Here is a 144,179-nt window from a genome sequence, read left to right on the forward strand (position 1 = left end):
CAGAGTTGTTCTGGAAAGAGAGAATGAATGATCTCACATTGTGAGGGAAACAATCCATTTCATTAATGGGATAAGAATTATAATATCTACACTTCTTGCATTGGGACATTGGTTTAATTGAACCTTTTGAGTTTGATTACACTATCCAAGGCATTCCACGTGAGTCAGTATTGTAGCTTGTGGACTAATCACATTGTAGTGCTGCAGAGAAAAGTACTCTCTCTTGAGATGTTTTACATTTGAATTAAATAAATTCTTCTTGAAAGTTGATTTAATGAAATTGTCTGCCTTGTATCATGATTTCCTTCAGAAGGTGGCCAGCTCAACTGAAGTTAGAATTTTTAGTTTTGTATTTGTACTGTTTCCTTAAGATTATCATCAAGACTACATGTTGCTCTTTCTTCCCAGATGTGGGAGTATGAGAATAATATTATAGCCATTGCTATAAGACTGGAAGGCTGGTGAAATTATTGTCAGAATAGTGCAGGAGCTATCCATGGACGGCCCAGAAATTCAATCAAGTGTCGCTATTTATCTCATTGCTACAGGAAATGAAAATGCACTTTGGATGGAAAGATTTACAATAACCATCATTTTACATCACCTTGGAAATTTGACTGGTACTTCTCTACATGATTCTGACATGTTTTCAGTGGCAGATCCCTATCAAGTGACATCATTACCAGCACTAGTGAGTTGTCCCAGGATCTTCCATTTGTTTGATTACCATATTTTCATTCCACAAATTGGGACTTGGACCTGACTGAGGAAGCTCCATAATTACCTTTTATTCTTTGACCTGAGTGCCATTCATCAACATTCTGATTGCTGCCCCACCTGCCACTCCCCATTCCCAATCCACAGCTCACCATGTCACACAATGGTGTGATTTGGCCTCGGGGTGCCAGTAGATGAGGGGTAAGTGATGTGGGCAAATAATATAATGCATGAGCATTTTCACTGCATTGAGGAATGTTGGACTAGATAGGAAAATAAAGGAACTGGAAGAAGACCATGGGTAAGAAATTCTATCACATTGTGTGTTGTTTTTGTACACTACATAAAGGCTTTCATCAAAAAGTGGATGGAGCACTTTCCAGACTTTTGTTCTGTGTGAGATGTGCCAGGATACTACCCTGGCACAGTGAGATCACAACGTGTGCAACATTGCAATTCTCCTGTGTGTGTTTCTTATAATTACTCCCAGTACCTTTTCCCTGCAATCCCTTAGGCATCTCTGCCAATCCTTTCCCAAATCGATCCCCACTAATCATCACCCCAAACAAGATCTAAGTTGCTTTCCTGACAACCTCAAGCCTGAATTAAACCCAATCCCTTCCCAGCCAACCCAACTAACTCAACGACTGATGCCACTCCGTCTGCTCATTTCCCAATGTCGCTCATTTCCCTGACACTGACCATCTCAACTGGTCTACTCCATCTGGTCATATTGTTATCTGGTCTGCTTACTGATTGGCTGCAGTCCCTCCCCTGATACCCAGTTCAAATGAATCCACTGCTGGCAGTCCCACAGCCCCTCACTATCTTCCTCCTCATCCACAGATCGATCCTATTCAATACCCCAGCACTCTTCTCACTAAACCATCCAGTGATCCTCTCACCCAGTAATTTGCTCTTTCCCCTGATCATTCCTCATTAACCGATGCCCAGCCGGCTAACCTCCTCTGTGAGTTCCACTCTCTACAATGGATAGAAGACCTTTAAGAGCATAAGGCCTTGTTCTACTGCAATGACCATGTACAACACAGTATAGTTACCTGGGGATCTCAGACTAAACTGGTATGGGCTCCATGCACTTGCTGCTTTAATGTGCATTTCAGACAGTTGCCTAATGGTGTACCTAAGGAATCAAAGAATGTCCGACCTCCTGGTACCATGGGGCAGGTATGATCTTTTAAAATTTTATATTCATTTTTGGATCTGAACTTCACCCGCAAGACCAGCATTTATTGCTTATCCCTAATTGCCCTTAACAAGGTGGTAGTGAGCCACTTTCTTGAACCACTGCATTCGTTTCAGTGAATATACACCAACAGTGCTTTTTGGGTGGGAGTTCCAAGATTTAGATCCAGAATTTGGCAAAATATTTCTAAGTCAGGATGGTTTATGATTTAGAGGGGAACCTGCAAGAGGTTGTGAGTATGGGAAGTGCTGTCAGGAGTAGCCTGAGCAAGTAATGTGTTTTGTGAATGGTGCACACTGCGGCCTCTGTGCTCTGGGTGTAGAGGTTCAGGGTGGAGTGCCAATTAAGCAGGCTGCTTTGTCTTGGATGGTGTTAAGCTCCTTGAGAGTGTTGGCTTTGTATTTGCCCAGGCAAGTGAAAAGTTTTCCTTCACACAGCTATCAGGGAAAAATGCAACAAACAATCATGTGGTTCTGGTTTAGGAACATTCACTGGGAAGAACAGGCTTTCTTCTCTACAATAGATTAATGAACCACTGGGTTTTTACAACAACTGAGAACTTCACTTCAAGTCTTACTGACAGATACCTTGCAGTTCCAGCTTATGCTCCTTTGAAGGAAGTCATGATGGACATTCTCCTTGAGCTGGAAGGATCTGTTCTACTTGGACCCATGTCTGCACTATGTACAATATTTGAAGTTGATCTTACTGCAGGGAGATGAGCCCACATAGTTTAATATTCACTGTTAGCTTCTGAGAGTACAGTAGCCCCAAGGAACAGGGGATTTACACAGGACCTTTTATAGCTCCTGAACTTCCCAAAATACAACCTCTTGTAAAGTATGTTCTGTTGTAAAATGAAACAGGCAATTTGCAAGCAGCAGAATGCCAAACACAACGAATTGAATGAATGATGACCTAATTTGTTTTTGATGCTTTGTCTGACGACACCAGAAAAGTGCGTTCAGTGAGTGCAGCCACTGAATGAGGTAGATGCAGCACACAGTTCTTGGCTACAAGGTGTGTTCCTTTCCTGGACTTGGACCCGAAGCCACAACCTTCTGAGAGTGTCTCCACCAAGACCCGCACAAGGATAACTCTAGACCCAAGGGAATGCACTAATAAATTAAAGCAGTTACAACCTGGCAAGTTCAGAATCTACACAATATTTTGGTGGGCAAAATGCTTGGACGTGAAAATGTATTTTTTTTAAGAAGGTGACCATGAGGCAGCCATATCCATCAGGATACCGTGGCTAAACCTGAAAACAAAATTCAAATAAGTGCTACCATTTAATTCCGATTTCTCATGCCCGGTAGATGGTGCCATATCTCTCAGAGACCGGCAGCCTCCTTCCCTGAAGGCATCTACATTTGTTCAGTTTGCCGAACCAGCAAAAACATTGAAAATAAACAAAAAAACCTGCAGATGCTAGGAATTGGAAACAAAAACAGGTTATGGGAGTCTCGAGAGGTGAACACTTGTGGAATCTGGAAGCAATGACTGGAAAAGGCAGGCCTAAGCTTGAAGAGAAGTAAGTGTGCTTCCTTGGTGTATGATGTATAGGACTTGGGACACTGTGGGAATACTAAAGAAATGCATCAAGTTCAAGAGAAGGTAAAATCCATCACCTGGTGCTCCTGCCCCAACTAATGTAACTAAGCTGAAAGCATACCTGAGATTGTTGAATTATTATGATAAATTCATGTCAAATCTAGGTACTTACCCCTCTCTGGAATGAAGAGGGTTCCCCTCAAATCCTCTCTAAGTCTCCTCTCCCTCACCCTAAACCTATGTCCTCTACCTCTGATAGGAGTTTTCTGAAGTCTACCCTATCTATACCCCTCATAATTTTATATACCTCAATGATGACCCCTCCTAACCTCCTCTGCTCCAGGGAGAACAGACCTAGCTTCTCCAGTCTCTTCTCACAACTGAACTGCTCCATCCCAGGCAACATCCTGGTGAATCTCCTCTGCACCCTCACCAGTATTATCACATCCCTCTGACCAAGGTTTTATAGAGTTGGGGCATAACCTCACTTTTCCCTAATCAATGCCCTGAACAATGCGAGTCAATGTTCCATATACCTTCCTAAACACATTAGCATCCTGTGTGCCACCTTTAAGGATCTATGATCTTGTACTCCAAGGTTCCTCTGTTCCCCAATACTCTGGAAGACCCTACTGAAAATGCAACACCTCACATTTCTCTGGAGTAAACTCCATCTTCCATTTTTAACCCATCTCACCAACACATTGATATCTCTTTGCAGCCCAAGACCATCAACAACTATCAACAACTCTGAAAACCTTTGTGTGAACTGCAAACTTATGATCTTGCCTCCGATATCCACATCCAAATCATTCACATACATTACAAACAAATTAGCCAGTTTCCATGAGACGATGTAGACTGAAGCTCAACAAAAAGCTTTGGTGCATTCCAAAGAATTGCTAAAATCTGCTGATGTGTTAGTCCACTCCTCTATGGACAGAGAGTTAATCCAATCTTGTGACACATCACTGCATAATATTGCATGCTGTGTTGTCCCACCAGATGGAAGATGGTTCTGAAAAGCTGATAGGGCTTATGTGAAGAGTACTGACAGCAGGAGAGGAAAAGTACTCTCAGCGGAATAAAAAAGATTGGAGTACAGATGTTCCAGAAGTACATTTATGGATGTCATTTCACCATTTACACAGATTACAAACCCCTGACAGAGAGACCAAGGGGTTCAAGTACATAATTCCCTGGAAGTGACGGCACAGGTGAACAAGGAGGTGAAGAAGACAAGTGGCATGCTTGTGTTCCTTGGGTGGGGCACTGAGTATAAGAGTTGGGAGGTCATGTTACAGCTGTATAGGACGTCTGTGAGACTGCACCTGGAATGTTGTGTGCAGTTCTGGTTGCCATACTATACGAAGGATGTGATTAGGCTAGAGAGGGTGCAGAAAAGATTCATAAGTACGTTGCCAGGACTTGAGTTATAAGGAGAGACTGGATAGGCTGGGACTATTTCCCTAGAATGATGGAGGCTGAGGGGTGACCTTATAGAGGTACATAAAATCGTGAAGGGCATAGATGAGGTGGATGGTCACAGACTTTTTCCTAGGGTAGGGGAGTCTAAACCTAGAGGCCAAAGATTTAAGTTGAGAGAGGAAAGATTTAAAGGTGACCTGAGGGGCAACTTTTTCACACCGAGGGTGAAGGGTATATGAAATGATCTGCCTGAGGAAGTGGTAGAGGCAGGTACAGTGACAACATTTAAAAGAGATTTGGACAGGTATGTGGACTGGATCGGTTTAGGGGAATACGGGCCAAAGGCAAGCAAATGGGACTAGCTCAGGAAGGCAATTTATTCAGCAAGGATGAGTTGGGCTGAAGGGCCTGTTTCCATGCTGTATGACTCTACGACTCTCTGACTCAATGATTTCCTTGTACCATGACATGAAGCCGGTGCATCAAATGGTTTCCCCATGTTCAAAGATGGGCTTTGACCTTGAGAGAAAATGAATTGTTTTTAATTGTCTTTAAAACAAGGAAATACAAAGGTAACACAAATGTTCTCTGGCTATATTATTGCAATGCTTAAAAAAATCTTTCATGCACAAATAAAGCTTCTGGTGACTTCATTAGAAGCTGCAGCAGATATTTGGCAGTGAAATGGCCAGCAGCCAGTAAGTGCATCCTCTGCCAGGAGGGCACAGATCAGCTCTGGGGGCAAAAGGGCACAGAATGGAGGGCAGTATGAATAGTAGTTTCCAGGCTGCAACTCAGGAGTTTCAGGGTCTATCAGTCAAAGTGGCCTTTGATCCAGGGCCCATTGGTGTCATGTGGGACATAACGTAAATATTAATCCAAAGTTGTATTCTCATCCTGATCCTGGCTGAAGCTTGATGTCACAACATTTTTAAGACTTGCCTTTGTCACTGTCTCTCTGTTCTTTATCAACTTAATCTTGTCCACAGCCTAAAAAGACCAGAGACTTTGTCAATGCAGCTTTATTAATTGTTGACACACGCTATCAAATAGCTTTTCAATATCAAAATCACCATCAATATTTCAGCTACCTGTAGAACGGAACCTTCCTATAAACACGAAAATACACACTTTGTTTTAAAACTCCTTTAGTGGAAAGGTTTTCCAGGAATTTCAGAAGATAGTACACGTATTACCTCCAATAAGATGGACTTGGATGTTTCAGGCTTCCTCCAAGAGGTTCTTGCAAGTGGGTAAACTCTCTCAGACCCACCCCTTTCTGCAGATATTGCGAACACCTGAACACGTGCCTCCTGGTGGTCATGTTTGGTTCCTACAATTCACCATGGACAACTCGACCATTTGCTCATTTGTGTTTGGTCACCAGCCCCAAACAATAGTTGCTTTATCAACTGAGACTCTGCTCAATGGTATTTGGTTCCACTTCTTCTAATACAACTGAATATTGGAAGTGGAGTAGAAAGGGTGGATGTTATTCAGCAGATCTTCCACCCCAATGCCAGCATCAATGCCAGGACCTATTCAGTTACAAGCAGCCCTGGATTTGGTCTGAGGTGACAGTGGCATCCGTCACCCACAATGTCTTTTGCTACTGACCCTGAGCTGCATAGGTAGATTCTCCATGGAATCTGGCAGGGCTGTGTAGTCATCCACAGCTTCCCAGTCTGGGAAACCCATCTGCTGAACCTGCACTGGATTAAATTTGGCATCCCCCTTCACATGAATGGGAGTAATTGGCTGCTGGGAGTAAGGCAAGTAACTATTTTTTATTACTATCTTGTTAGTTACAATATTTAAAAATTGATCTTTAGTGTGTCAATGTACTTGTTGATGTATAAATGTGAAAATATCTTTATGTAACAATATTCAATTTATCCTCTGTGTTATCAAAGTCAGAGAAATTCACAAACTGTCAATGGCCTTGATCACACTGACAGCTTTGACAACCTGTGATCTGGAATGGTGGGGGTGTGGGAGGGGTGGAAGAGATTTATCATTGTGTGAGTGCAGCTGTCTGTCTGCTCCGAGACAGCTCCCACACTGTTCTCAGCCGTACCACATGCTGGGAACCAGGCACCCTCGAAGGACTGTACTAGGGCCACACTGGAACAAACAGATGGATGCACACACTGGCAGCCAGCAATTTTAGGACAGTGGAAGACCTGTGGAGAGAGAAATTTCAGTCAATGACCTTTCATCAGAAGTAGATTTGATTAGATCCTCTCCAGAATAAGTAATTTAGAGAGTAGTAGATTAGATCCTCTCCAGAATAAGTAACTGGAATCAATTCTGGAAAGAAAGAGCTGGCACAACTTTGCTGGTCTGAAAGGACTTTCCTTGTGATCTAAAGCTGTACAGAAAAGTAATAAGATTAGTCTCAGTAGCTTTGAAAGGTAATTAGGAGTTTCTCTCCATCTGTACTCAGACTTGAATTATGCTGCCCTGGCAAAGGATTGAGTGGATGTTGCGGCTGAGGAAGTAAAGAATTGAAAATTAGAAAAGAAGCAGTTATAATCCCACCAGAAAGGAAGCCAATTGTTTGCTTTCTGAGATTACGTTAAGAATATGTTCACTTTGAACATGGATCAATGTATTTACAAACTCACCATTAAGACCCTTGGAAGCATTTATTTTAAGGAAACAAGAATGTTGCAAGCTATCAAGAGAAGAGAACTATCTTGTCTTGATTGTCACTTAATTTTATACAATGAACCTTTGCCTGAATGTTGATTGACTAATTGCTTTCTTTTGAATCTATTAAATTCAGCCCCTTCTTGTAAAATTTGACATTCAGTCTGTCTCATTACTGGAATCACTGTGGGAGGAACACAGGAATGGGAAGGCTAAAAGGCCATATTTTAATGGCAGTGTTTAATCACTGTCAATTCACACAGGAATGGAAAGAAGCTCTAGCTGTTAAATGACTGAACATTTGCCGCACCATTTACTGAAGTGAATAGCTAATTGGGTGAAAATATATTTGCCTTCAAAGGAAATCTCCAGATTTTTCAATATGGCACAATTTACTCAGCAACAGGGGTCCAGAATGTAATTTTCTTGCTGCATCAAGAACTGAGCAGATGATTCTATTTAAGCTCATGTACATCATCCAAAGAATAAAAACTGCAGGCTTTCCACTCATTAAATAATGTGTTACAGCTTCATGAAAAATAAATATTTTGGCTGATCTATTGTTTTGCCAGGGGGAAAGGAAGAAAAGTCATGTTTCCACTAGCACAACATTATCTTTTAGCAATTGAAAAATGCATATTGATGGGATTCATCGCAATGGCATTCCTTGATTGCAATCAAAAGAAAATATTCTTTTCTATGAGGAAGATGCCTTTCAACATGCCTGCATAGTACTGAAAAAATACCAGATTGTGCAACCGGGTATTACAATGATTTCACTCTTTTTAATAAGCATTGTACTTCTTCATAAAGTAAATTTAATGCAAAAACAGGAGATCTGTAAAGCGGAATAATCTCATGAAACAAAGTTGATTAAAGAGCCTGTTAGAGGCTGGATGAAGAAAGTCATGGTCAAATTTGGCTCATGAATATTCTGTATGCAGTGGTGAGAAACAGAGTAACTTCTACTGAATAAAAAGCAACATAACAAAACCCTGGATGACCCTCACAGCTCAAAAATAAGATGTGTACTATTTGTATCTTAACAACTAAAAGTTATTCCAGAGATGTTGAAGGTGATATGAGGTCAGCAGCTATCTTGCACAACTTGGCTTCCCTTCTCATGCCTTCTGTGAGCCAGTTACTGTAAAAGCCGTCATCCTATAAAAGACGGATAATCTGGAAATTATTTGGAAATACTATTATAAATGTAAACCAAAATCAATGTTATATTTATAATCATAAAGCTGGTGTAATATTTACAATCCATGATGATAAACATTAAATCAGTTTGTGAAATCTAGTTCCTCTAAAACCAGGGTGCCACACACTCAAAATAACAGGTGGACAATTCAAGACAGAGATGAGAAGATATTTCTACACTCAGGGGGAATGAATCTTCAGAATAGTTGCTGTGTAGGCTCAGTTGCTGAGACCATTCAAGATAGAGATTGATAGATTTTTGGATATTCAGGAAATCAAGGGGTATAGGATTAGTGCAGGAAAGTGGTGCTGAGGTAAAAGAGTAGCTGTGACCTTATCAAATGGTGGTGCAAGTGTGAGGGGCCAAATGGTCTATTCCTGTTTCTGAGTATCATGTTTTTATTTTTTGGTCCAAGAATGTTGGGCAGTAACAGATCTCAGGCAAGATTGTTCGAAGGCAGAGATGATTTCTATCTCAAGGCATTATATAGATCCCAGATGACTGTATTGCAGAGCAGTAACATAGCTCTGTATAAGATCATCAGCTAATAACAAATCTCAGTCAAGAGCACCTGGGCAGAAACAGATCTGGGTCAAGCATGTTTAGAGCAGTAACACATCTCAGTCCATGAGCATTGGGCACTAACAGATCTCAGCCAAGGGTGTTAAGAGGCAAGTACCAACTTAGTCTTTTGCTGGGAGAGGTCACTGACATTAGTTTGTTTATCCTTCCAGTGAATCTGGAAAATTTTGTGGAGACTACATTGGCGATATTTTTCCAGTGCCTGCCTTAGATGGTTCAGGTCTCAGAGGCATATGGGAGGGAAGGAATCATTGCTGCCTGCGAGACCTTGAGTTTTGTGCCTGATCTGAGATCTTGATCTTCACACACCCCTTTTCTCAATCAAACACAGGCTGTGTTGGTGCAGTGAAGAATTTTATCACTGATGTCTGCCTTTGCAAGAGATGGCTCTTATGATATGGGAAGTTATTTTATTTTCTAGAGCTTTTCCATGAAACTTTGGGGGCAGGTTGGTGGATGACCTTTGGCTTGCAGGCATTGAGTATGATGTCTATCCTCTCCTGCTTTTGTGAAGAGGTCAGTGATAGCTTGGAGCTCAGACTACAAGTGCATGCAATTGCAAATATCATCTGCATACTGTAGCTCAACTACTGAAGTTCTTTGTTACCTTGGATCTGGAATGCAGTCACCGTAGTTTGAACAGTTTTCCATTAGTTCTGAGGCTTAGCTCCACTTTGTTGGTGACAAGGTGTAGCATTACAGCAAAATGATTGAGATAGGTTTTGAGGCAATAATGCAATTTTAATTGACACCAATCTTCATAGAAATTGTCGCAGTTGTGGTTGGTTCGGACCATGGCTTGCATGCTGTCATGAAGCAAATGTGAAATGGTGATGAATTTCTGTGGGCAGCTGAATTTGCGGAGAGTGGTCAGTCTGGATTTGACAGTTCCCATCACCTAATGGAGTCAAAGACCTTCGTGAGTTTGAAAAACACCAAGTATGGTGTTTGGTGCTGCTTCCTGTATTTCTCTTGGAGTTGTTGTGCAGTGAAGATTCACTGTGTCTCTAGATGTTCAGAATACACACTGCAATTCAGGGAGCAGCTCTTCGGCAACTGGGAGGAGGTGGTTGAGAAGGCTTCTGGCAATGACTTTCCCTGTGGCAGATAGAAGAAAGGCTTTTTTTTAGTTACTACAGTCAGTCTAATCTTCTTTCTTGAAGATGGTTACAATTATGGCATCTCTGAGGTCCCCTAGCATAGCCTCTCCTTCCCAGATGTGGGCAAGGACTCATCACTGCCAACTGTTCCTGAGGCATTGTTATTTTTAGTTGAAATGTGGTCTTTTTGACATCTGGTCCATCAGGAGTGGTAACAAAGCTGGACTGAATAGATTGTTGTGGGATGGAGTCAAAGAGACTCACATCAAAATTGCTTGCCACAAGGTTTATTCTTTGATCTCAAGCAAAAATGTTGAATATAACGAAATATCTGTATATGAAAATAAGGTACATAAAAATTGTTAGATTTTGTAAAATTTTACTGCATTTCTGACAAAGATAAATTCCTTTGCATTATAATAACTGTTAATTTTGCTTTAAATCTGGGTGACTAAATTAGCAAACTTTTTCTGCATTGACAATATCCATGAAATAAGGCATAAAATGAAAAAATTGTCCAGTTGACACATGTACAGAAAGAATGATGTCACCTCCAGAGTCAATGAACTTCGTGTCAGATTTAAGATAGAATCCATTAAAATGCTGTAATAAGGTAAGAACAAACTTCAGAAACATATTGATCTGTGGGCATAATTAAGTTTAAGAATTGAATTTTAAATATCTACTAATTTATTTATTTTTTAAGAGATTACAGATCATAATTACCCTAAAATCAAAACCACCAGGTGTAATTTTCAGTGCAATAATCTTAGTTTTTAAAATATGCAATCAGTAAGAGTTTGCCATAAATTTTCAATTGTGACAATGAAATTATCTGTTCTATATTTATATTAATAAATATTTTCTTACATTTCTTTCCAAAATCTATTGAAATTGCCATCACCTCTGGATGCAGTAGCAGTTATTGGGATTGTTGGGGGAGCAACAATATTATCCCAGATAGTTTGCAGAGAATTTCAGCATTTATATGTCATCCAGTGCTAGATTAAGATGTAAAATACAGTACAATGCTTTAATTTGGTAGTGGGCATCTTCAGGGAGTTCAGCATCGTGGCCTCTGGGTGGCTCTGCATCCTTAATTTAGTCTCATCAGCACAGGTACTTCACAGTTAAAATTAATTTCTGGCCTGTGGTCATGCTGGCATTTATTTCCTTCTCTTGTTGATCTTAAGATGGTGATGAGCTTTCTTTTTGAATCACTGTCCATGTGATGCAGGGACTCTCATGTCACATTGTCAGGTAAAAGGTTCCAGCATCCTGTCCCAGTGACCTCTCACCTTTCATGACCTTGAATCTCCTTAGTTTTGTTCCTACTCCCACCACACAGTGGCTGACCCTTTGTTAACCTTCCCTTTATCATTCTTCCATTGCTAGTGGTAGCTTTCATGCCCAGTTTAACAACAGCTGGATTGTGGCTGTTTTGCTGTGACCCAGAGAGCAGTATTGCACATTGTGACATTTTTATGAGCCTCAGTGATTGATTTTCTCTGGTCACCAGTGAGATATTTTGAGTATTTTAGCCCTAGCATCCCTTTATTCTGTCCAATTCCCTGCCCCCAATATGTCAAGTACGACCTGATCTTTCTATAGCTTACTCTTCTCTCCACCATACCTCCTTCTATGGGTGCTGTAACTCGGTGGCAAATGCATCCAGCTTCCTACAAAGCATCTCGCAACATTTATATGCGACTTGTGTGAGTGTGCTTAAATGATTTTCCTATTCATGTCTTTGTTGATTCAAATTTTGCAGCCCCCACTCTCTTTTATGCTTCTATTAGACCATGAATGTTACCGGAGTGCAGCAAGGATCAGCAAATAAATTAAATTAAATGCTATAGTTTTTCTTTGGAAGTATATAGGAAAACAAGAGTGCATAAAGTGCTCTTTGGTTACCACTCTTGCTTTTGGCATTGGACCTTAAAGATGCCCACCTCTAATATCCATGTAATAGGAGTGACCTCATTCAATTCAACATTGAACTATCCACTTGCATGATAGTCATCATCATTAGAAATTCTATAGAGATCACATGGGCTAATGCAGTTCCTACCAACCACTGATTGTCTACAACCTCTTTCCATCAGTCTTATTATTACAGTCATAGTGTCACAGAGTCATACAGCATGGAAAAAGGCCCTTTGCCCAACTAGTCCATGCCGACCAAGATGCCCCATGCAAGCGGGTCCCATTTGCCAGTGTTTGGCTCATAACCTTCTAAACCTTTATAATCCATGTAACTGTCCAACTGTTTTATAAAAGTTGTTATTGTACCCACCTCAACCACTTCCTCTGGCAGCTCATTCCACATGGATACCACCCTTTGTATAAAAAAGTTGCCCCTTATGTTCTTATTAAATCTTTCCCTTCTCACCTTAAACTTATGCCCTCTAGTTCTTGATATCCCAGCTTGCGAAAAAGACTGAGTGCATTCACCCTGTCTGTGCCCCTCATGATCTTATACACCTCTCAGTCTCCTATGCTCCAAGGAATAAAGCCCTAGCTTATCCAACCTCTCCCTATAACTCAGCCCCTCAAGTCCTGGGAGCATCATTGTAAATCTTTTCTGCACTCTTTCCAGTTTAATAACATCTTTTCTATAGCAGGGCAACCAAAACTGAACACAATACTCCAAGTGTGGCCTCACCAGCGTCCTGTACAACTGCATGATGACCACCCAACTTTTATACTCATTGCCCTGACTCATGAAGGCCAGTGTGCCAAAAGCCTTCTTCACCACCCCGTCTACCTGTGATTCCACTTTCAGTGAGCCATGTACTTGTACTCCGTGGTCCCTTTGTTCTACAAATTATTGTGACAATAATTTTTAGACTCCATATTATTGTGACAATTCAGTGAAGAGTACAAACAATATGGACTTCATTGAGGGATAGATTGAAACTCTGTTGTATTTTTAATTTTGTAAATATTGTCAAATTGCATGGAAACAAGTCCTTCGCCTTATCATGTTCATACAGACTATCAAGCACCTCTCTATATTAATTCTAGTTACCAGCACTTGGTCTGTAGCTGACTATGACTTGGCAATTCAATTGCTTGTCCAGATGCTTCTGAAATGTTGTGAAAATATTTGTCTCCCCCACCTTCTCAGGTAGCATCTTCCAAAAAATTCTTCCACAGATCCTCCCTAAATCTCTTACCCTTCACCATAAACCTCTGTTCTCAGACACCTCTGCCATGGGAAAAAGTTTCTTACCATCTACCCTATCTATGCCTCTCAAAATTATGTATACATCTATCAGGTCTCCTCTTAACCTTCACTTCTGCAAGTGGTATTAGCAGACTTTGTCCATCTCCATTTGCACCAAGTCCATTTACAGCCACTCTTAGAGTGTAAATCTGGCATTCTGGGTAAGAGAAATTAAGTTCCTTTCCCTGCTTTATATCACTAAGCTGTTTTATTTGGTGCTGAATATGGAGAGCAGTTGATTCCTGTTTCCCTTCAGGGCTGGGCACAAGAAGATGGCACCCCAAGGGTGCAGGAGTAGCCAGAAACTGTCTGTAACTTTACTTTCATTCATTTCAATTCTGCATGACATATTCTTTCAACAGATCAAACTTTTACCTCGGGCAAAATCTGGCAAATGCTATTCAATTGCTGTTCTGTGTTGAATTCAGCTTGGACAGTTACAGTGAAAACTGTAGCTACGTTGGGGAAAATCTTCCACAGAGTGGTGGATGGATACGCCCTCATCGAGTCCTACAGGGCAGCTCAAACTTCCACAGACTTCCATCTCTCAGGCTGGGAAATCCATGTGCTGAAGCATGTCAGGTACAATGCAGCAAACCCACTGATATCAATGGGAGAAATTGGCTGGCAGGAGAATCGTCATTAAAGCATTAAAGCTTTCCCTTTTTACTTTCCTTTTGGTACCAATTATCTCAGCATCTGCTTGACCACAATGGAGGAATGTGAGACCACACTAAATTAACATTCCAAATCATAAAACTAACCATACAAATATTAACAGAGACACAAAAGATGCTGGGAACTGGAGCAACACACACAAAATGCTGGAGGAACTCAGCAGGTCGGGCAGCATCTATGGAGGGAAATAAGCAGTTGATGTTGCGGGTTGAGACACTGTCTGGCCTCTTTGAGGCCAGATGCAGGTTGGAGGAGCAACCCCTCATATTCCGCCTTGGTGGTCTCCAACCTGATGGCATCAACATCGATTTCTCTAACTTCTGGTAACCCCTCCCTTCTGTTTTCCCTTCCCCTCCCCTTGTCTTCCCTCATTCCTGTGGCCCCCTCACCCCTTCTCTTTCCCCTTCCCTGCCCTCACTACTGCCTATCACCTCCCTCTGGTCCTCCACTGCCTTTCCTTTATTGCATAGTCTACCGTCCTCTCCTACTGGATTCCTTCCTCTTCAGCCCCTTGCCTCTTCCACCCATCACCCTCCCAGCTTCTCACAACACTCCCTTTCATCCCCCCTGCCGCACCCACCTACCTTCCCCCTCTCACCTGGACTCACCTATCACCTGCCAGCTTGTGCTCCTCCCCCTCCCCTTCCCCCTCCCCTTTTATTCTGGCTTCTGCCCTCTTCCTTTCCAGTCCTGATGTAGGGTCTTCACCCAAAACATAGACTGTTCATTTCCCTCCTTAGATGCTGCCTGACCTGCTGAATTCCTCCATCATTTAGTGTGTGTTGCATACAAGTATTAACTTGTCACCATTGTGCATTTTCTTGGTGCCTGTGGTCTAAGTGTCTTTGGTTATTCTGTGCACCCTCCCGGGCTAGTGGATGACTAATGACATGCAGTGATGGAAACAGCAAAAGTCCTTACAGGATGCCCTCAAGAAGCTCTGTCCAGAGAGCCTAGCTTTGGACTGAGCCATCCAGATATAAGGTGCAGGAGTCAGAGCTGTCTAGCAGACAATGAACAGCATCTGCATCAAATGTGGGGCAGGGTGGGGGCACAAATGTTGTTGCCCTGAGAAAAGACAGCAGATTCATGCTGAACTCAGTTATTGTCATTCCCTTTGGGTGAAACACCAGCGACTGTGTGGTCTTTTGGAGGACTGATTGGGGGAGAATCTTCAAACCCTCAGTTAGGAGTTATGGAACCATGGAGCAGGTCACCCATCATCTTGGCTGCAGTCTGTGCATTGCTTGGTAAGCCCTGGGAATAGAAATAAAATGCAAAATATTAACTTTGAACCAGAAAAAAACAAAATATCTGCACATTAATCAAGAAAAGGAGTTCAATTTATTTCATTAAGTGTTGCAACACCCTGCTGATGACACTGGTTCATCCAGTAGGGATTCTCAGCCTCAGGTGATTTATGACTGCACTTCTGTGTGGTGTGTTGAACTCCTAATAAACCATTAGCATCAGAACAGGCCTTGCTGAAAGATACATGAGTGCTGACATGGTAATATTTTCCTGCATTTGCTGCCTCTTAGTAAAGGTTGATATCATTCCTCCCACAGTCACTACTCTGAGCAGTTACTGTTGAGCTCAAAAAATAAGTTGGCTTGTGGAAAGCCACTTCATCCTCATCGTAATGAGATTTATGCACTGTTCTCTAAAGGTCAGAGCACAATGGAATTTTCCATAAGCAATTGGATCACTGCCTTCTCTTCCTCTCGTCAGAATAAATCTTAATCATTAGTTTACTGAAGGCAAAGCTACTGTGACAACCATCTGAGAGTGGGCAATAGGGGAAGACATGTATGCAGAGTCTTGAGAGGGTCGATAACCAAAAAATCCATATAAATATTTGTCCAGAGTAATGGAATTCATATTGATTTGTTTTATTTTTCTCAGATACATGTGCCAAAGCTTCCCATTCGAGCAAATTGGTATTGGTTTATTATTGTCACTTGTACCAAAGTACAGTGAAAAACTTGTCTTCTATACCGTTCGTACAGATCAATTCATTACACAGTGCATTGAGGTAGTACAATAACAGAATACAGAGTAAAGTGTCACAGCTACAGACTAAGTGCAGTGCAGGTAGACAATAAGGTGCAAAGTCATAACAAGGTAGCTTATGAGGTCAAGAGTCCATCTCATCGTATAAGGGAACCGTTCAATAGTCTTATCACAGTGGGATAAAAGCTGTCCCTGAGCTATGTGGTATGTGCCCTCAGGCTCCTGTATCTTCTGCCTGATGGGAGAGGGGAGAAGAGAGAATGACCCGGGTGGGTGGGGTCTTTGATTCTGCTGGCTGCTTCACCAAGGCAGCAAGAGGTATAGACAGAGTCCATGGAGGGAAGGCTGGTTTCCGTGACGCGCTGGGCTGTGTCCACAAGTCTCTGCACTTTCTTGCGGTCCTGGGCAGAGCTGTTGCCATACCAAGCCATGATGCATCCAGATAGGATGCTTTCTATGGTGCATCAATAAAAGTTGGTAAATGTCAAAGGGGACATGCCAAATTTCTTTAGCCTCTTGAGGAGTTAGAGACACTGGTGAGCTTTCTTGGCCATGGCATCTACATGGTTGGACCAGGACAGATGATTGGTGATGTCCACTCCAAGAAACTTGAAGCTCTCAACCCTCTCGACCTCAGCACCGTTGATGTAGACAGGTGCATGTACCCCACCCCCTTTCCTGAAGTCAATGACCAGCCCTTTTGTTTTCCTGACATTGAGGGAAAAGTTGTTGTCATGACACCATGTCATTGAGCTCTCTATCTCCTTCCTGTACTCTGACTCATCATTATTTGAAATACGGCCCACTACGGTGATACATTTTCTGCAAACTTGTAGGTGGAATTAGAGCAGAATCTGGCCACGCAGTCATTATAGGGAGTAGAGGGCTGAGAACGCAGCCTTGTGGGGCACCAGTGTTGAGAATAATCGTGCTGGAGGTGCTGTTGCCTATCCTCACTGATTGCAGTCTGTTGGTCAGAAAGTCAAGGATCCATTTACAGAGGGAGGTGTTGAGTCCCAGGTCTCGGAATTTGGTGATGAGTTTGCTTGGAATTATAGTATTGAAGGTGGAGCTGTAGTCAATAAACAATAGTCTAACGTAGGTGTCTTTGCTGTCCAGATGCTCCAGAGATGAGTATAGGGCCAGGGAGATGGCGTCCACTGTGGACTTGTTTCGGTGGTAGGCGAATTGCAGTGGGTTGTCTGGGAAGCTGGAGTTAATGCGTGCCATGACCAGCGTCTTGAAGCACTTCATGATGGTGGATGTCAGAGCCACCGGTTGGTAGTCATTAAGGCATGTTACCTTGTTTTTCTTAGGCACCGGCTTGGTAGTGGTCTTCTTAAAGCAGGTGGGAACATCAGATTGAAGCAGGGAGAGGTTAAATATGTCTGCAAATACCCCTTACAGCTGATCAGCACAATATCTGAGCACACAGCCAGGGACACCAGCCGGACCAGATGTTTTCCTCAGGTTCACTCTCCGGAAGACTGATCTTACGTCCTCAACAGTGACCACTGGTTCAGTTGCATTGGAGGCTGTCAGGGTGGGTGGTGACATATCAATCCCTTTCTGTTCAAAACGTGCATAGAATGCGTTAAGCTCATCAGGAATGGATGCGCTGTTGTTGACTATGCTGCTCGACTTTGATTTGTAGTCTGTTATAGCATGTCACACTGCCACAATTGATGACTGGTCTGGGACTCGATTTTGAACCGGTATTGTCTTTTGGCATCTCTGATAGCTTTACAGAGGTCATATCTAGATTTCTTGTGAAGGTCTGGTCACCTGATTGGAATGCAGCAGTCCTCGACTTCAGTAGGGAGTGGATCTCCCGGTTCATCCATGGTTTGGGAACACATGCATTGTCCTCTTTGGTACACGGTCCTCAACACAGTTGCTGATAAAGTCCATGATGGTGGTGACGTACACATTATGGCTGGCAGCTGAGCCTTTGAACATGGACTAGTCCACTGACTCAAAGCAGTCGTGTAGAAGCTCATCTGTTTCCTCAGACCAGCACTGCACGACTCTCTGTACTGCATCCTCCCGATTCAGTTCCTGTTTGTATGCAGGGAGAAGGAGCACAGCCTGGTGGTCTGATTTCCCAAACTGAGGGTGAGGGGTGGCTTGGAAGGCATCTTTGGTGGTTGTATAGCAACGGTCAAGGATGTTGGGCCCCTGGTGGGACAGGAGACGTGCTGGTAGTACTTTGGTAACACACTCTTGTGGTTGGCCTGGTTGAAGTCACTTGCAATGATGAAGAGGACCTCAGGATATCCTGTTTCAAAGCTGTTGACCGTAGAGTATATTTCATTGAGTGCAGGCTTCATGTCCGTCTGGGGTGGGATGTAGACTGCCATCAGGACAGCTGAAGTGAACTCCCGTGGCAGATAGTATGGTTGACACTTCACCATTAGATATTCCAGGCTGGGTGAGCAGGAACTCGCCAGGACCATCACGTCTGAACACCACAAGTTATTGATTAAGAAGCAGAACCCTCCACCTCTAATTTTGCCCGAGGATGCTGTATGGTTCATTCGATGAATTGAGAAGCCCTCAAGTTGAATGGAACAGTCAGGTGAAGCAGGTGTAAGCTACTTTTTGGTGAGACATAGCACACAGCCGTCCCTCACATCTCTTTGGTAGGTCAGTCTTGTCCTTAGTTCATCCACATTGTTCTCAATGGCCTGGACGTTGGCTAATAGTATGCTGGGGAGGGCTGTCTTGTATCCACACTGTTTCAGCCTCATCTGCAGCCCAGCCCTCTTACTATGGGAAGATTTAAAGTATGGGGGCCTAGAAATTCAATGGCACTGGTGGAGATTAACTGTTGCTGACCAGTGTGGCAATGACCATATTGGTCCTGGGCCTAGGACAGCAAGATTCAGTGGTGCCCAAAGCACTGATGAATGGACATTATACACACTTCTTCATCTGTTGCACCATGGTAGAGTGCTTGAAGAAAGTTATCAGATAAGTCTGTAACCAGGAAGTTCTGGGGACAGGGGAGATCAGGATCAGGGGCTGTGGGATGACTTAGGGCATTGGTCATGAGTCAGGGCTTGGAATGTGATCTCAATGAGGGCTCCAGTTGGGGTTTGGATTGGGGAGCCAGTTCCAGAGTTGGGGGTTTTGGGTTAGGAAACTAAGGCCGGAATTGGAGGCAATCCGAGATATGAGACTGTCTGGGCAAGAGGGAAAAAACTCAGGCAGTTTGTGCCAGAGTTGGGTTTGATCAGAAGGCAGAACAAGACTCAGGAGTGAGTTTGAGAGGAACTTCGGAGCCAGTTGAGATGTTGAGTGGAAAAACAAAATGAGTGTTCATGGCTCGAGTCATACCTGGAAGGAAGAGGTTCCATTGGGTTTGGAACTGAAAGATAAAATCAGAAAAGGGAGCAAAATGGCTGGTCTACGGCGGGCAGCTTGGAGGGGAGATAAGTAAACTATCTGAATGATGCTCCCTGTCCTGGGCTGGGACTTTCTCAGAGAAAATGCTGTTAAAACACAATAGTTCTGAATGTGCCCAATGACAGTCTCACAGTGCAGTGTGACCTACTTTCCCAGGCAATGCTTAAAGGAATATTGCACTGGAAACAACATTTTTCCATGATGTCCAGTGCATAAATGCAGTCTGAAACCAGCAGACCCTTCAGTGATGCAATTTGACCTCAAATTCATCACAATCACATTCCCTTTAGCAAATAACTGATGTTCATATTTGTTGCACTGAAAAAATGCTACTTATAAGAATGTTTATGTCAGATTTTATCTATCTATCCATCTGTAGGATTTCCAGATCAACTCTTCCATAGCTAATCTCAGCCTGTGTGGAGATATCCATCCACACCACTGGTCTCAGTACCTGTGGGTTAAGGAGGTGAAAGGAAACATCCTTCCTTGCCTTCTATCCTGGGATTCCTGTTGGAAAGCCTGCATTTGTTAGGTGGTGAAAATGAAAAGGATCAGAATGGTCCTGAGTCAGGTTACTTTAAGGCAATGGGTGTCTGTTAATCTGCTTCATAATATCTATGCCACCAGGACAGGGAGGTGGAAAAGATCAACAGTCCTTCTAACACAAGGCATACAGGGAGTTGGAGAGAGAACATGCATATTAGAAAAGATTCATTGAGTCTTTGAAGATTTATTATCATCACCATGAAAATACATTGTGTCATGTTTTACATAATTTAGATCAGAAGAATTTAATCTAGATTTTATCTTCACGTTAATTTCTATTTTATAGGAACATAAAGTTCTGTTTAATTTGCCATTTTCTATGACAGTAATGCAATTTTCATAAAAACTGTACAAAGATATTTGAACTTGCAGGTTACACTGGCAGATGGAAATGCTTTTTGTACTCAATCTACACATTACATCATACCAAATAACATTTAAACTTACCAAAACATTTAAACATACTAAATAATATCGTAAACATTTACAAGAAAGACACATAACACATTTATCTTTACAACCTACAGGTTGATTCTAGCAGGAATGCTAGAGGCAACTGATTCCATTTGTGATTATTTTTGCAGGTTATGCTCCACAACATTAATCAACATGTCTTTGAGTTTGGCGATGTGTAGATGTATTACTCAGAGATTATACTCACTTACCTAATGAAGATTTGTTTTTATTTAATGACCAAATATTGTTCCATTTTCATTGTGGATTATTTGTTTCACAAAGGATAACTGTTTTTTCATTCTCTGCATCTCATTCTCTGCGGCACGGTAGCGTAGCGATTAGTGCGACGCTATTACAGCACCAGCGATGGGGTTCAATTCCCGTCGCTGTCTGTAAGGAGTTTGTACGTTCTCCCGTGTTTGTGTGGGTTTCCTCCGGGTGCTCCGGTTTCCTCCCACATTACAAACACGTACGGGTAGGTTAATTTGGGGTTTAAAATGGGCAGCGCGGACTCGTTGGGCTGGAAGGGCCTGTTACCACGCTGTAAATAAAGTTTTAAAAAAAAGTGGATAAGGGGCAATGCAATAACAAAACAAATGCTAAAAGTGTGAAATGGAAACAGCAAATATTACAAACGCACAGCAAATCAATTGACAGGTCTTTAGAACCTGGAGGAAAGTTTTTGTGCATAACGCTAACCTTAATTCCCTTGTAAAAGGTGACTGGATTGCTGTGTCCTTCCAATATGTCCTGTTAATATTTCTGATGTACAGCAGCTTTAAGTTTTCAAGGTAACAATTTTTTTCTACAGTATAATAGCTATTTTTAAATAAATTGATGTATATTTAATACTTAGTGAATTGATTTCTTAAGATAATTTCCCTCCAGGATTTCCTCTTAAGATACCAACACCATCACATTTTACATAATTATACATAATATTAAAGCGCAAGTCCTATTATTCCTTCGACGTCCCAAACTCTCCCTATAGCAGAATGTCATGACTAGTACCACACCAAACTGATCATATGTTTTTTCATGGAGCAAGGTAGCGTAGTGGTTGGCGCAATGCTATTACAGCGCCAGCGATCGGGTTTCGACTCCCGTCACTGTCTGTGAGGAGTTTGTACATTCTCCCTTGTCTGTGTGGGTTTCTGCCGGGCGCTCCAGTTTCCTCCCACATTCTAAAGACGTACGGGTAGGTTAATTTGGAGTTTAAAATGGGCAGCGCGGACTCGTTGGGCTGGAAGGGCCTGTTACCACGCTGTAAAAATTTAAAAACATGAATGTATTGGCCCACCCTGATCACTAAATTCTGATGAGCTGGTCATACGTTTGGCTCCTTAGCCAAGACTAAAGTTGTGGAAGTCAAAGGGCTACAGCAGCTTTAGATTACAGATCGAAGGCAGAGGTCTGAATGAAGTTACCTTTAAATGTTTCAACAGAATACAGCTGCCTTCTAAGTTATTCTAACTAGACAAAAATTAAAACTAAATGCACATCTGGACATTACATATGAAAAAGTATTAAACAGTACTGTTCTGTTAATTATGACATGCACAGACAGTAAGAATTTAGTTGTACTTTTAAAAGATAAAAATAAAAAAAAAATGACTACAGATGTATTCTGTACAATTTATATTAAATAGGTTCATACTGACAAAGACATTCTTTGTAGGCAGTCCTTTAAGTAACAGGCAAATGGTTTCTTCTATTTCGACTTTTTCTTCTGTTGATGAGGGCCTTTAGTTTTGAATGATCTATTCTAATTGATAGTCCCTCCCCATTCTGTCTCTGCTTGTGCCAACTCTCTTTGCAGTACTTATTGATTGCCTGCATTTCTGAGTAACTGAATAGCCCTACCAGATCCTTGTGAAGGACCTGCAAACCACCCAGGTCATTGGCAGCTCTCCAAGGCCATGATGTCCCTTTGTTAATTTTGGAGGAAACCAATTCTGTATCAACAACCTTCAGCTTGACCTTGGACACGGTGCTTTTAAAGTTGTTCTCAGTGGCAATGCAGTGATACATCCCTCTGTCATTGCTTTGTACAGAACGAATCAAGAGGCCATGTTCGGTTACTAGAATTCTGTCATCTTGCTTTACCTGTTTGCAAAGAGACACTCATTTTAAAATACTGTGCAGCTTAAGGGAGAAAAACAACTCTGAACAAATCATGCTCATCTTGAATCTCATTCCCTGGTGCAACATGGGATAAAGGTTTAAACCGCTAGAGAGGTACAGAGAGTAGGTTGGGAGAAAGGGCTACCCTGGCCTTTTCTCTTTGCTTTCCTGGAAACCAATCTCTCATGCTATTGGGCAAGACTGAGAGCTGGCTACTGATACAAAATGACAATAACACAACAATGGAAGGAAAGCCACTAAGTATATTAACAAAGTTATCAGTAAGTCCAACAAATTAAATAAATAATAACTACTAAAATCTTGACACAATTCAATGTTTACACATACATCTTGTCAATGAATGGACCCTTGAACAGATTATCACGTTCAGATCATACACTGGCCTCTCTCAGCAGTCAACACAAAGCCAAACAACAGCAACCTTCATCCAGCTGGTATCTTTAATGTAGGAAAGTCAGCTTAACGTGCTCCACAAAAAGGCAATCAGCTGAAACCCAACAGTCACATGAGAAGGGATGACTAAAAGTTTGTCAAGGAAGTGGGAGATTGAGAAGTGATGAGATCTGGGAGGATATTTAGTCTTTGCCTGCTGATATCAAAATGGAGATGAGGAAGGGAGGAAATTTGCTGCCCTGCTCCTCCATTCTCTTGGCTCCACTCGGGAATGTGTGAAGGCAAAGCTGTTTCAGATGGTGCATTGAAGGAGAATGAAATTTTAAGCAGTATGCTACTGATCACATTTCCTGTATGGCAAACTTCATTTAATTAAAAACACTTAAATTTAAAATGATATTAAAAAAAAGTTGAATCCAAAACTGAGAAAAACTGAGGAGAAATTGAATATTGCTGGAAATAGGTTTGCAGATTGCAAAATATAATTAACTTTGCCTGTTTGAGATGGTGGAGGCATTTCCACCACAGCAGACATTTCCAGGTACCAGTGGGACAGTACCACAAGGCAGTATTGCATTCAGAATCCTCAGAGGAATCCTTGTGGTTTGCACTGATGGCAGGTATGTGGTCATCTAGATTACCACGGGGTAATATTGCAACTCTATAAAACTCTGGTTAGACCACACTTAGAGTACTGTGTTCATTTCTGGTTGCCTCATTATAGGAAGAATGTGGAAGCTTTAGAGAGGGTGCAGAGGAGATTTATCAGGATGCTGCCTGGATTAGAGAACATGTCTTATGAGGAAAGGTTGAGGAAAGCTTTTTGGAGCATAGGAGGATGAGAGGCGACTTGATAGAGGTGTATAAGATTATGAGGGGCATAGCTAGACAGCCAGCACCTTTTTCCCAGGGCAGCAGTGGCAAATACCAGAGGACATCCACTTAAGGTGAGTGGATGAAAGTTTAGGGGAGATGTCAGAGGCAGGTTTTCCAGGCACCCACCAGAGAGAGTGGTGGGTGTCTGGAATGTACTGCCAGGGGTGGTGGTAGAAGCTTATACAACAAGGATATTTAAGAAACTCTTAGGTAGGCATATGGATGCAAGAAAAATGGAGGGATATGTAGGAGGGAAGGGTTAGATTGATCATGGAGTAGGTTTATGTAGGTTGGCTCAATATTGTGGGCCGAAGGGCCTGTACTGTGCTGTACTGTTCTACATTCTATGTCCTAGATCAACCCAAGCTCCTGTTAATATGAAAAGGTTCTATTCTGCAAATGCGTCTGTGATGTCAGAAACACAGAAGGGAAAACACAATATACTCAGTCCAGATGGGTTATTGAAACAAAAATTCAATTGTTTGGATGCAACAAGAATATTTTTCCTTAATAACTTTAGAAACATTTCTAAAATCATTCATGCACATTGCTATTTGTGTTATCTTGTCACCAGAGTTAATGATTCAGGTTGATGACACTTCAGAATGCAGAACCTAGTTTTAAAGGCAAAATTAGGTTTAAGGTGCAGAGAATGGGAGAAGGGATGGAAGAACTAAAGGGAAGGTTTGTTATCAGGTGGAGGGCAAGAGAGATGAAATGACAGAAGGACTGATAGAGCCAGGATAAGGTAGATGAATGACAACAGATTTGTCTAGAACAACTTAAACAGGAGATGACAAACAGAATCTGAAGTTACCAGAAGATGAAGAAAAACAAAACTGAACACTAGAAATATGAGATATGAAGTTGGAGCTGTTGATTCACTCATCTGATTAATTAAAACGAAACTGTAAAAATACACACCTCCTTTCTTCTGTCATTTGCTTTCTGTATTAACCATTTGATGGATGCTTGGGGAGACTTTGGTGTGCACTCGAGGAAGGCAGTGCTATTTTTCACTCCATATTGCACAGACTCCACAGCATTTCTGTATGCTGAAATTAATGCACATTTTAAACATACGTAATACACATGTATTACATGACACATTAAGGTACAAAAAGCTTGAAATGTGGATCATATTGCCAAATTATCCTGGATCCCATGAGTTTTAATCTATTGCACTAGTTTCCCACATGGGACATTAAAAGCCTATTGAAGTCCACGTAGACTATGTCAAACACGCTATTTTATCAACTAACTTAGATTTTTTCAAGGAGATAACAATTAGATTAGTCAGACAAGACCTTTACTTCATCCCATGCAGATCATCCCTGCCTCTCCAACTGCTGATTAATCCTGTCCTTCAAAATTTTTTCCCAACAATATCCCTTTGGTTGCATATAATTTAATAAAGGAAAATGGCATATTTGTAAATAATCTAGAATATTTGTCTGCATTTTAACTTTGGATATGTGTTCTTTATCTCGAAACAGATGCTGATGATTTTATGGGACTTAAGTTTTGCAAACAAGCCTAGGAATTTAAAGGAGGTAAAATATGTACAAACTGAGGGGGCATTTTGTGCATATTTAAGTGCATTTTGTGCACTTAAAAATGCTTTAAATATTTTCTAATTCAAAGTTCTAATTCAATTTTTCCTCCCAATGACGCAGAATGATCAGTTAACATTTTTTATATTTTTTGAAGCAAATTGAATTGATTCTACACAAGATAATTGGAAGCAAGCAGTGTTTCTTTAAGACCCTGAGCTTTCAAACTTCTCTCATGGCTTGTGAAGGGAAGTTGAAATACATTGAAAAGTAAATTGTGAATGAAAGCAAGAAAAATGCGCTGAGATCTTTCAGTTGCAAACTCCACCGATAAAAACTCTAAAACATTTTATAGGAAAGTGATGTTCATAAACTTGACCCATTCTTATTGTTATTCCTAACAGTTTGGCATGTGGTCGTCATTCAGTTGTATGATTTTTCAGTATGCCAATGCACATCACCAATGCAAGTAACTGTGGGAATAGGCAGACGAGAATGGATCCTTTTCCCACAAAGCATTGTCCAGTTACACACCAGTTGTCATTGAAAAACCTTATGATACGTTACATTATCAGGAAGTTATTGATACTTTCAGAACAGTTTACCGTGGGAGAGCAAGGTCATATTGGGAAGATGAGAAGGGAGAAAGAAACAATGTTTTTAAAAAGCTTCAGAAGGCAGATAAAGAATTAGCCAGCTTGAAAGAAAAAAATTGCAGAGAGTTGAATGTCTGAAATATCACTGCCCAAAGGTACGGTTAAGGCCCAGGAGAAAATATTTTATAGAATACACTTGTCTGTTCATCAGGTTTCTATCATGTTAAGAAACAGACACTCCCATCAGCTCTGATAACATTAAAAATAACCAGTCCAGGAGTGGAGCCCAGCAGGCATGCTTGCACATGCATGAGCAGACCTACTTGAACATTCATCTCCTGACTTGCTGCACAGCACAGAACAGCACACCTGGCAATGTAACTTGGGTCTATTGACTGCTCAATATTGTCTACAGATGCCAGTGTGAAAGTGCAGACAAGCTGCAGCTTTCAAATGTGGTTCATAAAATGATCAAAAAGCTTCTCTCTTTTTAATGGAATGGAATTCCAAAAGAGGATGGAAATTTGAGTACTTACTCATGATAAAACAGTACAGGAATGTTAAGTTCATTCTAAGGGATTTCTTCTTTGTAGTTTTTTTTAAATACTTGTAATTTTTGTATGACATGTAAGTAACATTTGCTTATAGTTTACGAGGTAGACAATTCTTGGAATTTTTTTCTGGATGATGCTTTGTCAAGAAGACATTTATATTTCTTTGCTCTCAACTTAGATGTGTCAAATGGAATCTTTTATTTGCCTGCCTAAATGCACACAGACAAGGACTTCCAGCCATGCCACAGAAATATAATAAAAATACCTAGACAGCAGTGAGGATGAACTTCTAAAACATGCAGTAATAAGACCAGAAAATTGAGTTTATTCAGTTTTGTGAAAAGCCTGGAGCAAGCACAATTGGAGGATACTCACATCTGAGTTTTGGGAGGATGATAGAAATGTATTCAAATGGAAAGTTTGATGAATAGGCATAAATGATTGAGGAAGTTTACCATATTGCACTGATACTGTTAATTCACTGGTGTGCAAATCCCAAGCCAATGAGTTGACCTGGATCTAGACAAAAGGTACAGATGCAAACACAGAGCACGTTCCAGGACAAAAAGTCATCCCAAAATAATAACCGTAAAAAAAACTCACACAGCCTTGAACAGAATGAACTGGGAGTGACCATTGGACAAGCCTCTATCTCATTTATATGGAACTTTTTTAGTTAGCATTTGAACCAGGTCAATCCCTTTGCTAACATACCAGACAAACTCATCACTGCAAGAGTAGTTGTGGCTCCAAGTGCTGCAGTAAAGAACAGGTCAAATGAACACAAGGGAAAAAAATGGAAGAATATGTTGATGAGTTTAGAAGAAGCTGAGCATGAAGAAATTCATGTGAAACATAAACACCAGCAGTTGGTCAATATCCTCATCGATATAACCATGTAAACCACTGCATATTTCCCATATTCTTTTGTCATATTTGAGATTTACAGCCTTCATATTTTTCCTTTATATTAAACAAGTGCTAATTCATAACATCTGATTTACTTCCTGCTACTTTGTGTTGATAAGCAATTTGAAATGTTCCATACCTAATTTTGCAGTGTAAATCACTTTTAAAATCTCTGCAGAATGTAATGCTCACCTTTTAGATTAAAGCCTCTGCACTGGGTCATTGGGTTGCCGTGTCTCACATCCTGTCTACGGCTCCTCCTGTGACCAGAACACAAAATGAATTGTGATGAAGTTTGATCTGTGGGCATTTCTGACCACCTCATGAGCAGTAACATGACAGAAGAGATCTTCCTTCTGCACAATTGATTTATTCAGGACAGTCTCTGCATAAAGTTGAAGGTTTCTGCAGCGCATTTCAGCCTTGGCATTAGGGACAAAATTACCTTGCTGTGCTTCAAGGAAATTGTTCTTTAAAAGATGAAGTTTTCTTTGAAACAAGTTAGCTTTGTCTATCAATACAGCGGAGTTCCAGGAAAGAAACTGCTATTGCTTAATAATCTTCCAGAATATCTTTGCTTATAAGGAGGTTTTCATTTTGTGCTAAACACAATGTCAATCAACAGGCAACTGGACAAAGGTGCAGAGTCCAGGTGCCTTGTATAAGTGGGTTATTAGGAAGCTTCAATCCGTCTACAGGGAACACTGCAAAGAATGATTTGCTTGCCTCCTCCCTTTAAATGCAGAACTTCTTACCTAATGGCCCAACTGGGAATTTATCAGTGTTAATAAAGCTGATTGGTGAAGTATCGTTTGGCATTCTTTGAATCCTGAGCCTGCAATTAAGTATCTTATTACCTCTCCACTGCTGCGTCTGCTGTCTTCATTGGAAAACATTTCATTCTCATCTGCTCCATAAATGGGTACAATGGAGATGTGGACTGGAGTCTGAACAAGTGATTATTTTAATCAAAAGTAAAACATGAAAAGAATCATTCATGGGTGTGATGTGCTAGTTCAGTGTTTGATTCTTCCCTTGCAAATCCAAATTGCACACCTATTCAGAAACTCTCATTAAAAACAGAACCAGTCTCTTCAGGCTGGTGAATACATCTTCTTTCATGAGGATGAAAGCCCCATTCAAATCAGCTCTGGTCCTAGAGAATGTGACAAATACCCTACACTTAAAACTATCATTATGAGTTTGTCCCTCCCTTTGCAATTTCAGCATTACAGACTTGCTTTCATTTCAACGGGGACACTGCTTGTTTGCTGGAATGGGTGAACTGAGAAAATGGCTGCCCATTTGTGAGGATTAAGGTAGTTGATCTAAAGGCTCCTTAGTTTGACAGACAAGGCATCCAGAGAAACACACCAAGCAGATTTTGGTGGTTCTTGTATCATCAGGCCTGTGGAGGGAGAGCAGGGCAATAGTCTTAATGATTTCTTCCTGAGCTGCAAACCTCTTTAGCTCAATGGCTTAATTTATTATATTGTAATCTTTGAGACCACACAGCACAAGCATATAAATATTATGCTTTAACTGAAGGATCTACCTGAGCAATTTTCAAATCATTTGATTGCTGAATACATAGTGAAAATATAACTCTTTTATTAGGACACCATGCAATGTTTGCTGTTTCACTTACCTTTTGCCAGATAGATAAAACCTGGAGCATGATTTGCCATCCCAAGCACAGTAAGGGTCTCTGGCCAAGCAGCAGTCAGCACATGCTGTACCATAGACATGGCAACGATGAAAGGACACCTGCGTAATACCTTCATCAGAGCTTACATATAGTTGTTGCTGAAACAAAAAAGGGATGATAGTGCTTAATATAGATGATTAATTTTTATCCTGTCGACTGAAAAGAACACACTTCTGACACAATTCAACAAGCAGGATCGAGATTGACTTCCTTTTTTCCATAGCTTTGTCCTTCACACTTATCCAGTCTCTCAAATGCATCTATATTAACATAAACATAAGAACATAAGAAATAGGACCAGGAGTAGGCCACCTGGCCCATCGAGCCTGCTCTGCCATTCAATAAGATCCTGGCTGATCTGGCCGCTGGAATTCAGAAGAATGAGAGGGAATCTTATATCTTCTATAAGATCCCCTCTCATTCTTCAGAATTCCAGTGAGTATAGTCCCAGGCAACTCAGTGTCTCCTCATAGGCTAACCCCTCGTCTCTGGAATCAAGCTGGTGAACTTCCTCTGCACCACCTCCAAAGCCAGTGTATCCTTCCTCAAGTAAGGAGACCAGAAATTCACAGAGTGCTCCAGGTGCAGCCTCACCAGTCCCTGTACAGTTGCAGCATAACCTCCCTGCTCTTAAATTCAATCCCTCTAGCAATGAAGGCCAACATTCCATTTGCCTTCTTGATAACCTGTTGCACCTGCAAACCAACCTTTTGCGATTCATGCACAAGCACTCCCAAGTCCCTCTGCACAATGGCATGTTGCAATTTTTCATCATTTAAATAATAATATGATCTTCTATCTTTCCTTCCAAAGTGGATGACCTCACATTTACCAACATTGTACTCCATCTGCCAGACCCTTGCCCACTCACTTAACCCATCTATATCTCTTTGCAGACTCTCCATATTCTCTGCACAATTTGGTTTTCCATTCACTTTAGCATCATCAGCAATCTTACATACGCTACACTCGGTTCCCTCTTCCAAATCGTTAACGTATATCATGAACAGTTGTGGGCCCAGCACCGACCCCTGTGGCACCCCGCTCACCACTGCTCGCCAACCGGAAAAGCACCCATTTATCCCAACTCTCTGCCTTCTATTGGTTAATATATTGGTTTCTATATTATTCACTTCAATTAATCTCGTGATAGTGAGTTCCATTTTCTAAACATTTTCAGGGTGAAAGGTTCCCCAGAATTCCTTATTGGATTTAACAAAGACTGTCCTATAAGGGTGGCCTCTGTCTGGTTCCATCTGCAACTGAAAAGTTCTTCTTCACATCTACTCTATTCAACCCAATCGGTTACCATACTGGCTTCTATTTTCAAGAACAAAGAGCCCCAATCTTTTTTGACAGGTATAATCACTGAATATTAGCTTCATTTCAGTAAATTATTTTTGTGCCCTCTCCAGTGTCTCTCCTTCCCTTTGATAATATGGAGACCAGTACTGTTCACAGTAATCTAGCTATTGCCTCAACAAGGCATCATACATAATCTTTTCACAATTTAATTCTATTGTTTTAGGAAGGATGTAAGCTTTTGGACATTATCCTACATCAGCAATTTTAGTGATTTTTGCATGGAACCAAGATGTTGTTGTTCTGCCTCTTTAGATAGTTATTTTCCAAAGAGTCTATGCCCTTCTGATTCTTCCTTCCAAAATCTATTACATCACTCTTATCCATAATGGTGTTAATTTTCAATTAATTGCCATTCTGCAAGCTTTCCTGTACATTGTCATTATCCTCCTTTTATTAATTACAAGCATTTTCCCAAACCACTCCCAAAAAAGTTGTCCTGCACGATACATATCTGATTCCTAAATCCAAATCAATAGGTGCAATACTGAAACCTGTGGAACTCCTCTCCCCACTCTTTATTTATCTGACCAATCATTTTATTTACCCATAATATCTGTTTTGTAGTCAGTTTGCTTTCCAGTCTTCTATTATTATCCTAACTCCACATGTTCTTATTTTAGTTATGTCTACCTTATTGAAGGCTCTTTGGAAATAACTTCTATCTACTGTGTTACTCAATCAACTCCTTCCGTTACTTCCTCAAGTAACTCAAAAGAGTTAGTTAAACAGAGCCTCCTCTTTTGGAAATAATATTGAACAATATTATATTTTGAATTTCTAAGTTTTTTTTCTATTATTTCTTTAAGTAAGGATTCCAGTATCTTTTCTGCTAATGAAGTTAAGCTATTTGATCTAGAATTTTTTCAATCTTTCCATCAGTCCAATATTTTGGCTGTTTAAGATCTTGTGGATAGAAATTTGTCCAGGGTAATAGTTCTGTGCTACACACTACTTTTGAAATTCAATTCTGTTGACTTGAAAAATTTCTTTCTTTCATCAGTGTGATAAATAAATTAAGTTCAAGAATAAAATACACTGTTGTCTTAGTTTCATACTGCTTGCTAGAATTTGATCTATGTCATGATTTGCTCTTCTTTTCTGCATTAAAAATTGTTTAGTAATCACTTGCTTCATAATGTTATAACATTTACTTTTATATGAAATAATGCAGATCTCCCTTTGTATTACTACATCTACTGATGAAAGTGGTTTCACACTGCTTGGTAGAAGTTGATGTGTAAGCATGATCTGCCATTTCACCTTTCCATTATTTGCAGTTCTAGAGTCAATGTTAAATGACAAAGGCATTTTGTGCCAGTTCAGAAACAACATTGTATCTGTGCTATAGCAGGGATAAACTATTTTACTGAGAACAATTTACCTTAAATGGCAATGTAATACGTTTAAAGAGACTGCAGCAAATAACATAAAAATCTACCTTTTTGGATGAAATCTTCATTGTTGTGATAGCTGATCGATTCTATAAAAAGGAAAGCAATCATAATAGTTCAAGTACTCTTGGCAGAGCACCAAGTCAGCATATTGGCAAAACTCAAAATCAGTTTTATTAATTCTGCAAAGAGTGAACAGCACATCGACTCGATACAACTTTCCTGTTTGAAATTCTTTGTTATTGACCTTATGTTCTTTAATAAAATACCCTTTAATGTTTATACTTTGCTGAGGTCAATTGGTCATAAATATAACAGGAATAATTATATATTGTTTCGGTTTCAGATTTTGTACAAGATGGACCTTCAACTTTAAGTTGGTTTCAAACTTAATGGGCCAAATGGTCAACTAATGGACAAATGGAATTTGGTAGACAGCCCCAAATATGAATGCAGCAATAGGAATGTCCACAATCTACCACACTGAGTACAACTGTCCTATCAGTCTTTCCTGCTCAAGTCTATTATCACTGGAAAACATGATATAGCTCTTGAAACGCAGATTATGACTTCAGATTGCAAAATTCATTTGAAATTACCTGTTGCCTGAGTGAAAACAAGAAATCGTTTCATACAATTTTGATAATTTAAAAAAAGATTAAATTAAAAAAATCAGAAATTAATGAAATCAATGCATATTGATGAAGGTAAACACACATAGTGTTAGTCAATTATTACAATATATTTCACGTGGACTATCTCACATCCCTTAGGTTTGATTTCACAGGTAAGGTCACCAGTTTTGTATTCAGTATTTTGTGATTGGGGCCACATTTAAACATCTATATCTCAAACTGGAGTTTTGTGGATATAACAATTTTCCTTTTGGTTGTGAGCCTGAGAATCTCACTATGTGGGAAAACCCAGGCATTGCCAAAACAAACATGAAAATAAAAAAACTGCAGATGCTGAAAATCTGAAACAAAATCAGAAAATGCTGGAAAACCTCAGCTGGTCAGTCAGCATTTGTGGGAAGTGAAGCAGTCAATGTTTCAGGTCCAAGACTCATTGTAGAACTGAGAAAAGTTCTGATGAGGAGATACTGCTTGACCTAAAGCATTTTCTGTTTTTGACCCAAATATGTTTGTCTTGTATATTACTGCAAGCTTACTGTTCATTTAACATCAACATGAATTGTGATTGGAACTAATATGTAGCAGAAAATAAAGTTTAATTGGAATCCATTTGGTGGTAAGTAAGGCTATTTGTGGCACATCAAAATTTTGTGGAAATGGGGAGAATCTGTGAATGATGGAACCACTTTCACTGAGTGAATTATTTCCTGCTGGAGGCCACACCGTCAGGCATCTGAACAAGGTATTGGTATTGGTTTATTATTGTCACTTGTACCGAGGTACAGTGAAAAGCTTGTCTTACAAACCGATCGTACAGGTCAATTCATTACACAGTGCAGTTACATTGAGTTAGTACAAAGTGCATTGATGTAGTACAGGTAAAAACAGTAACAGTACAGAGTAAAGTGTCACAGTTACAGAGAAAGTGCAGTGCAATAAGGTGCAAGGTCACAACAAGGTAGATCGTGAGATCATAGTCCATCTCATTGCATAAAGGAACCATTCAATAGTCTTATCACAGTGGGGTAGAAGCTGTCCTTATGTCTGGTGGTACGTGCCCTCAGGCACCTGTATCTTCTACCCGATGGAAGAGGAGAGAAGAGGGAATAACCGGGGTGGGTGGGGTCTTTGATTATGCTGGCTGCTATACCAAGACAACAAGAGGTAAAGACAAAGTCTAAGGAGGGGAGGCTGGTGTCCGTGATGCGCTGGGCTGTGTCCACAACTCTCTGCAGTTTCTTGCGGTCCTGGGCAGAGCAGTTGCCGTACCAAGCCGCAATACATCCAGATAGGATGCTTTCTATGATGCATCTGTAAAAGTTGGTGAGAGTCAGAGGGGACAAACCAAATTTCTTTAGCCTCCTGAGGAAGAAGAGGCGCTGGTGAACTTTCTTGGCCGTGGCATCTATGTGATTTTATCCAATGGATCTGTGCTCATTAAAGAATGTTTAATCCTATAGGTATGTTTCATTATATTAATACTTGATTTAGTTGTGGCAATACTATAGCAGGACAGAATGGAGGTGATTAGGTAATTCTACTGTCAATTGGGCTTGATGATCAAAAATAGAAACAAAAGCAGAGAATGCCAGAAATACTCAGCACCTCATGCAGCCTTTGTACATGGAAATAGAGTTAACATTTTAGCTTGAAATCCTTTCATCAGAACTACAAATAATGAATAAGCAAACACGTTTTAAGTTGCAGAGAAGGGAGAGGGATGGGAAAAAGAAGGGAAGCTTGGTGACCATGCTGGTGGAATTGAATCAGCCTGACTTTATGCACATAACTTACATGTAACTATCCTTTGGTATTCATTGTATTATCCTGTCTTTATCAGAAGTCATTGTAGTTTGTTTAATCTGCTGTTTAAATTGACTCCATTTTTTCAGTAAGTTGACTTTGCTGCACAGTCAGCTGCTTGCTGTGAATCACATGTCCCAGCCACCTCAAATTATTGGCTTGTGCAATGTCGTCAATAAATACTCCATCTATTTCAATGATTTGCAAATGGTGCCAGTGACATAAAACCACATGCAAAATAAGCAGTTTCTCTTCTAAAAAATGCCGTTTTTAAACTATTAAGGAAAACATCTAATTAAAAGTAGGCATCTTGGATTGCATTTGTTAAGGAATAATGCCTAACATTCTCAAATGTTTCTGTGCTTTTATTTTGGATATTTGTTGCACATTAACTTTGTCAGCAATGCTTTGGCAGCCTGCTTGCTCCCAATGGGTGAGTTTTTGGCTCCTAATCATAAGAACAGAAACACAAACCCCACCCACTGCCTCCTGCTTGCACTCAGTTAGTTGAGACCTATATTCTTTCCCCTGCCACTTTGTCAGATCAAGTGTGATGCAGTTGAAAGGCAGTCTGCTCTGAGGAAAAGTAAAAAAAAATTGCTGTATTCCCTCTTGACTGCCACACCTAAAGTCTCTTTGACGACTCTGACTTTTAGTAGTATCTACGCTATTGCTACCTTCCCCACAGAAAAAATACATATTTGACTCAAAATCAAATTATCTCCTCTTGACTGAATTTATTTAATTAAAGGATCAGGAAAATAACAGTAAACGTCAAGACAGATAAATGTCTCCCACTAGATGATTAAAATCACTAACATTTCATTAGTGAAAGTAAGTCATGGAAATTTCCTTCCCTTTTTAAACTGTTGTTGTTCACAATGTATTTAAAACACTGTCTAAAAGAAAAAGAATGTCAAACATAGTATGAAGCTGAGGAGTCAAAATGTACTACCGACAGGAATACAAAGAGCCAATTTGACATCATTTTTTTTATCAGAAAAGCTCTCAGACAGATCACAAACACACAATTTGAAAGTGTGTATTTGTTGAGTAGTAGCACCTGGCACTGTACTACTTTTTGTACCTCACTCCAAAACAAAGATTTATTTACATAAAAATGTACAAAGGTTCATGGGCAGAGTAGTATGGTGGTTAAAGCAATGGGCTGATATGCAGAGGCCTCAACTATTCATCCAGAAACACAAGCTCAAATGCCAGCATTGCAGCTGGGGAATTTAAATTCAAGTAACTAAATTAAAATAATTAAGTAAGGACATAAGAACATAAGAAATGGGAGCAGGAGTAGGCCATTTGGCCCATCGATCCTGCTCCACCATTCAATAAGATCATGGCTGATCTGGCCGTGGAATCATATCCACCTACCTGCCTTTTCCCCATAGCCCTTAATTCCCCTAATATGCAAACATCTATCTAACTGTGTCTTATATATATTTAATGAGGTAGCCTCTACTGCTTCCCTGGGCAGAGAATTGCACAGATTCACTACTCTCTGGGAAAAGCAGTTCCTCTCATCTCCCTACTAAATCTACTCCCCTCAATCTTGAGGCTATGTCCCCTAGTTTGAATCTCACCTACCAGTGGAAACAACTTTCCTGCCTTTATCTTACCTATCCCTTGCATAGTTTTATATGTTTCTATAAGATCCCCTTTCATTCTTCTGAATTCCAGTGAGTATAGTCCCAGGCAACTCAATCTCTCCTCATAGGCTAACCCTCTCATCTCTGGAATCAACCTGGTGAACCTCTTCTGCACCACCTCCAAAGCCAGTATATCTTTTCTCAAGTAAGGAGACCAGAATTGCATGCAGTATTCCAGGTGTGGCCTCACCAGTACCCTATACAGTTGCAGCATAACCTCCCAGCTCTTAACTTCAATCCCTCCAACAATGAAAGCTAACATTCCATGTGCCTTCTTGATAACCTGTTGCACCTGCAAACTAACCTTTTGCGATTCATGCACAAGAACTCCCAAGTCCCTCTGCACAACAGCATGCTGCAATCTTTCACCATTTAAATAATAACCTGATCTTCTATTTTTCTTTCCAAAGTGGATGACCTTGCGTTTACCAACGTTGTATTCCATCTGCCAGATCCTTGCCCACTCACTTAACTTATCTATATCTCTCTGCAGACTCTCCGTATCCTCTGCACAATTTGGTTTTCCGCTCAATTTAGCGTCATCAGCAAACTTAGATATACTACAATTGGTCGCCTCTTCCAAATCGTTAATGTATATCGTGAACAGTTGAGGGCCCAGCACCGACCCCTGCAACACCCCACTCCCCACCGATTGCCAACTAGAGAAGCACCATTTATCCCAACTCTCTGCCTTCCATTGGTTAACCAGTTCTCTATCCATGCCAATACATTGCCCCCAACTCCATGCATCCTTAACTTATGGATAAATCTTTTATGCAGCACTTTATCACCTTGGAAATCCAAGTATACATCATCCACCTGTTCCCCTCCATCCACTGTGCTGATTATATCCTCAAAGAACTCCAGTAAGTTTATCAGACTGGACCTGCCCTTCCTGAATCCATGCTGTGTCTGCCTGATGGAACCACCTCTATCCAGATGTCTTGCTATTTCTTCCTTGATGTTAGCTTCAAGCATTTTCCCGACTACAGACTTTTAGTTAACTGGCCTATAGTTACCTGCCTTTTGCCTACATTCTTTTTACACAGTGGTGTGACATTCGCTGTCCTCCAATCTGCCAGGACCTGCCCAGAGTCCAGAGAATTTTGGTAACTTATCACAAATGTGTCTACTATAACTTGCACCATTTCCTTCAGTACCCTGAGATACATCCAAAAAAGACCAGGGGACTTGTCTACCTTTTGGGCCCACTGGTTTGTTCAGCACTACCTCTTTAGTGATCGTGGTTGTATCAAGGTCCTCACCTCCCATCGCATCCATAACATCTCTCTTTGACATGATAAACGGGTCCTCCACTGTGAAGACTGACACAAAATAGACTTGCCTTGCCATTTCTGAATTACCCATTATTAATTCCCCCTTCTCATCTTCTAAGGAAACTATGTTCATTTTAGCCACGCTTTTCCCCTTCAATCTAGTATGAGTAAACTACTGTTCTGTATTAAAAGTCCATCTGGTTCACTATTGGCCTCAAAGGAAGAAAGTTTCCCAGCCTTACCCTGGTATGGCCTACATATGACTCCAGACACAAAATATGGTGGGAACTTAAATGTTCAGGGAGAACGCAGAACAGAGAATAAACAATGGCCTTGTCAGAAATGTTTCCAATCCATGAATGGGCAAGCTAAACAAAAATACACAGCAAGTTCAGAGACTGTGGGCCACTGGTGTGGTAGCGGAAAGATTATGAGTCCAACTGAGGTGACCGACCACTGGCTGTAATGTTTGCAGATGCCACCATGCCCAATCTCCTGCTCCATTGCTGAGTTCACTAATGAGCCCAGTAATGAAGAACTAATGTGCTGGAGAGGTGCCAGATACAAAGCTTTACACCAGCAATAGTTGGTGTATTGTTGGTCACTGTATTTGAATATAGTTCTCCCCTAAAGGAATAGATGTTTTCATTCTTTTAATCATTTGTCAGCAATTGAATGTGTTTTAATTACATTCATTTAATATATTTTTTAATTATTTAAATCTGCTTGGATAATTGAAATAATTCAAAGGACTTCAACAGTGATGAGATGTCAAAGACATTGAGACTGCTGTGGTCAATGGGACAATGTTCACACCCATCTTGGGGACTGCACTTCTTCATGAAAAGCGTAATTAATCTGCAGAGTCAAGTCTTTCAGCCCACGCATCTGGAAAAGGAAGCCTAGGCAGGTGGGCAACACAGGTCAGGTCATGAGTCTGGGCAGTGGCTGGGTTCACAACAATCCAGTTCTATATGTGGAGTCAGCTCAGAGAAGGAGGAGTGTAACAATGGTGGTGACAGAGCAGGTGAGCAGGTGCTGAGCTAGCATTAGCCCCATGTGGATGGGGGGGGGGGGGTGGGGGGGAGCAGTGTGCTGGATAATGTGTAGCTGCAGTTGTGGCTTCAAAATCAGATAGGAGCAGCGAGTCACTGTCAGATACAAATGTGACCACAGGCACCAAGAGTTGAACCACTATTAAAGGCAGTTGGTCAGGCCAGATCGGTGAACTGGGGAGCAGAGCTTTTGGTGGGTGCCAAGGGCAATGATATTTGCCTTCTCGGTATTTAATTGAAGGAAATCTACCCTCTCCTCTAGGTAGATGTATGGAAGATGCTTCCTCTAGCTAAAGAATCTATAACTAGAGCTGATAGTCTAGAAACAAGGGATAGGCTATTTAGGAGAAATGCCATCTCTTGGAGGGTGGTGAATCTCTGGAGGGCTGTGGAGGCTCAGTCACTGATTGCATCCACACTGAGATCAATAGATTTTTGGATATTAAAGGAATCAAGGGACATGGGGATGGAGAAGGAAAATGCTGTTGGGGTAGAATATCAACAATCATCTTATTAGATAGTAGAGCAGGCTCAAGGGTCTGAATGGCCTTCACACCTGCTCCTACTTCTTTTGTTATTATATACTGACAGGGAAGGATGCACATAACTTCCAGCATTTGCAGTTTGTTGGAATTTTCATGCACATGTTTGCTGATCTTTAGGATGCAACAATGATACAGGCAGTCAGATGTGTGCATGTGTTTTTCTTTGTATTCCAGAACCTTCTGCTCTGGATCTTCTTGTCAACTAAGAAGGCAGATTATAATTTGACAAAATTTAAATGGTTAGGTTGAACAAAGTTTCTTGGATGAAAGCAGGTGAAGATGAGGTACTAAGAAGAAACAAATGGAGGAGGTAAGAAGTTGATGAGGCAAAGTCCTTCTTGCCTCCATCCCTTGGTGTAATGTGAGAGCGAATATTTTGGGAATGACAAAAGAGGAAGGGGACAGGAACAATACAGGGACTGAGAAGGGAGGTCTAAGGGAAAGAAGAGGTATGGTGGCGAGAGGAGGGGAGGTGGAGGGAATAGTGGGGACAAAAAAGGAAAAGCACAAGGTACATGCTGGGAGTGAGGAGGTGAGAAGAGAGACTGCAACTCCTTCCAAACAGGAAAAGGTAAAACAAAATCTAACAGCTAAGCAGAATAGAGCACAGAAACAAAGAAGGTTAGGAGGGAGACAGAGAACCAATAGCACAAAGACAGCAGGGATGAGTGAGAGTGGCACTGTATTTTCCAACTTTATGGTGATCAACTAATTTTACATTGTAAACTTTAGATCTATGAGCAATTTCCCTTCCCCATTATAAATCATGGCCTATAAGTTTCTTCTCACAGCTCTGGGAAAAACACTGCTATGTAGCTGGAAATGGGCTTAAGGTGGAGCAAAATAAAATTCCACCCACTTCCAGGCCTCCTTGCACCTAGTGGGTAATTCAATCTCTGATATCGTACAGGATTTCCATTAACACCAGAAAAAATTTCTATTGCAAAACTTCCCCAGATGACAACAATAACAGCACAACATGCAAGGTTCATCTCCTGTATAACTTTTGGCATTCCTGGTCTGAAAAGCAACAGTTGTTATTATGCTCAGAACAACCAGGATCTCCAAGGTTTGCTCACCTGAAACCTGTGTTAATGAAAAGGCTAATACTCAAGGTGCATTCTTTGTCCTCAGTGAAATCTGTGACCTGAGACCTCAGACAGAAGCTCATACTTGTGACTGGGCAGATATATGTGAAGGTGCAGATGCTCATTCTCAACTTCCTGGTCTTGGGATCATTCTAGACTACTGCTATTGATCACTTGCCATAGTTTGCTGCTCATTGCTCCATCACAGAGGTTTCCCAAGCAGCATTGTCAAACGTAGTTTTTCTTTAGCTCACAGGAATAGGCAGAATGATCACAGGGATTTGTCTGTATTCCAGAATGCAGGCATTCCTATTCTGCACCCGGTTGTGGCCCTAGGATGCAGGATATCCCTCCTGACAGTAATGTTCTTCTCTGGCCTGTCCTATGCATTTGGACGAGAGATACTCATTAGAAATACTAATTAAAGCTCATTCCTTCATCAATAGTGGGGAATCAGTGAAACCATTCATAAAATAGCCTAAATAGTTAGTGTAGGCCATTTGCCTCACTTGTTCAGGGTTTCTGTGGAAGTTACAGAGTCGTGCATGCTGAAACTGACAGAGGAAATTGGGAGAAGTAGGCAGAAATTCCCAGCAGCCTGGTGAAATTGCCAACACTTCTTGCAATCTGCACGAATTGAAAATAAATCTCTAGAACAATGCTACAGTACCCAGAGAAAAATCGTAGTGATGTCAATGAGCAAGGATGGACAGGTTTTTTTCCCCTCTTTGTTTCAAGGTTTATTTGCTGTAAAGACAATGGAGATGAGGTGCAAGGTTGACTGACTGTCAAAAGTCATCCATTTGATTAATTAAGCACCTGTTTGCCTTTGAATTATCAAGGGAATGCAGTGGGCCATGGGAATGGTCATGTTGGGCAACCATGGCATTTGGAGTCATTTGGTCAAACCACCTGGAATATATTCAACAAGATCTTGCAACTCCACAGCCTGGCCTGCCAAATCAAGGAAGGCTGGTTTATATTTGAATAAATAAACATTCAAATTCCTCTCTTCTATCAAGTACTTTCCCTCTGAACTATTTGCACAAATTATTACCCAAGATATTTTTTCCCAAGAATTCCAATTGTTGATTCAGACTTCAGAACTACTAAACAAATCAAACAGGGAGTTCACTCTCTGTATTGTTTAGATGATTTTCAAGAAATTATATAAATACATTTTGCCATTATTTATTTCAAATCATTGCACAGACCAGCTGCAATTAGCTGAAATTTATACTCTGCATTGAGAAAAATTGAAAATAAGTGACTGCGATAAATAAACAGCACCATTTATCTCAACACGTCACAGCCTTCATAGTGTTACAACACATATCCACTTCACAAGTCTACCACTAAACCAATAGCATGAGACTTCAAAGCATGAATGGTTTGGCTGCCTTGAAAACATTACAGATCTTTGGGGACTTGTATAATTAGGAGCACGCTCTCTACATCTTTTGGTTTGAACCTGAAACAGCAGCCTGAATATAAAGCAAAGGCTGATTGTTTCCACATGGGTCTGTGATACAGCATCTAACTTGGCCTGTTTATGATTTTGACCAACAGCTTTTCACCTACAAAACCCTGCTGAAACTTGGAAAAGCTTCCTTATAAATTCCAACCTGCTGACTATATGCTGCTTAATCTGATTTAAAAAAAAGTCAGTCAGACCTCAAATACTTCCATTTCTTCCAAGATAAGCTCTTCCTTATTCGATGCATTTTTGGACAAGACCACAATTTTCTGGACAGTTCCCTTATCTGAAAGACATATTAGAAACAAGTCAATTCACCTAACAAAACTTGGTTTAATGGAATCTTAAAATATCTAATTCATTTTGTTTAGAAGGCAATTTTTGTTTGAATAACCTCATAGGGTTTCTGTACTGATTGTTGTTTGTTCTTACCTAGTGAGTGTGAGCAACTTTTGGCGTTTGTGTGAAATCAGCAAAATCTGATTCTTTCCATTATGGAATAAAGAAAGACAACAGGAGATGCATATATTGGACAAAAAGTCCACCATCACCTGCCTTGCACAAGTGACAATTAAAATACCCCTTCCCAGCCAAAGTGAAAGTTGTGTCTATGTCCATTTTTGAATGGAAATCCATTGTTATATCATGCATTTCTTCCAGTGCAGATCTGGGTGGAAGCACCTTAATGGTATGTCATTACATCATTATAATGCAATTATGAATAGGTAGAATATGAAGAGATGTAGGCAACTCAAAGGGGGATTGGAGGGTAAAAGCACTCCCTGCATTGGTTCCGGAGGTACACCAACCCAAATGGCAGCCTTTTGTAATGGAGAGGGAGGAGACACTGGGGAACTACAGTTAATGATGAAGTGAAGACAAATCCAAGATGCAGTTATGAGTTTGGAAATGAGTCAACAATCCAGCCATTTAATTGTTGCTGAACTGAAGGTGTTTTCTTCAAAGATGATTATGAAGGAGCCTCTCATTCTATAGAACCATGGGTCTGCATTGTCACGTGCCTGTGAGAAGGTGGAGGAAGGAATCAGCATAGGTGTCCCAGCGACCTTTGGTGCAACTCTGCTTCTAGCTTTCCGATGATATCCTCCTGGCATCATTTTATTACAGATCTTTATATTTGGCTGGCAGCATCTTGGTGTGTAAGGGCTGGCAGTATCCCTAATACTACAACTTTTTAGTAACAAAGGAACAGGTGTATCATTCTCCTAGGTCGAACAAACAAGGTGCTTTCCTCTGCAATTCCTTGTAGGCCTTGAATGTCACCATATTTATTGGAGTTTAGATTATTTTTTTAGATATCTTACCTGTGCCAAGAAAGAGGACATGATATCTTCCATCTGCAGCCTTCACTTGGTCCACCACTATCTTGGTGTACTTATAATCAGTATTAATCCTTACAATCAGTGGCTGCTTATTGATTGGATAAATAGAGTTATACATCATGGGATGGTTCCGGATAAATGTAACCACTTCATCAGGAAAATCCTTTGTTGACAATGTGTTAGGTGTAAATGCTCCTCCAGGGCACTAATAATTAAAGATGAGGACAAAGTAAGTACAAATAAGTTTCAGTGAAATTTCTTGCTTATCTTGGTCTTTAACTTATCATGCCCTTTATCCTGCCAGTTTAATTTATGTTATTCTTCTGGATTTTAGCTTTCTTTTAGCAGAATGTACTGATTTATTACCCATGTAACTCTCCTCTCCTGCTACTTTCGATTGGATATTTTTAGAAAGTAAATTATAAATGTTTGCCCTGTCCAAAGTGCATCATCTCTTACACCATTTAACAATACAGTGCAGTGATAAAACATTGCTGACAATCTGGAGGTCAAAGTAGCAACACATAAAACATTTAAATAGGCAATGTATACATCATATGAAAAACTATAGAAAACTTCTCCTGAATGGAAAAGCATATATTTTCAAATTCAAAACTGAATCAAAATCCTGGTCTTTTAACTTATTTTTTAATCCTGTGATTTTGTCAAACTGATGCTCCAAGATTTAATTTCCGATGTCTTGTTTCAAAACAACACAGAACTATGAAGAGAAGACTGTATTTAAACCTGAGTTTGGCAATTTCAGCTCATAACCACTGGTCCAAATTTTGCTTTGGAGAGCAACTGCTGGCAATGTTTCTGCTATTGTGACTTCCATCAACTTTGGATCCATGTTTCATTTCTTTATGCATCAAATTACCATTCCTATTTACCATTTGCTATTCCCTGTCATCCACCCTACAAACATAACCCATTGGTCTTTCTTCCCTTCTCTGCCGTCCCTGCCTCTGTACTTGCTTACACCCTGTTATATATCAAACTTTTTCCAGTTCTGGTGAATGTTCTCCAGCCAAAATGTTAACTCTCTTTCTCTATCCCCAGATGTTGCCTGACCTGCTAACTATTTTCAGCATTTTCTGTTTTATTCCAGATTTCCAGCATCTGTGGTATTTCGCTTTTGAAGCTGATGACATATAATGGTTTTATGATTCTTGAGACACAGGAAATGTAAGTCCTGATTAATGTGTTTTTCACATTTGTATTATTTTTGCAAAGGCAATCAGCAATGAATAGAAATTTGCTGTTTTAGGAGTTATGGGGCTGAAATAGGTGACACGGATGCAACATTGTGGATTTAAGACCCTAAGTATTTTTGATGGCCTGGTTATAAGCAAATAATTGCTTTTGTAATATTTAGATACTGGCAGTATTTAACAGGTGTCCTGTGTTTATGGACATATTTTAAGGAATGGGCATTCAGGTGTCCTTCGTCCTGACAGGTTACCATGAAGGAATATTTGAGATGGAGAGAATTCAGTGAAGCTTCACCACATTGATTCCTTGGATAGAAGAACTGATATATGAAGAGAGATTGGATCAATTAGGTTTATATTCACTAGAGTTGATAAGAATGAGAGGAGATCTCAAAGAAACCGACAAAATTCTAACAGAAATGGACAGATTAGATGCAGGAAGGATGTTCCCAAGACTTGGGACTCAGAACCAGGGGCACAGTCTAAGGATAAAGGTATTCCAGTTGAAACTGAGATGAGGAGAAATTTCTCCTCCCAGAGAATGGTAAACCTGTTGACTGCTCTGCCGCAGAAAGCAGTTGAAGCCAAAAATTTAAATATATTCAAGAAGGAGTTAAATAGGACTGGAGAGATCAAGGGATATGGAGAGAAAGGTGGAAAACAGCACTGAAACTGGATGATTAGTCATGATCAGATTGAATAGTGGGGCAGGCTTGAAGGTTGAATAGCTTACTCCTGCCCCTATTTTCTATGTTTCAAATAATGTAGACTGGCTGAAGGAAGGCTGTCCCACAAGCAATGGACATGGTTCACAGAGGTTGCTCCTGTGGAAAATTTAGGACCGCTTGACTTGGACTGATTTTATCAAATCCAAATCTTTTTGCTACTCATTGTTATTGGAGCCAAAATTCAGTCACAGATGAAGCACAAATGTGGCTGAACTCATATATTTTGCTGGTTCAAAGTTTCCAATGAATATTATACGTATTCTTAAAAAGAAAGGAAATGTTGTTATAATACTTTGAACAGAATATATTTTCTCTCCTAATTCTTAGTTTTTTTTTGGTTTTCGCTTAGAATTTTGAATTTATTCAGATTGCCTGTGTCAATTAATACGGCAATGTATCAAGGACTCCTTCAAAGTTCAAACTGACCCAAAGGGGCTAAGCACGGACCTATTAGATTTTCATGAACTGAGAATGTTTGGTTTGGGCTTTGGATAAATGTGTGTACCAAATAATTCATGTCATTATGGCAGTAGATTGATTGGAAATCCAGACAGACTGAGAAAGTTAAGTTTGCTGAGGTGAAAGTGAACTTGATAGCTGGTTTCCTGTACAAGTAATATCTGAACACATAATAATTATAAATGAACCACATTGTTCACCCTATAACTAGACTTGGACTGTTCTCATCAAATGGAATGCCAAATGTTCTGCTTTGAAAAATATCACGTGGCAAATTGTTTCATCTGTAAGATAGCATCTTCAACAATGTTGCCCTTCCTCAGTATTGCACTGAAATGCCAGCATAAATTATAATCTTCAAATGCCCGTAGAGTGGTTTGGAGCCATAATCCCTGTTTTAGAGGGAAGGAGGGAAAAGTGCAGTCATTGTGTCTTCAGTAAAACTTTTAAAAATGAGTGAATTATTAAACAGTGCAGGTCAAGGTACAGGAGATTTGGATACTTACTGTGCCAGGCCTGGGATATGGAATCCTGCCTTGGTACGGAACATACTGATGGTTTGGTCCTTCCTTGTGTGCGAATGGTCCATTGAAAACCGTGTGAATATCAAGCATATTATAGACACACACAGCTGAGCCTTTAAATACTGAGCTGCAAGAACAAGCAGATTTGCATTGTGTGCAATAAGGTAGGGGTTGCTTTTACTTGTTCAGCACATATTCAACATCACAAACAGACTGAGTCTTAAGGGATTCCATCCAGATATTGAAATCATTTTATTATAAATGAAGAGGGAAGTATAACTAGAGGCAGAAAAGCCTGAAGGAAGATTACTGATATTGAGTTCTGAATCATTGTCATCCCTTTCATCAAAGCACATGAGAGATGGGCCTTACACTCAACTCTACGAAACAAAGCTGCTCCCATTGTACAATACTGCCCTCTGACCCTGACCCATCCCTCTCCAACACACAAGCTGAATGCTGAACTCCACTGGGAGTTTGCAAGGACAGTCAGATGAAGGGATGATGCACATTGCAGCCGGAGGTACACAGAAAATACCTCACGAATGGCAGACTGGAGATCCAGCCCCTGATTCAAATGAAATGGTAATGTGTAGTAGAAGCAGCTTTACTCTGCAAAGTCAATACTCTACCTGGACTTGAACAACCTGGTAACCACAATGAATATCAGAAATATTAGTAGGATTCCATTCCACAGCACTGACAGTCTTGGTTTGATGACTGTGAAAACCTCTCTCATGAAAGTTTTCAGTCAGCAATAAAGAGCATGAATGAGATTTAGTTATCACCAGTATTCAATGACTTGATGTAGTTCTTACTTCTATTGTTCAACCAGATAAATGCACGGGAGACCTTATGTCAAAAACTCTGTAATGATCAGCTTTATCTATATAAATTGCCTTACAAATTAAAATACCATGAGTGATCCATTTAAAATAAAGAATTAAGTGGATTATTTATTTATTCTTTGAAAAAATAAAACTATTAAAAAGTTCATCAGATTAAAACCAATTTATAGAAAATAAGATAAAGGCTTTGGAGCAGTGCCATACCTTGAAGATGTGAACAGTCCATAGACAAGCAGGCTCTTGGGATACTCTGTTTCTAATAAAAATACATCCTCTGAGAAGGAGAAAAAAACATTCTTAGTCATTTGTTGATTCTGAAAATAATCCAGTGTTCAAAATGATAAATCCCAGGGCTGAAGTGGAACCAAAGGGTCTGAATAGTTGGATTGTTTTTCCATAAAATACAAGGCTCCTGTTATTAAACTTGCTGAGTTATATGGTGAAACCTCTTACAATAATTTTATAGGAATAAAAGAGTTTCCTTGATTCATTAATTTTCATCATCTAACTTAACAGACTCCCAAAATAGAGAAGTATAAATTGACAGGGTTGATCTAACAAAAGGTGATTATTGCAAACAGAAATGTTGCATTAAAGGTTGTTTTAGGGAAGTACTCATCAAAGCAACCTGAAGCAATGTGTGTTGAACCCTGATTGCAGTTACATCCTGTCTGAAGGATTGTTGTCAAATTTTGATTGTCTGTTCTGAAATATGGAAACTGAAATGGTCACTGGCAAGATTGGTAATAAGCATCTCAGAAGTTAGCTTATTACATCCAAGTAAAATTTTCCTTTGGTTTCTGATCTGTCCTACAGTTTGGCAGGTAAGGTATTATTAGCTAGTTACTACTCAAAGGATGAAAAGGTGCAGGGGAAAATTACAACAGATTCACAAGGAAGCTGGGTAACTTTTGTTAAAAGAAGCAATTGAGGAATAAAAGAGATAAACTTTCATTTTTTTTAAAGTTTGTTGCTGCAAGGTGGACTGTAATGGCTTTTCCTGAGTTCTTAACCACTGTCATCACTAACCTGTTCTGGCACAAGAAGACAGCCAACTCCATTTCTCTCCTTGGAACTCCATTAAAGAAGGACTATTATAGATTTAGTAATAAAACATGTCAAACATAAACTAAGTTTATAAAATCATTCACTTACGCAGTTCATCAAAGTGAGTTTCTGTGCCGTCATCATCTATCACAGAACATACCAAACGAGCCTTTAAGAACGTTGTCCACTTATTAACAAGACTGCGCTGACCTCCTACGTCATTCTAGACAATAAAAGAAATTTATAGCAAATATGCACTGAAGGAAGACTTCATCCATTTGTTAGAGGAAAGATAGATTCAACACTACCTCTATGTCCAATAACTCACATCTATAACATCCAAACCACAAAGAAATAGGATCCTGGGTGATTTAGAAATACTTCATGCATCTGTCAGTGAAATGTCTTAAATTATACATATTTATTTTAATGCAAGCTGCAACGTGGAATATATGCACCCTTTTAAGTTTGCTTCAGCATTAAGAACCTTCCATCAAGCACAGACTTGGACTCTGCTTTGCAGATATCCCTTTCATCTATGGTAGAAACATAAGCACCAGTAATTATGGAGATGAGGGAGGGTGTGGAGAAGTGGGATGGCAGAGTGGAAACCCAACCTGGCCAGCACGCAGAGGATAGGCTCTCAGCCGACCAGTCATGGGCTGGGCAAACAATGAAATGGAGAATGCGGCCAGTGACCCCAGCAGATGGCAGGCTAGAGTTTGGTGCTGGAAGGAGGGTAGATTGGTGATTCTGGTGAATGGATAGACAGGTCACGGTTAGCAGAAAGGTGGCTAAATGGTTTATTTGAGATAGTCAGGTGAAATACTTTTGCCATTGACAACTGGTTAGCAGGCAGAAGTAAAGAGCCAGCAACTCCCATTTTCAATTCTTTGCCAGGTTTCCTATGCCCTAGGAAATCTGCGCAGTGGGAGCTTGTTCTAGATATTTAAGGCACACACACACACACTCGAGAAGGATGAGATGGAAGAGCTTCGGGAGGGGTCTCCAGACTGAAGATGCCCAGATGTCTGAGGGATTTTGTCAGTGGTGATTGAAGGTGCATGGTGCGAGAGAGTGGAGAAGTGCAGACAGATGGGTTCTTCCTACTTATTTAATCTCAGAAGAACTTTCTTCATTAATATCCACAGGTACTCAAAAATAATTGAACAGAACTTCAGAATAATAGCTATCTCCACATTCTTTATTTTTTACCTAACAGTCCTTCACAGTCAACAAGTTCCTTCATGACAATCACATGCCTCAGAATATTTAAGCATCACACTCCATATTTAAGCTGCATCTTTCAATCTTCTAAGCAAATGAGTGATTTTGATTCTTTTTCGAAAGCTTCACAATGTCTAGCCTTACTGGAGCTGTGTTAAGCTTCAACTTGTATTCAATTCAATTGAAAAATTAAATCTGGTTTATAATTTCAGTTTCCAAGACAAGAAGAGCTTAGCTTATTGAGCAGCCAAACAAACTGTCAGATGTAAACACAAAATGTTCCACCTAGTAACATAATGAAATTTAAATCTACAGTGAGGTGATTTACTTACAGGACATATTCTGGCAATCCTGGAATGAATTTGCTTGGTATTACCATTACCATCTGTCACCTTCTCCCGGAGGAAAAAGTACAGTTTTGCATCATTTGGGTCTGTGCCATCAGGAATGAATTGCGCATTCACAAATACAGGCTCTAACAACAGACAGATACAGCAGTAAATAGAAGATTAACAGCTTGTAGCTAACTTAAAGTAGAATTCAGAAATGAGATTTGACTGATTGTTTAAAGCCTGAGCACGAGTTCGGTTAATAGGGTGGAAAGAGTGTAAACACACTTCAGGGAACACTGAATGAGTAAATGATGGAAAAAGGCACAGAAGGATACACTGATAGGGTGAGATGAACAGCTTGGGAGGTGGGTTGGATGTGGCATCAACACCAACATGGGCTAGTTGGGCTGAATGGCCTATTTCCAAATGGCAATATCTGTGTAATTCTGTGCAGGAAGGCATAAAATAATCTGAAAGGTTTAAATAACATGGTAACAGCTTAACAGTAGTAGGACTTGCATCTACAACTTTTTGTCTCAAATGTGAGAAGTGTTAGTGAATGAGCTAAGCTGAAATGTTCTATAAAATGCACTACAATAATCAAAATAATGGTTCATTATAATTTATTCATTTGAAGCAACCAGTAACAAAGTATAAAAAGCAACTCACACTTAGCTCACAGTCATTCACTCTTATTTTCTTAATAATGCAACTTCAGGTTTGTTTCTTAAATCAAAAATAACTGAATTGGACACTTCAACCAAGTAATACCCCTGATTGCCAGGTAAAGTTTCTACTATGAACAACAGGAGAAGCATTCTTGGTTGTAGACCTGTGTCCAATGGCGTAATGTGAAAATTCAAACAGAAGATGACAAAGTTACAGACAAAAAATTATAGGTCATTTTCTGTTGGGTTGGTGCCATTAGGTACAATTAAAAATATCCATTACAACCAACATATCCTATGTCTAATTTGTATATTATTAAGCATACCCACCACTTAACCACTTGGAATTGTGCTGGTCTGTCCTTATACTATTTCTTTTTGTTAGACTGCGAAATATTGCTGCATCAGTGCCCATGAAGTCAATGTACACTCCAGAAAATAACTCCTCATCTGAAGAGAAAGTTGCACCATTATAAGTACAGTTGAATTGTATTCCATACTGAAAAAAATGATTGTTTTTCTATGTTTTTCTACTCTACTCACTGATCATAAAGGACACTGTGTCAACCTGAGGGTTAAATGAGCAGCGGCCCTTTCCTGATTCATTTTTTGATTCTATCATGAATATTTGATCCTGAAAAACAAAGTGGAAGGGGAAGGTGATTCATTGTCATAAGCTAAAACATATGCAACCTGCAGTTAGTTATCATATGATTCAAATAGAAAGAAAATACAAACTATTAGGGAGTCTTAAGCTCAGGTCTCATCACTAGTATCTGGGGGAGCTTTCTGCTGGAGCCTGCTGGTGCAGGTGAACTTTGAGCTGCTTTCTGCCCAGACAGCAGCACACAGATGAAGTCCTTGCTGAGGACAGAGCGGAGTGGATAGGAAAGGCAGGAACAGCTGCAGTTTGGTGCAGATGACCAGATAGAGATGAGAATCGCAGGACAGTGCTCCTGATGTTTTACATTCTACAGAAATGATTTTTTAAAAGTTCAAAAATAAAATCCCCATCTTGAGTTGGTGACTTCACTTATCACAGAAGGATGCAGAGTGAGACCGGTCCAGCACTTGCCCTATCCATCCCAGGCCAGTTCTTGCCAGGAAGCCCTATAAGCGGGAGTGTGGCCCTATATTTAGATTTGGAAATGATTTAAATCTATTTTTGGAACACCTCAAACATGGTTCAACACAATATCTGATCAGATGTCTTTTGGGAGTGGTTCCTCCAATTTGTCCACATCTAAAGCACTGGTTGATCACTTTCCACTGTGCCACAAAGTTAGCCCCGAGATTTAGATTTGAATGCAGAAGTAGGTGTGTGTGTGTGTGTGTGTGTGTGTGTGTGTGTGTGTGTGTGTGTGTGTGTGTTGGGGGGGTGGGTGGGTGGTGGGGGTGGCTTGTGAATTCAATGTACAGTTAAAGATTCACTGCCTCAAAGTCCAGCTGTATGAGGACTGGGGAAAAACACTTGAAGCTGACAAAATCCACCTTCATTTTCTCAGGGGAAGATAAGGAGAATTTTATGTGTGGGAAAACCCAGTGTGGTATTAATGGACAAATATCATGAGGGATAAGAACAAAAGCAACATTTCTCTTGATCTGTCTATTTTTGGTGCCTCAGCAACTTGGTGCAAATTTCACCAAATTGTGCCAAATCATTTAGCGTTATTAATTTCCATAGTCTTGACAAAGCCAGCAAAAAAAGTTATCAAAGAGTATTCCTGTTCTGGGCTGGAGACATGAAGGCATTTAGTAACTTTAAATGCTCATCCCACTGGTACTGCATACAATACACATTTGTTGCAATTTGACCCTGGGGTGCCTGACACTCCATCTCTTTACCATTATCTCTTATGCAGTTTTAGTTTTTAAGTGTACCATTTGTCTAAGTAGCCAGTCTTAAGTAAATAAAAATGTCAATTTTATCTTTTGCACCAAATGTTTTATGTTTCCGTGTCCTATTAAATGATCTAAGATTGTTCAGGCATTGCATAACTTGCTGTTGCCTGTCTCAGCTGGAACAACAGTGTGAAAGGATAAGAAACAAATAAATGATAAGAAACTGGGAACAGTACTTCAAGTGAATCCTAGGCATGCATTGATGGACAATTGAACATCTTGTGCAATCAGCATCACTGCATGGTTGGAAAAGGCTACAGGTTGATTGCTAGTGGCAAAAAGCAAAATCCCAACATACCAAGTACCAATATAATGAAGAAAAAAAGGATAATTTAAATTAACTGGATAAATTGGAATTTTCTATTCAGCACAGCTGGTATTTCCTGGAATAATGGTTCTACATTTACAGGTATATGAAGAAGGGTTTCTTTTAACAACTTCTGTAATATATCCAATAAGTTGTCTTTTGAAAGTGAGATAGTGAGAGATCAGGGTGAACATGTTCCCTTAAGGGTGAAGCTAAGGATGAAAAGATTAGGGAACCTTGGATGACAAGGGACATCAAGGGTTTGATGAAGAGAAATATAGAAGCGTATGGCAGGTATAGTGGCTGAAAACAGGAGAGATCCTTAAAGAGTATAGGAGAGAATTTCAAAAAGAAACTAGAAGGGCAAAGAGGGGCAATGAAATATCACTGGCAGACAAGATTAAGAAAAGTTCAAAGGCACTTTGTAATTAAATTAGGAGCAAGAGGGTAATAAGAGAAAGGGTAGGCCCCCTTAGAGACCAAAGGGGCAATCTGTGTGTCGACCCAGGGGATGTGGGTGAGGTCTTAAGTGAATATTTCTCATCTGTATTCACCAAGGAGAAACACATGGTAGATTTAGATTTTAGGGAGAAGGACAGTGATATTCTAGAGCACGTTAGCAGTAAGGAGGAGGTGGTGTTAGATGTCATGAAGCACATAAAGGTGGATAAATCCCCAGGGCCTGATGAGATGTATCCCAGGCTACTATGGGAGACAAGGGAGGCTGGGCCCTGATGAAGATTTTTACATTTTCACTAGCCACAGGTGAGGTGCCAGATGACTGGAGGATAGCAAATGTGGTTCCTTTATTTAGGGAGGGCAGTAGCGATAAGCCAGGTGACTACTGGCCAGTGAGTCTTAAGTCAGTGCTAGGGATATTATTGGAAAATTGGAGAACATTTATTTACAAATGGAAAGGCCGAGATTAATTAAGAATAGGCAGCATGGCTTTGCTTGTGGGAGAATCTGTCTCACTAACTTGATTAAAGTTTTTGAAGAGGTAACTAAGTATATTGTTAAGGGCAGTGTGGTAGATGTTGTCTACATGGACTTTAGTAAGGCTTTGACAAGGTCCCACATGGTAGATTGGTCCAAAAGGTTACAGCTTATGGGATCCAAGACAAGCTGGCAAACTGGATCCAAAATTTGCTTGGTAATAGGAGGCAGAGGGTGGTGGTGAGGGGTTCCTTTTCTGACTAGAAGTCTGTGACCAGTGGTGTACCTGAGATTGGATAGGCTCCAGAGATTGGATAGGCTGGGCTTGTTTTCCTTGGAATGGAGGAGGCTGAGGGATGACCTGATGGAGATATACAAAATTATGAAGGGAAAGATTGGGTAGATAGTCAGAATCTTTTTTCTATGGTGGGAGTATCTAAAACAAGAGAGCATAAGTATAAGCTGAGAGGTAGGAGGTTTAGAGAGGATATGAAGGGAATTAAATCACACAGAGTCTGGTTGGAATCTGGAACACACTACATGAGGCGGTGTTGGAGGCAGGTTCTCTCACAATATTTAAGCAGCATCTGGACAAGTACTTGAATCGCCAAGACATAGAAGGCTATAGACCAAATGTGGGTAAACAGGAATAGTATAGATAAGTACAATAGTAAACATGGACATGGTGGGCCAAAGGGCCTGTTTCTGTGCTGAACAAATCTGACACTATGACTTTAGATATTATTTAAAAACAAGATGAGCCACATTCACATTTTATGTGTTTCCCTTAGAACCCTCAAATTCTTGAATACTTTGTGCCAAATGTCAGCAAATAGCTTCCCGCTACATTAACCAGTAACTGTACAATTCAATAATCAACCGCTTGAAGTATTTGAGATATTTCTGGAAGACAAGACAATGCATAAGTGAAAGTCTTTCAGAGCTACTGGAAATATTCAGGAAATTGAATCCATAGCAGTAATTACGGGGATTAGAATGCAGCATTCCTTTGGTCAGTTCCAGATTCAATGCAACTATCTGTACGTTATATAATGTCTACTTTATCAGTGGTTTAACACGAACCTCAGATCTGCGACCTCTGTTGATGTATGTGCAGACAGGGCTAAATGCACCACTTCCACAAACAAAGAGATGAGTCCGGTTATAAACTTGTATGACACGAACAAAATTACCACAACCATTCTGTAAAAACATGTAGAGAGAGATAAAAGAGTTAGCCATGAACAAGCAATCTACAATTTACATATGAATCAAAAAATGATATTTTTATCAATAGGTAGTCACAATTGAACTAAATGATTCTGCAAAATAGATAAAAGAATTTTCAAACATATTGAGTGATATCTGAAAATAGTAATTTGTCCTTGTTTGCTTATGAGTTAATTCCACTAACTTCATACTTATTGTGCTCCCAATCTTCATAGTATAGTTTTTTTTAACTTCATATGAGCTACATATAATCTCTTTGCCAGGTCACTTTTGTCAGTAACATTTAAACGGGTGTTTTGCTTCAGTGCTTGTAAAGAGAACAATTTGGGGAGGAGATAAGTCCAGAACTGGCTGAAACTCAATATTATAATAGATGGAAAGAAATGTTAGAGGTATTAGCTAACCTGAAAGAGGTGAGATAGGACAAATCCAAGGATCTTGAGGGAAATGGGGGAAGAAAAAGCAGATGTTTCCATGGAGACTGGAAATGTGATGGAAGGTTGAAGAGTGACTTTTGCAGTTCAAATCAACCCAGATAATTACAAGCCAGTCAGCTTAACATCTGTTGCAATGATGTGGAAGAGCAGAGGGATTTGAGAATCAGGTTCATAAGATGCAGAAACAGATTTTCCAGGGACTAAGGATATTTTAAAAACATCCGTGTGAATACTGTGTTTTATGGCAATAGGCATGGAAGATAGAAGTTAATATGTAGTGGTCAATCTTCATCAAACCGCAAGATTATGTGCAGTATTCTACAACAGACAAAGGTGGTTAATGCAATTATGAGGGTATAGAATATACTCGTGAGGCTGTGGGTATGAAGCAATATACTATGATACAAAAAAAAGCTTAGAAAACTGGATCTATTTTCATTTGAACAAAGTGGTGCATGGGTAATCTGAGCAATATGTTTCAAACTAAGAACAGATAGTACACATGAACTGAAATTGATTGCTTCTCATGGTTGAAGAGTGTAGAACAAGAGACATATTATGATATATTAGATGAAATGGAAGAGATTTAAGGACGGCAGTAGGGGAAATATATTGACACAGAAGGTTGAGAGACTGTGGAACTCATTACTAGATTTAGTGACTGAAGTAGAGACCATGCTGACATTTAAGCATTTGATAGGTCATTGAAGGAAAGTGGAATAATAAAATATGGGAATGGGCACATGGGATTAGAATTATTGCTCATGCGGAGGACAAATATTGACACGGACCGGTTAGGATAAATGGGCCAATTCCATGTTGTAATTCTAAGTAATACCATGTCTGTCAAAAAAAAATTCATCACCACATGGAGGATCTAAACATTTGCTACTCACGTTTGGATCCTTGCCAGCCATTTTGCATTCATCCACTTTATTGCTTGATGCTGGCCAGTGAACCTGATGAAAGATATTGCAAGACTTCAACACACCATTAAAACAATTCAGGACACAGTAAATAAACATTGCAACCAATGTGAATCCAGCTCTACAGTCTGCTTATTGTGGATTGTTTTTGTCTTATGGCAATGGAAAATTAGTTAGAGGAACAGGCCAATTGGAAAATTTGAGTTGGAGAAGGTCTTTCTGTTCATGCTATAAAAAATAGAATGGCAATGTGTACAGCTGTTAGAATCAATCACCTTTGGGTACTTTATGGAAATCAGTCTTTTATTTTCAGTTTATATGGAAGGGATTTTTGTTATACAGTTTGGATGTGTTGACATGATTATTGGTTGGAATCTCTTCAAAAGCTACTTCTGAATTTCTTGGTTTGACCGCACCTCTTAAACCAATGGGAAAACATGAGAGAAAATTTCTGGGTGGTCCATACAAGACTTAGTTGCAACAGTGCTTTATCAAAGAGCAGATGGAAATCTTATAATAACAGAATAAATCAAAAGTCATTTCCATCATCCAAAAAAACTTCAAGAGATGAAACTTACAGAAAGAGGATTCTGGCTGATATTGTTTACATTGAGAGACAGAATGTGATCTTTAGAGCCTATATACAAGCGGTCTTGATCTTCATCCATGAGTAGGATTCTATAATCCAAGCGATTCAAGGACAAACTGTAAAACTGAGATGTATGAGTGGCCTTCAGGTCTATAAAAGAAAGACAGGTAATATGGTTGTTAGTTAAATACTATAGCTTTTCTGGATTCTTTGTAATGAAGTAAAATATGAACTAGGACTATTTAACAAAATACAAGAAGCTGTTACATGTAAGCTCTGGGTTCCACCTCTTCATTATCAGGGATGTTGCAACAATTTCCATCTGCTGGCCCAAGCTGAAGCTTTGGATAAGGTAAAGTTTCCTTCAGGCCAATGTTAACAAAACTGATTCTCAGATCCCACCGCTCAGTTCCGATTCTCACCATCCCACCCATTTACCTTCTTGGGCTGCATCTGGCTACACAGCCTTGGCAACCTTTCAGAGCTGCTTTGTCACCCATCTCCATCGACTTCAAACTCAGCACTCCAATCTTAGTTCAACCCAGCTCAGTGATCGACTTTCAAACCTTCCCGGTTGACAAAATTACCCAATGCAAAACAGCAACTTACATTCGCTACAGCCCTGTGCACCCACTATTTTCTACCCTGAAGAGGTTCATTGGCTCATTATACACGGGTGCAATGATTTCAAGATTTTCAGCAATTTCTTCAAATCCTTCACTGATTTATTCCATAACACCTGAGTGATCATGCCCAGCCCTTTATCGCTCCAGTGTTCTGACATAACAATGCTGCTTTTCAGAGCATCTTTCACTCCATCAACTGCATATTCAATCAGTAAAGTCTTCTATAATGATTTCTGCCATCAAACCATTTTACTTTGATCTCGAAAAGCTCCTGAATGCATTTTCCCAAGAAATGCCACAAAGTTTCTTCGGGTCTCTTGCTATTAGTTCAGTGGAAGATTGGCATTTGTACAGTTTCCGTGGAGTTCCTGTCAGTTTCTCACTCTCTGGAGTTACAACAGAGGTCCCTCTCTGCAACTCATCCCTACTAACTGCTGAGTTTCTCTACTTTTTGTGTATTCCTACTAAGTCATTTTTCATTTCCACTATTATCATGATTGTGACATGAAAATTCCATCTTGTTTGAAAACATTCCTGAAAGTACTGTTGACCAGAGACTAATTAATGCTTCTTGAACACGGGGCTTCCCAGGTCATGGAAGACCTGACTGAAGGAAATCCAATACACAGATTCTCCCATTAAATTTTTAAAGCATTTTTCAAGACAGGAAAGTTAGGTACAGAAATACAAACAATTTCAGGAGTTATGGAACAGAGGTAGCAACTAGTTAATTAAAAGACAACTAGTCTTCAAAAAAAAACTGCTTACATGTAACCTTCCCAGAGTAATCCAACAGATACATTTTGTCTTTAAGAACGCAGATGCCAGTTCACAGAAGGAGCCCACTTTAAAGATTTGCTTTGGAAAATGACAAGGCAAATCACTTCTATTGATGCTTGTAAAATACTTTATCAAACAATGTAACATCCGTGGTACTTTAAGGCCATCAGATCTAGCCACTAGATATGGAATGTTCTGACTATGTACCATTGTATCTACACTGGGGAAGACAATAAATAAATGTTCATGTCAATCAATCCTCACTGAAATTGTTCATTTCTGACATATGAAAAATTGGTTTACAGATGGTTCTCAGGAACCTTTACATAACCCAGGGACTGCATGTATTGGGTTTAATTTCTAGGAATCACAATGTTCAAGAAAATACATCTTGATATTTCAGCAACTATTATCTCTAAACACATCAACGTCTCAAATAAATATGTATATTATGAAATAAAATGTTGTACTTTGGATATCAGGCTTGGAGTCCCTGTAGTATTTTGACAACAATTTATAAACTAAAGTTCAGTCTTAAACATTTGGAACAGTTCTTACCATCATTCTCAAAGGCTAACCTATTTTTATTAAACCGAACATATTCTTTCTTCTTCAATCTTTTTATTAGTTTTCAAATTAATATGGATTGATATATAGCATCAATATTTATACATGTAATACAAAGAGATCAGGATAACAATCATAGCATATATAATCATAAAGAATAATAAAATATAAAAAAAATCTGTAGATCCAACGATCTCTTAGTAAATGAATATAATATAAAAGAAAGGAAAAAGATTTATTATATAAATTTTAAAAAAAACCCAAATCAATAAAAAAATTATAAGCAATATAAACTAAACAAAAAAAAACTTTTCAAAAGAAAAACAAACAATAAAAAAAAGGGAAAAAAAACTGGGCTAAAATTTCTCAGTAGAAACAGAGCAATATTATGTCGTCAAGTCCGTTGCTCCAAGTTGGAAAGTTATTGAAAGGGGATCTACATCATGTGAAAATATTGAATAAATGGACTCCAAATATCTTCAAATTTAAGCGAAGGATCAACAGTACCACTCCTAATTTTTTCCAAGTTTAAACATGATATAGTTTGAGAGAACCATTGAAAAGTAGTAGGGGGTATTGGATCCTTCCATTTAAGCAAAATGGATCGTTTGGCCATTAATGTAACAAAAGCAATCATATGGTTAGCGGAAGGAGATAAATGGCCAGACTAAACTGAACATATTCTATATCTTCCCAGTTCACGTTGTTTGAATTTGAAAGTATGTGTTTAAAGTTGAATCTTATGTCCCAGGAGTCTAAAGATCACAGTGCAAAGCTTTACTAATACAATCAGCAACATCAACTTTACCAAGATTTCAGAGCACGTTTGAAGTTATTGTGGAGAAGCCCAATGAATGGCCCTGTTGACCTTCAAGTTCAAGGGCAGACCTGTCCCTATTGACAGAGTGCAGAAAGCGATATGATGTTTGATTAGTGAACCATGATGTTTGACACACTGTTGGTGCGCACTCTTTTCTATTCTCACCAACCTGGCCAACTATTCTAGCATGTGACAAAGTATGTTATGCTGAGACTTGGGGTTTGACAAAAATTGCAGCAATGCTATTTCATACCCTCGAATAATTGAATGCTTTTCTTTTAGGGTTACATCTAATTTTCAAGCAATACGGTGGCTGATCACCAACAGATGATAAAAAGCAGGCATATTGTATCCTAAGTCCCTCCTAACTCTTGGATTCTGGTCAATTAACTTTATTGTCCATAAATAGAAGGGACAATGAATCCTGCAATAATTGACATACAAGGTGTTGATGAGGCTGTACTTAGAGTATTGGGTTTAGTTTTGGTTACCCTGCATTACAAAAGATGCTATTAAGCTAGAAAGAGTGCAGAAAAGATTTACAAGGATGTTGCTAGAACTGATGGATTGAGTTATAGAGAGAGGTTGGACAGGCTAGGACTTTATTCCTCGGAGTGTAAGAGACTGAGAGGTGATCTTATAGAAGTGTATAAAATCATGAGGGGCTTAGAATCATGAGGGGCATAGATAGGATGCAAATAGACTATATCCCAGGGTTGGGGAATCAAGAACTAGAGGGAATAGGTTTAAGGTGAGAGGGGAAAGATGTTACAGGAACCTAAAGGGCAAGGTTTTCCACACAGAGGGTAGCACGTATATGGAACGAGCTGTCAGAGGAAGTAGTTGAGGCAGGTATAATTACAAAATGTAAAAGCCATTTGGACAAGAATATGGATAGGAAAGGTTTAGAGAGATATGGGTCAAACAGGAATCGCTTAGATGAGTATCTTGATCAGCATGGACGAGTTGAGCCGAAGGGCCTGTTTCCTTGGTCTATTGCTCTATGACTCCATGACGGCAATTTATACATATTCCATTCGACATACTGCAATCTAACTGCTTCAGTCTGTTATATTATTAGGATTTGCTGAACCATGTGTGTCACTTTTATAGAAACGGCAAATGTTATTTTCTGTATTTTTGGGATATGAATTCAGTTCAGTTTAATAAAAATAGGTTAGCCTTTGAGGATAATGGGAATTTATTCCCAATATCTTGCAACAATAGAAGAAACTACATGCAGTACATGGTCTCTGAATGTGGTAACACTGACTTCAAGAGCAGCAAACTGCCAAGGACTAATTCTAGCCCATTCTAATTTAAACACTTCTTGTGAAATAATACTCTTTAAAGGAATGCCCAGAATAATGTGATCTATAATCTTGTGGTTAACTTGTGCTGAAGGCTTGCTCTTTCTTTCAAACACCATCCATTCAGCTGTCTCTGCCACCTCCCTCCCTTCCTACAATCAAACTTCTTCTAAGGTACGGTCTCATCCACAACCCCTGCCCCCATATAACCTGACCTCTGAGTTATCATCATTCTCCATTTTGTCCCTTCCTGCCTTCCCCAAACTCACTTTGTCCATGAGATCCATATTCAGCTCCACTAAGAAGCCAACCACCGTACTTCCTTTCTTGGCTCTCCTGATGACTGATATTGTTAAATTCTCCTTCTCCTTGCTTCTATTTCTCCTGCCCATTAAATATTCCACCATCATCATTTTCCTCAACATACCACCGCATGACCGTCTGGTCTTTGCCATCTATCACCCCTTCTCCAAACTCCTTTCCCCCTTCAAAATTCATGAATGTACTGTCACTCCCAAATCTAGTGTTCTCTTTCCAAGAACCCAAGTCTTAATTGCACCAACCTGCTTATTATTCCCCTGCCCAATTATTAAAATGGCCCTTATTAAATTCACAACTGACACCCTGTGGCTGTGCCTGTGCTATACAGCCTTTCCTTGTTCTTTTGAACTAATCTGCAACCTTTGACTGCATGCAGTCAGAGCGCACTGAAAGAAGTCATTTGGTACATTGATTCTTTGCCATAAGTTTGGTATCGTTGGCAAATTTTGAAGTTCTATTCTGAATTCCAATATCCAAGTAATTTTATATATGTAAGCAAAACCACAATCCTACCACTGAATTTTGGGGAATGCCACTAAATTTAGCACAGTTTGTTGCTTTCTGTTCTTAAGCTAATTCTTTTTTAACCAAGCCTACAATGGACACTAACACTCCAATTCCATGAGCCTCCATTTTGTTAACCTCCATTATGTTGTAATTTGTTAAATGGTTTCCTAAAATCCATTGAGAAAACATCCACTGCATTTCCTTCAAGCTTCTCTGTCAAAAGGCTCAATTAGGTTAGCCAAACGTGATCTGCCTTTTACAACTCTGTGCTCACTCTCCTCAATTAACTCAAGTGCTTGTTAACTTCTAGGATTATTGCTCCTAGAACTTTATTTATCATCAAAGTTAGGCAGACTGTCCTGTAATTGCACGGAATACCTATAAACCTTTTCTTGAACAAGGTCACATTTGTCACTTTTCAATGCTTTGGCAATTCCCCCTGTATCCAGGAAAAATTAGAAGATAATAGAAAGCTCTTCCATTATCTCCACCTTCACCTCCCTTTACAATATGGACTTCTAGCTAGCCTTTCTCCTTCTATCCTCTGTAAGCTTGTTCACTGACCTTCGTTTGATCAGGGTTAGGCAATGCTTTGATTTTAAAACTTTTAACCATTTTCAAACCCACCCAAGGCCTCTCCATTTGCTAATTCTATCACTTCCAGCCCTACAACGTTCCACTCATCAAAACATTTCTGTCTCTACCTCTCTTTTCTCCTTTAAGGTGATCCTTAAAATCCACCTCTATGAAAAAGTTGACCTAATATCACCACATGTGGCTTGGCATCAAATCAGTGGAGGTTTTTCGAGATTCCGTAGATTTTACTAGCTTTTACTTGGTTATTGTTGTTATCTATTTTAAGATTCAATGATAAACCATGTACAATTCATGACTTTTTTTACTCTCCCATGCAAGTAACCTTGTAGGGGTCACAAGTTTGATGGCTTTTTACGGACATAAATGGTAAACTGGGTAAGGGCTGAACTGACTGAAGCACGTCGGGTTGAAGTTTTTCCTTAAAAAGTTCCTATTTTGATTCAGTATCTGAAATCGGACCGTAGTTACATTTAAATCATAAATGAAGAATTGATGTCAAATGGAATATTCCACATTGACACTACAATTATACAGTGACAAGACCTTCGTCTGTTTGCTCATATTCTCAAAAGATCAAGCTGAGACTGGTCTTATCTGTGCAAGGGAGATTAATTCACATATACATGCATTTATAAATTTTAACGACTTAAGCAACACTGCTGTTGCAATGGTGCATGCTAATTCCAGTCCTTCTCATTCACAGGGTCTTCAAGTTAATGACTGTCACTGATCACATCAGCATTCATTCACTCAAAAATATTCAAACAACTGAACAGAAATATTTAAAACTAAGATCTTCAAACAGGTACTTGGTCTTGAAAAGAAACTCTAGGGGGAAAAGAGCTAGGAGAAACATCTAATTAATATTTTCAGAGGCCATATAAAATCCAGCTGTAGTGTATTCACATTCTCAGCAAACAAGGGTGATACTTTTACAATTCTCTTTCACAGACCTGACAGGCTACATAAATCTCCAGTAAGATGTAATGTGGTCTTGTGGAAGCTATTCAGAATGATGGTTCTGCCTTCCCCTATAGAGCAGGGTGAACGTGTTGTTCAGCTGTTAGCAAACAGTGTCAGTCTTTATGGAATAGATTTTTGACACAACACCAGTGAATTGTGAAAATGAATAGTTAGAGTGGATAATTGTGAGAAATAGATCAGACTTGTTTCCATTTCCTGAAATATTTCATGCAGCCAACTTGAATCTAAAGCTGTGGAATTATAGATTTGACTCTTTTAACACTCACAGGAGCTTAACATCAAATAAATTGTAAGTGCACAGAAAAAGTTTGGGTTGGACTTTGGGATTTCATCAAGTTTCTCTGGCTTTCAAAGTTCTTTACAAAGGGCTGAGGAACCTCAGTTTCAATGCTGTTGCTCTCAACATTGAGCAGTCAGCCCCCTCAACATGTTTGGCACGCAGGGTTCATTCTCTCAGTTCCCAGTTAGGCTTTGGATTCGGTGGCTGACCAGATCAAAAGAAACATCCTCAGGAGAAGAGAACACGCAATTCGCTGTTTGTTCTTCAGCATCAGGCTACTGGGCCAGGAAACAAAGAATGGTTCTTGGGCCTCAAGAACCTCAATGGTTCTTTGTCCAGCAGAAGGAAAACACTTGAGAGGGGCAAATGCCATAAAAATGAGAGGTAAGAAATAGATGTTTGCAATCTTGAGAGCTACAGCGTAAAAATTGAAGCTCCTCAACATTTTGTGTAAAACACTTCAGTCTTGAGCTTCACATGGGGTGGGAGTCAAGCAGGTAATGGCAAAAATGATCAGTAACCATCCTCCACACAGAGTCAGGAGAGAAGCCAAGGGTTTTAACTTCAGGGCTTCATACTTTTTGTCTGACTAAACTTGAAACTGGTAGATGACGACCACTCAATGATGGTGGGCTGGAACACAAAGTTGGGTGCAGGACGTTGTCACTGTGCAGTGAAGAGGCAGCACCTAGCACCTGAAGAAGAATGTTTCAGGAGGGCCTGGAAAGGCTAAATGCAAGTCAAGGGAAGAAAAGAATATTCTACTTACCTAATCACAGTGGGAAGTTTACATTCTGTTTGTATATTTTGGGCCACAGGCAATGTACAAAGTTTTCAGACAGAAGGATGTGAAGGAACGTGGTCAGTGATCCATTAATATGTCTCTGCTCTGTTTTATTTTTAAAGTGAAAAACAAGTCCACAAAGCTTGATTGTTCTCAGTAGTCTGCAACATTTCCAACCATCGTACCAGTGGTCTCTTAAAAGGGAAATCCATCTTCTTGAAGTGTTGGTACGGTAAACTCACTGATGGTTGGATGAATTGCATGTCTCATCTGATTTGGCACAAATAAAGGCTTAGCCTGGGAGAACATCCAACCAGAAACGTTAGATACCATTTGAGATGGGAGTTCTGGGATCTTTGGGCTTGTGTTTCACAAAGCAATACTTTTGTTTATTTATACTGTATGTCTGCAATGATTTTCCTACTGATTTGTTTTTAGTAGCAAGTCAGGAGCCAGTCTTCTTCCAATGAAGAGTAAATGGTTGTATGGAGATGTTACACCTGGTTTTCATTTCAGCTATCGTTATGTTTATGTTAAAACACTGAATTGATGGCTTGGTGACTGTGACAGGTGGCTGCAGGTTTAGAAATGACCTGTCATCAGGTTGAAGTGGATCATCTATTTTAAATAAGCCCAATACCCTGGAATTAGATTAAGCTGCAGGTTTAAAAGAAAATAATACCCAGGGTAGATATAATTACTAATATAATCTAAATATGCTACTCTTGGTTAGCAGACCTTGTATAATCACAGGAACCTATCTAACCACAGTGAATTTTTCCACCTCTTATTAAATTTATTTTTTTTCTGATCTATAAGACATATCAACGATTAAGGATTTTGTTTGTGTGGTATTATTTAAATACTTCTTCCTTCTAAAGTGTTGGTAAAACTAAATTTACTTATCCCACCCTTGTATTTTTGCCAGGATGTCTCTGTAAACCAATCACTGGCAGACTCTGAAGAATAGCATTGGGTTGATTTATCCTTCTCTGTCCTTATTTGGGTTGTCAGAATCACATCAGTGGTTAAGTGCTAGAACATGGGCAGCTCTGAGGGAATACCAATTGGTATGTGCTTTTACTCTGACCAATATTCCTTCCTCATTTAACACTGGCAGAGTAGATCATGCAAACATTGACATTTGCAGTTTGTAGGAACTTGTGTGTAAATTGGCTGCACTGTTTCTAATATTCCAGTAGTGACTATGTTTCAAAAGAAATTCATTGCAGTGGATGACATGAGGTGGTGTTGTGAGAAAAGGTTCTTTCGGGTCTTAAAGGCAGAAGACTTCAGACACAGGTCTTTGTGTTTTAAAAAGGGAAAATTTATTTACAAAGACAAACGCGGGGACAGAATGGATGGGATCAGATGCACACTCACTCGCACACACACACACACACACACGGGTGATCACGAGACGTGGGGGAAATCACAACAGGGGTGAGATGCATGCGCACACATACACACGCACACATGCACAATGAACTGGTTACAAGTGATCAAGGAGTAAACAATACAATGTCTGAACACCTTGAATCTGGACAAACGTTGGCTCTAATGCTCCCCGGGATCTTTAACTTTAACTTTAGTAGTGCACAGCTTACCTCAACATCCTTGGAGAGAGAGAGCGAGAGAGAACCAAACATGAAGCACTTTTATATGCTGGAGGGCTGGGTGGCCCAGCAAGGACAAAGGTGTTTAAATGGGCCAGTGGTTAGGTGTGCCCAGGAACAAAGGTGCTTGCAAAGACCAGTCCCTAGGTGTATACCTAATGGATGGGGTGGAGCCAAACCTTGATTGACAGTGGTGTCTCTTTCGGCCATGTGCTCAATGGTGTCATCCCAGCCAGAAAGGTGAGTGTTGTCACGGTCACATGACAGCCATGACCTTTCACACTACAGGTGGTGAATGGAACTACATACATGTATTTCTTTTCCTTTAATTTTGATGTGCTGGATATCCTTCAGTTACACCATTTGATCTGTTCACCTCACATATGACAAGTCCATTTTCATTCTATTTCCTCCCAAGTATTGTATACCTGTACAGTTATTCTCAAAGGAAATCATCGGTAAAATGAGTGAACCATCTAAAGCTGCTGGCTAGCATGGTTGACCAATGATAAGATATCAAACGGTGGGTACGCTACACATTGTTAAATAAATGAAGTTTGATACAGTTGTGGGGCGGTGCAAATGACACTTGCAGCGAAAAGAGAAAAAAATACATGTTGAAAAAAATGGGCTAAAGGTTGGGTGGAGTTGTTGAATTTTTGCCCCATGAAGTACTCGAGATTTCAGACGAAAGGCTACATTTTTTTTATGAATTGTGTTGAAAGATGACTCCAGCGCTGTTATACACCGAACAGCTGCCTCAGTCACATCAGCCAAAACTTTATGATTTCTTCGGTCTTGGCCAAACGGAGAACAGCCAGCGATTACACAAACAGCTTTCAGACTTGAATATTTTAATGAGAAACACACTTTTAGTTAGAGATTCCTCTGAATCATTTATTATTTTTCAAAGGAAAACACCTAATTTCACATTTTGAAAACCTGCCAACTGCAATGAATCACTGCCACTTCATCAGAGTATGTATGCACAAAGCTGTTTTTGAAAAGGTGGGGTTGAGTTTATTCATTCTGTTGATAATTCACAACATATCTTATACTTACACCAACACAGAAGAAGACCATTCTGACTATCAGCTCCACACTGGTTTGCAGGAGAGCCATCCCATTCCTCTTCTTCTTACTTCCCTATGGCCCTTCAACTTATTCTCTCTCACACATGTCCATCAACTCCCTTTTACTTACTTTTGCCATTAACCTACATTATGGGGTTATATACAGCAGCCAATTAACCTACCAGTCTGTCTTTGGGACGCGGGAGGCAGTTGGAGCACCTGGAGGAAACCCAAGCAGTCACAGGGAGAACTACTGTGCCATCATACTGTCCTTTATAGTTACAAAACATTAAAGAAAGAACATCTGTAATTTGCATTGTGATTTCTTTTATGATCAGTTGCAGATCATTTCATTATCAGTCCACAACAAAGTGATGGTTTATTACCTTTTATCAGTGGAGACAATACAATCACTGAACTTTCATTCCCACTTGTAGCCAGTATTGGCACAAAAAATATCATATCAAGTTGGTTTTATATTTATAATCTCAAACTTCACCCAAGGTGTTACTTGAACCCCTCAATTAGATCACTTTTTTGGTCCATAACATGCAAACTTTGCTAGTCAGTCCCATTAATGTAGCAAGATGAAAAGCAAAACTCACTCGTAATTGTTTAAACATAGAACATAGAACAGTACAGCACAGAATGGGCCCTTCAGCCCACAATGTTGTGCAGACCTATATAAACCTACTTCACAATCAATCTAACCCTTCCCTCCATTTTACTTCCATCCATGTGCCTATCTAAGAATCTCTTAAATATCCCTATCGTATCAGCCTCTACCACCACCCCCGGCAGTGTGTTCTGTGTGAATGTGCTGCACCTTCTAAGGTTTCACATGATTTATCTGATAAACTCATTTAAACACCATATTCATCAGATTAGTTAAAATTGGTCACTTTTTGCAAAGTTACACTCGCCTTGTTATTCCAACTTTTATTAAACAATAGATTTATTTTTAAATGATTTACAAATGGGATTAGACTGAGAAATGTCATATACTCAGTGGATTGAATGACTTCCTTCTGTGCAATTAAGAATTATGAACATACACCTACACTAAATTCTGATTTCTGATACAAAGAAAAGTGTGTAAACTCACTCTGATCCATTGGATAAAATATAAATTGGTTCCAGGTTGACACTGTTCCTTTAAGAGTTACAACAGAACATATTTCAGGCTCAGTTGTAGGTTTGGCTATTTTTCATAAGGTTAGTGGAGTTCTGTGAATCACTTCTCTTACACTAATTGTAATTACAGACATGTACCAAAGATGACTTTGAAAACACTATAACATTTTGGAATAAGGTTTACAATGTTCATTCCGTAAAAAGAGGACATAGAAAGCTTTTAAAAGTGAAAAAAAAGACCTCCAGAGATTAAAAGAAAAACAACACAAAAGCTGTTAATCATAAATAAAATCTGGAAGCAACAGGAACATAAAAAATTAACAATATTCTTTGTAAGAAAGATATGGTTCTGTTGTGAGAGGAAAACTTAGCAGAATTCCACTTCAGAAAGGGCCAGACTCAAAGTGTTAACTTATCTTTCCATTTCAGATGCTGATGGAAGTGCTGTCCAGATCTGATATTCTCTGTTTGAATTTACAGAACTGTAATTTCCAATTGTACAAACGGTAATGCTTTCCAGATATTTTTCCAATTAAGGAAATCTAATTTTGTATGCCACGTCTATGCTGACGCAGCAACTTCATTGGATGTGCGGAAGAGGAGAGAAAGTAACTTCAAAGTTACTTTCTAGCAAACTTCAAGGTAACTGACCTGTCATCTGAAAGCAAATATCGAACAAACCTTAATTCTGTAGTATATTATACAATGTGAGATCGAGCTCTCAACTTAATTGAGAGAACACAAATTGACAAATGGAAATTGACATCAAATAAAATATTCAGGAATGGCTTCAGTGTTTTTCAGTGCACTTAGTGAGTTCTTTGCATTTTCTGTTCCTCTGCACTTTGGCTGCTGTGCATTGGTTTTGCCTGAGGGCACCAGATTGGATGTTCAACCACAGAGTTATGATCATGTTGACCAAATGGCATCTGAGGCCATCTCACGTTCCCCACACCCACAGGAAGTCTGCGTGATGTTTCAGGAGATGTTGTTAGCAATATCAGTGGGCTATGTGGCTATGGATGTTTGGCAGAAGATGAATTGAATTAGCAGGCTGTTCAATGAGCCAATACATTCAGCCAAGTGTTCCCAGCCAATTTTGATAGTTGAATGCATATGTTTAAGGGAATAAGGAAACTCTGAATAGCAGCACATAATTCTCTTCTAATGACACAGGGTGGGAGTTCCCTGGTCCTGTAATCTGAAAATAACACTGGAATGACTGTTTTGTTGGAAGATTAAATACTGCTCCTTTCAGACAACTTCTCTCCTTTCCCTTTCCTGGCCTAACCACATGATTCATCACTTGCAGCTGAGAGGCCAGACGGGTGATTTGTCACTTTGAATCCAGCCACCTTGAGATGCAGTCGAGCGATCTGGGTTAGGCCTTCCTCCAACTCTTTGTCTGTAACCTCCTAGCTTTAGATTTTGCTAAAACTTCTTGCTCTTTTCTGTCTCTGTGATTTTCACCAGCTGCTAAAGCAAATCTTCCAGACTCGCCAACGTCTTTGTGCTGTTTCATCCATCTGCTTTTGCAAATTTGAAGGCATCTCTGTGCTATCAGTTTATGGGTGGATAGTAGTCAAGTAAGAGACCTGTGACCAACAAGACCAGTACTATCCACTCCACTTCTGCATCATGCCATGTGCTCTCAATGGCTTCACTGGAGAGTAACCATGATGCACCGACTCCAATAACAACCCTCCAAATCTGCAGAGATGGAACAGCGCTGCCTGTTCACATCTTTCATTTTGGCCACGGGTATGGCAGGAGAGTTCCATGGGTATGTCAAATAGCAAATAAGAAAAATAATTAAAAAAACACAGGGGGCGAATTTCTACACAGGGGAGCAGCCTTACAACACCACTGAAGGTTCAGGCTGGAAATTAGTTAAACCCCCAATAGATGCTTCACTTGCTTGCTATTTATCATGATCAAAGCTTACTTTAAACAGAATCAGTCACAATGACAAAGATGGAATGATTATACTTCAGGGATATTACAGCACAACGAACAAGAACAGTTCTGCTATCTGAATCTTGAAACCTGGTGCCACTGCTTTCCAAGTGTATTGAAAGCAAAATGAAATTTTTCCTTTCTGGAAATTAATCATAGTTTTGGACAAAGAAATGGCAACTTCAGCTAATAAAGCCGATTGTCAATAAGAGCTCTGCTCCTTTGCATAACTAAATAAAGCTCTCTAAGCACTTTCTCACAATGATTTCTTTTGAAATATCATCAATGTACAACAAATTAGAAAAGGGCTAGATGTTCCCATATTTATAGAAATGGTGGGAATTTATTTGCACCTGTGTGTGATATATATTTTCACATTGTAAATTGAAAAGACTATCAGAGACATCTTATAAGCTACAGTAACAACCCTGTCAGAGTTATGAGTGGCATCAAAATTTCAACCAAAACAACTATAAAATGACATAAACAGCAAATCTATTAAATTAGCCCATCTGCCAACTTTGCCCGAACACCTAATATATACATTCCCATGCAAGCCGTAAGACTGGATGAAAATAAAAGCCATGGTCAGAGAGCAAGAGAATGAGTGGTGGATCCTCACTGTTAGTGATGTGAGTTAGCTGTCCCTGCCCCGAGAAGAAGCCATAGGGTGGGAAGATAATGTTGTGCCCACAACAAGGTCAATAGCCGGGTAACACGGAAACTAGATTGGCTAAAGGCCATTTCAAATCCCTTAATGGTCTCATTTAGGAGAGCGAGTGATGATATTGGCAGCGCTGCTAATCTACTGATACAAATCACTGCCATTGGATCCTGTAAAAGGCTCAAATTACCATCCTTGCAATAGTTTGACATTTAGAAACTGCAAAGCTCAGGACAAGACCATTGAAGAAACAGGACAATCCATTATGAAATAGTTCAATAACACACTATTTTTGCATATTAGCAGTTGGACACTAAATCCATTATGAAATTCTAATGGGAGTTATCAAATACACTGTACATTGTGTGGAATGTTAGATTCTCACATAGATCTTGGTGCACAAATGTGCATTTGCTCTCTCGTCCAGCAATATGCTGCCAGAAGCTATCAGGCCAGCATGTAAACAGCAGCTCTCTCTTAGGGTCATGTCACTGGCTCAATATTCAGCTGTCGCCTAGCAGCTGTAAAGGAGAAGACACAATGAATACTCCATCTGTCACAGGTGTCACCCAGAATGATAACCATCTGCTCCTTTCTCTACATGGCACCCTCATGCCATTTTGCTGCCTCACTGTGTAGATGTTGGGGTATCTTTAAATGAGGTAATTAAAGATTGAAATATAATAAACAAATAAATCATATTTCTTAGATTGTTTTCCTTAATGCTATGATATTTCAAATTCCTTGCTAATGAAAGCTCCATTTCATTAAGAAAAATCAATTCAGAATTGCAATCAATTAAGGAAAAGCAGCAACTAACTAAAATAAGTTCAAAATTGTAGTCCTTGAGGTGCCTCTAATACATTCATGGGAAAATGAAGGCTCTTGGCTTGAAAAAAAGGAAAATACAAAGCTCCTACAATTTTGGAATCCAGCAGGCTTTATAATTTAATCTTTACTTACTACTATCTGAATCCATACCTTCTGCCACTTTCTCAAATCCCTTCCTTCATTGTTCATTTAAGTGGTGCTGCCGTTATGTTATAATGTCCAAGGCTGACATTACATTCCCACACTCGGCAGCAACGGTTCTTCCTCCTCTGTCCATTTTATGAATGACAGTACTATACACAATAAATGCCCTGAGGGTCGCATCAGTAAAACAGCAGCAATGGTAGGATTATCAGAGGCTGCACCATAACTATGTGAGCTACTCAGTCTGTAGTGAAAACTAAATGAACACATGGGTTTCCAAACAGAGCACCGAGAGCAGCAAAATGAACTTTCCTTCCATCACCACGACCTAGCAACAGTATAAGCACAGTGGAAAGATTCCCTTTGATCAACCAGTCATTATTACAGACTGTTGAGCTCTCGAGTCACTTAGAAAATAGGACATAACAATCAATGCACTGGGCTCCATTCATTCTTCTGAATTTTTTTATGTTTTTGCTCAAAATTGAAGCTATAGTGATGAAGTTCGGTTTGGGCAGGGTTGCAAAACAAACTGCATTGCACCTGCTGAATTTTTCATGTCCTGTTGATCTTCAGTTCCATTGATTTCAATGGAGCTGATTACTGAGCAAGGTGTAGAGTTTGGTGGGAGATGAATCATCCCTGGTAGCATTCATTTAATGCATGATGAAGGAATAGGTGTGCACTTTACTCCGATCTAACATTCATTTCCAATGGAGCTTCAGTTGGTCTATATTTTGAAATGAATATAACAATCACTACTACGTTATGTGTTTTGTTTGTGACAAGGTCAACTTTTACCTCTGTGTTAAAATTATTAATCTCAAACCAAATAAACAAACACATATAGGTGAAATCTGTATATCTTACTGCTTTAATGTCTCTTAATATGCAATAGTTATGGTAAATATTAATTGACAAAAACATATCACATTTTGTACTGTTAAACTGATCGCACATTAACAAAATCTTTCTGCTTGCTCTTTTCAGTCATAATGGTAATTTCATTAACCTAAGAGAATTCGTAATATGATTAATGTAGGATTTCACTGAAGAAAACATTGAATTGCTCATGCCATCAGGTGGTCAAGAACCAAAGCTTTCTACAGGAAGAAGATAATTCCATAAAACATCCATCTTATCAGATTCTAAAATTAAGTACAAAAACAATTTAAATCACAGCATAGTCATAATTGCAGACCAAAGTTATACTCACAATTCTTCCAAGTGTTCTCCATCAGTGAAAAGATAATGGTTGTGACATAAAACTGGTTTAAGAGCTGGTAAAACATCATTGCTGCATTCAGTATTATCTCTGCCACACTTGGCAAGATGATGCTTTCTGGATTTGCTGAGATTTCCTCACCCCTAGACTTTCCCAAGTAAATCACTACTTTAAAAAATAACTTTTCTCCTAAACCATTGTCAGTGATAATCATGCCTCTGTCTTTGACTTTCAAGTCTGCTCAATCTCCAGGTTAAACACAACATTGGTAAAATGGCATAGATGTTTATCAGACTAGTGTCGGCAGTGTAGAGAATCTGGGAGAGTACTGTCAGCTTCACTGATAAGTGTGAGATTTGTGAGATGCAGAAAACTCCCCAACTCAAACAGTTTTGCTTCTGCACAGGATCACAAATGTGGCAACGTAAGAAGCACTTAGCAAATTCCTAATCTGCAGAATTTCATTATAATCACACTTATACAAATGATTCAATTAATTGTAATCAAGACTTGTAATTTCTACTATATTTTGCAACAACAACAGCTTGCACTTAACATTGAAAAATTTGTGCAAAGTATTTCACAGAGAGGGAATTCAGACCACAACAGGTCTCAAGGTGGTAAAAGGAGGAGGCAATCAAATAGTTGATCAAGTAGTCAAACAATACAGGAGAGGGAAATGAAACAGCAGAGGGATGAAATCTTAGAAACCGGAACCATGATAGACAAAAACATTTCTATATTTGTCATGCAGTACTGATAATGGATGAATTCAAGTATCCAAATGTATACCAGCAGAGCAAGAATATAAAGAACAAAGAAGTGTCAGAGTTTCTGAAGTGTTCTCTTGAGAACATTCATGATCAGTATGTTATGTTCCAACAAAGAAGAAGCCATTGCTGGACTTGGTTCTGGGAAATGGAGCAGTGTCAGTGGGGAACATCTCGGAATTGGCGATCAGGTGATCATAAATTTCTAATAGTCATGGAAAAGGATGCAGTGGCTTGGAATTTGGTCCAAAGTCACTTTTAATTTCCCTGAACTGCCAGAGTTTTGGATCAAATGCAGAGACCTCCCTGTTATGCCAGTCAGGTGAGTAGATTAAACATAAATGCTTCCAGACAGATATGTACTTCATTAATTTGTGAGTTAATATCAGGAAAAATAACCATGAAAGCTGCTGAATTGTTACAAATCCCCACTTTTTCATCAATGTCCTTCAAGGAAAGGAGCTTTTCACCTGTGTCTGGTCTGGCCAAAATGACTCCACATTGAACCCTGACCTCCTCAGGTCAGCAGTAAGTGTCGACTTGCCAATGTCGCTGAAGAACATAAACAAATCTGAGTTCACAAGAGCAAGTCATCCAACTCATTTGTCAGCAGATTCATACATTTCTCTGTATTAATTCTCTCTCTGGCATGGTATTTGCTGACCTTGAAGCACTGCTTTCCTTGGGATGAGATTTCTTTCAGAAGGTCATCCACTGAGAGAGTTGAACATCTGGGAAGGGTCCTCCTTACTGGAAACCAACGGTTAAGTGGCACAGATCAGCACAGCTCACAGAAAACTGGTACTGAAAGTACATCATTCTTGTTCTCAGAATTTGAACTGCAACAGCCTCTGCTGCTTTCATTACAGTGGGACCACTGTTCAATACCAACGGAGACACAAGGGACTGCAGATGCTGGAATCTGGAGCAACAAGCTATTCAATACCATTGTGTTTTACCACCACCACTTCATTTACCTCTTTTACTCTCTGACTCAACTCAAGTTATGTAAACTTCACCTGAGCTTCTTAGTAAATAGTAAAATGGGAACTAAAATGAAATTAAAAAGAACGTATCTTTTAGCCCTCTTCAGGGTCTGTTTCTTCCCGCTGAGGGCCACAACTGCTTACCTGAGCAAGTCTCTGGTCCAACTTGGATGGGTTTATTGGAACACAATCAATATATTTAAAGAATGACTCTGCTGCCTTTTGATGGTTATCTATTACCACACCTCAGAAAAACAACCCAAGGTTGTAACCTGAGGAAGGCAGTGAGAAAAGTATGTCTATATTACATTGGCCAATTAAGCTGCCTGCCAATGTTTGCCAATTGGGTGGGATTAAAATTGGACTGATAATCTTTCCATGGTTTCTTATGAGAAAAGCCTTATGCATTTCCATTCTGAAACACACACTAACATTTACAAGGTGGAAAAACTCTGAAACAATTGATATTATGTGTTGAAAACCATATAATTATGGTTTTAAAACAAATTGCAACTTGACCCCCTCTCCACATGTGCCAGACAATATTGGGCTTTGATAAAGTTCAGCTCAGTGGTCTAAAGATTTGTCAATGTTATGAGCAAACTGTCAAGGGAAAGGATCGTTGAAAGTCTATTTGGTCTTTCTTCACAGCTGGTAAGCAGGCCACTGCTCTGCTGCCTAGTGTTTAGATAAGGTTTGTTTTGTTACAGGAGTGTGAAACAGCCAACCGTTCTGCTCTCACAGACTACACAATGCAACCCATGTTTCCCAGGACAAGGTTGGAGAGGTGAAATTATGAGAAGATGTGCAAAATGTTTTTGGTATTAACTTTTGTGAAGATTTCTTTCTGAGGAATGTCACAAGAATATGGAAAGGATAATTACACTGTTGCACTTGTTGAAAGCCAGGCACACCCTGAAACTATGATATGGAAATTTCCTTTATATGGTACAAAGCTTTTGACATTAAATTTATGTTAGAAGCAACATGCCTGCTTTTTATAAGCATAATAGAGTGAAAATCAATACTGAATTGTTCCATTGACCAGTAGCGGGTGGTACTGAGGAACTTTCCTGAGGCATACATTGAATTTCTGCCATCTTCAGGAAGTGGTGAGACTGAGTGATACCATGCTGTCAAATTACGCATGTAACTTCCAGTCAGCCCTGCTACTTTAGTTACAGCATCACAATGACAACTGGCTGATTGGTTCTCATGCTCAGACTGCCACAGATTCCTGCTACGTACAGTCAGATCCGTCTCGTAAAAAGTTTCTATGTTCCCAATGAATGCTGACAGGAAAATGAATAAAGCCTTCTGGTGCAGAAAGAAATACTGTTATGTTTGCAAACCGTCTTTCCTGCCAGTTGTTACCTGCTGAAGTTGAACAGATTGTATGACAAAGCATGGAACTTGGACATGAGACAAGAACATGAGCCTTTCCTCTTTGAGAGCCTCTAAACACTAGTAGGAAGCCTGGCAATGTTTCCAGCTCAATTTCATGTGGCCTCTACAGTTCCCAAACGTGATTGGTTTCCATTCAGAGTTCTTCCTGGAATCAAAAGCAACTGACTGCTTCTGGGAGAAATAATGGATCAGAAGGTTCTTTTCATTTTCACATGGTTGCTGCCACAGTAGCCAGTGACAATGGTAAATTAGTTGTCAAATTGCAAGTAAAATGATAATGAGCCTACCAACTGCTGGATAGAATATTCTCAAATAATAGATTTAATATCAAAAGGTCAATGTTGAGAAATGGCCATTTGGATCCTTTCTACCCATTTCCCTGGTACTGTTGCTCTTCTCGTTGAGCATCTGCCTTCTCTCTGCACACCTCCAAAGTCGCTATTACTGTTTCTCTGCCTGACACACTAATCTAATTAGTTTCCATTTTCTTAATAACAAATCTCTATCTAAATTTACATTCTATAAATACAGGCCCTCTGGCCTATTACTTATTTCTTAGGATTAATGTTGTTGGTTAATTTTATTTATCTATCTATAAGAAAATATAATTACAATCACACCTTATTCTTTTGAGTAATGTCTACATTTTAATTCCAAGCTGTAAGGTAAGGTGAGGGCAGGCACAGTAGTGTAGTGGTTAGTGCAACACTATTACAGCGCCAGCAACTCGGGTTCAATTCCGGCCACTGCCTGCAAGGAGTTTGTACGTTCTCCCCATGTCTGTGTGGGTTTCCTCATTCCAAAAGACATACAGGTTAGGCATGCTATGTTGGCACTGGAAGCGAGTGAAATTTGCAGGCTGCCCCAGAACACTCTATGCAAAAGATGCATTTTGCTAAGTGTTTCAATGTACATGTGACAAATAAAGATATCTTAACATCGTAACAAGCCTCACTAGCTGTTCCTTGTATCAGTTTAAGCTTTAGCCAGGTGATCTCATCTCCTCTTTTCCATCCCTACTGCCTTCACCATTCCCACTTCCTTCAAACCCAAGTTAGCTGCTTTCCACCTTGGGCCTTCAAGTCTCCACGTCTCCTCCCTTACTTTTTGTCCTCCTTGTAACTTGGGCCTCACCTTAATTGTTCACGAACCCACTCAGGCTACTCCTTAGGGTTGTGTTTTCTCAACCTCCTGCCACCTGCATCCTTCTTCTTGCCAGTTTTCTGTTGGCAACAGGTATTAGCTGGATTGAGTTTGATCCAGCTTGCTCCTCACACTCATACCCCATGCTATTCCCTCAGCTTTGTTTACGTATTGTCCCCATGATCCACTCAAATTCCAGGCCTTGCTGCCACAGCTGGACCATAACACAAGCCATTCCACAATCAGTGACTAGGCCTCTGGAGGGTAGATGCTGAGACCCCAGCTCTGGACTATCTTGACAGCCATTAGATGACAGTGGCCTTGGATCTGCCATTAAATATCTCTAATGATCAAAGGCACATAAAACAATTCAAAACAATGTAAGTAAGAAATATTAAAATGAAAGAGTAAATTTTCTTGAAAGCAAATTTAAATAATTTAAGGTAAAAAAATAGGTTAGAATTGAGAAAATTTAACAAAATATAAGGCCACCAGCATTTAATGTTTTCAATCTGATCAAATCATTTGATTGGAGACACATACAACAGAGCTGAGGGGCCAGATGCAATGTGCCTCCAGCCATAGCACAGTGTTTGAACCATGGTCTCATATTGGCCTTATCAGGCATCCCAGAACCCATAGAACTGCAGAGGAAGCAAGTCATCCTAAACTCCAAGGGACTACATAAAAAGAAGCAGCACCTGGTTTTCAGCGTGGTACTGAGTGTGACAGGGTATGGGAATCAGATACACTGACATTTCATCTCCAGTGCATTCCTGACTTCCACACCATAGTGTGCAGGTGCAGGTGTCAGAATGAGCTGATTCAACAGGAACAACTTGCTCCTATTTATTTCTATTAGATTTGTACCAGAGTAAATTCTGTAGAGATTCAATTTAAGAGATGTTGGTAACACAAAAGCCAACCAGCCTTGCATCCTGAAGGAATGTGACCATAGAACTTGAGCCTCAGATTTCAGGTAGGTTCACTTCAGAGACAGTGCAACCTAAATGTTAATAGGAGCTGAAATCTCATCAGGCACTGAGCTGGGTTTAACTTCACAGAAGTGAACCAAATAGAATTTATCATGCAAAGGTTGACATTGAGCCTTAATACAATAATGTATTGCTCTCACAAGGTTCTAAACAGGAGATGTAATCCAGTGCAAAGCCCATAAATTATTACTTCACTTGTCAGGCAGCTTACCCCAGTTTGACAAATTTACCATGAGTTGTTAAACTCAGAGATTAGGGAATTATGGTGGAAATCTTATTAAAAAAGGTATCATTTTTCCTGTCAGAACAAAATACAGTAGGCAAATCATACATAATTATCTGGCACAGCACTCAAGAATCAGAGCAGGTATAAATTAAGAGTTGAAGAGTTAATTGATAATGACTGCTGCAGTATCAATAAATCCACTTAATTAGTGGTGTGTTCACTTCCAGATCTTATACTGTAATAATAAGCCTGGCAATCATGGTGATGTAAAAAGGTCAAACCAGGCAATCCAAGTGAATGCCAATATACAGTTTAACACTCTGTGATATGCACTAAGACACAGTGTTGAGTATTGACCCACTGTTGCCTTGCCCTAAGTAATGGACTTGGAAAGTTATTCCATGTAATTTCCAAGTTATTCCAACTTAATAAAGGGAATCCCAAGGTACATGGCAATACAGTCAGGAGCCTCCTCAAAAGTGGATCTTTTGTGCCCAGAGTAAAGTGCACTGAAGTGGGTGTTGCTGGGTGACTGCCATTCAATTCCTAATTTTCTAAACCAGCACTGGGAATACAGAGAAAACTGTTTCACAACAATGGAATTTTCCTCTGTGTACTACACAGTGTCATTGATTTTGGACAGGCAGAAATTTATAAACTGCAATTCATACCAAATATTTTTATAACCTATGGTAAAAGGATAATTTTAATAATCTTCCCAACACCAACATTTTACTGCAGTTTTGTCCATTCACTTAACCCATTAATATCTCTCCCATTAAATGCTATTGTTTCATCCTTATACTTGGACACATGATTGCTTGCCTATAAGAATTTAAATGTGACATTTCTAAATATGGTGAATAATTGCAGCCCAACACAGATTCTTTCAGTTATATCCTGCCAAGTGGAGAGTCTGCCTGTTATTCCAGTTCTCTATTGCTCGCTCCTCAGTCAGTCCCCTAGTTAGTGGTGGGATCTTGACAAAATGTGCTAGGAAGTCCTCGATACTTTGTAGAAATCCTCTTCACAACTCCAGCGACAATGACATGAAATGGAGAGTACACTTTAATTAGTGAGTAGCACTTTTGGCACCACTTGAAGTTGATGCCACAATGAGGCTACTCCTAACAAGTGACCACAATAAGCGGAGGGCAGTAGTGGAAACACTACCTGCCAAATCCCAGCAGTTTCTTTAATGAACATAACCAATCATTTATCAAGCTTCTGTTTAGCCAGTCCTGGCGCAGGCTTCATTTTCTTTACCTGGATGGCACTTTTGCTAAACCACATTTGCAGCTTAAGACCCCCGCTTGGCTATCACTTTACTTTATTAGATGTGTCCAAAATTACCCTCACCGATTTCTCCTGACGACAACATCTAGTCTGTTCCAATAGGCTCTGGACAAGATACCAATTAAGATGTTAATGGAATGGACTATCTGGTGATTAAAAACAATGGTTATCTTTTGCACTGGAAAATAGAATGTGATGATTTAATTGTACCCTGGAACTGAGTATTGTTATGAATATTTTGGCATGGGAATATTAGGTGTTGGATGAATGTTATCGGAAAATGGCTACATTATCATCCTACTTAAGATGAGTGTTATCAGTAATACATGTTTCTGTGGTCAAAGTGACCAGAACTTCATATCAAGGCACTGCCACATGATCAATACTTTTCATAAAGTTTCTGTTCACAGAAATAACTGTGCAGTTAATCATTTTCCATGAAATAGACCAGGTCCCACTCTCAGAGAAAGAAGTTCTAACCTGGTAACAATTGTTCAGTCTTCTTCATAGATCTGCTTGTTAAGAGCTCCTTCTCTAAAGCTTTGCATGATGCAGTGTGCAACTGTATTCATTTGTTATCAAGGTGGGAGATCTTCTGCTAGATGGTGTAAGGACCATGTAAGTAGAACATGTGCTCAGCTGGAAAGATTTATTCTGGGTCTGTTTCAACTAAAACATAGTAGGGCTACAGAGGAAATGTGTAGCAGGCACGGAATATATGTTTGGTGTTAATGATTGTTTTTAATAGAGCTTTTTCTTTTGAGCTGCACAGTAGAGTGTAAACTAGACCTTCTCACAGCAGGCGTGGAAAGGGTGAGTGGATGGTGTCTGGATTAGAGTTCATCACCAGGGTGAATAAATTAATATTTTATGAACCAAATAGAACATGCAGTCATGGTTTCTATGAAGGACTCTAACAAGGTCTGGGAGTGAATTATGGGGGAGAAATGAGTCTCTTGCTGTTATTGAGCAGTTCCCTTATACAATGAGGTGGACTATGACCTATGACCTCGCGATCTACCTTGTTGTGACCTTGCACCTTATTACACTGCACTTTCTCTGTAGCTGTGACATTTTACTCTGTACTGTTATTGTTTTTTTTACCTGTACTACATCAATGCACTCTGTACTAACTTAATGTAACTGCACTGTGTAATGAATTGACCTGTACGATCGGTTTGTAAGACAAGTTTTCACTGTACCTCGGTACAAGTGACAATAATAAACCATTACCAATACCAATAGAATTGTACAAGTGCACACATGTCAGCTGGCATTTGGATTCCACATATTCAGTTCCATTGACTTCACTGGATCTGAATGTGGGGCATGTGCACAACCAGGAGCTAATACCCATACCTGTGCTGAATGTGAGTGAACAAAGAGTGGCTAATTAGGCTAACTGGTGTATCAAGAGGGCTGAGTCTGATTAAAAGGAAGACAGACAAGTTTTCACTATATTGTGCCTTCCACAACGTCAGAACATTCCAGAGTGTTTTAAAGCAAGTGAGGTTCAGTCGCTGTGATAATGTAGGGAATGCAGCTGCCAATTTACACACAGCAAGCTCCCTCAACTAGCAATGTGAGTTACGTGACATTGCTTATGACCTCTGTATATCCCAAAGTATGTTACTGTGTGCTTTGAAGTGTGTAAGGTAGTAAATATGATAACCAATTTTGTAGGTAAAGTAGTGAATATGGTAACAACAAAGACCCACAAACCCCAGTGTGATAGTGACTGTGTAACCTGTTTTAGTCACACTGGTGTTGGCCTAGCAACAAGAATCACTCCTCAACAACTCCTCAAAAGAATGCCATCGGATAATTTATGTCCACCTGAGAGAACAGATGGGGGTTTATTTATCATCTCATCTGACAAATGGCACCTCTAATTGCTCAGTACTTTTTCAGTACTAAACAAAAATGTCAGCATGTGCTTATGACCTTGCATTCAGATGTATCCATAACCTTCTGATGTAAGGGGTGAGTCCATTACCTGTTAAGCCACAGCTGATATTCAGCTGTCAGAAGAACAAAGATATATGGCTTCTAAATGGGGATATTAAGGTCTGGTTTGTTTGTTTACTCAGAGGCAATCATACTGCTTGAAGAAAAGGAATGAACTAATGGGAAAATCAGAATACTACACTGATGGAGGAACCAACTTAATTGAAGACAAAATTTTAAAAAATGGTTCCAAGCAATCATCTAGTTAGCTGCTCAGTGTGTTGCAATTCTAGTTAGCGAGGAACCTAGTCAAGTTATATTTCCTCCAGATGACGTGTTGGGTGTGAATTAGTCACAATATAAAAAGTCATAAATGTTCACATTTAATGCTTAGTGAACAAATATTTGTGAGAGTTACATTTCAGCTGAGTTAAAGGAACCATTTTGTTCTTGTACTATCATTCACAGAAAAATTTTGAACCATTTCATGATCTTCTGCTAAGATATGTTAACTATTTAATTTCCATGGAATGATTATGTCAACACCCCACTTTCAGTAGCTTGGTAGAAGGAAAAACATTGGCTTGAAGAATTCCTTGTCCTTCTTCAAGTTCTGCTTTAGCATCTTGAAAACCTACCTATTCCAGCTTTAGATCTCACTCAATGTCAGCAACATCAACAAATAGCAATCCTTCGTATGTATTGTTCCCTTACATATTGTACTTAATTTCTGCAATTTGCCTGGACACAGACTCAGCTGTAAGATTCAGTCAATAGGCATAATTATATGTAATCCTGAGCTACTTCATATAAATTAGTATTAATCATATCAACAAACTAACTGTGCTTCTTGCCAGAAAAAAAACAGCAGGTGCATTTTACATTGGAAACATTAACATCCTGCATTCCAGTCCTGGGCTACTTTGAAGCAGGTGGGGAAGGGCCAGGTCGCCTCAGTATACAGGAAAAAGATGTCAAAGAGGAGAAAAGTTAAAAGTCAGGGTGCAATTTTTGGAATGAACCATGCACAGAGTCCAGAATCTATTAAGAGAAATATTGCTGCTGGTCAATTCTGTCTACCAATATTGAGGATGCAGAAGCTTAAATGATCTTTGAAAAGCATGAATGATTTTTTTTTGTGTGTGACTTTGTATGAATTAAGTTTACTCAAATAATCTCACATGTCTGAGTAGAAGAAAATTTCTCAGACAATCTTTCATACTGGAAAACTACTTTCATTCCTATTTCATGCCTATGATGTGCTTTACCCTGAAAAACTGTTTAGTAAACCCTGCAATGCATCAGCTGTTTTACTGTATTTTACTACTGCTGATATTCTTACCAATTACGTCAAAGGAAGATGAGATGATGCATATTGTTTTGATGCAATCTGCAAAAATAATTCATGGATGCTTTTTTTAAATCATTGTAGTTGCTAATTTCCTGTAATTTCCTTTGCATCACATGTGCCATTTATGGAACCTTCCCGCAGATGAGTGTGCTGCTATGTTCTCTGAGACAATGATTCCCTTGTGTAAAAGCTGGGCAGTCGGTGTATGTAACATTGTGCAGATTGTGGAGGAGGAAGTTCTTCAACAATACACTGACTTCTTAATCTTCTGACCTTTGTTAACCTTTGCTTCTGTGCTGGCAACCAAGATTGCTTTCTATTGACATATTAGAAACGAGGCTAAATGGGTGAAAGCATTGGCAATAAAAGGCTCTTTGAATGCTATCCATAATCAAGAGCTGAAAATCATTATGATGATACACAATGTAACTAATCACGTTTGCATAATTGTAATTTTGAGTGGAAGAAATACTAGAATGGGCTAAAATTGATGGAGATTTATATTAAATTCAATGACATATATATGAATCTGGGACCCAATAATAATCAACTGGATATCTGTAAAATACACAATAAAACACTTGTACATCAGGGTGTGTATTTGTTTCTCTGTAGTTCCTCTTGTATTTTATTTATATAGTTATTAAGCTGATAATGCCAATCTTAAAATTGTACAGGGAGGGCTTCAGTACAAAAGGACATAAATAAGTTTAAGAAATAGGAGCAAGTATAGGCTGTTTGGCTGTTTGAGCAAGCTCCACTGCACAATAATATTATGGTTGGTCTTCTACCTCGTGCATTTAACCACTCTATTCCTATATTCTACTATTCCCTTTGTATTCCGAAATCTATTCCTTTTTAATAGCACTCAATAACTGAGCACCCACAACCCACTAGGGGAGAAAATTCCCAAGATTCATGACTATTTGAGTGGAGAAATTTCTCCTCATCTTGATGCTAAAAGGGCAAACCCTTATTCGGAGACCATAACCCCTGATGCCAGATTCCTGTCAGGAGGTAACGTCTTCACTGCATCTTCGTGCTTGATATGTTTCACTCGGGTCACCTCTCATTTTTCTGAACTCTAGGGAATGTATACTAATCAACTTCTCCTCAACAGCCAACTTCCCAAAACAGGGAATTGGTATAGGGAATTTTTGTTGCTCGACCTCTAAGATAAATTTTCATTCCATATCTGGAGAGATCAAAGCTATATCCAGTTGTAGTTTCAACAAGACCCTGTATAATTGGTGTAAGATCACCTGGAGCTAGTCTAGTGGAACCAATATCAACTACTGGTTGTACTCGTCTTCACACTTCCATCTTCAGTAATGTCAGTACACCTGGCAGCCAATATTCTTAAAAGCACGTTTTTCAATGCCTAGAGATGAACACTTCACTTCTTTAACATTATACACCAATCCTTATGTAATAATGGCAAAAGTAATTTCCTAATTGCTCGCTCTGCACTCACTTTCCATGATCCATTGAAAGGATGTACAATTATCTCTGCCCTTTCTTCTACTATTTAATAGAATATTCTGCTTTTTCCTAACAAAGTTGATAACTTCACATTTCACCACGTTATATTTATGTCCACCCAGTTAAATTGTCTGCTTCCACTTACAATCTCATCATCTCTTCCTCACAATTTCTCAACTGGATTTGTAACATAGCAAACTTGAGTATAGCATGTGGGTATACCCAGTCCCCACATTGAATATAGTTATCTGAAACTCAAGCACTGACCTTTGTGACTCTCCAGTGGTCACAACCTTCCAAACCATAAATCTCCTGTTTATTCCTATTCTCCATTTATGACTCCAACCAATATGGGTCATCTGTCCCCTGAGCCCTAATTTTATTTAATCACCCTTTAAAAAGCACACCATGAAATGCTTCTTAAAAATCTAAATACTACATCCAATTCTTCCCTTAACTAATTACAGTTTCAAAAAATTCTAATAAATGTGTGAAACACAATGTCCCATTCATAAATTTATATTGACGTTTCCCAATCACCTTGTGATTTTCTACAAATCCTGTTATCCTAGTAATATATTCTACAGTCCCCTACTATTGATGTCAGGCTAATTAGCCAATTGTTCATTGCTTTCTCTCTCCATCCTTCTTGATCAGTAATTTTAAAATTTGGACAAATGCATCTACTATATCTAGAGCCACTTCTTAAAACTCAGAAAATGGGCTTTGAGGGATAGATCTATTTTTAGATTCAATCATTTGTCATCTCTATTTGTTTACTAGTAATAATTTCTTTCAGCTCCTCATTCTCTTTTGACCCCTGGATTTTTATTACTTGCCAGATTTCTTTTTTCCACCATGAAGATATGTGTTCAATGTGTGTTATTTCATCATTTATTTTTATAATTCTTTGTCTTTGTAAAAATCCTGTTTACTTTGTGTTTGTCTACTTGTTACACACAAATTTTATGTATGTTTTCATACCTCATGCTAGTTTACTCATAATCTTTCTAACACTTTATTAATCGGTCATCCTTTGCTAAATTCTAAAATCCTCCCAATGTTCAGATTTACTACATATTCTGCCAATATTATATGACACTTCATGTAATCTAACACTCTGTTGGGTCCACAAATAGTTGAAGTGTTGAGATGAGTTTAGTGGCAATCTTCATCTCTGCTCTTAGCAACTGGAAAATTTTGCCATTCTATTGGTTCCACATCTGAACAAAAAGCAGCAAATAACTTGAATTTATTGAATCTAATTGATAGCAAAAATACATTTAACCAAAATATTTCTTGACAGTAAGTTCATTCTACATGCAGGATAATGAGGACCCTATTCTGTAAAATTTCTTGATTCTTTATTCTCACTGATGCAGTGCAGACCCTATTCTTATTGTTGCCTGTGGCCTCTGTCATGCCCACTCAGTTATTTTAATAACTCAAAAATGAATTAATATAAAATATATGATTTTATTGTACCTTGCTTGATTACTGACCTTGTTTCAAACTGGGGCTCTGAAGTATTTTAACTTCAAATAAAGGAACTGTGAAATGATATACGTTTCAAGGAGATTGTAATCCCAATACTATAAAGCTAGGTTCAGAAAATAATAGCAAAGAAAACAGTGAGACTTTGAGAATCGTGTCCAGCAGATTTCTGTGGTAGTTCACTATATTTGATTTTGGTTGCAAGCAGGAAATCCATAAAAGTTTAGAAGTCTCTACATGTTGGTGCTCAAGGGCAATTATTTTTAAATTACCTCTGCCTTCCTGCTTTATTCTCAGAAACACAGGAAGAGGCCACTTAACTGAAAAATATATTTATAAATATCATTTCAGTGTTCCCTTGACACATATTGATCGCCTATATACAATTGACTCCTTCATCAGATATAGATATCAAAACATTGATATAACATATCAAAAACTTGGCAAGTTATGCATCTCAAGTCCCAGAACTAGCACTCCACCTTAAAGGATATGGGGTTAGTGCAGGAATGTGGCACTGAGGTGAAAGATCAGTTATGATCTTATTGAATGGCAGAAAAGGCATGAGGGGCAAGCAGCTTCCTCCTGCTATTTCTTATTATGTTCGTATGTTCCTTTGATATACACTGCCAATAATGAAATATCTGCACAAATGTTCAATGTTTAGAACCTCAAACAAGTGTTAGAAAACAGAAGGATTGTATAAGGCTGAATCTGCAAACCACCAACGTAAAACACTGTGGGCACAAGGAATCTGAAATGAAAACAGAAAATGTTGCGAATACTCGACAGGTCAGGCACGTCTGTGGAGGGAGAAGGAATGTTAATGCTTCAGGTCTATGACCCCGATGAATGGACATCAACCTGAAACATTAACTGTCTTTCTGCGGATGATGCCTAGCCTGCCGTGTTTCAGCACTTTGTTTTTATTTCTGAATCCACAAACTATTTGATTGGTTGAAATTATACAATTTAATTCATAACAAAGCAATGGCTTGGGTCATTTGATTAAGTGGTGAGGCTTAAGGCCAAAATGTCTTTACATTCACTCAAATCTTACAGTAGCAGAGAAGCTGCAGAATATTGCAGCATGACTTCTTACCCTGTGAATTGGCAATGGGGATCAGTGCTGCACACATTAAACACTTACATATCTGATAAACTCAGTCATTTCTCTCCCTTCTGACAAGTGCCAACCCTTATGGAAGTTGTGTGTGCGTTCTGTCAATAAAGGCACATGTTTCTTGTCTAACTACAATTGCTAATAACTTCGCCCTCTTAAGTTATAATGGGTAATTTAATTGATTAATGGAGAAACTGAGAGAAAAAAATTATGCAGTTTGCATGACCCTTGATCATTCTTCAAATGTAATGTTTGCACAGAAATCAAATTTGTGCAGTACGTTGATAAAAGCCCTCAGAAAAATAAAGAGACATATTAATGTAAAGCAAATCTGTTTAGCAGTAGAATTTGAAGTGTTAATGTGTACACTATTTTTAGGTAACAGTGTTCCATCAGAAAACTACTAAGAGCTCAGAAACTAATGGGGCGGGAGGGAGTGAAGGGGCATGGTGGTTAAAAAAATCATGCAGTCTGTTGAGTTAGTACCAACATTCATTAAGAATGGCTACAAAGTCCATTTAAACTGGTTCTGCATTGCAAAACCAGAAGAGCTTGATATTTCTGCAACATAAGCAATTATTCTTCAGGGGAATCTACAGAATGACCACAAATAAAACTTAAGGCAGAGGACCCCCCAATCCCCCTCTTCCCCCCCCCCCCAACCCCGAGATGATTCCTTGTAAGGAAAATATGATGCCTCTGGAAATGAAAATTATTTCAGTTTTTTGCTACAGTGGGAAGCTTGATATTGATGTGAATATGTACGTAAATGTTAGCAAATATATGCCACAGTTTGCAAAACTCTGCTTGGCACTTGTGTCTGCTCACTTTCACTGGTGGAATATCATTCAATTGTACTATTGTACACATCACTGAATTTGACTGGGAAATGATTTTAATGCAGTAACAATTGCACTGTACTATGTGTGTCCTTCTCTATCACTGACAGTCATGACTGCTGTAGTTTTGAGACTAATAACTATGTGACAGAATGGTTTAAATGGTTCAACTGGTGTAACTTTAATAAATGTTGAAAGCAATTACAGTAAACAAAAATGGTTTTTGGCTCTTTGAGTGGCTACATCACTTCTCTTTCCCCATAACCCTACAACATATGTCTCTTTTGGATATTTAGAAATTTATTTTTGTAAGCTGCCAATGAATCTGTAACTTACAGCAGTTCAGGCTGAGTTTGCTAACTCCATGCAATTCACTGTGGAAAGAAACATTTCCTCATGGCTCTTCTGGTACCTGTGACAGAAGATACCAAATTGAATAGCACCCCCCCCCCCACCAAAATAAACACAAGGGTCAGAATGCAATGTTCAACTACAACGATTCAGTGCAGATAACACACAAAGTGGAGGATGTATTGTTAAACATCCTATACCATGGGGAAGTCTGCAATCCTTTCAAAACTGTCTACCCATTCTCCCTCCTGCTCCGTTGCAAGGCAGAGTGAAAGTTACTCAGCTTTCCTGAGATTGGTTTCACCAGCAAGATTTCATTCCTTGTGCAACAGTGGTGGGCAGTTCCACCATGAATAAGGCCTGATACCCACAGAGACCTTGGTAACCGCTGGCAATTTGGTCCATAACCTTAAGACTGAAGTTGTGGCTGCTGGAGGTGGCACTGCCATTCTGAAGCAAGGACATTTCCCGTTGTTCCTCACTGAGATTCAGTTCGGACAGTTGGGTGAGTTTGACCTCCTGTTGACAAATCTTCTTCCCCACTGCTCTTCCTATAGCTTGTCATCTGCTCTTTCCCCAGGTAATGCTCCACTCCAAAGGGAGTGCCGGCAAATTCCCTGTGCTTGGGAGCAACTGACTTCCTGGAAGCTTGAAGTCAGGGTCAAGTTCTTCAGTACCTTTTATGCTGCTCCTTGTGGAGTTTAGCAACTTTAAAGAACACTAGTAAGTAAACCTATGGAAGTTTATTACAAGCCATCACGAATCAATAAACAATTAACTTGCATTGCGTGGATGGTCTCTTTCAATGATGCGGGTGGAGCGTCCTGTTTGCTCATGTACATGTGTTCAGTGTGTGAAGTTAAGGACAGGTGTTACCTGGAGTGTGAAACTGCAACCTGGTATTATTTGACTGTTCTGCACATTTCCAGCTTAGTAAACACCAATATTCTCACACTGTGGCAGTTAGCAGGTCTCACATTACAGATGTGTATGTGTGCATTAACCACCATATTGGCATCAATTTGGCACCTGTGGCACCCAAACAACAAGCACTGACTGTGAAGCTGGATTTTGCAGCCTGTATCACTTTATCTTAGCCTGCCCCACCTCAGGGATTACCTGCTGGAGGTAGTGGTTATCTCATCCAGACCTTACACCAGCAGACAATGCACACTGGTGAGATCAGGCAGGTCCAGGACAACTCAGCCTAGTGATTCATTATAGGATGATGCTTGTCTCTAAGACTTGCCAGCTCACATTCCTCCCACTTGACACAAGAACTGGTTACAATTTACAGGTTTACACTGACCTGAGTCTTCCTTCAGGAGCTGAACACCTGCAGAGTGAAGTGTTGAGTCAAAAGACAATAGTTCTCCACAGGAAATAGGTGCACCATTGAATCTTCATTTTTTTTTACTTATTTGTTCTGGGGATGTTGATATTGCTGGCCATGCTGGCTGTTTTGCCTTTCCCTGACTACCCATGAACTGAGGAAGCAGTTAAGAATCAATCATGGCGAATGAGTCTGCAGGCACATGTAGTCCAGACTGGGTAGGAAGGTAGTTTTCTTCTCTGAGGGACATTTCAGGGATCCTTTGAGAGATGTTTGGGCTTATTTGGATAATGTAGATTAGGGAAGTATTTTACAGTACTTCCATATTCCTTTATGTAAATTTTAGCCACCAAATATAAATGATTGTAAAAATATGTTATTCTTTCATTAAAGCTACTTTCTGACACAACGGAGTGAGTCTTCATGGTAACAATCCTTTCTCTGAGCCTAACCTGGTCCAATGATGAGTGGGCACCAGAAATTCAGCTCTGAATTCTGTGTTGATGACCAGGGAGATGGTAATTTTCAGTGAGTGTTCCCTACTTCACTACCTTCCTCCCCCCCACCCCCCCAGCACTCCCATCCCTCTCAACTTCCAATCTTCGAATTTGCAGATCAGGAGAATTTATAAAACATTTAAATGTACAGAACCAAACACTCTATGTGTTGGTATTTAGATGGTTATGGTCACAGAAAGAGCAATCATCTTTCAGCCTGTCAAATTGTTCACGAGTCTTTGAATCCTTGCTTCACTTTTCAAGAATTTAATTTACATCGGTAAGTCAAAGAAATCTTTTGCAGGCTAATGTACTTCTTTGTCCTGTCAGTTTCAACTCCTTGTATCTATTGTGTCTCCTTCAGCACAAGATTGGAATGGACCAATCATACTGACTTCTTCACAGACATTGCCAATGTCATGACACCATGAGTCTTGTAGATAAGAGAAGTTACTTTCTCCATCCAGCTCCCCCAGGGGTTGACTAATTCCCCTTCAGGTAACCTGGTGATGACAACATTGGCTCTAACAAAGTAAGAACACATTCACATAAAAGCCGATTATAACCAGGTCTGACCTTATGTTTTCTTCTTCCCTTCATTAAGAAGTTGATGTTTTATTTTGCCAATTTTAGGTCACTAAATCTAGGCTGTTTCTGTCATTGCTGTGCCAGACATGTAAAACTACTCAGATTCCATTTGATGTCCCAGTGGAAACAAATAAAACCTCATTAGTGTATTATAAAAACAAAATAAATCCATGTTGCTCAGTAATGTTTAAACTGCATTCCAGTTGAAGTGTTTCATTCAATCTCCTTAGTGTAGAGTTTGTTTGTCACACATAATAAAATCTCCAAATATACAGTGAGCATCACCTTTTAAGTTAATACAAATTACATGAAGTGGATTTAATATAGAAAAGCTAAAATTCAGATGTTGATTTCACTCAATGGACAATTTTTACTACTTAGGTAACTCCTCATCAACAGACATTCGGTTGAAGAATACGCTCTGCACAGCATTATAGAAAAGCACACTGCTTTACACTAAGTGCTCTCAACTCAATAACTTGCACAAAAAGGGATTCATGGTCTTTCCCATTCTCCATCACATATCCACATTTTTGATTAATATCCTTCACAATATTTTTATTTAATAGAAAGTCTGACACATCAAGAAAATGATATTTAACAATTCTGAACATAGAAATAGTTATTTTTCATGTTGCACTTACCTTTAGATGTGAGATACACTCGTGGCAAAGTCTGTTGCAGGCCAAAAATTTTGTTGTACGCCAGAAAGATTCCCAGAACCATAAGAAGAAATAATTTTGCCATTTTTGAGCTTTAAATATTGGGTTCAGATGAAATAATCTGCAGGAAAATGAAGACAGAGCTGTTACATAGATTTTATTTACAACATACCATTCTGTGATAAGATATCTGCAAAGTTATACTTGTTTTGATCTATTAAAAAATGCTCTGTTTTCCATAAAAAAATTGCTTGACTTAGGCTACAATCAAAATGAGATGGTTTAAAATGTTATGAATATATTAATGTTCTCACTAATGAATTGTCCCATCAAAATTCTGCAAGAATGGCTTTATTGCCTTTGGAATCTCGCTATGCTTCCATACATGAAGATAGACAACCGAAGATCTGGAGACACAATAAGCTACATTGTTAAAATGAATTCAAGTTATAAAAGGATCCATTTCACTTCTATAATGTTTATCACTCTAGTTTAGTGGCTGTACTTCATGCCACTTCTAGAGTTTAAACCTTGGTAAAGTTACCTTCTTGCCAGTATTATGTTGATATGACCTCTCCAGATACCTGCACTGTACATTGACAAGCCTGTCTCCGAGGAATAAGCAGTGATTCCATCAATCACATGAGCAGTGGGATAGGTGTGAGTGAAAATCTCATGTTCCTATTCAACATGGAGGAAGCCCATTCAACTCAACTTAGCTCCCTGTAACCTCTCTCACATGCCCATCAACTTCCTCTGATCCTTCTGCCCCATCCACCTTAAATGGGGACAATTTACAGTCACCAATTAACCTACCAACCATCACATCTTTGAGATGTGGGAGAAAACTGGAGCACCCAGAGGAAACCCGCATGGTCACAGGGAGAACATACAAACTCCACACAGACATCACCCAAGGTCAAGCTTAAAGCCTCGTCCATGGAGTTGTGAGGCTGCAGTACTAATTACCACCCCACAGTGCAATCTTGGTGAATTCTTTCTAGTTCCTTGCTTTGAGAACAAATAGTTGCCTTTGAAACTCTATTTGGTACATCAAACTACAGCCTGCTTCAGGCATCCCCTTATTCAGGCTGACACTTATTATTAACTTGGGTGAATTCCATGCTTGAGCCAATCATTTAGTGGATACAAGCTCTTAAAAAATTGTATGAATTTATCATTGACACAATATTTTGTATAAACAAAACACCTCCTTAAAAATAATCATGTGATTTCATAAAACAAATATTAATGGGGAATAATTTGTAAATAAATCAATGGTAAAGGAAAAACTGAAAAGTATACTGGAAAGATAAATCTGAATCAACTCTAGGTAGCAAATAAACTTAAAATGATTGGATCCCTAGTTAATCATAATTGGGTGGTTTGATCCTGGAGCATTGGCCTTTCATTGAAGGCAACATATGGCAAGCAAATTTAAGAGGTGCTATTGTGATTCAAAGCTGTGATTTACAACTCAATATCCTATTACATCCATTTGTCGTTCATGGAAAACATGTAAGGTGAATGTTTTACAAACATTCATACCGGAATGTAAGACATTCAATCAATATTAAATCCAACATTCCTCACTGAATATTTTAATACTGCTCCAAATGAACAATTCAATTTCTAGCTTTCCATTTTCTAAGACATTCTCTTAGCCTGTTACAAATAACAACATCATTTGCATTGCACTTATGTTGATATTGGAGATGAATACATATTAGCATAAATCTGTAAAATAAATTTGGGCATCATCGGGTTTTTTCTCAGATCCTGAGCTTCTAATGGGAGCAGGTGGCTTAGGTCAACAGTGTTGCTCCGATTTTGTAACTAATACTCCCTAGAGACTACAGAATCACACAATTCTCTCTCACAGTATTACATCCCTCGCATCACAAAGCCTTAATATAACCTTGCCGACAGCAAAGTTGTAATTCTACTAAGAAATCTAGGTGAAGACAAAGGCAAACTGAAAGACAGCACTGAAGTTGAAACAGCAGGGTAGACTGAGAATTGACATAAAAGGATAGGAAGCTTGTCATAGTAATCTCATGGTAATTTTTGACACTGCTGTGGAACCACAGATGGCTGGGAGTGTGTTCCAAGGCTTAGCTATTATCTTGCAGCACAGATTGCATTACAATGTTTATGAAAACTCATCTGATCCCAAGAGTGTATTAAATCTTGAACGTATTCATTAAGGCTTTTTAGAAAACATCTCAAGATGTACTTATGTAGACAAATCCCCTCCAAATGTTTTTCCATGTTCATGTTGTCAGCAAGCACAGATAAATTTCCTTTCATAAATAATCAAAAATCAGAACATTGCAGATGCTAAAAATCTGAAATGAAAAGAGAAAGTGCTGGAATACTCATCAGGTCAGGCAGCATCTGAGGTGAGAGAAACAGAATCAATGCTTCAGGTTAATGAACTTGCATTTGAACTCATTTTTTTCCATCTGCCAAATGACAGAATGAATAATTGCTGGGTGGGCCTTGCACCTTCCCTTCAATACCCTTTAATATCCTGGGTTCTGTTGCAAATCACTAACCTGAAATACAGAGCCAGATTTTGCAGGAGTCAGGTCAATGAACCTACAGGTATTGAACTCACTTAACTAACAACTGTGAATGTCAATGCAGAAATCTAATGTTTACTGACAGCAGTTAGCTGCTGAGGAGGTGATACTGGGAGATATTCTCCATTGATTTCAATGGAGGGGATTGGCTGAGCGGAACAGAGGTAAGCATTTAGTCTTTTGATTTTTAAAGCACTTTCTTACTGTTTAAGAATACTTTAAAATACATTAAAAGTTGTATATTTTTAAAATTTACAAAACTTTATAAAATATTGTTGATTGTTTCTGAAAGAGACGTGCAGCCTTTGACAATTCAGGCTCAGTCAGGGGGTGTGGTTTAGCTGGTTGTTCATTTCCTCCTTCTGTGGGGCTGGAGCTTGCTTTGGCCACCACGTGGTGCTTCTTTCATGTTTCAAGGTCTCTCTGTGAAGAATTGGACCAGCTTACCCCAGGTGTTCCACTGGGAACATTGTTTCAGGTAGTTTTCTAGAGGTTAGCACAGGGCAGCTATTCACTGTCATGGCCTGTGACAGAGAGAAGGAAAGACATGAGATGTTAATGCCGGGGGAATTGAGCTTATTCCTTCACACTGGGATGTAGGTTTCGCAAACAGTCCATGCAGAAATGAGCTCAGTGAGTTAGCTCCTGCCTTCTTCATCCCACTAGAATTGGTGGGAAGGGCATTGTCCGCATGGTGTGCAGTTGTGCAGCATACAGTAGACCACAACTAATCTTGAAACTCACTCTGCCCAGCACTGCAGGACTCTTCTATAGTAGTTCATATTGTTTTAGCATATCAACCATCTGCTTTATTAGATTTTGCAGATCAGCATGTCTTTTATCGTCATTGCCCTTGACACCGAGCAGCCTTTGGCTTCAAGTCGTGGTTCAAATTCAGCTACTGTTGTAGACCAATACAGAAAGAAGGAATCGTGGCTGCTGTAAGGATCCCAGCCACTGACCTGTCTATACACCAACAGGACTTGAGGGCCTGGAATTTTGTTTGTTTTGGTGTCAAGCAGAGTTGACATCCTGCACTCAAAGTGATATGTGTGTAGTCAAGGGCACCCTATTCTGCGGAAAAGCTGCAAATCTTCCAATTCCTTTTCTCTCTCTACCAGTTCATCTCTGGTGAGAGAGAATGAAGTTGTTGGTTCATTTTGAACAGGTGGCCTCAGTGAACTTCCCTGTACAACAATAGATGGCAAACTCCAAGATGGGTAAGTATCTCCATGTCTGGCCTGGGAGGGGCCAGACACATAATAGTTCAGTGTCATGGTCACCTTGAAAGCCACAAACAACACAATCCTTCTCCTGCTCCAAGGCGGGGTTATGGCTACAACAGGTATCTGATTTTTGTGAAGACCTCCTTACTGATACACAAGTGCTTGACACAATGTTCCTCATTGACGTTTTGATAAGTCAATTGCTTTGAGTGAAAAACCTCTCCTCTTCCTCCTCATCCTCCCTCCTCCTGCAACTTCTCATTCTCCCAGTTATATACTCTTCCAAGGAACTGCCTACTAATGCAGCCATGCTGGGGAGAAATTGGTTTGTACATAAGCCTTGCAATCAAGACCCAGGTCTCCAGCACCTGCCTCATCACACCATGAAGAATTCAGAAACTTGAGACAGCCAAAAGGAGCACCGAACACTTTAAAATTCATTGTAACATTTAGAAGAATGAAGTCAGCAACTAACCCATAAGTAATTGATGATTCATTTGAACAGTGGTGGGCCGAAGGGCCTGTTTTGTGCTGTATGGTTCTATGGAACAGTCTTGTAAAGGGGCGTTGCTGCTGCTGAGCAAGTGGTGTTAAGGAAGGTCAACAGCCACTAAGCTCCAACATGATTGAACTGGAAGCAAATCCATATTGCAGGCTGCTTGATGGTGAACTACCTGCTCTACATCTCCCCTGCAGATGTTAGCTGCATGCATTTTAACACCATCGCCAATGTAACACTCAGTACAATTTGTACCGCAGGCATGCTACAATTGTGAGTGTGCACCAGAGGTGCATTTTACAGCTCATGCACCACTCCAAAAAATCAAAGTGAACAATGCCAATTTCTCACTAAAAGCATTCATTGTACTTGACCGATTACCATGTGGAAAGACAGTAGCACCGTAGAGAGCAAATTGCATCGGTTTCAAGCTTGGTGCTTCCTTTCCTTTTGAGGAGTTTCTCTCTTCCAGCTGACAAGGAGCTTCAGCAGAAACAGTCAAACACAGTGCATGCTGTAATTTGATTTGCTGAGGTGGTGGGGCAGGCGCGGAGGTTGAACAACTGACCTTGTAGGAAACCAAGATGGTCAGACAAGAGCTGAATCCTACACCCACTCTGACTCCCTGAGACAGTGCTTTATTTGACAGCTTGAGAGCTGTGAAACCTCACCCCTCTACAGTGGCAGATGAAGCTGACTGGCAGAATGTTGGGCCTCAGGCTTTCAGCCATCTGTCCTGCTGTCGATGCTCATACACCTGTGATACTGGCTGCGAAAGAAATGTTAACCGTTACCTTACAGAACTTTCAGATTTGTCCCCAATACTTCATTACTATAATTGGATCTCCCCCTCCAAATAATTATTTCTAAAAACATTCTGAAAGGAGAAGGAAGGTAACTAATTTTTGCTCCAGTATCTCATTTCAGCAATAACAATGGAAGTTAATTCATTCATTTAGGTAGCAGGCAATAAGGACTTATACATGTGCATTTCAGTTAGATCTTTGCCGTTTCAACAAATGTTTTGCCAAGAAGCAATTGTTGTGCTGTTCCAGCAGACCCAGAATGGTGCATGGAATGGTGCTAACACAACATAACAGGTCATCACCCCCCATTCAAAATGCACCAAGACCCGAGACTTTGGCTGAAGGTGACTGGCTATTGAGAATTTGGCCATGATGAGCATTGGAGCACAGTCTGTGGCTGGGATCAGGCTGGCCATTGAGATCAGCAGAGGGAGACTGGCCTGTGTCAGGAGATGGATGGGCCAGCAGCATAGGTGAAGAGATGATTGCAGCCAATGATGGGGGAGGGGGGGAGGAAGTCTAACATCATTGTTGAAAGGGGTACGTAGAACACAGAACAGTCCAGCACAGGAACAGGCCCTTCGACCCATGAGATCTGTGTCAATCATGATGCCAAGTTCTGCCTGTACACGATCCATACCCCTCCATGCCCTGCATATTCATGTGCCTATCTAAAAGCCTCTTGAATGTTACTATAGTATCTTCAAATTCAGCTTTGGGAATGCTAGCATTGGGATGGGTCAGAAGCAACAGCATGGGGCGAGGTTGTGGTGGGCTGCAGATTTGGACGGGTTTCTCACCTACCTGCTGACCTTCCGTGTTGGTCGGAGGGATTAAGCCTATATGGTTCTAGGAGTGTCCCATGATAGGTACCCCAGGACCAGGCACTCCAAGTTCCCCTGCATCGCTCCAAAAAGAATGTCACGCTGGGAGCAACATAGAAGTCACTTCAGAGTTGCCAGGGTAACTTGTGACTTCAAGTGCCCAGTCTAATTTATTGATTGGCCTGACATCACTTGGAAAATGGTTGCAAGCACGATTTACTCAGGTTAAATCAAGTTTTAATTGCATTGGACTGCAAAAAAAAAGAGCTTTGCCATTGAATCTCGAGGCAATGAATTATGAGAGTAAACAATCAACCACTTGTAAAGGAGATGCACCATTAACATCTAGGATATTTAAAGTAAATAAATTATTTCAGAGGTTGAAATTGTGCCAAACAATTTTGGAATTTGTTTAAACTTTGACTCTCATGCTGCTATAACTACTTAGTACTCTGTGGCATCCTTGCATATTTTAAAATCTGTAAGATCAAATGGGAGAGTTGGAATGACAATACTATCAACACAGTGCAGTGTATTCTTACAGTGTTGAAAATAGCTATAGCTAATTTCCATGATTATAATATGTTGAACTATTAGAGCTCATATCACCCATGTTACCCATGTGAACAATCCAACGCTTGGTGAATTCTGCTTCACAATGATAGGAAGAGCTGGCATCGAAGGTTCAAAAGGTGACATCGCTTGTCATTTTATCTATGGATCAGTTCAGAATTGAACTTTCTTCACCATTTCTGCATGTTGAATTGACACTAAATGTAATATTATTGTCAAACTGCAGCAACTGCAGAGGAAATATATTTTTCCCCTTCTAAATATGAAGCATTGCACAGTGCTGTTCTTTTCATTGCAAATCATTTCAAGCCTTTCATTGTTTTAAATATATCACTGGGCACCTCAGATTTTGCTACAGAAACTATTTCAGTTCTATAACTTCACAAATTAAAGTTATGGCTAAAATGCAAGTGGATTTTAGATAGCAAGATCAACATCACATGCATCATTGATAAGTAGATGAAGAGAGAATCAATCCATAGATGTCAGAACACCAAACCTGGGAGTTTTTCAATAAAATGGTCTCAACTTTCTCTGCTAAGCTGAGGCTCAATTACAGTGAGCTGAAAATGGTCAGGACAGATGCTCAGTCACAAGACCACAGGACAATGTAACACAAAGAAGCAATGTTTAATCCAATTTAACACTCATTAGAAATGCATAGAATTCTATTCATCATCAATTCTAAACCAACTTCAGTCTATCAGGGGTAGAGTAGATGCACTCAGGCACCTTGACCTAGAAAGGCAGCATCTGGGAAGTGATATGATATGGAGATTGTTAAGGCTGTAGGAAAAGTTAAACCAGCCTTTGTCTTCTGTCATTATCTTGTGACCTTGTGAAGTGTCCTTTGCCACCCTTTTATATTAAATCTGGACAATACTTAATTGATATTGCACTCATAAAATAAATTCAGACACACCTAGCAGTAGAAGGGCATCACCAGTAAAAAACTAACAAAGACAGCAAATCTAAAATTGCTACTTCTTCCATGAACAAAATGTGCAGAATATTATCATGGAATATTAGTAAAGCTGTAACATATTGAGGGGCTGGGTGGACACTAAAAAACAAGATGTGTTCCAGGCAGTAGCAGTTCGAAGGAGATGACATTATATGGTTATTGCTTAATCTTTGATGATGAATTCTGTCACACAACATCCAGGAATACATTCAAACCACAAAGCTCCCCACGAACTATTCTATTATATTCAGCAAAGTGACCATGTTTTTTTGTCAATTATGACATTTCACAGCTGTGTGTGTCCTGAATTTTGGCATCTGATTAGAAATGTTCCTCTTCAAGTATTTCAGCTGAAAGTGTTACATAATTTTGTTAGAGTAGATTGTTCATTCAGATGTTGCATATTTGATACAATTTAGACATTCTTCTAAATATATTCAGGAATCCATTTACACAAAATATTGATCTAAATTGAAGAAATGCATGAAGGGAACGAAACTGTTTGAAAAAAGTCACATCACAAATTTAACCCTTAGACTCCTGACATCTCCAAGGAAACTTGGAATTGACAACCTCTGTTGTTTCCCACTCATCTAGAGCACTCCAAACAACATTAAGGTACAACAACAATGACATTGAAAGATCAGGTATAACTTTCCATTAACTAATACTCAGCACAAACTCTGGATTGGATCTAGAAAGCTTTCAATCAGTGTCCCTTTCAAAGCACCAAGACAGCTCTAACTAGAGTCACAGAAGGCACCATATATAGCTGATTAATAAAAGAGGAAGGCACTCATCTTTGGTCATTGGCACTGAACATATGGGGGTATTGGCCACCAACTGTTGTCATTTCCACACATTCACATTTCCTTACAACATAGGAGGCCATTAAGCCCCTCAAGCAATCCATCCCCCCACTTATTTCCCTGTACCTATTCTCTCAAACAAATGCATTAACATCTTTCTGATTCTCCCACCTTTCCCCCCCCCCCCACCTATAACACAGGTAATTTTCAGAAACCAATTAACTAACAGCCAGCATGTACTTGGGTTGTGGGAGGAAAGTGGGGTGCTTGGGAGAAGGCCTAGCAAACCCCACACAGACAGCGGTGGAGGTCAGAATTAAACCTAGGTCACCGGAGCTGTGAGATAGCTGCACTACCTGCAACACGACATGCCACCTCACAATTCCATTTGACTTCAATTTAGCCAAATGCAGGGTGGCGAGTAAAATGACAGGTCTTGGTCCTATCAGATTTACTGTTGGAGGCCAGAGGCAGGTTTCTCCCTGTAAATCTCCACTGGATGCAACACACTAGTTTTAGTGCTCTTCTCAATGTTTGCCTCCGTAAACTTTAAAAACATTTAAACATCTGTTGTGTACAAGTTCTAAGACATGATGTAAAGTAGAATGAGCCTTACACTACCTGTATGCACAAAAAGGCATTTCCTTTATAGGAAATCAGGTGGGTCAGAGATTGCAGGTCATAGGTTGTGGGTTGCAGATTGTGGGTCAGACCACAGAGACAGGAAGGATCAGAGCTTCAGTCAGGGTCCCTGGGGGTGGAGAAGGGGGACTGTTCAGAATCTTCTGGGTCATTTCGGCATGGAGGGTATCTTGAAGCACAGTGTTAGGTGGAGATCAGGGCCTTGATTGGCTGCTTGAAGAGGTGCAGGGGAGGTGTGTCAGGGCCATGATTCAGTTGGTTGGGGGAGGGTGGGGGTAATCTGGTCAGATCTATGCGTTAAGTAGTGGACTTAAAAGGGACTTACCTGTGGGTGGACCACAGATTTAGTGATCGTGATAAAATCCTTCGGCGTAACACTAAGATTTTGTTACATGAAAGAATTTATAGCCTAATACATCTTGTGAATGGCTCCAAGGAGTCAAGATTAGGTTTTGATTCTATGGAGAAAAAGCATTTTTACACTTTGATCTCAGAGACGGGGATGAAACACAGAATATCTTCTACTATTCTATCAGAAAATATATCAATGTTACAATTACATCAGTTATTAAACACTATGAGTCATTAGCTCATGCATCACTGGTTTATTACCCTGTCAGTTATCCCACTCCTGTAATGTTTGCCTTACTTCTAACAATATAAGAGAAGTGAGTAGAAGATATCATATCATGGAAACCAACATCTGACGATAATTTAAAGGAAGTAGTTTAATCTCCTTGAAATGTAATAATGACACAAGATTTTCTTGAGCTATTTATGACATCATCATATAGAATTAGGATCATTATATCTTGCACCAGTCTACATATAGACTACATGCACATGTTCATTATACATAAAATACATAATTAATATTTCTAAGAACAAGTTATATTTCAAAGAAATATTCAGATGATGTCAATTTGTGCAATGACATATAAATGTAAATGGGAAAATGTACGGGTGTATTATAATGATGATTTTTTCTAAAACCATTAATTAATATCTCCTTAACTATAGTTTGAACATAGAAAATTATAGAAAAGGCAGAATATAAACTTAAAACAAAAACTTAACATATGGGAGATGAGAGCTATATTTTATCATATGAACATGAATTAGAACTGACAGCCTTTTTGTTCAGCATGTTCTTCTGATTGTCTCCGTGAGAGCCAACCGAAGCTGACACCGTATTTTGAATGACGGCATTCTCTGTCATTCAGTAATGTTACCTGCTGGAGATCGCAGGGGAACAGAATTACAACCCTCAAATGGACTAAAACATGCGTGTAAAAATATGAGAAGTATGCATGCTACAAAGAGGCTTCTAATATTCAAAAAAGCTACATGGGTTTTGTAACATATGAATAATAAACCAAATAGATTAAAAAGCACATTTGACGAAGATTTGACGAAAATTTAGTGAATTTTAACAACCTGTCCTGGGCATAATTTGATTTGTATTTCAAATTTACTCTAAATACAATCTTGAAGAAGTCTTTCATATCTCATCAATATCCCAAAAATACAATAAAAACACAGAGAATAATGATTTTTACTATTCCTTAAATAATCTTAATTAGAAAGTGAAACTGCAAATGATAGTTAGAAATGAACTATTATTATCTTTCATGCTAATGTAAGTCTCTATTTAATATTACTAAATAGTCAAACTTGTTTTTCCTAATTTTTTCCGCACACACATACACATTTCTAAATTGCAGCACAATATAGAATCAGTACCTACCAGTAATCAGGGGAGTATCCTGCAGCAAATTGTTTTGAATAACTGAGGACTGGTAGTTTTGCAGTTAATCAGTTTAACGCTGAACAATTGGCCATGACATAGTTTGGTTAACATCTCACTGGAAAACTCATTGTCTGCTTGCTCCCCACCAACATAAAGGTCTTTTCTCAAACTGTTCCTTAAGATCCCTATGACAGCTGAAACGTACACTCATGCTGCTCACTGTCAGAGCAAATAGCAAAGCTGCAGTCAAAGCTGCTCGCTGATTAGGGAGGGACCCATAGCAAACTGTAGGTCTCCAATTACATTCAGCACAGTGAGATCTGCTCCACTGCCTGTATCGCAAATCCTGCAGCTAACCTCACACTGGATTGCATAATTAGCAAAACACATGATGCACTGCTTGTAAATAATGATCAGATGACATCCCCACTGATGAAATATTCTGTTGGAAAATGCAAGGCATAATAGAATACTCCGTGAAATCAAGTAGTGTACATTGCTGATATAGTTTAGGCAGCGACCTTGTTTTTATCTGTTCCCAATTTCGCTGTGTTTCACAGGGAAATAATCAAAGCCTTAGACATGAGCTGTGTGGAGGGCACTGCCTTGGGTAAAGCACCAGCTCCTTTAAGGCAAGAGCAAGTTATATGATTAAAAGGAACGGTGTCCACATTTCAATGAGAACATCAATTAGTGCACAGTAACCAAGAAGTTGTGGAACGTGACTTATAACCCAAAGGCTTTGCATTCAAGACCCCATTCTCCCAACCCCATAGAAAATGGAGAAACTGAATTAAGTAATCCTGCTAAATTTGGAGACCAGAACCAGAAGCAGAATGATTACGAAATCTGTTGCAAAACATGACTGTCTTACAAATGACTTGTTCTACATTGTGTGGCTAACACTAAGTACTGCTCTGCCAGTGTGGTGGACTCATGGTTAATAAACAAGACTCTTTCAGGAGCAGGAGTGGTTTCCACACCTTTAATGTGCAGGTGGTTGGGGATCATAGAAATAATTTCATTACAGTGAATGCCACGTTTCTGGGAAACACAAGACTCCTCATCCTGAAGGCATCGGACATTCTCAGTACCGCCCAGCTGAATGGATCCTGGTGAAAGAGGGGAATCTCTCTGCATCTGTGGCCGCTCACACCATTCATAGCAGCTGAGCACCGGTGGAAAGAGAGCCACGCAGCTACCAGGGCTGTGTTACAGCTCTCCACAAGGTGAGGTTTTATTGTCTGAAGCAGTCTGGGGGTGGCCCTCAGTGCACTGCAAACAGACAAGGAGGCTTCACCATTGGGTGCTGCACACTCCAGCAAATGGAAGACAGCAGCCAGGACCAGAGCAGGAGCAGCAAGGGGTCCTGGACCCCCAGGACCTGGAGCAACAAGTATGAAGGGGGCAGAAGAAGATGACTACCAGGTGTGTGTAAAAAAAAACAGAATGCTGGAAGAACTCGGCAGGTCAGCAAAAGATGTAAGTCACATTTTGGGTCAAGACCCTGCACCAAGACTGAAAGATCACCAGGATATAGCAGTACGAGGAGGGGTGGGATACAAGCTGGTATGTGACAGGGGGAACCAGTAGTGTGGGTTACCTGAAACTGGAGAATTCAATGTTCATATCAAATGGAATAAAAGATGTTCCTCCAATTTGTGTGTCACCTTTCTAAGGCTGAGGACAGATAGGTCGATGGAGGAGTGGGAAGGAGTGTTAATAACCAAGGCACTTTCAAGAGGTTCAAGAGGTTACAATGACATGCAACTGGAAGCTCAAGGCAGCCGTTGTGGACAAAGTGCAGGCGCTCTGCAAAAGAGTCACTTTGTCTATGCTTATTGTCACCAGTGTAGAGGAAGCCATATCAGGAGCACCAAATGCAGTAGGTCAGGTTGGACGAAGTGCACTCCCTCCAACCTGATCTAATGGCAGGCTCTCTGGCTGAGCAGGCCCACTACCCTCAGAACGTCTGCATCCACAGTCTCATCTCCCAGTGAGTGGAGGAGGCAGGCATTGGCTGTATGGATATCAGCGATCCTAACAGAGTGAGGAGTTTCATTAGCAGCATGCAAATAAAATTCCCCAATGCAAGCCAAATCACCACCTCCACACTGATTCATAATACCAACACAGATCACTGATAACCATCTGGAGAGGTTACAAGATCATAGGAGATGGGGGAACTGTCTCCCTGTCCCTTGGAGCCACTACCTCCTCCAAGGCAGCCAAAGTGTGTGCTGCTACTGCATAGCTGCCATGCAGAGTGTGCCTTTAAGGGCTAACATCCTTTATGAATGCTGTGTAACAAAGTCTTGGGACATGTGCTGCAAAATTCGGTGAGGTCTTATGGGGAATTGTGCAGGTTCCATTGTTTTGTGTGTAAACCATCCTTTCGCTGTTTCAAACTGTATTTTGGCTGATCTTAAAATATTCTTTTGCTGGAGACTAGATTGTGCATTAGTGCTAAACACGGCCATATTTTAGTGCTCCATAAATGGTATAATCCAACTTCCAGATGTAGGCTGTTATTTCTGGATTCCCATCATAAATTCTTTCAACCAATGTATAATGGAAGTGGCTGAAGCAAACTTACCATGTTGTCGTTACACCTTGCTGCCACTGGTGGTGCTACAGCACCTTCACTGGCACGAGTGCATTGATACAATGCGAGAAACAGAAATTCTTATTGTCACAGTCACAGCGTTCACATCCCAAAACACTTACACACTTTCAAATAAGTCTTTTGTTATAAGTGCGTCAGAGGAATTTCTACTCACAAAGTACCTCATTATGGACTATCACAGTAGGAAGTCGAAATAATAGGCTAAATAATTTATATTTTTCCATTATGACAAGAAATTATTAGTCATTTCAAACATTATAATTTGATGTAATACTATGTATGCACCAGTGTTTCAACAATTCAGAAGCAATAAGGAATTTTGGATACCCAGAATGAGGGAATCAAAAGGTTTAGACGACACCTGAATCTACAAGAACAGAAACCAAGGATTTTCTCATTGTAATTTGAACATTAGGGCTGTTATATTTTTTGTAAACTAATTAAAATTGGGTTGTTAACATTTTTATAACTGTGCAATAAAGCTCGTTAATTCTCTCATTTTCACTTTTTGGCATGCTAAATAATGGGTAAGTTGAACATTAACACCCATTCAGATCTTCTGCAAAAAAAAATCAGTAAATTGCAAAATCAGCCAAAATCCAGTTTGGAACAGCATTAGGGTACTTTACATTCCAAAACAGGACCTGCACCACAGGTAACTGGACATCACCCAATTTTGCAGCACATTCGCTGATACCTTGCTATGCAGCTTTCAGTGGAGGGTAGCAACTTCCATTGTGAGGAGGTTTGACTGTGGGGTTAGACAGCTGTAACCAACTCAGGCCAGGGTCTTATGGTGGGCCTAGCGGATATATGGAAAGTACTGCCAGTGGAATCGGATATAATTACCACATTTATGAGGCATTTAGACAGACACTTAAATGAGCAGGGAATAGAAGGATATGGAACTAATGTAGGTAAATCAGATTAGTGTAGATGGGCAAAAAGGTCGGCATGGATGTGGGGGGTTGAGGGGCCTGTTTCTGTGCTGCGTGACTCCATGACAATGAAAATAATGAAATATCTCACAGGAAGTTCAAAGGAGTCCAACTTCAAATCTTTACTTTTGATCATTTTAGACAGAGATGTTAATATTCAATTATATTATTCCAAGTGAAACATATTAGCTGCTAACTTTGAATATATACTTCCGTACACAAGCTCCAGTTCCATATTAAAAATGTGTAGATAAAGGAAAGTGCTCATTTTCAGCAGAAAAAAACTCAACTTTCTCCCATCTTCAGCAGTCCACTCTCACATTCAAAGTAATTAGGCATAAATACACAGGGTTCACTGACTGCAGAACATAAACACCCAAGCAGGTGACATAACAACTTCACTTTTAACAAACTGGTTAATTTTGCTGATCACATGCAATGCTGTTCCTTTTATCCTCAATGTCTAGGAGCCCACAGTTGACTGCGTTACATTGCTGCATTCCATGTTAAAATGTGATGACTACCCAAAGCACAAGTGAATAACAGTTTAAATGGACAATCATGCAAGCTTGTGAGGCTTCAAACATTGAGTGCCTTCACTTAAAAACGCCAATTTGCCATTCCATTCAGACAAGAGATGAAAACCAATGAACAAAATGATTTCAGATGATGCACATAGAACCATAGAACCATAGAACACTACAGCACACTACAGCACATCTGTGTCCTTTTAACTTCTTACTAATAACACAGCAATACTTATGTTTTACATATGTTGATACCCACCAAAACCACCAATACCAACATTATGAACTATTACATGGTAGAAAGATCTACATGTTTTAAACCATAGAATCCACAGAGCTAAAGTTAATTGTTAAGGCAATTGGTTCCTTTAGCACTTCTGCACATAGAACATTACAGCACAGTATAGGCCCTTCGGCCTACGATGTTGTGCCTACATTTTATGCTGCTCTAAGATCTATCTAACCCTTCCCTCCCACATAGCCCTCCATTTTTCTATCATTCATGTGCCTATCTAAGAGTCTCTTAAATGTCCCTAATGTTTCTACCTCCGCCACCTCTGCGCCCACGTACACACCACGGTCTGTGTAAAAAACCTACGTCTGACATCCCCCTTATACCTTCCTCCAATCACCTTAAAATTATGCCCCCTCAAGAGGAACAATTAACATGCAAGGTTTCAATTACAATATCTCTGTAATCAGGCAGCTGAGCAACATGCTCAATTTATTTGGTGATCCTGTAAAGATCATTAGCGTTATGTCACTGTCATTTAACCTACATTAGTCATCCTGCTTTATTTGACAAAATGCTTCATGAGCACTCAACTTCCACTGGGCATGACTCACTGAATAAGTAAACACAGCGCAAATATAAAATGTCTTTCAAATTGAACAAAATAGCCACTTGTAGTCATCTAATCAAATATTATCACAGAAGAATTCATTCCATAAAGTGTGGTCTTCTCATATTAACTGCTCTTTAAGGAAACTTAGCACCAACATTTGAAGCTACTCATTGTAATTGAGGATCTAGCTGCAACCAATCGGGATTTAGGTATCTTAGTACACAAATGTGTTAATTAGTTGCATATTAAGAGGTCAGTCATTTCATATACAGCAGGATATAACTTGCTTATTAACTTATTGAAGTCAGCAAACTATTTCACAACTTACATCAATGAAAATGGTTATCAATACTATAAATAATTTCAAACATTAGCTTCTAAAATATAAATTAATGGATTTTTATATTCCAACAACAATATATTCAAGTATAAAAGAAATATTTTACTCCAGTCAAGATCTCATTTGAATGTCTTCCAACAACAATATATTCAAGTATAAAAGAAATATTTTACTCCAGTCAAGATCTCATTTGAATGTCTTTAGCCCAGAGCAAAGATGTTTCATTTTTCATTATCCAAACAGTTACAATAATCACAACATTAGCAAGAAGTCAATGAAAAGTTTCCTCCGTAAGCAGAGAAACTGATTTTGTTATGTTTAATCCAAGATGAATTTTCAAGAACTCAGTAAGGCAAACTGACAGATCTCACCATCCAGTGGTTCCATCAGAAAGAAGAATAAACTAAACCTTGTTTTAGCAAGAAATCAGACTTCAATTCTGTGCAAAACAGATGACTCATTAATCCAATGGCAGCTATCTCAAGCCTCAGTTAGAAATTAAAGAATAAAGATTTTAGAATGAAAGTAGCAAGATCACCATTGATTTTCATACTGCCACACGGGATTCCTGTCCGTTTCCTTTCTTCCATTCATGTCATCTTATTGTCACTTGGTGAATTAGCCCCTTTCACTCCATGGTTAGTCATTACCTGGAAATACAGCTTTCCTTTGGATCAATAAAGCTTTAAGGTAATGGAACAAAGGCATTGCAGTCTTACTATATAAGCTCTTTTACCACCTTCCAATACATTTCCTAAAAGTACGGAAGTGTTTACTCATGAGCATTACTTACTAATTTATCCAGATCAATCTAATGGCCACAGTGTCTCTACACAAAAATCTAAATAGGAATCCTAAGGATCTGTAACCTTAAACTAAACTAATCATGAGATTACACAAGTTATATCATCTGTCCAAATTTTCCTTTCCTAAATAACACTTGTTGAAAATGCAGTGTTCTTTTCATTTTCCTAAACTCGACCACTAAAGTTATTGGTTGCTAGGGAATTGTGCAATCTTTAACAATGCACTTTGTGTCTTTAAACCAGATTTGGGTTGACTAAATAGTCAAAAGGTAAAACAGAGGAAATTTCTCACTTAAGATTCTGAAAACATCTGTGCAAATTCTGACCGAGAGTCAAGAGTAAGTTTAACACAAGAGACAACTTTACCGGGACAACATATTGAACTCCACTGTAATTTCAAAACAGATTCCTGACACCTTACCTCACATTCAGCCATGCAATTGCTCCAGCAGCTTTTAGACAACTGTACCGTACTGTTTCACTTCCAAATGTTTACTGCTTTCTTTTTTTTTGCCAAAATCATTCAATTAAGTCATCAGAAGTCACTCAAACTTTAGTTGATTATTAAAACGTGGAGCCTGCACCGCAATGGAACAAGATTTCCTAAAAAAAAACTGTAGCTTTCAGTGTTAGTCGCCAGTAGTGATCTAATTTTGTATTAAAGGAAGTTAGTTTCCAACCTAGCTGGCTCATACATGGCTTGGGGAAAACAAAACCAGAGAAATTAAAGTTAATGCGATAAAGCTGTCAGTTTAAGTGATCACATTTATTCCAGTAACAGAAAACAGGCATTATTTCTCTTCCAGTTGCTATGCTAATATGTCTGTTTGTATCTGCCAGTTAGTGCCAGCATTCCTGTGTGGGGGCAGCAGGCACATAGCAAACCAATTAGGCAGAACTCACAAACCCATTGTAACACCATGATCAAGCACTGCAAAACCCTTTTAATATTTAACTGTATCATTTACGGCACTATCAACCAAGATAAAGTAATCACCCAGTAAATGAAACCTACATCAACACATTCCACACTTTTAAATATGTAATTTTACGCAACACTGCACAAATTAAATGCAGAAAGAGAAATGTTCAGAAAATGTTTGAACTCACTTGTCCCAGTTTCAATGCTGACATCTGATTTAACTTTGACATTTTACTTTAGTACTTCTGCCTGAGCAGATTGGGTCATTCACAGAATATCCCATAGCTGCCAATCCTGATCAAATAATGACAGCTCCACCTTCCTGAGCCCCAACAACAAAATGATTACAACTGGTTTACTGGGTCTTCCTTTACATCCATTTATTAAAGGAATCTGCGTGTTGGCAGCATGCTGGTGTGCATGTTGTCTGGGCTTACTATTTTAGAGCTGAAGAGTACTTTATATATGGGCTTCATTATTTCATTATGTACTGGCTTCATTTTGTAACAGCTGGTGGCAGGTGGAATTGACCTACTGCCATGCTAACATATTAAATGAACAGAACAGCAAGCATACCCTCCATTTACTCAGTGAGCCTTTGGCATCTTTACCCACAGGCCAGTGCTCAATATACAGACAGTACCATCTGTTAATACCACTCACACATGGTAACACAGCTTATACCTTGCTCCCGCTGACATGATTCACGTGAAAATAATGTCAACATTGTCTCCAAACAACTCCTATTTGATTACTGCTTATAAGAGATTTGGAATAGTATGTCAAAAGCAGATAAAAATTGAGTTAGTATTTTTGTGTTTCACCAACAGCACATGGACCGTGGTTGTACACAGCCTGGGCCACAGAGGTGGACTGTTGTTCCTGATATTACTGGTGAATTTCCATTTAAGGAGGAGGCAGTGTCAGACAAATCCCTTTAACACAGCATGGGAATGGAAGTTTAGATCTTAGTAGGTACCTTGGCTCACTGACACCAATAACATCAGGTGTGAAACAGTGACATACATGTGACATTCAAAATACTTCAGGAAGGTATAAAAAGCTACATTTTATCAATTGCCTCAATTGATGTTCAATCTTCCTGTGGAATTTTCTACATACTGTATTTTACTTTCAATCCTAAATGAAAGCTACTGTTAATAAATTTGAAAAGAATTGTACTTTTAAATATTAATAGCTTTTTCAGAAGTAGAACCTTGATATTCTGATTGTAATTAAAATCTGAACATTCCTTGAAAGGCACCAAACTCCAAGGCTGTTGAAAGAAAATAATGGATATTATTCAATGTCAACAATCTCCAGTGGTGTTACTGTCAACAGATAAAGAACAGTAATAATATAGGACTAATAAATTCAATAACAAATGTAGAAGATCTCCCTATTCCCAAGTGGCAAAAAGAATGTAGTACTTGCTACCTGGGGAGTAGTTGTGATGAGTTGCACATTTATGAGAAGCTTGGTGAGTACATAATGGAGAAAGGAATCTAACAATGCGCTGATAGGATTTGATGAGGTAGGATGGTGGGAGGTTTTGTGCACACAGACAGTTAGGTAAATGGCCCATTTCAATACTGTAAATTCAATATAACTCAGCTCAAGAATTCTTTCTCTATAGCCTTCCACCTCTTCTCATTCAAGATGTTTTTAGAACAAACTATTTAACCAATCTGTGCATTACCTGTCCTGAAAATCAAAAAACTAAAACAAAAAACTGCAGATGCTGGCTGGAAAACCGAACTAAAAATAGAAACTGTTCAAGAAACGCAGCAAGCCAAGCAGCACCTGTGGATAGAGAAACAGTGAATGTTTTAGGCTGAGGACCCTTCAAAACTGAGAAAAAGAAAAAGCAAATTAGTTTAGGTAGCAGAGAATGTCGAGTAATGGGTGGAACAAAAAGAATGTATGTCAGGGGGTGAAATAACACAGTCATTAAATGGACAGTTAAACTCGAGAAACAAAGGACTGCAGATGCTGGAATCTAGATGATAAACATGATGATGCTGGAGGAACTCAGCAGGCCAGGCAGCATCCGTGGAGAAAAGCAGGCAGTCAACATTTCGGGTCAGGACCTTCTTCAGGACTGAAGATAGGAAAAGTCAGGACCTTTCTTCAGAAAGGCAGTTAAACTCCTTTGTCTGTGTAATGTGTTGCTAATGTAGTGCAGTTTGGGTGACGTTGTATAATCTAGCCTCCTGGTGCATGCCTATCAGACTAGAATATTCAAATGAAAGAGAGGAATAGCAAGCAAAAATGTCCAGTCCTGAAGAAAGAGCAACTTCTCTAAAGTTGGAGAATTCAGTTTTGGGTCCTGCAGGCTGCAACATGCCCAGATGAAAAATGAGGTGTTGTTCCTTGAGCTTACGTTAGACCTTGTTGTAATGGTGCAGAAGACCACAGACAAAGAGGTCCTATCCAAATATCTCTGATTTTGGCTCGATGCCAAATTTTAAGTGACATAGCTCATGTGAAACACCTTGGAATCTGTCATTGCATGGAAGGTGTCTGTAATTACAAAATTCTTGTTGTAGAAGTTCTTGCTGGACAAGATGATTTGTTTTAGTAGTGAATTATATGGTATCTGGGCGAGGCTGTCCACATCAGACATATGTCGAAACAATGTGTGTAAGGATTTATGGCTGTTATTTGGTATCATATGCTCCTGATGATTGCTTTACCAGATGAATATATTTCCTTGCATTGGCAACATCCTCTTGAAGCTCCCACCACAGCCAGGCCTACATAACCTGGATGTGACTGTTAAACTGGGACTCCAGTCGAAAACTCAGACCAATGTTACTCTGCATCAAGCATGGGCTCAGTAGGCTCAGCCAGTGAGAAAAAGCCACTGCCCTCTCAACAGAGGACACTGTCACAAGTCTAATTTAAAATGGTGTTTAACAGTTGAAGATTAGTCTCTTACAACTTTTTCAAACTTTTAAATTAGTTTACAAAGAGTTGGATCCTTTGATTACTCTGCAATTATAGCACCATTCAATGACATAATGGCCCAGGTACTTATAGTGTGGTCGGGAGGGAGTTGGGGTATTCATTAGTTGCCATAAAACCAGGAATTGCAGGAAATGCAGAGGTCCTGAAGTTGAAAATTGGTATACACAATACTGTAATAATGAACCACATGGTATAGTGGCAATCTCACCTACCTTAAAGCAATACTTCACATTAATACACACATTCCTCATAGGGAGAATATGTGGGAGAGATGGGTCACAAGAAGTGAGTAACACAGCAAAAGTGTTAACAGGAAGAGAAAGCAAGGGAGAGAGATAGTAAGGAAGAGAGGTCTTGGGGCAAGAGAAATTATTGGGGAAGGAAGATAGTGGCGAAAGGAGATGGTGGGGGAAAGGAGATAGTGGTGAGAGGGGAAGAACAATAGTGGGGGGAGGGAAATAGTCAGGGAAAAAAGATCACAGGAAGGGAGATAGTAGGGAAGAGAGATCTTGGGGTAAGAGAGAGTGGGGAAACAGAGATCATGGTGGAAGAGAGATGGTGAGGAAGAGAGGTCATGGGAGTCCTAGTGTAAAGATGCAGGGGAGGATTGGTAGAGCATTTGGAAGGGATGGGCTGGGCAGATTTACTTGAGGGGTCAGGGACACTCACAGGCAGTGTTGGGAAAATGCTTCTCTGCTGGATTGGGCAGCTTCTACCCAATGACCACATCTCTATTTTGCTGCTTGGTTCCTTGAGTACTGAGAAACCCAGGCTCCAGATGTTAACTTCAAACTGACAACAAAATTAGAAGCAATGCAGCCTCATTTAAATTTTACTCTTCTTGGTGACCTCTACAGAATGAATGCTGGACTAAATCCAATCATTCTAAAGTTAAACCCGGGGATTGCTGCACTTTCAGTAGGTTGCATCCATATTCCCTGTTTTTTTTCTAATTTAAGTTGCCTCCAGTCATTCTTTCATTGTCCCCTAATCTGTATTCAGGGTGGTGAATTAGATTAAAATTACATTGATGAATCTCCTGGTGTAATGTAGAACTGTTAAACTGAACAAAGTCAAGACGAGTGATGTACAAGAACTAAACCATACTAATCGATATCAAAATTTGATCAATATATTGATAGCCATAGCATAGATAAATGACAATAGCATTTGTGGAGAGAAACAGAGTTAACATTTCAGGCCAATGACCTTTATCATACCTATGAAAGGTTAGAAGTCGAGCATGCTTAAATTGCAGAGAGGGAGGATGAATGAAATGGTGTAGACCAAGAGAGACTGAATGACACAAGTGGTGGTGGTTCTGACTGAGGGAGGATGGTGAAGGCAGGTTAGTCACTGCTAATCTGTCTGGAGGAAGTGTAAGTAGAAGGAGGACAGAGAAAACAATGCTTGAAGTATGTGATAAAACATCACAGATGGTGGAAGTATGAAAATAAAGGGAATGCTGGAGATACTTGGAAGACAAGGTGGCATCTGTAAAGGTGGCAGTTAATTTTACAGGTTAATGACCTATCATCAGAAATGGCCAGTTCTGATCCAAGCTGGAAAGACTGGTTATCTGAAATTGTTGAGTCCTGAGGCCTGGAAAATACCTAGTTGGAAGATGAGATGCTGGCACTTGGGCGTACATTAGCTTGTGTTCGAACAGTGTAAGAGTACAAAGACAGAGAGATTAAAGTCAGAGTGGGATGGAGAATTAAAGTCACGCCTGCAGACTGTGCTGAGGTGTTCTGCAAACCCAATCTGTGTTTGGTTTCTCCAATATAGACCGGAGATTGGGTTACTATTTTCTTGTAGCACCTGCTGCCTCGTGAGGGTCCCCTCTTATTTCTTTCATATACATTTAAATATTAAGCAGTGAAATTCATCCCAGTATAAACCAGGAGATTGACCTAAAACTGAGCTGCTTTGACAGAGGGATTAACTGAAGAGTTTTTAATCTCTCTACTTTGCAGAAATTTAGTAAAAAGCTTGTTTCTATTAAAAGCTGGCATGAAAATTTGTGAACTTAGAGACATGTGTTTCTCATTTGATTCGTGAGCATAGCATGCTGCCTTGTCAATGGGAAGGACGTCAGGAGGAATGTTCTGCAGAGCAAGGAGCACAGTTCAGCCGACGCAGCTGTAATAGTAGTCCCAGCCCAATGAGTCAGCCTGGAAAATGTTGCAACTTGGTGGAAAAATAGTCCATGCCTGCTGTTTGTAAAAGTTGTAAATATTCCTGTCATCCAAAAATCTGGGAGTAAGAAATGCAGGAGGTAGGAGAAAGAATAGAAGCCAGAGGGACAGTGTATAGGAGGAAGAAAAGCAAGATGAAGTAAGAAAGAAGAGTAAATGAGATGCAAGAAGAGGGGGAGCAGAGGTGGGGAAGAAAGTAGAGAAAAAGTTACAAGAGGTAACGTGAGAGGTGCAGACAGGAGGGAGAGGAGAGGGGAGGGGGAGATGATGGGAGGAGAGGGGAAAGGAGGGGAGAGATGGGAAAGGATGAGAGGGGAGAGGAGTGGAGGGAAGTAGGACGATGGAGTAGGAAGGGTAGGGATGGGGTAGTGGAGGAGTGAATGTGGAGGAAAAAAAGAGGCAGGCGGTCAGTATTGCAGTGTTTGATTGGCATTCCTTTGGCATTCCATTCCATTTCCAGTTAGCTTTCTATTCCGATGGGTCAAACTTTCTATTGGTTCAATTGTAGATTATCCTCCAAGGACTGAGGTTGAAAATCTGCCCAAACATATGACCTTCAGCAATAACAACAGCTGGTATTTATTTAATGCAGGAAAGCACTCCACGGCATTTCACAGGAGTGGTATCAGATGACATTTAGCACTCACTTAAGCAATTGGTCCCAAAATTGTACAAAGGGGAAGATATCATGGAGAATCTTAGAAGAAAGTAGGGTTGAATGGTGGAAAGGTTGAGGGAGGGAACTCTGGGGGTTAGGGTCTTGGCAGTAGAGACTAGAACTTGAGGAGTGGTCCTACTTGCCAGGTTCCCGGCTGAGATGGAAGCTGAAATCCTGAAAGATAATAAGTTTCTCAGTGCCGATGGGAAAGCAGTAAATGTGTCAAAATATCTTGCTGAGAAGCTTTTCATTATATCTGAGGGGTAATGAAGGACCATGATTTTAAATGGATCAAGGAAACGTGCTGAAAGGGGGATAAACGTCAGAGGTGAATGGAGGCAGACAAAGGTAGGATTGGATGATCACATCCTTACCACCACTATGGCGGAGCAGGCAGGGAAGGTAACAGAAGGTTCATTTAGGTGGAGAAACTTCATCATCAGTCCCATCAGCCAGGTTTCCAGCAAGTTTATGATTTGGTGCAATCATCCACAATATGGAGGGGGAGGAACTTGTTCACAAGTGAATGGACAAGCTGGGTGGAGTTTGGGCAGGGAGTTACATTAGCTGATCTGCACTGGATGGCATGAACTTCATTGCAATTTGGAAAGTTTCTCATTCAGCGGAGGTGCTGGGGAGTGAGGTTGGTAGGAGATTGGGATTGTAATGCCTGATGACAGTGACAAAGGTCATGTTGGACCTGTCAGAGGAAACCAAGAGAACATAGAAGATGTAGGGCTTGCCAAATGGTAATCAAGCCAGCAGAGAGTAGAAAGATGAAGGAATATGGAAAGACTGGGATGGAGGATTCAGAGCACAGAGTAAAGAGAGGAGATTCCTATACACAAATTGGTTGTCTCATTGCACACACAGCCACAGTAAAAACACTGCAAAAATACTTCATTGCTGTAAAGTGCTTTGGGAATTTGAGCTCCAATTTCAAATTAGTTTAAATTTTTATTACTTCACCCAGACGATGATTAGTGTATGGAACACATGACCAGGTGGATAGATATTGAAAGAAGGAGCAGATTGATAATTCAGGGATTGGGAGAGTTTGGAATATTGGTCCAGAAATTTGTTGATCCTGCCGGTACTTTGCTGCATAAGTTTGCCCTGTTTACATCCAGCACCGTGCACGAGGACAGCAAGGCACACTCTGCACCAAAAATTCACCACCCACCATCTTCATGAAGACTCCAGGATAGGAACCCAGAGCCTGTGCCTGAACCAGTGAGTGTAAAAACAAATTAAGACCTAATGGATGTATGAGGCCCCTTCTCAAAATTGTCAGCTCGCACAGGCCCTGTTGTGTTCAGGATAACTATGTTCCAACCTTCTAGGCTGTCAACAAAAGAGTAAAAGAGCATCCTCCTTACATTATAGAAGTTGCAAAGACCATTGGCAGTCTCCATTCAACTGCCAGCCAATAGACCTTCTCCCTCCTGAACACCTCTCCATCCCTTTGCTGTCCCACTAAAAGGCTATGACTGGAGAGGCATTTGGGCCAGCTGAAGCCTGATGAAGCTGTCTCTGAGCATCAGATTGGCTTTCACAGACCACTGGTTACGTGCTGATAAAGCCAAAGCTCAGGTCGGTTGTTCCTTGGGTCTTTGGCTTCTGTCAAATGTTCCCAGAACCTTGTATATCTCTGCTCCAATATGGGCAGAAACCAACTCCCACTCAATAACTTCCTTGAAACCAGTCAGTTTGCCAGAAACTTTCATCTACCCTGTGTGTTACCATGTTCCCCACCACAGGAGTCAGGATTTGCTTGGCTTGCTGAATGCTATCCTCCCCAAAATTGCATGTTCAGGTCATCAAGTGAGAATGATTTTCTGCTTGGCAAATATTTTGCATCATTCAGTGATTTGCTCCATTGTCAGTTCATCCCATTTGTTTTTATCCATTATTTGGACAACCTGGCCTCAAACATACACCAGTTTGTGCTATTCGGGTGGTCCACTTGAAATTGTTGCTTAGGAATTCAAGCAGATGTCAAAATAAAAATGTTTCATTATTTAATTGAAAAAAATGATGACTAACTTAGATTTTTCTGTGTACTCGTCATTTCTTTTGATTGTTTGGGTTGGAGCAACAAGACATCTGAATATTACATGAGGAGCACGAAGCCTGGTAGGACCCAGTCTCCACTCTGCTTTCCACTCCTTCTCTCCTCTTATCATTCCATACCCACCATTTTCAGTTCTTTTGTGGCACTTATCGACTCCACTTCAGCAGCTAGTGGCAGAGAATTCCAAGCTCTAAGTGTCATCCAGATATATAGTTTCCTCGTCTTCAGTTTAACTACTTTCAATTCCCACTTTCTCCCAAATTCTACCCAACCCTACTCACTGCCTCATGACAAGTAAACCACTCTATTACCATTTGAAGTTGGAGATCACTTTCTAACCTTGAAAGTTGAAATATGTCATCTCCTGCCTTCTCAGATCTCTTAACATAAAGGGCCCTAAATTTCTCACTACCATAGGCCCTTGTTTTACTTTGATCATCCCAGTGAATCCATGTTATACCTTCCACCTTCCTTCTTTCTTGAGCTGCCTTTAACCCTGACTGTCATGCTCCAACTATGTCATCACCACTTTTCCTTTACTTCTCAAAAAGAAGAGACACACATACAGAGACACTAAAGTCTATAGGAACCTGGAGGAGCTAGCTATCTTCCCTCTCAGCCCCCAGTTCTGATGCAGGATCCTGACCCAAAACAACAACTATCCCTTTGCTTCCACAGGTGCTGACTAACCTGCTGAGTTCCTCCAGCAGCTGTTTTTTTTCTGCCACACATTTACATAAGCACTTTTTTCAACTTCAGAATCAGTAGAAAACCTCACAAACCCTGAAGGGAGAAGTTTTCAAAATTCTTGCTGGTTGCATATTTCCATAATGGTTTCATCTGGATCAGAGCTGGAGTAATGACTGAAGTATGGAGACAAGTTATGTGAAACGCTCACTTACAAGCTCAAAATAAAGAATCAAAAGTAAATCACATCTTCCTGACCTTAGGCATCCAAGAATATTACCACCAGTGAAGCTCTTTTCAAGTATTTTCACTGATTGGAATGGAAGAAGCATTGCAACTAATTTGCACCTGGCTAGTTGGCACATGCAGTAATGGGGTAAGAACAGGATAATCTTCTGTCAATAGTGATGTTGACTGAGGGATAAATGATTAGTGTGAAGCAAATGCAAATACCACAGTATTTCACCTGTGTTATGATTCATGTCTTTATTTACCACATGATAAACCAAATCTTTTATGCTTATCTTATGTTACTATCTGGAGAACCTAAGACAAAAGCAAAGGACTTTCAAGAGAGAATTGAAGTGAAACCCAGATAATCTGAAGGTGTCACTTTTCATAACAATATATTGTACACACAAGGGGCTGGACAATACAAGTAACCAACTGCGGGAGAAATCAGCAATTACGGACCAGGGAACTGACAGGCAAAGATAAGTGTATACCCATTAAATGATACAAAGTTACACTGCAATATATCTCCCAGGGTCAGCAAATAGCATGAAACTGAGTGCCCTGGTAATTGAAGAAATATGACTGCTATCCAAAATAGCTTTAAACAGATGAATAACACCCTAAAACGTACTCGTACAACTATGCAAACCATCATGAAACAAATGGGAGGCAGACTTATGAACCCAGTGTGCCAAATCAATCTCTCACAACGCAGCCTCCTCCACCCAGGATAGATTTGCTGCTAGTCAACTCCCTTTCTCTCCCTCTCTCTCTTGACATTTGATAATCCTACTTACAAACAGAATGATTAGCAGCATCAAATGGCACTGTGACTGATTTGATTTAGGAATCCAAAGCAGGGACTGGTGTACTTGATCAAACCCGACTTTTCTAGCCATGGTTCCATATCACACAATATAAAATGTTCCAGTTTCCATGAAATTAATCAAGACTTAATATTTACTTAACCACTTGTTTAGTGTATCTCTACCCATAATACTTACTGATTTTAGTGTTTCACTTTTTATTCCATGTTTTACTCCATGTGTTTGTTAACAGATTTTCCAATAAATTCTAACATTCTCCATTTTTTATTAATTCAGTTTCAATGGTGTGCATCAGGTATTTATGCTATCTTTTCTGTTAAAGGTAAACTTATCTTTGACTGATTTTGACCAAGTTTAGAGAGAAGTGTCTGGAATATCCAGTAATTCATGTTACTGAAATTGCTTTTAGCAGCTCTAGCCCAGAATCTTTAGTGCCCAACTCAGGTGGCATAAAAGGCACTTAAGGATTAAGTGAGGGGTGTGTGCCACGTGGCAGCACATAAGGCACCCAGGGCCAACATCTGAAACCGGTCCTTTTGTTTAGGAAAATATGCTCTTTCTGTGGTCCAAATAGTTGCCTTTTTAGATTACTTTTAAAAATATACTTAAATATACACAGAGTCACGCTCCTCCTTAAACCACTTCAGTGCTGAAAGTTTTATCTTTATCTTTACCTCTCCTGATACTTTTAAATGTTGAGACACTGATAAAAATTTGCCTTCAGTTGGAGCATAAGTGAGTGATAGTGAATGAGCAGCTTGGTTTATATCCCATTTTCTATGTTGCTTTTCTATCCCATTCCAAGAAAAAATTTTACCCCAATGACCTGGAAAAGTTTGACAAAAGGTCCAAATTTCCAAACTTTTGGCTCAGAATGTCTGCAATATTTTAAAACTAAGATAAGCAATGATATATAAAAGTGGCAGTATGTGAAAGTAAAATTTATTTTGGGCCAGGCTCAAATATAATGCATATTTATTGTAATGGAATATCTATCATTTTAAATGTTGAGCAGTTATTGACAGATGGCACTTGAATTTTAGTTTACTAAAGGATTTACGCCACATATTGTTATAAACTACAAGTGAGCTTCAATGGACAATGCACAGCTGATAAACAAGAAATGAGATCAGAACAGTTTTTGTGCCAAGAAAGCTCATAGTCTAGAAATCTCACATAGCCTTTTTTTGGACCAAACCAATCACCTGAATCCATGGGCTTGAACGAAGTTAATATTAAATTGGTGCAATCGGATACCTAGGAGTGTTCATGAGACAGTTGTCTGGAGAAGAATGGAAGAATGAAGCCAAGAGGTAGGATAACGGTCAGTGATGATTGAGAAAGTGGTGGCTGGGATCACATGAGGGGGTAGTGGTGAAAGCAGCTGACATGGTCTCAAAATGGAGACAGAAGGAGAACCTCTGTTCCTGCTGGTTCCACTTTCATGTAAATTTATTTTTAAATTGCTGCAGCCTGTACCTGCCTTCTTAGGGATTGGCCATTAGGCAGCAGCAGCCCTGGTTTACTTGTCAGAGTTTACTTGAATCCTGCATTGAATCTGCCTCCACTACAAACAGTGCACTCCAGGCTCCAAGTGCATAAGCAAGTTTTTTTCTCATTTCACTTGGTTCTTTTTGTGTACCTTTATATAATTCATCAAACTTGAGTCCATGGTTTATGCAGTCCAAGTGTGCTCTGACTATTGACTGGACAGTCTGTCACCAACTGTTTGATAAATGCCATACATTTTTACTGGAAGTGGCCTCTACCATCAGTGTGTCCCAAGATTCTCCTTGTCATTCTGAATCAGTGGATTCGATGCAGCTCACAATGGAGAAGAGACAGTGCTTGCCATTGTCTTCAAGGAAAGGTGCTCACAAACGATCCAGCAGTGTCTGTGGAGAGGAGATGATCCTTTTGACATTAGTTGTTGTTGGGCCTCAGTTCAGAGGAATCCCACTGGCAATCAGCAACAGTGATGTCATCAAGTTGGCTGAACAGCTAAATCACATTGAATAATTCTCAAAGACAGCAAACCAGGAAAGCCAAAAAAAAACACATATTTTAGATAATAATGAAATATTTTACAGAATACTAAGGTGGTTGAAATATTCCTATTTAGTTAGGCTAAATGAATGGACAAACAGTCCAGAGACCTGAGTTAAAGTCTCACTTGATTGTTGTTATGTGTAAATTTAGTGAAGTGATTCAACAGATCTGGAATAAAAATGTTGGTGTCTGGAATGGTGATTATGAAATACTTGTCTGTGCTTAAAAAACAATGGTTCAGTGATGCCTTCAAGAAAAGAACCCTTATGTCCTTACTAGGTTTGGTCCAATTGACTCAGACCCACAGCGGAGTAGTTGACTCTTTATAATCTCTGAATCACCCAACAGGCCACTCATTTGTACCAAACTGTTGCAAGCAGTTTCACAATATTAACCTTGGACAAGAAAAGCTGGCCTTGCTGGTGATGCCTACCTCGTATGAATGAATAAAAAACAATTGCCTAATATTCCCTGGAAATTTACATCATTAAATATTTGTTTCTCCATCTGTGATTTAAGGTACAGATATCAGAAAGTCAAGGAGGGCCATGTGATTGGAAAAGGAAGACAAATGTGCCATACGTTTGATTTCCTCTTTATGTCAAACCAGAAGAATCAATGTTAAACTATATAACACTTAAGTGTTATGAATAATTCAAAAATCTTGAATTTAGCTTGCATCAACTCATTTAGTTATAGATCTCAGGGTTACTTTAAGCAAACTTTTTGAAACAAAAACTAAACTGGGTCAGTTTTAAATATTACCATGAACAGGAACAGGATGCTTAAGTAATTAAAATGGCAGCAGTACATTTTAATCCAAAGTGCTCTCACCCGGTTTCATTTTAACTGCTGCCTTTTTTGGCACATCCACTTTAAGTAGATAAGAGCCACATTAACACTGAAATATGAGGCTGCTATGATGCAATTTGGACCACAATCTTATTTTTCAAACCAGTCAAAGAAGGAAAACAATTTAAACTGACTGTTGTTCATAAATCATAATCACAGGTGGATTTAAAAGCAAACACAGACCTAAAAAGATGGGAAGTTGGGACTAAGGAGATTGTGGTACTGGTAATAATAGACTGGCCTGTGTAAAAGAATGGCTATGTAATAATGAGGAGAGATAAATGGATCATTATCTGGTTGGCAAATTGTTGCTGGTGGAAATCCATAGGGATCTGTCCTGGAGCCTCAATTCTCCATAATGTTTGATTCAGATGAAGGAACTGATTTCCTTATGATAAAAAGGCGGGTGTGAAAACATGTTCTGAGGGTAACTCCAATGGGATATAGATTGGTTAAGTGAGTGGGCAAACATTTGGCAGAAAGACTAAAACATGAGGAAATGTGAGGTTATTTACTTTGGTTGGAAGAAGTATAAAGCAGAATATTGTTTAAGTGGGAGGAGACTACAGAAAGCTGCTGTGCAGAGGGTTCCATGTGTCCTTGTATACCAAATGCAGAAAGTTAGCATGTAGGTACAGCAAGTGATTTGGAAGGCAAAAAGAATGTTAGCCTTTATTGCAAGGGGGATGGAGCTTAAAAATAGGGAAATCATGGTAAAACTATACAGGGTGTTGGCGAGGCCACACCTGGAATAGAGTGTATACAGGAAGTCCCCAACTTACGAACGCCTGACTTACGAACGCCCAACTTACGAACGTCTGTACTTATGAACCGACTTTTGCGGTCGGTTCGTAAGCGGGCCTGGCCCCCGATCCTACCACAGCGGCCGTACACCTTCTTTGGCCCAACCCTGAGCCAAGTGAGCATGTGCGGCTGGGGCCATGTGTGGCCGCGATCCCCGGGCCAAGTGTGCATGCGCGGACACTGTTCCAAGTTACACACAAAATCAGGTTACAAACAGTCTCAAAAACGGAACTCATTTGTAACCTGGGGACTTCCTGTAGTTTAGGTCTCCTAATTGCATTACTTTCAGTCTAAAAAATGTTCACATGGTCGATTCCTGGGATGGAGGGGTTGCCTTAAGAGGAAGGTTTGAACAAGTTGAAGTTTAGAAGTAGAGCTGATTTTATTGAAATATATAACATTCTGAGGAATGCTTGCTCTTGAGAGTATTCTTCCCATGTGGGGCAACTGAGAACTGAGCGGTATAACTTCACAGTAAAGGGTGGCCCATTTTAGGGAGAGAGAGGGAGAGAGAAAAAGTGGGAGTGAGAGAGAGATAGAGGAATTTCTTCTCTCAGAGGGCTGTGGGTCTTTGGAACTTTCTATCGCACAGTAGATTCATTGAATATATTCAAGGCTGAGATAGACAGCTTTTGATAATAGGGGAGACCATGGTTATGGTAAGCAATAGGAAAGCCAAGGCCAATACCAGATCAGCCATGGTTTTATTGAATGGTGGAGTGGGCTCGAGAATTCTCCCAATTCTATTTTTCATGCTTTTTTAAGGTCTCAGCCATGAGAACAATCCTTGATAAATGAGCTAAATAATCCAGGGAAAGGTGAATAGATAAAATCTCCAAACACAGAAGCTTGTTTGTAAAGATTGCTGTCTCCTAAGTGTTGCTCTGCTTATCTGCCCATGATACTATGCAAAGTGTGGTGGGATAGGAGTTCACTCAGCATGCAGTTCCACAGACCTAGAAACCAATTTACACCAAAGAGAATAGACAGAGGAAACTCAGCTGTGTTTCCTGGAGGCCAAATGCAGATGCAACACTTCTTTCAAAAAAGGTATGAGCTATGTAAGACCAGGGCCTTTCTGTGGAGTTAATGCTAGCAGCCGCACAAGCTGTTCAATCAATTCTAGAGTAACCCAAGACTTTAGTTATTTACTGGGCGGTAATGCATTCCCATTAAAGCACTGACAAGCCTGTAAATTAATGCCATCAATCCAAGTTGGTGCCATGGTAACTGTGTGTCAGGTTCTCTTATCAGCTCAAGCGGTGCACAATGGCACTTTATTCATATCTCCACAACATGAACAATTTTCTGAATCATGAAAGTAAATTGCAAACATGTCCAAATATAATAAAGTGAGGTTAGTATGACAATTGGTCTGATATTTTGTACCACTGGCATTTCAGTTGCTCTACAGACTTGTTACAGCAACTTACATTTGGTTGGATTAAATTACCTGTTCCACTGCCCATGCAGGATAACATTTGATACGTTATACTCTCTGGCTACACTATCAGTAACTAGACGTCATCCAGTGTATAATATTTTCCCTTCAGCAGTTCCCCAACACACACACACACACACACACACACACACACACACACACACACACACACACACACACACACACACACACACACACACACACACACACACACACACACACACATTTTTAGCCCTTGCTCTCTGCAATGATCCTTAGCAGTTAGCAGAAGGAATGTTAAAATCAATTTACTAATAATTGCTCTTTGGAATGTTATGCATAACACAGGTAAATCCAGGCTGAAGTTAGCCCTGTCTGGAAGTTGGATCACAGGAGGCCATTACACACTTGATCCAATTTATGTGAAAAAATGAGTTGGACAAACTCTGTGAATTTATTTCTGAGTCCTCTGTACCTGACGTGCTGATGCACAGAGTAACCTAGACATATACAGTGGTGTCCACTGCAGCATCATGCACATCTCAACATTATTATTACCTGTGCATGTGTGGCCATGCCACCCGCAGATCACTCATGCAGAAGCAGATGTCTGCAGCTCTGTGAGGCCTGGTTCTGGTCTATGTGAAAGGGACCTTATTGAACAGATTCCAGGCAGTTCCAGGACCCCAACTCAGGCAGGTCCCCTTTTCCACATCCATTCACTTATCTGACTCTCCTTGACTCTCCCCCTCTTTAGGCTGCCAGCTGGCTCCACCTCACCACAGAAACAAACCCCAAACTTGCACTCCTCATAATGTATCCACCCTTCCATTCTTTGATATCCTGACCCTATCTCACACCCCCAACATCAGGTAACTCCAGTGATAGAGAATTCCACAAGTTCACCACCACCTGAGAAAAGAAGTTTCAAATCATCACAATCCTAAATGTCTTACCCTATTTTCTAAGACTCTGATCCCTGGCTTCAGAACACCCCCCCACCTCCCCCACCACAGCCAGAGGAAACATCTACCGTACATCCAGTCTATCAAGTCTCATCACAATTTTATATGTTTCAATGAAATTTCCTCTCATTCTTCCAATTTCTTGTGAATACAGGCCAAGTCAACTCAATCTCTCCTCAAATGACAGCCCTGTCATGCTAGGGATCAGTCTGGTGAATTTTTGCTACACTCCCTCCAATGATAAGTATAGCTTTTCTTTGGTATTGAGACCAATACTACACACAATACTCCAGCTTTGGACAGATTAAGGCCCTATGCAATTGTATTAGGGCAGCTTTTCTCCTGTGAGAATAAAAAAAATGCACCTGAAACCTGTAATAAAAACACAAAATGCTTGAAGCACTCAGCAGGTCAGGCAGCATCTGTGGAAAGAGGAGCAGAGTTAATGTTTTAGATTGGAGACCCACTGTCACAAGGAGAATAAGAAATACAAAACTGAAGTAATAACTCTGTTTCCCTTTTCACAGCTGTGGCCTGACCTGCTGAGTGTTTCTACCTTTGTTTTAATTATCCTTTCTTCTGTACTCAAAACCTCTTGCAATGAAGGCTAACAAATCTTTTGCCTTCTTAACTGCTTGCTGAACCTACATGTTTGCTTTGGGTAATTGATGTATAAGAACATCCAGGTCCCTTTGATTGTCAACATTTCCCAATTTTTCGCCATTTAAATAAAATTCAGCCTTTCTGTTTTTCCACCAAAGTGGATAATTTCACACTTATCCACATTATATTGTGCCACGTATTTGCCTACTCATTCAACTTGTCTAAGTCATCTTGAGGCTGCTTTACACCCTCCTCACTTCTCACAATATTATCCAGTTTTACAAAACTTAGAAGTATTACAATTGGTTCCCTGTCCTGATGGACAGCTATATCCTGATTCAACTGGCCTCACAACTGATGATTGCATCCCCTTCCCAACACCAAACACTGGCAGCTAATACCTGCCATAAACTCTCTACTTACCAATCTGATCCATGACCTTCCCTTCCATCCCTGTACTGGTGGAGTTATAAAAGCAAAGGTATACCTCATGCGAGGGCAGTTCAGCAACAGACAAGGTTTTGCATCACCTATGTGATTGAAGTTTCTAGCACCAAACTCAAAACAAAACCTCTGTTGGATTGCTACACAGCAACTGTTTAACAAATCTTACAGTGACCAACTTAAGGAAAAAGCATTTAATTTTATTTCAAATTCTACAGAAAGATAAATGAAAGATAATGGCTTGAAATTTCTGTTGAAAAATAATGGTGAGGTTATAGGTGCAATAAAAACAAGGAAATCATCTGAATCACACAAATGCACAGTTAAACACTGAAATCCAGAAGTGGTTCCCTGCTCCTCCATCTCACTGCCATCTCCAGTATAATCAACAGAAATCACTGAACTGATGTGATCTCTAAGCACTTACAAACTGTTCTCATTGTGAAAAATGTGGCCTACTAAGACTTTGGGCTAGGATGTCCAACCTAACTATCCCCAGAGTTATAGCTACACTACTTGTTAAACTCTTACCACTCCTGATGGAGTCTGACAGCCTGGCCCAGCAGTGAGCCCTGCACTATGAAGGGTCTCACTGACAAGTGCGGGAGGCCACCTGAACAGCCCTCACATGTGCTGCTGCCACCCACAATACAAAACTTCACCAAGCAATGCCTGACAGCTGAATTCAGGTATGTTGTTGTTACTGGGAATTGGTGTCAATTCCCTTTAATAAATGACTGAGTTGCTAACTCCTCTGACAGACGGTGAGGGGACAGCAGTGCGGACAAGTGGGCCTAACTTGGACCTAAATCAGCATTGGTTTCTGCTCCCTGCTCCGGGTGCTTGCAACACACTGAGTGGTAATGGACATGGGGCAGAAGGATTACAAATCTGAAAGTAGGGTTCCTTTCAGTGATGGAAATACTTTAACTAAAACTATAGTTTATATATTTTTTCTCTTTATATTTAAAGGAAACAAAGGTGATTAATGAGATATTTGAAAATAGTCTCATCAACAATTAAGCATCAAGCAATGCACTAGTTTTTCCTAAATTCCCAAATCATTGAAGAACACCTCACTTTGTCTTGGAAAATTCTATGGTTCTTGAAGTGGAGTGAAACCCCTGAAACAAAGAGGAAGAAGAGATTCTGCATAGCATTGTGTGCCAGAAGGAATTGATCTGCAGATTTGTGTGGAGTCACCCATTTATTATTTTGTTAACCTAAGTGAATATGACCATAATTGTTGCTCTGTTTGTTGACCTGGAGTGAAAAAGAACAGAGACTACTGCACAGTCTGATCTACTACAAACTAGTGCTCCCAGAAGATCTGACAGATTCTGTAACCATCTACGCAGCTTTTTCTCATAAATCATGATTGAATCAACTCAGATTTTTTTTTCACACTTACGTTCATTTGTTTACAGTGCTGCTTTTCTTGCCCTCTGCAGAGTCTTGTTGCTGTGGTCCATTCTGCCTCTTAGGTTCTCCCAGTGCCACTTTGTAGTCAGACTGCAGATTACTCAGGTTGGGGAAGGCTGTTCACTGTCTATATTTTTCTTCACTTCCTCTGAAAGCAGTGAATCCCAGTTCAGCATTCGGCATGGCCAATGCATAATAGTTGTTGTGATGCAAAATGCATTAAATGTCCTAAAAATCCTAACAACTTTAATATAAGGTGGGCAACACAGTGGTGCAGCTATTAGAGCTGCTGCCTCATGGCTCCAGCAACCCAGGTTCAATCCTGACATCTGGTATCATCCGTGTGGAGCTTGCACATTCTTCCTCAGTAGTCCTAATGCAGGGTCCCGGGTTCGAAACATTGACTATCCATTTCCCTTCACTGATGCTGCTCAACCCTCTGAGTTCCTCCAGCAGTTTGTTTTTACTCCAGATTCCAGCATCTGTAATCTCTTGTGTCTCCCTCAGAGGGTTTCCTCCCAGGTACTCTGGTTTCCTACTACATCCCAAAAATATGCAGATTGGTAGGTAATTGGACATTGTAAATTGCCCCAAGTGTAAAATCTGTGAGTAGTTTATGGGAACGTGGAGAATTGGGTACAGGGAAGATTTATGTGGGGGGGGGGGGTTGGAAATGGGATTGCGTTGTGAGCTGGTATCGACTCATTAATCCAAAATGGGCTCCTTTCTATAGTATAATGTAAAATGGAAATGCAACTCTATTTTGTTTCATCTGGTAGTAGGTGATCTAAGTAAACTGGTTGACGCAATGGTCAGCTACACAGAACCAAAAGCCTTTAATTGCCTGTTAATTGTAATTATCTAAATTGTAGTGAAAAACCTAACAGTGCAAATGTCTTGATATAACATTAGTACAGATTGTTTTACAGCTGAAACGTAGTGAGATATTACCAATTATTGATGGGCTCCAGGTAAATGATATTCCTCAAAAAGTGATTTATTTTTTCTCCAGTTACATTCTTAAAAGAAATCTTGAATAATCTGTGTAATTGCTTAATTTTGAATTTTTAGGTTACCTCACTTTAAAGCAGATGTTCTGGGCACAGAGAGACTGTAGTAGCGTTCGAGTGATGACAGCAGGAAGGACAGCTGTTGGTTACGAGGAGAGATTTTAAAAAATGGAGCCTTCCATACAAATTGAGACAAATTCAATAAACTTAATCATATGAAATAACCATAAGTCATCTCAACAATAAACAAAATCAGGTGTACATCTGTTTCAGTTGATTGGTGCAGAGTTAACAAGAAGGTCAACACCTAAGGATTGACCATGCTTTGAAATCTTTAAGACTTGAATAAAATTGTATTTGGTAATGATGAATATCCACTCCAGCCCTCACCCAGAGTCTCAGATGGAGTCAGAGATGTTGCTTTTTTCTCAGGGTTTCACTCTCCAAGAGGATGTCTGCTGTCTGCAAGTGTGCTGAAAAATCAGGGTGGAGTTTGGACCACTGCTAGTGGAGGCTGTCCACTGACAGAAAGACTGGGAGATTCCAGCTCCCAGCAGCGCAGCAAGAGACCAGCTTCATCAGCAAGCAAGCTGTCAGAAGGCTGCCGTGTGATAGTTCATACAAAGTATTATTTTATGGCCCAGGTTTCTGGTTATTCCAACAGTTGAACTCCAAAATCTATTTATATATATGTGTGAGGATTGTCATTCCCTCAGATAAATATTTCAAAACCAGTTTAAAAATAAAATGTGCTTTAGATTTATTTTTTAAATCATGTTTACGATATTTCAGCTTCTACTGTAACCTTATTTTGTACTTTCCATTTCATGCAATGCAAAGTGAGCAAAATGTTTATTAAATATGTTCCTTTTACATCCTGGTTTTGCTGTGTGGATTCTTCACTGTGATAATCTGCTCATCCTATTTGGGGTTATTATTGCTGCTGGATGCCAGAGATCTCCTCAAGTTGATGTCTGACAGCAACAGATGTCAGCAAAGGTAGGAGCCACATCACAGTCTTCACTGGAACTTTATGGGCAGCCTTCCTTGAGGGCGGCAGCAACAGCTGTTGATTCACCACTGGTTGGGAATCCTGAGCCATATAATTACAAGTTATGTGAAATATGATATGATTACAGCTGTGACTTGCCTGATTTATATCTCATAAAGTTTTTGGGGAGAGGTATCATTACAATTTGGCATAACTCAATAGCCTTTATGATTCTAACCTGTATCTGGGGTGAGTCCCAAATTGCTCAATAAAATCATATGAAAGGCCAAAGCAAAGCCTTTCCCTCCCTGAAGTGCATTCCCACCATTTTCTGTTTCCATTTGATATCCAGTGTTTGTTAGCTTTGGAAGCATTGAGTTGGAGAAGTCTGTAAATCCCTTCTGGGTCAGGAATGCAGCACAGGTCCTAGATCTGCTGATGCCCTTCATCAATTGCAGCTAGTTTGGCATGGGTTGAATTTTATAGATAGTTCGTAAAGTATGTTTTATCCACAAAAAAGTTAGAGATTTTAATGAGGATTTAATGGACACCAAAAGGCAAATAACACTGAACTTTGAACCTAGACTCAAACAATTACAATATAAATTGAAGTTTTGATTGAGTCATTTTCAGGTTGGTAAGTCACTTCCTATAATCCTCAATAACTTCAGGCATATTCTCTAGCACATTAATGTAATTGTCTATTTCTTTCAAGGGACCACTTTTGTTTGTAATGGTGCTAAAGGGGCAAGGCATTCATTGTATTCTTCTAGTCCCTCCATCATATCTGCTCCGATGATGAGACCTTCCACACAGTTGCCTTTCAAATGTCTTCCTTATTCCTTAACCATAGATTCCCCTCTACCATAGCTGACACGGTCCTTAACTTTGTCTCATCCAGTCTGTTTTTACCCCCATCCTCCCCTGACTAAGGAAGTATTAAGTGCCCTTTGTCCTCACCTTGTACTCCATGAAGCTCCACACTCAATGGATAACCTTGTACAATTTCCACCACCTTCAATGAGATTCCACTGCTTGACGCATCTTCCCCTCTCCTTTCTGTATTCTGAAGGGAATGGTCCATTTGTAACTCCCTTTTCCACAACCACTCCCCTTCTTAATCACTTGTCCTTTTACCTTATCCCCTCCCACCATGCAGGGATCCAAATGGCCCTTGCAGATGACACCTCTGTTGCTGGTAGAATCTCAGATGGTGACGAGGAGGTGTACAGGAGTAAGATAGATGGGCTGGTAGAGTGGTGTCGCAACAACAACCTTTCACTCAACGTCAGCAAGACCAAGGAACTGATTGTGGACTTCAGGAAGGGGAAGTCGGGAGACCAGTACTCAGTGAGGAATCAACGGTGGAAAGGGTGAGCAGCTTCAAGTTCCTGGGTGTCAACATCTTGGAGGATCTATCCTGGGCCAAAGACATTGATGCAATCATGAAGAAGGCATGCCAGTGGATCTATTTCATTAGGAGTTTGAGGAGGTTTGGTATGTCATCGAAGACTCTTGCAAATTTCTATAGATGTATGGTGGAGAGCATTCTGACTGGTTGCATCACAGCCTGGGATGGAGGCTCCAATGCGCAGGATCACAAGAGGCTGCAGAGGGTTATAGACTCAGCCAGCTCCATCATGGACACAACCCTCCCCAACATCAAGGACATCTTCAAGAGCTGGTCCTCAAGAAGGCGGCATCCATCTCTAAGGACCCTCACCATCTGGGACATGCCCTCTTCTGGTTACTACCATCGAGGAGGAGATACAGGAGCCTGAAGACCCAGACTCAATGACTTAGGAACAGCTTCTTCCACTACACCACAGGATTTCTGAACGGTCCATGAACCTATGAACTCTGCTGTGTTATTCCTTTTTTTGCACTATTTATTTATTTAGTAATTTATAGTAATTTTATGTCTTTACACTGCTTTGCTGCCGCAAAACAACAAATTTCACAATATATAAGTCAGTTTTAATAAACCCGATTCTGATTCTGAAGCAGCAGTTCACTTGCACTTCTTCCATTCTGGTGTACTGCATTCAGTGCTCATGATGTGGCCTTCTCTACAATAGAGAAATCAAATGCAGATTGGGTGACCACTTTGCACAATATCCACATTCAGTATGGAGCTGTAACCCTGAGCTTCCAGTTGCCTGTCACCTTAGTTTGCCATTCCATGCCCCAGTCTGATTTATCTGTCTGTGGCCTCCTGCACTATTTCTACAAGATTGAGGAATAGTGCCTCACCTTTCTTCTGTATGCTTTGAACCCTTTGGAGTTCATTATCAATTTCAGCAATTTCACAGAACCTGCTGTCTCTCTGTCAGAACTGGCCAGTTCTTATGTAAGGTTATCAATATGTAATATTACTAATATTATAATAATTATAATCCTCGGGATTATAATCTGTAATATTATAATAGGGCAGGCACGGTAGTGTAGCGGTTAGTGTAACGCTATTACAGCATCAGCAACCGGGTTCAATTCCAGCCACCGTCTGTAAGGGGTTTGTATGTTCTCTGCGTGACTGTGTGGATTTCCTCCGGGTGCTCCGGTTTTCTCCCACATTTCAAAGGCATACTGGTTAGGAAGTTGTGGGCATGCTATGTTGGTGCCGGAAGCGTGGCGACACTTGTGGGCTGCCCCCAAAACACTCTATGAAAAAAGATGCATTTCACTGTGTGTTTTGATGTACATGTGACTAATAAAGATATCTGATTTTTTCTTATCTTATCTTAATTTAGTTTTTTCTCTGTCCACACACACTGTCTGGTCTGCAGGGATTTTCTAGCATTCTCCTTTTGGTTTCAATTTTTTGCAACAACTCTGAGCCACATTTCACAGTTTTTACATGTTCCTTTGTTTATTTTCTCTCTTTAATTTCCTTCATTAATCCATCAGTCAGGTGACTTGATAAACAAGGAAATCTGGCTTCACCTAATCAGAGATATTCCTTGTCCTGTCCAGCCTAACACCACCCTCTCTGCAACTTGAAAGTAAATTGTTTTCCTACTTTTCTAGTTCTGACAAAGCGTCTTTACTTGAAACATTAACCCTGTCTCTCTTCCCACAGATGCTGCCTGATCAGCTGAGTGTTTCCAGGATTTTCTGTTTTCATTCAGATTTCTGGCTTCTGTAGTCTTTTGATTTTCATTTCGCTTTAGCAGTGCATTCAGAACATAACAGTTTTCTTCATCAGAAAGTTGTATTCCATGTCTAGCCTTCACCATCTTCTGTCACTTCAGTTACAGAAATGAAATCACTTATTCCCACTCACTAAATTTTAACATTAGCCCAGTCAATTGCTGACTATGATGGTAGCAGTAGGTTAAACATAGTGGAATGGAAATGACCTGCTGATAACTGTGTGCAAACCTGCTTAGAGTGCTTTTAGTTTGAAAATAGGAGACCATTGCCTTGGGCTTGGAAAGGTGCAGAAATTATTTGCTGAACAACTGGGAACCTGAACTTTTGAACCATTTGAGCTCGATCACATTAGCAGTGACCATTTAGCTCTCATGATTAAACTCCCGAGGATATCAAATGCAACTCCTTGTTCACATTCAAATGAAACAAATTATGTGTGGCTGCAGGAAGGATATCACGTGCAGTTCCATGTGCACCGCTAATGGACTCCAGATGAACACATACCTGACCCAACATTCTATTCCACTTTGGAGCCGCTTCCCAATCATGTCCCTCTCTCAGATCCCTGACTAAAGAATATTTGCTTTGGAAGAAATATCTGAACCAAGCATAAAATCCAGACCATATTTTGGTAAAAGAATCAGACTGTTATCAGAGTGATGTCAGACTGCACTTGGAGCTGGCTGTATGACTATAAATTGATTAATATTAGTAAATTATATCAGGCTGGTTACTTGCATTATCTACAATCAAGCATCAATATGGAAACATTGTAAAGAAATTGAGCCTGATGTTATAAATTAACTTCCAAAGTATTTATAGAAACAGACAGGTCAATGTTTGCTCTGTACTCGCACACTTCCTGCCACTCGTTTTTATCTAAACCTTTTAATGAATTCTTCTACTCCTTTCTCCCTTGCAGACTTCGACTACTCTTTGTGGTGGTAGCTTTGATATAGTGGAAGGGCTTCTCCTGAATTCCTTATGGATTTATTCGTGACAGTTTTGATGTTCATAATTCTTAGTTCTGGTCTGCCTTGCCAGTCAAGACATCAAGATGGACTGTTTTTCTCAAAATTTCTATTTATAATTCTTATTCTGCCAAACCTAGCCACACGTAGGTGGGAGAATAAAAAGCATTCACAGATATTTAAGGACGTAAATCATGCCCGTCAGCAAAAAATTAATCCATTGAAGGAAGATACTAAGGGAGGATGAATACATGGCTATCCATGGAAATTAAGGAGGGTGTTAAGTTGAAAGAGAAAACACTTAAGGCAGTAAAAGTAGACACAAAATCTGGGATAAATTCTGGATCCAACAAAGGAGGACAAAAAATAAAAACAGGGAAACTGAACCAGGATGGCAAACCAGCAAGAAATATAAAATGGAAAATAAGATCTTTTTCAAGTACATAAAAAAGAGAGAGGTTCAACTGATCATAGGTCCTGAAAGAATGAAGCTGAGGAAATAGTTATGGGGATCAAGGAAATGACAGAGGAGTCAAACTTTTTGCATCTGACCTTATGGTGGAGGATGCATTCCATTCATACTGAATAATGCTGTGGTGAAAGCAAATACCAACACCATCACCAGAGCAATAGTATTAGGCAAACAAATGGAGCAGAAGGCTGATCAGTCCCCTGGCCTAGATAGCTTGCATCCTGGGATCCTGAAAGAAGTGGCTGCCACGATAATGGATGCATTGGGTGTAATCTTCCAAAAATCCTTAAGCACTGGTGAAGAACAAGAGAAATGGAAGACTGCCAGATTGACACATCTATTCAAAAAGGGACTGAGGGAAAAGGCAGGTAACTATAGGTCAGTAGCCTAACATCTGTTGTTGGAAAGGTGTTATAATCAATTTTTAAGGAAGTAATAGCAGCACCATGAAGCAGAGTCAACGTGACTTCATGAAAGGGGATATATTGGAGCTTAGTGAGGAATTCTCCACCAGAGTAATACGTAGAAACATAGAAAACCTCCAGCACAATTCAGGCCCTTCGGCCCACAAAGCTGTGCTGAACATGTCCCTACCTTAGAAATTACTAGGCTTACCCATAGCCCTCTATTTTTCTCAGCTCCACGTACCTATCCAAAAGTCCCTTAAAAGACCTTATTGTATCCACCTCCACCACCGTTGCTGGCAGCCCATTTCACGCACTCACCACTCTCTGAGTAAAAAACATACCATTGACATCTCCTCTATACCTACTCCCCAGCACCTTAAACCTATGTCCTCTTGTGGCAACCATTTCAGCCCTGGGAAAAAGCCTCTGACTATCCACACTATCAATGCCTCTCATCATCTTATACACCTCTATCAGGTCCCCCCTCATCCTCCGTTGCTCCAAGGAGAAAAGGCCGTGTTCACTCAACCTGTTTTCATAAGGCATGCTCCCCAATCCAGGCAGCGTCCTTGTAAATCTCCTCTGCACCCTTTCTGTGGCTTCCACATCCTTCCTGTAGTGAGGCGACCAGAACCGAGCACAGTACTCTAAGTGGGGTCTGACCAGGGTCCTATATAGCTGCAACATTACCTCTCGGCTCCTAAATTCAATTCCACAATTGATGAAGGACAATACACCATTTGCCTTCTTAACCACAGAGTCAACCTGTGCAGCTGCTTTGAGCATCCTGTGGACTCGGACCCCAAGATCCCTCGGATCCTCCACACTGCCAAGAGTCCTACCATACTCTGCCATCATATTTGATCTACCAAAATGAATCACTTCACACTTATCCGGGTTGAACTCCATCTGCCACTTCTCAGCCCAGCTTTGCATCCTATCTATGTCCCGCTGTAACCTCTGACAGCCCTCCATACTATCCACAACACCTCCAACCTTTGTGTCATCCGCAAACTTACTAACCCATCCCTCCACTTCCTCATCCAGGTCGTTTATAAAGATCACAAAGAATAAGGGTCCCAGAACAGATCCCTGAGGTATCACTGTTCACTGACCTCCATGCAGAATATGACCCGTCAACAACCACTCTTTGGCTTCTGCAGGCCAGCCAGTTCTGGATCCACAATGCAATGTCTCCTTGGTTCCCATGCCTCTTTACTTTCTCAATAAGCCTTGCATGGGGTACCTTATCAAATGCCTTGCTGAAACCCATTTACACTACATCTACTGCTCTCCCTTCATCGATGTGTTTAGTCACATCCTCAAAAAATTCAATCAGGCTTGTAAGGCAGGACCTGCCCTTGACAAAGCCATGCTGACTATTCCTAATCATATTATACCTCTCCAAATGTTCATAAATCCTGCCTCTCAGGATCTTCTCCATCAACTTACCAACCACTGAAGTAAGACTCACAGGTCTATAATTTCCTGGGCTATCTCTACTCCCTTTCTTGAATAAGGGTACAACATCCGCAACCCTCCAATCCTCCGGAACCTCTCCTGCCTCAAAGATCATCATCAGAGGCTCCGCAATCTCCTCCCTCGCCTCCACAATAGCCTGGGGTACTTCTCATCTGGTCCCGGCGACTTATCCAACTTGATGCTTTCCAAAAGTTCCAGCACCTCCTCTTTCTTAATATCTACATGCTCAAGCTTTTCAGCCCGCTGCAAGTCCTCACTACAATCACCCAGATCTTTTTCTGTAGTGAATACTGACGTAAAGTATTCATTAATTACCTCTGCTATTTCTTCCGGATCCATACACACTTTCCTACTGTTGCACTTGATAAGTCCTATTCTTTCACGTCTTATCCTCTTGCTCTTCACATACTTGTAGAATGCCTTGCGGTTTTCCTTAATCCTGCCCGCCAAGGCCTTCTCATGGCCCCTTCTGGCTCTCCTAATGTCCTTCTTAAGCTCCTTCCCTTTAGCCTTATACTCTTACAGATCTCTAACATTACCTAGCTCTCTGAACCTTTTGTAAGCTTTTCTTTTCCTTTTGACTAGATTTATTACAGCCTTTGTACACCATGGTTCCTGTATCCTATTGTAACTTCCCTGTCTCATTGGAACATGCTTATGCAGAACTCCACACAAATATCCCCTGAATATTTGCCACATTTCTTCTGTACTTTTCCCTGAGAACATCTGTTCCCAATTTAAGCTTGCAATTTCCTGCCTGAAACCACATAATTCCCTTTACTCCAACTAAACGCCTTTCTAGTCTGTCTGTTCCTATCTCTCCCCAATGCTATTGTAAAGGAGATAGAATTATGATCACTATCTCCAAAATGCTCTCCCACTGAGAGATCTGACACCTGACCAGGTTCATTTCCCAATACCAAATCAAGCACAGCCTCTCCTCTCATAGGCTTATCTACATATTGTGTCAAGAATCCTTCCTGAACATACTTAACAAACTCCACCCCATATAAGCCCCTTGCTGTATGGAGATGCCAATCGATATTTGGGAAATTAAAATCTCCCTTCACAACAACTCTGTTATTATTACACCTTTCTAGGATCTGTCTCCCTATCTGCTCCTCGGTATCCCTGTTACTATTGGGCGGCCTATAAAAAACACTCAGTAAAGTTATTGAACCCTTCCTGTTCCTAACCTCCACCCACAGAGACTCCGTACACAATCCCTCCATGACATCCACCTATTCTGCAGCTGTGACACTATCTCTGATCAACAGTGCCACTCCCCCACCTCTTTTGCCTCCTTCCCTGTCCTTTCTGAAACATCTAAAAAATATAGGTGGGTAGATGGAGGGGAACGAGTAGGTGTATTGTATTTGGACTTCCAGAATGTGCTTCCCAAGATATTAAGTCACAAGGTAACAGCCCATGATGTTGGAGGCAATATTTTGGCATGGATAGAGGATTGGCTCACAGACAGGAAGCAGAGAGTAGGGATCGGGGCAACTTGTAAGCAGTAGGGTACCATAGGGATCAGTGGTGGATGCAACTGTTTGCAATATATATTAATGACTAGGAGGAAGAAAGGGAATGTACAGAAGCCAAATTTGTGGGTAGCACAAAAATAGTCGGGAAGGCAACATGAGAGGAGGATACAAGAAGTTTACATAGAGATATTGGTAGGTTAAATGGTGGGGAGAAAAGGAAGAACCATAGTATTATTTAAATGGAGAAAAACTGCAGAAATCTGCAGAACAAGGGGATCTGAGGGCTCCTTGTGCATGAAACACAGAAAGCTAACACACACAAGTAGAGCACGTAATAAGGAAGGTGAATGGAATGTTGACCTTTATTTCAAGAAAGTTGGATTAAAAAAATATGGAAATCTTAAAGCAACTGTAAAAGGCACTAGTGAGACCACAACTAGAGTACTGTTAACAGTTTTGGTTCCCCTATTTAAAGAAAGGTATTATTTCATTGGAGACAGTTCAGAAAAAGTTCACTTGGTTGATCAAGGGTATGGAGAATAAATAAATGGAGAGATTGTCCTACAATGAAAAGTTGGGACTTCACTCATAGGAATTTAGAAGAAAGAGAGTTAATCCTATTGAAATAAATAAGATTCTTAGGAGCTGAGAGGGAAATGCTGAGAGGATGTTTCTCATTATGGGATTATTTGAGAATGAAATCACAAAGAATTTTTTCTCTCAGAAGATTGTGAGTCTTTGGAATTTCTTGCCTCAGAGGGGTGTAGGGGCAGGGTCCTTGTGTATATTTAGAGCTGAGATAGATTTCTAATCAGGGATGGAATCAGGGTTTATGGGGAAAGAGGAGGAAAGTGGACCACATTGCCATCAATTCCCCCAGTTTTTGCTACCCACCTGCATACCAGGGGCAATTTACATGGTCAATTAGTTATCAGACTGAACTATTTAGGGATACGGGAGGAAAGCGGTGCACCTGGAAGTCACAGGGAGAACTTGCAAACTCCACATTGACACCATCAGAGGTCAGGATCTGAACCTGGGTTGCTCTAATGGCTGCATCACTGAGCCGTCTGGTGACATGATGTGTGAGTTTTCATTATTCAACAATACTGCAATAATACTGGAACAGTGTTGTACTGGTGAGCTGTCATCTATCTGTAGATTTCCAGTATTGTGCTAAATACTATAGTGCCAGTGGAATTTAAAAACCTTTGACAAGAAACAGCTCATCATTAGCATTATAGTAAAATAATCTTACTTGGTGCAGTTAGAGTAAATAAAAAACATTCTGTATCCATTGTTTTTGCCACATAATTTTAATTCATGCTTTAAAATATGCTTTAATGATTGGATGAGCTGTGGCTTTTGCATTCCTCTGTCAAATGCAGAACTTGTTCTCTCTACAGATAAAACTCAAAGGCAAATGTAGTATTAAATGGTGGTGAGGATAAAATGGGGCATTGTGTTGATTGGATGTGCCATTTAAAAATCTGATTTTAGCTTGCAACTTTGGGCCAAATAATGTGAATGTGTCTGGTGGCAGCACATCAGAGACCTGCAGGCTTGTACTGATTAAGAGCAATTTTCCTGATGCAGCAAATGTTTTCTAAAAAAAGTATAGCAACTGCTGTGCATGCAGTTCCGTGAAGCTATGGAGTGCACTGGGTGATACATGGGAATGGCACAGGGGCAGCAGAAGAAGAATCCCAGCTTCTCAGAACTAGGGATGGAGGTCCTGGTGGAGGAATATGGGGATGGAGGGGTGTCCTGTAAATATGGGAAGGAAGGACTCCATAGGGAGAACTAATGCTGCAGATGTGGAAAGAAATCAAGGAAGTCACAGGCTGGAGCATTGACCTCTGGACATTTCACACGAGCGATCGTTCCTCCTTTAGTTGGTGTGATAAATTTGTTTTTGTAAAAAATGGAGAGTCACCCAAAAAGTTGGAATATCTTCATTTTAAGAGAGCATCATGATGGATTTCTCTCTTATAGGTGCAATGGAAAGCGAGCTGCCTGTACACCTCTGCAGCAGCTGTTGTGTTATTCATGCAGGGAGATGAGAGTGGGGGCAATAGTGCTCTGATCTCTCAAGGAACAGCCCACCCTGAAATAGTACCTCCCTGCCTCAGGATGCCACAAGTCACTGCAGTCAAATTACCATCAGGGCCACAGATTGAAGACTCTTGAACTGAGAAGCTGTGATCTGCTATCATCTCTGCAAGGAACTACAATTAAAAATAATGTGGTGGGAGGAGTAATTTTTATATGGTAAAATAAACACATCTGCTTCCCAACTCTGCATAATTTGTTCATTGTTTTTTTTAAAGAGTGAAAAACAAAGCATGGAGGTTACAACCACTTGATCCAAATTTTTGTTCCATGCATGTTGATGACATCATCGCATGTATGAAATACAGCAAGGAAATGACCCCCATGTTTGAGTAAATTACCACTGCAATTGTGAGTCGAATGTTTTGGCATCTATCTCAGTTTTCAGTTCGCATCACCACCAGCACCATAAAGGCAACACATTATAAATACCAAATAACTGCACAAACATTCACAATCACCACTATCACTCTTCTGGAATATGATAGCATTAAATAGGCACTAGCAGGACCTAAATGGGAGCAGAGAAGAATGTCTCCATGAGATTGTTCCCTATGAGGAAAAGAATGATAGAAAAGGAACTGCTTGAAGGGAGTATACAACCCTGGTACTTTCCACTACATACATAACACTGACCATTATAATGGGTATAAGTGTCTGAGACTGAAAGAGATTGTTTCATGAATAAAAATGTCTTATTCTCATAAATAAATATTTTGTATTAAACATAATAATTACCTTCTTCACTAATTCCTATGGTCATTGCTCCTGTCTATTGAATGACTTCTAATTTGAGGTGTATGGCATATCTTTGATTCCAAAGTACCTTTGAATACTTCCTGTAAGTATTAGTAAATATCGAGAATAAAATATTCATAGAACATTCATACCATTGATATTGCACAGAAAGAGGCCTTTCATCCCACTGAGTCTATGCCAGCTTCCGGTGGAGCAATCTTATCAATCCTATTCCCCATAACTCTGCATGTTATTCTCTCTCAAGAGCCCATTCAATTCTCTTTTGAAAGCATTGATTGATTCTCTTTCCATCACCCATATAAGCAATAAAAAACTAGCCTGTAAGAGATAAAATTGTTTACAGGAGATAAAATCAAATATTTATACAAGGTCATTGAGTCTGAGAAACCCAATGGTACTTACCACAAACATCAATGTAAATGTACTCTTGAGTCATTATCATTCCCATTACCAGACACCAGGGAAGAAGACAACCCCAGTGCACTGCATTGGACAGTAGATCTTTCACTGTTCTCTTAGTGTTAGACTTCTTCTGCTTGTTTTCTTCACATGTGTTTCAATGAAAGAAAGTTCTCTTATACTCCCCTGCTGCTTCAGCCCTAACTGCGTCGAAAGCTAATTTTAGAAAGCTCTGGGTGCCAGATCAATTCATGGTGCAGGAGTGGTGAGAAAGGATATTTTAGAAGATTGGGACATCTTTCAAGACCCATAAACAGAGAGTTTCAGGGTTTATTTCCGCAGCTACAAAAAAGCTATTTTTGGTTTATTAATCTTCAGGCAGCCTTTACTTTTCAAAAAAAAAATAGAACAAGTTGGAAGCACAAGTAGACCTGTCAGCCTTTTGGAGAAAAACAGAGAGCCAGTGTTTCAGCTTCAGTCAATAAAAAGGCAGGAGCATTTAGAGTATGAAATGGTGAAGAATGAGCAAATACGTGAATAGCTGAGGCGATGGGAGGCCATGGAAAATGCAAAGCAAATGGAGTGAGGTGGGAAATTAAGATCAGGTTTGACACTTGAACCAGCACAAGATTGGGATAGAAAATACAGGCAAAGTCAGTGAGCCTGCACCCAACAATGATGTGTTCTAACAAGAAGTCCTCTCTCAACCACAATGGCAAAAGTTGTCAAAAGTACTTTTAGAATTATCTATTCCTGGTTATTCTGTGATGTGAGAGGAGGTTGGTTTGTGGGGAGGTGGAGTGGAAAGGGGAGCCTCACTGGCAGGGAAAGAGTAAGACTGTTTAACATTCTGGGTGTATTTTATTCCTTTATGCTATCTGACCGAGATAGTTATGGTATTAGTCCATTGATAGTTCCTCTTGTCTATCTGCTAGTTTCTGATACAACAAGTTGCTGGAGGAACCCAGCAGGTCAGGCAACACCTATGGAGAGAAACGGATAGTCGATGTTTCAAGTTGAGACCCTTCATCTGGACTACTACCTCAGTTGGTAAACCATGAGACTCTTAATCTCAGGGTTGTGGCTTCAAGCCCCATGTTGGGTACAACCATCTTTAACTTTAGTAGTCCAGTTGAAAGGTCTCATCCTGAAACGTCAACTATCTATTTCCCTCCATAGATGCTGCCTGACCTGCTGAGTTGCTCTAGATTCCAGCATCTGCAGTCTCTTGTGCATCTCCATGTTAGTTTTTGATACTTTTTCTCACTCCGCTCATCCTCTGTTTGTAACAATATGCTTGTCAATTCTTACTTTTCTGCACCAATGGAAGGTATAAAGTCAAAACACCAAATGTCCATTTGCCCCACTGTGGCTGACTGCTCTGTTGTGAGTTTTCAGCTCTTTTGGTTTATATTTCAGATCTCCACCACTTGTGGTATCTTGCTGTTTATTTCTCAGCTGTGTCTCCCTTCACCGTTAATAGGAACCTCAGCAACCAGATACCTTCAAATAACCTCAATGAAGATTCAAGTTCTTTCCTACAGTTAATAATATGGTAAGAATTTCAGGAACAAGCTCAACTGCATTTCTTTCAACTCTGTAATTTCAGTTTTTTAGGGACAATGAGAAGTAGGACATTGGGTGTGACACATGGACAGCTAGCCAGCAGTTCCAATGAGAACAACTGGTGGCCACAGTTCATGTGTCAGCATGTTATAGTTTGCCTAGTCTGTGCACTGCAGCGTAAACGTATGAAATGTGCTGGAGTACCTGACATCTTGCTCCACCCCAAGACCCACCACTGCATCAAGGTGCATTCTGTGACACATTGGGTGAAGGAGCCAGATACTCAGCCCCTTTCAAATGATATGCTATTGTTTTTTTATATTTCAGTATGTACGTTTAGCAATAATTTGATATGTTTCTAAATAAGTTTATTTTTTCAATACTTTTTTCATTTTTTTAGAATTAGTTCAATCAATTTCAACGGTGTTCCAATGTCTTGGCGAAGTTAAAGGCCATTAGGGCAGAGCTGCGGATGGCAGGGCTCAGGATGTGCATCTAGAGGCTTGGCAGCACTTGCAGCCTGGTTGCAAAATTGAGGCCTCAAAATACTTGGGAACTTCGAGTCCACAAAGATTAGCATGGCCATAAGATCAGCAGGGGAAGGGGAGCTGGGGTATGTGTGATGAGTGGGTTGAATGCATTGTGATCCTACCCATCACTTCAAAATTAAGAGAGCCGGCAGAATCTCACCATTAAAATCTGCAGCAACATGGAAATCCACTGTCTTCTAAATTAAACAGTAATCAACAAAATAAGTCTTCTTTTGGACCAGCACCTTCATGAATGTTCTACTGTCGGAGGCTGCACCAATTCCTGCCAATAGTAATAGCTGGTTGGTTGCCAAAGATAGCCTGCTGGCTATTTCACTTAAGGGCCAACTCTGAGCCACAGCATCCTGTCCTCTTGTGCTATACATGCCTGCAGAGTAATCTCTCAGTCATTTAGTGCAGCATGAAACAATGAAGCCAAGTTTCAGAACTACTGAGTGATGGTTTACTATTTCCTCAATCCCTACCCACACCGCTTCTCTTTTCTTTACCAGCCATACAGCTATTTATGCTGAGTGACCACTAAGAAAGCAACACTCTTCCAGGTCAAGGTTTAGGTACTGGATGTTTGTTAGGTGAAAGATAAAATGAATGACAGGTGCCTTATTGTATCTAATCTGGTGAAAAAAACACTCAACTCACACTTTGCCAATGTTGCTGCTTTTACTGAAAGATAAAACATAGGAACTTTCTGCAGGGCTTCATGATCTGCAAATTTGCAGCTGCAATTTTCATGGATGGTGAACAAACATTTCCAGTTTTAAGCCACTTTGTGCAAAATTTGTCGGGTTATCTTGGTGCCAGCGTGAATAAGTTTTCATTGTCAGTTGAATGAATTGTGATAACACCCAATAGCCAACATTAGAGGCAGGAACTCATTCTCACACACAGTCTAAATGTGCAATATTATAGGGTATGTGTTTTGCTTTTTGTTTCTGAAATTGTTTTCATTGACTTCAAAGGAACTAAGTTTCAGAAATGGAGTTCAACATGCCAAAGGATGAAAATCTTCCCCATAGTAACCAATAAGACAATAATCCAAATTTGAAACAAAATTAATAAATCTAAATCATCTAAAACTCATTAAATTAAGGTCAGAGGTACATCCTTTTTATAAGCTTGGTAGCTATATAACAATATTTTATTTTATGATGTCAGTCAATTGTCACAGAAGTAAAACTTCAAATCTTCATGCATTACTTGTACTGCATAACTACAAAAACTGAATGAATGCAGCAAAGTTCCTAATCTGAACCTAATTCAGATTTGTAATCCTCGACTGAATTACAAGAGATAACTTTTTTTTATCAAACACAAACATACATAATTTCATCGAAAAGTTTAGATAAATTCTGCCATCAGTCTGCTGTCTTGAGGTGTCTACCTCAAACTGGTTACCTAATGGATGCATTCAGCAGCAACTGTCAAGGAATATCTTTAATTAACAGTGATATTTAATGCATCAATAGATTATGAATAAATAGTCGGGTTCTCTGAATATAAGTGGTAAGGTGCGACGCATTTTATGCTGAGCAACAAGCAAATTTTAATATGGTGAGCAAGCTGAAAAGGAAGTTCAGCCCACCAAACCCTATGCCTTTCTTGTACCAAATACAAAGTCTCCGAACATTTCAGATTCTTGATATATGGAGCAATCACAGGTAACATTTCTGTGAGTCCAAAATAACGATCCTCTTCC

At 39.9% G+C, this 144,179-nt stretch overlaps 1 protein-coding gene across 5 annotated transcripts; it reads right to left on the reverse strand.

The window, feature by feature from the left end:
- Positions 1-20,491: 20,491 nt before the first annotated feature.
- sema3c (sema domain, immunoglobulin domain (Ig), short basic domain, secreted, (semaphorin) 3C) lies at positions 20,492-108,672 on the reverse strand. 5 transcript variants are annotated; one of them, XM_052033759.1, is made up of 20 exons: positions 101,910-102,216; positions 101,292-101,397; positions 100,488-100,620; positions 91,217-91,355; positions 56,515-56,675; positions 55,907-55,969; positions 54,427-54,546; positions 50,742-50,832; positions 50,529-50,648; positions 49,531-49,673; positions 48,080-48,194; positions 47,129-47,198; positions 46,059-46,203; positions 43,134-43,356; positions 42,006-42,094; positions 32,315-32,356; positions 29,452-29,609; positions 27,996-28,063; positions 25,116-25,246; positions 20,506-22,883 (listed from the first exon to the last, which is right to left on the reverse strand). In XM_052033759.1, exons 4-20 carry the CDS (start codon positions 91,317-91,319, stop codon positions 22,464-22,466), a joined length of 2,262 nt encoding a protein of 753 aa, XP_051889719.1. In that variant the 5' UTR covers positions 91,320-91,355; positions 100,488-100,620; positions 101,292-101,397; positions 101,910-102,216; the 3' UTR covers positions 20,506-22,463. The 5 variants fall into 5 exon arrangements, with proteins under 5 accessions (XP_051889722.1, XP_051889719.1, XP_051889718.1 ...); XM_052033758.1 differs by lacking the exon at positions 101,292-101,397; XM_052033761.1 differs by lacking the exon at positions 100,488-100,620.
- Between the last annotated feature and the right edge of the window lie 35,507 nt (positions 108,673-144,179).

The sequence above is a fragment of the Pristis pectinata genome, chromosome 19 (assembly GCF_009764475.1).
Source record: "Pristis pectinata isolate sPriPec2 chromosome 19, sPriPec2.1.pri, whole genome shotgun sequence".
In the NCBI taxonomy this organism is placed as follows: domain Eukaryota; kingdom Metazoa; phylum Chordata; class Chondrichthyes; order Rhinopristiformes; family Pristidae; genus Pristis; species Pristis pectinata.

Excerpts from the sequence above, each read along its gene's own strand:
- sema3c (XM_052033762.1), bottom strand. The coding sequence starts at position 91,319 with ATGGCAAAATTATTTCTTCTTATGGTTCTGGGAATCTTTCTGGCGTAC. Across the intron at positions 49,674-50,528 it reads CAATTCCAAGTGGTTAAGTG|AGCCTGTATTTGTGAATGCG; the intron begins GTGGGTATGCTT and ends GTCTGTTGTTAG. Across the intron at positions 28,064-29,451 it reads TTTTATCTATCTGGCAAAAG|GAGGAGCCGTAGACAGGATG; the intron begins GTAAGTGAAACA and ends TTCTGGTCACAG.